The 121,896-nt window shown below is 43.1% G+C and overlaps 3 protein-coding genes across 7 annotated transcripts in view; 2 read left to right on the plus strand and 1 right to left on the minus strand.

Annotated features, from left to right (window-relative positions):
• The window catches only part of arhgef17.L (Rho guanine nucleotide exchange factor 17 L homeolog), a 134,620-nt gene extending 116,684 nt beyond the window's left edge, over window positions 1–17,936 (plus strand). For 2 of the 3 annotated variants that reach the window (XM_018245621.2, XM_018245624.2), the window contains exons 10-22: window positions 164–249; window positions 2,491–2,609; window positions 4,720–4,933; window positions 5,509–5,582; window positions 5,662–5,864; window positions 9,249–9,496; window positions 9,860–10,106; window positions 10,320–10,406; window positions 10,922–10,989; window positions 12,290–12,438; window positions 12,881–13,055; window positions 13,795–14,052; window positions 14,865–17,936. In XM_018245621.2, the coding sequence (XP_018101110.1) occupies window positions 164–249; window positions 2,491–2,609; window positions 4,720–4,933; window positions 5,509–5,582; window positions 5,662–5,864; window positions 9,249–9,496; window positions 9,860–10,106; window positions 10,320–10,406; window positions 10,922–10,989; window positions 12,290–12,438; window positions 12,881–13,055; window positions 13,795–14,052; window positions 14,865–15,058 (2,122 nt within the window). In that variant the 3' untranslated portion in view covers window positions 15,059–17,936. Of the gene's footprint in view, window positions 1–163; window positions 250–2,490; window positions 2,610–4,719; window positions 4,934–5,508; window positions 5,583–5,661; window positions 5,865–9,248; window positions 9,497–9,859; window positions 10,107–10,319; window positions 10,407–10,921; window positions 10,990–12,289; window positions 12,439–12,880; window positions 13,056–13,356; window positions 13,507–13,794; window positions 14,053–14,864 lie in introns of those variants that run through there. The other variant, XM_041582819.1, reaches the window with a different exon arrangement.
• Window positions 17,937–22,444: 4,508 nt separating this feature from the next.
• relt.L (RELT, TNF receptor L homeolog) lies at window positions 22,445–48,615 on the plus strand. The gene is made up of 11 exons (XM_018245638.2): window positions 22,445–22,563; window positions 36,418–36,496; window positions 39,984–40,115; window positions 41,892–42,070; window positions 42,320–42,399; window positions 44,106–44,357; window positions 44,867–44,950; window positions 45,288–45,369; window positions 45,936–46,175; window positions 46,370–46,550; window positions 47,364–48,615. The coding sequence occupies exons 2-11, from the start codon at window positions 36,452–36,454 to the stop codon at window positions 47,373–47,375; spliced, it is 1,287 nt and encodes a 428-aa protein (XP_018101127.1). The 5' UTR covers window positions 22,445–22,563; window positions 36,418–36,451; the 3' UTR covers window positions 47,376–48,615.
• Window positions 48,616–60,441: 11,826 nt separating this feature from the next.
• fam168a.L (family with sequence similarity 168 member A L homeolog) lies at window positions 60,442–121,113 on the minus strand. Of its 3 annotated transcripts, XM_041581046.1 has the most exons (9): window positions 120,909–121,113; window positions 110,727–110,731; window positions 87,499–87,587; window positions 75,546–75,626; window positions 67,914–68,039; window positions 64,361–64,503; window positions 64,000–64,202; window positions 63,004–63,134; window positions 61,546–62,150 (listed from the first exon to the last, which is right to left on the minus strand). In XM_041581046.1, exons 3-9 carry the CDS (start codon window positions 87,566–87,568, stop codon window positions 61,828–61,830), a joined length of 1,077 nt encoding a protein of 358 aa, XP_041436980.1. In that variant the 5' UTR covers window positions 87,569–87,587; window positions 110,727–110,731; window positions 120,909–121,113; the 3' UTR covers window positions 61,546–61,827.
• Between the last annotated feature and the right edge of the window lie 783 nt (window positions 121,114–121,896).

A 121,896-nucleotide genomic window follows, 5' to 3' on the forward strand; every position in this document is an offset into this window, starting at 1 on the left:
AAAGGTGATCAATCCCTTTAAATGGAAGACTGTGGCCGTTCTAAAGACTGCTAGTATAATTTATATAGTTATTTCTTCTCTTCCTCATTGTGTGAGTGCCAGTGTGTGAGACTGCCCTCGTGTGGTGAAGTGTAATAGTGCAGCCTTGTCACTTCTCTTGCAGATACACAGCAGCGAGCGTCATTGACATCTCCAGTAAATACAAACTGCTTTGGAAACTGCCCCTGGAGGATGTGGACATTGTTAAAGGTGCGGAATGTTTAGTTCTACACTCAGGTCTCTTTTCCGCAATTCCTCGTGTCTCCATGTTTGATGACTAAGGCAGAGGGATGTAACATTCCAGGGATTGAACTCTGAGCTTTCCCACTTCTCCTGCACCAATTTCTGTTAATAAAGAGGAAAAAAGTAATGTTTATAGTGAGGGGGGACACAACTAGGCTCTAATAAGGGGTCCATCATCCACGTCTAATTGAAGGTAGCACCCTTATTAAAGGGATTCTAGTCCTGTTTTTTATGATGTCGTTTTTATTTCTAAATGACACTGTTTACACTGCAAATAATTCACTGTACAATATAAAATGTCATCCCTGAACCAGCAAGTGTATTTAGTTGTAATATTGGTGTGTAGGTGCATCTCAGGTCATTTTGCCTGGTCATGTGATTTCAGAAAGAGCCAGCACTTTAGGATGGAACTGCTTTCTGGCAGGCTGTTGTTTCTCCTACTCAATGTAACTGAATGTGTCTCAGTGGGACCTGGATTTTACTATTGAGTGTTGTTCTTAGATCTACCAGGCAGCAGTTATCTTGTGTTAGGGAGCTGCTATCTGGTTACCTTCCTATTGTTCTGTTTTTAGGCTGCTGGGGGGGGGGGGGGGAAGGGGTGATATCACTCCAACTTGCAGTACAGCAGTAAAGAGTGACTGAAGTTTATCAGAGCACAAGTCACATGACTGGGGGCAGCTGGGAAACTGACAATATGTCTAGCCCCATGTCACAGTTCAAAATTGAATATAAAAAAATCTGTTTGCTCTTTTGAGAAATTGATTTCAGTGCAGAATTCTGCCGGAACAGCACTATTAACTGACATGTTTTTTTGTTTTTTTTTAAAAAATTCCCCATGACCGTATCTCTTTAAAGTCTGGCTGAGGTGGGTAGATAACAGATAAGTACTACTATAGTTTATATAAACAAGCTGCTGTGTAGCCATGGGGGCAGCCATTCAAGCACAGGATACACAGTAGATAACAGATAAGTACTACTATAGTTTATATAAACAAGCTGCTGTGTAGCCATGGTGGAAATTGAAAATGGCTATATAGCACAGGTTAAATAGTGGATATAGTACATGTAGCCTTTAATATCTAGGATCTAAAAAAAAATGGTGAATGTACATTGCAAGAGTGCTTAGAATAGCACTCTCATCAATTTTACATTCACTTATTTTAAAGGTTTACTTATCCTTTAAAGAAGAACAAAAGAATAGGTCTAGAAAAGGTTCAGAAGCTCAATAACAGTAATGATGCAGGCCGGTTGCCCCCAGCAGTTCCCCATCTTGGATCCTGTTAGGTCAGAGGCACTGCACATGCTCAGTGTGCTAACAAGCCTCATTATAAATCAGTTGTGATGCTAATTATGTGTATTAATTACTAATCAGCCTTATATTGTGACATTTCTATTCTATGTGTACTGTATATTGTGAGTGGGTCCCTAAGCTCAGTAAGTGACAGCAGCACAGAGCATGTGCAGTGAATCAGCAGAAAAGAAGATGGGGAGCTACTGGGGCATCTTTGGAGACACAGATCTTTACTGCTATAGGGCTGTGGTTGCCTTGGGCTGGTACAGATTCCATCACATCTGTAGCTTAATTCTTTGTTGAGCTGTCGTCCTTTAAGCTGAATTGGGGACAGTTTCAGGGGTAGATGTACAGCAATGCAGGTCCGGACTGAGAATTAAAATAGGCCCTGGCATTTCAGGTACACAGAGGCCCAATCAGCCCACACAGAGGCCCAAACAGTCCCCACAGCCCACTAAATACTGACTTTCTATGGGACCTTATAGCAGCTCCTCTGGCATTTGCCAGAACCCACAGATTGCCAGTCCCGGCCTGCAGCAATGACATGTGATGGTGCAAGTGCTACAAGTATGGGACCTGTTATCCGGAATCCTTGGGACCTGGGGTTTTTCAGATAATGGATCTTACTATATACCTATTAGAAAATCATGAAATCATTAAATAAACCCAATAGGCTGGTTTTGCTTCCAATAAGGATTAATTATATCTTAGTTGGGATCAAGTACAAGCGAGAAAAAGGAAATTATTTTTAAAACTTTGGATTATTTGTTTACAGTGGAGTCTATGGGAGATGGCCTTTCCGTAATGCGGAGCTTTCTGGATAACTGGTTTCCAGATAACGGATCCCATATCTATACTAGGAAAGGTGAGCTGATCCATAAATTCCCTTTCACACCATCCGTCTGTTTTTTACTCAGGGACATCCCAAGCCTCTAACCGGGACAGTGTTCAGAAGATCATTAGCCGACTGGACGAAGATCTGAGCACCATGGGGCAAATCAGCAAACTCTCTGAGACCCTCAGCTTCCCCCACCAGGTCAGGGACATTTCTATTTGTATCAGTAAGTGGGGGGCACATGGGCTCCAGTGGGACAAACGGTTTGTACTGGATCTCTATTGCTGACCAAGGGGAGTGGGTGGATGTGGGGTAGGGAGTTGGTGGATGTGGGGCGGGAGTGAGAGTAGGTGGGGCGGACTGGGTGGGGAGTGGGTGGGTGGGGTGGGAAGTAGGCGGGGAGTGGGAGTAGGTGGGGCAGAGTGGGTGGGGTGGGAAGTGGGCGGGGAGTAGGAGTAGGTGGGGCGGAGTGGGTGGGGTGGGAAGTGGGCGGAGGTGGGGTGGGGAGTGGGAGTAGGTGGGGCAGAGTGGGTGGGGTGGGAAGTGGGCAGAGGTGGGGAGTGGGAGTAGGTGGGGCGGAGTGGGTGGGGAGTGGGAGTAGGTGGGGCAGAGTGGGTGGGGTGGGGAGTGGGAGTAGGTGGGGCGGAGTGGGAGTAGGTGGAGTGGGTGGGGCGGAAGTGGGCAGGAGGGTTGGGAGGATGGGCAGTACTCCGGGCCCCTCTGATGATTTTTTTGCAGGGGCCAGACACACTCTAGTTATACCACTGCTGGGAAGGCTTTAGGCAGAGAGTTCTTTACTACACTGTAGTGTGCTAGAGGCTATTGATTGGACTGTTATTTCTGACTGACCGCTGTATCCTCCTATCTGTAACCCCCAGAGACAGTCCCACAAGCTACAGAGCAGAACGTTTATTGTACATGGGGAGGTGTCCGTTCTGCAGCTTAAAAACCTCTCAGCCGAGGGGCAGGTTCATGTCGTGCACTTAATGTAAATGTCCCAGTCTCCCTGTAATTCATGCCGATGTCCCCCCCTTGCAGCATTACTCACCCATTGCACAGGGCACGATATTTTATGCTTCATTATTAGTAGTAAATCTCACAGCCCTAACGAGTCACATGAATCTGAACCAATGACATTTCCTGTACTTGCCCCCGAGCCATAGAAATCTGTTCCCAGCGTGAACTTTGTAGCAAGTAATGAGCGTGTTATTATAGGGGTGACCCAGAGTGTGAGATATAGGGCTACTGACCTCGGGAACACAGTAGCCTCCCCCAACTCTTAGTCCCAGCCAGCGAGGTCACGGGGAATTTATTTCAGGAAATGTGTGTTGCTTTTAGTTTAATTATAAATATACATTTTATAATTGCTTGGGGACACCGGTGTTGTACTGAAAAGATTCATTTGATTTTTTAAGCATCTATTTTCTTTTCAGTTTTTTCTTAATTTTTCATAATGCTCTGCTAGATCCTACCTGATCCCCATTGTAAGCAGCAGTCCTGTCCTGCTTTATGGCAGCTGAGATTCTAGCTATCTGTATAACAGAACATTCTGTCCCAGTGGCTGCACAGATCCTATCTGATCCCCATTGTAAGCAGCAGTCCTGTCCTGCTTTATGGCAGCTGAGATTCTAGCTATTTGTATAACAGAACATTCTGTCCCAGTGGCTGCACAGATCCTATCTGATCCCCATTGTAAGCAGCAGTCCTTCCCTGCTTTATGGCAGCTGAGATTCTAGCTATCTGTATAACAGAGCATTCTGTCCCAGTGGCTGCACAGATCCTATCTGATCCCCATTGTAAGCAGCAGTCCTGTCCTGCTTTATGGCTGAGATTCTAGCTATCTGTATAACAGAACATTCTGTCCCAGTGGCTGCACAGATCCTATCTGATCCCCATTGTAAGCAGCAGTCCTGTCCTGCTTTATGGCAGCTGAGATTCTAGCTATCTGTATAACAGAACATTCTGTCCCAGTGGCTGCACAGATCCTATCTGATCCCCATTGTAAGCAGCAGTCCTGTCCTGCTTTATGGCAGCTGAGATTCTAGCTATCTGTATAACAGAACATTCTGTCCCAGTGGCTGCACAGATCCTATCTGATCCCCATTGTAAGCAGCAGTCCTGTCCTGCTTTATGGCAGCTGAGATTCTAGCTATCTGTATAACAGAACATTCTGTCCCAGTGGCTGCACAGATCAAAGCCAATGTTTATATTATTTGAGAAATAAGACACACAATAAAACAAACCAGTACCAGAACAGACAGAACTAATATATCTGTAATATTAATTTCTTGTTGTTATTTCCCCGTGACAGAGTCTGGACGATGTAATTAAGGACATGATGGCATCAGTACACCGTGAGTTGGCAGAGAAACAGTCGCTCTCATTCACAATGTCCTTCCCACCCAACAAAGTAGAACTGACCACCACCAAAGCCGACGGCACAGAGTCATTCATCTTTGAGTTCAGTAACCCAGAGGCCCGGCTCCACTTTGAACAGGGGTTTGAAGAAACAAAAAAGAAACTCGGTAACACACAGTAAAATTCCTGGGGTTATTCCTAGCGTGGGGTATGGGGGGGTGTGGGTATGGGATTTGGGAAATACTGTATGTTTCAGGTATGGGACGTGTTATCTAGAAAGATCTGGAACTGGGATTTTCTGGATAACAGATCTTTCCATAGTTTGGATACCTCATTGGTAAAATGAGGGAAAACTTAAAATCAGGGGATGTAAAATCGAGTTTCCACTATATTTATATCAAGTCTATGGGAGACATCCCATAATTTGGTGCTTTCTGGATAATGGGTTTCCGGATAACGGATCCTATACCTGTATTTCTTGTGGCAGCTGTGGGAACTGTATTTATTTGTCATGTTGAGAGCACAGATAGCACAGGGACCAGGGGAGGATCTCTGTATATTGAGCTAATTCTTCTTCTTTGCACTGGGAGAGAGAATGAGGCTAGAACATCCCAATACAGAGGGTGAAACTAAGCGAACAGAAAAGAGAGAACAGAATTACCTTTAGTTGATTGCCCTGGTATTAGGAAGAGCCACTTCACTGCTTTAGATCAGCCCATTAACATGATTTGTTTTATTTCAGTTTCCAGCAAGAACCGTCTGGACCCCGAGTTCCTGAAAGCCATTCCCATCATGAAGACCAGAAGCGGAATGCAGGTGAGGGAGAGTCCATATGTGCTGTTAGATGGGGGTCGTCTCTGTATAGTAACCTCCCTTTTATTCCTGCCTCCCCCAGTTCTCCTGCGCATCCCCCAGTCCCCCCAGTCACAGTTGTTTGGAGAACGTACATGAGGTGTGGGTGTGTAACAGCGACGGATACGTGGGTCAGGTCTGTCTGCTCAGTATCAAGAATGAACCCTCCGTAGAAGCCTGTATTGCTGTGTGCTCTGCCCGAATCCTGTGCGTTGCCTCCGTGCCCGGCCTCAAGAAGAACCACCGGTATGTTCCATGTACAAGGCTCTGGGGGTGGGGCCAGGTTTGAGCCAGCCCAACAGGATCCCTGTTATGTTATTTTGAAATTACTCTTTCCATTTTGACATCGCAGATGCCCAATATTCATAGGCGACTGTATAAATGTAACAAATGTTCAGTAAACCTGTGATGTCACATAAGGTCGTCTGTGTCAGTTCTAGAAGTCTGTGGCCCATAGGCGTCCAGTTAGACAGCCCAAGATTCAAGGTTCCAGTTAGATGGCCCAAGATTCAAGGTTCTAGTTAGATGGTCCAAGATTCAAGGTTCCAGTTAGACAGTCCAAGATTCAAGGTTCCAGTTAGATGGCCCAAGATTCAAGGTTCTAATTAGAAGGTCCAAGATTCAAGGTTCTAGACAGCCCAAGATTCAAGGTTCCAGTTATATGGCCCAAGATTCAAGGTTCCAGTTAGCCAGTCCAAGATTCAAGGTTCCAGGTAGCCAGTCCAAGATTCAAGGGTTCCAGTTAGATGGTCCAAGATTCAAAGTTCCAGTTAGAAGGTCCAAGATTCAAGGTTCTAGTTAGACAGCCCAAGATTCAAGGTTCCAGTTAGATGGCCCAAGATTCAAGGTTCCAGTAAGATGGCCCAAGATTCAAGGTTCCAGTAAGATGGCCCAAGATTCAAGGTTCCAGTTAGATGGCCCAAGATTCAAGGTTCCAGTTATATGGCCCACGATTCAAGGTTTCATTTAGATGGCCCAAGATTCAAGGTTCCAGTAAGATTGTGACCATCTAACTGGAACTTTTGAAAAATAGTCCCAAAGCATGCTTGTAGATTAAAAATACAAGTTTATTCCATATTATAAAAAGTCAAAAATTCCCCCCTATGGCGCCTAACGCGTTTCATGCTTACCTAGCACCTAGTCATAGGCAATCATAGTCATAGGTTGTACTTCTGCTTGGCCACTAGAGGTTCCCAGCATGCTACAATAATCTTCACTACACCTTTGATCCAAGGTATCTATATGTTTTGGATTGATTGTGACCATCTAACTGGAACCTTGAATCTTGGGCAATCAATCCAAAACATATAGATACCTTGGATCAAAGGTGTAGTGAAGATTATTGTAGCATGCTGGGAACCTCTAGTGGCCAAGCAGAAGTACAACCTATGACTATGATTGCCTATGACTAGGTGCTAGGTAAGCATGAAACGCGTTAGGCGCCATAGGGGGGAATTTTTGACTTTTTATAATATGGAATAAACTTGTATTTTTAATCTACAAGCATGCTTTGGGACTATTTTTCAAAAGTTCCAGTTAGATGGCCCAAGATTCATGGTTCTAATTAGACGGTCCAAGATTCAAGGTTCCAGTAAGACAGTCCAAGATTCATGGTTCTAATTAGACGGTCCAAGATTCAAGGTTCTAGTTAGACGACCCAAGATTCATGGTTCTAGTTAGACGGCCCACGATTCATGGTTCCAGTTAGACGGCCCACGATTCATGGTTCCAGTTAGACGGCCCAAGATTCATGGTTCTAGTTAGACGGTCCAAGATTCAAGGTTCTAGTTAGATGGCCCAAGATTCATGGTTCTAGTTAGACGGCCCAAGATTCATGGTTCCAGTTAGATGGCCCAAGATTCAAGGTTCCAGTTTGACAGCCCAAGTTTCTATCTGAAAGCCTATGGGCCACAGGCACCAGGGTCCTAGGACTGACACAGACGTCCTTATATGACATTACAGATTTACTGAACATTTGTAAAATGTATCGCCTCTTTAGATCAAATGTGTGACAATGAGGAGGTGTTTAACCTCCCTCCCTGTAAAAACCTTCTTGATAAACACCTTATCTGTAAGCCTGAGACATAGGCAGCAAATGGGGACAGCTCTCTGCTGGTTCTAGGTGGGGAGTAGGATGAAAAGGAAAAACAAAACCATCATATATTACCCCTTTATAACAATGGAGTACAAATGCAAGGCAGAACCTGCAAGCAGAGCCCCCCACTTTCCATACAAACTGTGTATTACCCGTGGGTTGGAAGTAAGTCTGTATTTTAATTTATATGAGAATTTAATTTATAGAATTCTCTCTCTCTTTCGCTGCCTCCCTGACTACGATTAAATGTCCGTTCCTTGGGCTGCGCAGAGTTCTCTCCCAGAATTCCTCTCTGCAGGTGTAAAAGATCAAAGCAAGATTTCGGCGGTGGGAAATAGATGTTCTCACGTGTACGGAATATTGTCAGTATTTGCCAGAGGGAATGTTTTATGGCTGCACTGATGTAAAGGGAAAGTGCATGAAAAAGTATCGGAGCCCAAAAACGGGGAGGTGCAGAGACAGATGTATCAAAGGGACTAAACATTGTCTGCTCTCAGTATTGTTTTCATTTTAGGGGGACTATCATTTTTGGGGGCTATTCTATGCCAGTGATTTTACTTCTTTATTTACAGGTGTTTCTCCCCTAGCAGATTCTGCTTTCCGTTTGTTCCCATTGTTTGTTTTTCTTGTCAAAATCCTCCTTAAAGGGATTCTGTTATAATTTTTATGGTGTCGGTTTTATTTCTAAATGACACTGCAAATAATTCACTGTACAATATAAAATGTCATTCCTGAACCAGCAAGTGTATTTAGTTGTAATATTGGTGTGTAGGTGCATCTCAGGTCATTTTGCCTGGTCATGTGATTTCAGAAAGAGCCAGCACTTTAGGGTGGAACTGCTTTCTGGCAGGCTGTTGTTTCTCCTACTCAATGTAACTGAATGTGTCTCAGTGGGACCTGGATTTTACTATTGAGTGCTGTTCTTAGATCTATCAGGCAGCTGTTATCCTGTGTTAGGGAGCTGCTATCTGGTTACCTTCCCATTGTTCTTTTGTTTGGCTGCTGGGGGGGGGTGATATCAGTCCAACTTGCAGTACAGCAGTAAAGAGAGACTGAAGTTAATCAGAGCACAAGTCACATGACTGGGGGCAGCTGGGAAACTGACAATATGTCTAGCCCCATGTCAGATTTCAAAATTAAATATAAAAAAATCTGTTGAATAGAATTCTGCTGGAGCAGCACTATTAACAGTACCTTTAAAACCTACCAAGGCCCTCCCATCTCTCTAAGCCTTGTGGGTATCCCAAATGCACATGGGGATGTAACTACAGAGGAAGCAGACCAAGTGGCTGCAGGGGGCCCAGGAGGTATAGGGGCCCCATGAGGTCCTAATTCATATTTAATTTCAATAAACATTGGTAAAACAAGTCAACCTGAAATTTGGGGCCCTGAAAAATAATTGGCTGTGGGCCCCAGTAATATCTAGTTACACCACTGGGGGCACTACACCCTCAATTTCCTGTACTGGACACACGGAATGAGTTCTAGATGATACTAATGATATTATTATTATTCACTTGCACTTTGTTTTGCAGGGATCGCCCTGTTGCTATGGGGAGCCAGTCCTCGGAGACGCAATCCCAGTCCCAGGAAGAGACGGTGTCCCAGCAGTGCCTTCACATTTCCATCTCGGGGTCGTCGCTGGAGCTGTCAGAGACCACAGATAGTGCCAGTCGGGACCTTGTACCCTTCGACAGTGACGACACCGATGATGAATCCTCGCCGAGCCCCTCGGGGACCCTTCAGAGCCAAGCAAGTCGCTCCACCATCTCCTCCAGTTTCGGTACTGAGTCCTGAAATAATATCAGTTGTATCTTATGTCTCAGAGTCACTATCTATAGTTTCCACCTTGGTGAGGATTGTGGGAGTTGCAGTTTAACAGCATCTGTCTAGCAGTGTTTCTCCATTTCAGTAATTTCAGTATAATATGTAAAACTCCTGGACCTCCTGTACTTCTTGCCTCAGCCAGAGCACTCTCCATAGGTTTCCAGGGAACAATGTACTCTTTATTCACCACTAGGGGTGCTGTTTCATTTTTGAGCTGAGAAATAGAGTAGCAGCTCATTATAATGATCAAGGCATAAATCCCTGATTGGTACATGTAATTACTTTCATGACTAACTAAACCCGATCCTTTGTTCCTTAGCCGAGGAGATGCCAAGTGCCAAAGACACCACCACCGAGACCACCAGCTCAGAGGAAGAGCAGGAGACCAGCTTCCTCCCCATCCCCGGCGCCTTCAACCAGAATAGGGACAACGAGAGCCCCACGGAGGGACAGCCATTGAGGAGATCAAGCAGAAGCTCATTCACAAGGGGGAGTCTGGAAGACCTGCTGAGCCTGGACCCCGAGGCCTATCACAGCTCCATGTGGCTGGGGACAGAGGATGGATGGTAAGAGATGGGAATGTCATGTAATCAGCTGGTTTCCCTGAGAAATAGAGGTCCCTTGATGGCTGTCTCTGGATAGCAGGGCTGGGGTAACACCCAATCTGGCAGTTGTGGGGGTTCATTATCCAAACTGATCTCTCCTTTGTGTGGCAGGATTGCCTCTGTCTCGTAGAGAGAGATCTCACTGTATTGATCAGCTGTCCCTTTGCTTTGCAGCATTCACATTTATCAGTCTTCCGACAACATCCGCAACCGCAAGAACAGCATGAAGATGCAGCACTCGGCAGCCGTCATGTGCATCTTGTAAGTGTCCCCCCGGGGAAATGCTACCCCTTCCCTGATGGTTTCTTCCCTGATTGTTTCTTCTCTTGTGGTTCCTTCTCTTGTGGTTCCATCTCTCGGGGTTCCTTCTCTCGTGGTTCCTTTTCTCATGGTTCCTTTTCTCATGGTTCCTTCTCTCATGGTTCCTTCTCTCATGGTTCCTTCTCTCATGGTTCCTTCTCTCATGGTTCCTTCTCTCATGGTTCCTTGTCTCATGGTTCCTTGTCTCATGGTTCCTTGTCTCATGGTTCCTTCTCTCATGGTTTCTTGTCTCATGGTTCCTTCTCTCATGGTTCCTTCTCTCATGGTTTCTTGTCTCATGGTTCCTTCTCTCATGGTTCCTTCTCTCATGGTTCCTTCTCTCATGGTTCCTACTCTCAGGGCAACTTCCAGGCTGTATGTTCCAGGGAAGTCTGAGTGGAGAATATGTTACCCTCCATAACTGCTCTCTGTCCCATTGTGGTGTCACTCATTCAGCACTCTCTTTTTCCTTGCAGATACCTGGATAACCAAGTGTTTGTGTCACTGGCCAATGGGGAGCTGATCGTGTATCAGAGGGAAGCAGGTGAGGCACTATTAAACTAGAAGAATGAGGAGTGGGTGAGTCTGGGTTCTAGGATAAAGGTCATCTGAAGTGGTTAGGGTTCCCAGTCTGTACCATATATCAGTTTTCTGGGAAGGTAAGTAGCCGTGACTGCAGAGCAGCAGCTGATGGGATAAAGATTCGATTCAGAATTAAAGATTTTTCTTTAAGAAATAAAATAAAAAGGAGATGGTCATTTTATGTGGAAACTTTAGATGACAACAAAAAGAAATGTAAACATAAACTTATGGGGAAGGTTGATTAAGAATTTAGTTGTTACTCCATTCACGTAATTGTTAAATTGTATTTACTCATTAACTCTATCTGGATTTTATAATCCATATGATTGAGCAATAATAAATAAATGACAAACAGGTCGAAATGGCTAACAATATTTGTTTATTTGGAATATGAAACTGCACATATATTAACACGCTGTAAAACAGTCAACTTTTTATTGTATTTTAAAAATAAATAAAATATTTATTTTATTTCAATAAAAAGAATTTGAATAGGAAAATTAACAGCATTAATGAAGATTAAAATGACAAATTTGAAGAAGTATGGAATATATGGTTATTTAGGGAAGGTATGTTACATACACTGTAAAGATATTTCTAGAAAAAGTCTCAACCACCGAAACCCCCACTTTCCCCATTTTCTTCTTACTCCCCCTTTAATCATAAGTTTGGCCAACAAGCCAGAGAAAAACGACACGACAAATAACAACAACCAAGACTGTAGAACAGAAATGCTCTTTATTCCCTGTGTTGTTTTGCAAAAGAAAAGTACAAACTGTCAATTATGTGTAAAACTTCAATAAATACAAAGTTAAAAAAATAAAGAATTTGAAAAGAAAAGATGGGATAAAGAGTGGGAAAGAGGTGGCAGTAGTTGGGCAAGATGGCAATTGGGTAAGTGAATCTTCCCGGGTAGGAAATTGGGTATTGAGTTCTAATTCTATGTACTTTCTACTATTGGGCTGTTCTCCTTCCCATGGTCAGATAAATAAACACTCAGCCCCAGTCACACAATTTGGTAATTCCTGTTTATGGGCTACTGTTTATTCCCAAGTCTTTATTCTTATTCCCTTAGTCAAAGTTTTTTTTTTGCTTTTCTACCCACAAAGACAAATCTTCTTGGCTCAGAGGTAGAAACTGATTGTGCAGACTGAGAGCTCAGGAACGGCCCCCAAACTGACTGGGTCTCAGGTCTGATAATCCCTTTATCTTGAGCTGGACGTTGCAAATCATTTTATCTCTCTCTTGTCTTCTGGTAACAGGAAGTTTCTGGGACCCTCAAAACTCCAAATCTCTGCCCCTTGGCTCCCCCGGGGGTCCAGTAACCAAAATGGTGTCTGTGTCGGGGAAGCTGTGGTGCGGCTGCCAGAATAGAGTGACCGTCTTCAACACAAGCTCATTACTCCAAGAGGTAATTACTAGAACTATATATTACACCCCACACAAGCTTATTACTCCAAGAGGTAATTACTAGAACTATATATTACACCCCACACAAGCTCATTACTCCAAGAGGTAATTACTAGAACTATATATTACACCCCACACAAGCTTATTACTCCAAGAGGTAATTACTAGAACTATATATTACACCCCACACAAGCTCATTACTCCAAGAGGTAATTACTAGAACTATATATTACACCCCACACAAGCTCATTACTCCAAGAGGTAATTACTAGAACTATATATTACACCCCAAGAGGTAATTACTAGAACTATATATTACACCCCACACAAGCTCATTACTCCAAGAGGTAATTACTAGAACTATATGGCACACCCTAGTGCTGGGGCAACATTGTGTTGAATATGTCTTTATAACAGCCCTGTGTGTGTTTCCCCATTCCCAGCACTGCTTCCTCATTGGGCAGGACCAGAACCGCAGCGTCACGTGCATGGTCAGCTCCAGCGCAGGCATGTGGATTTCCCTGCAGGGCAGCGCTCAGGTGCGACTCTATCACTCCACTTCATTTGAGCAGCTGGCGGAGGTGGATATCGCACCCCCGGTGCACAAGATGTTGGCAGGTACCTGGGACTATATTACTTCACTATTCGTTAGAAATCATTGGGCAGAGCCGGTGGGGCAACTAGATGTCCGCGACCTTGTCAGGGGTTACTGGGTTTTGCCGTAACAGACTGACTGCCCTTCCCTGGAGCAAATATAACATAGTAAGTTGGGTTGAAAAAAGACACCCGTCCATCAAGTGCAACTTTAAAGGAGAATTCAACCCGTAGTTTAAAAAAAAACCCTCCCCCTAACCCTGGGTATCCCCTCCTCCCCCCCCAGCCTACTTGCCCCTAATTTTTTACTCACCCCTCCGTGCAGGTTCTGGCCTCGGAGTTCATGGCAGCCATCTTCTTGCTCTCCGGTAATCTTTGTGCATTGATGCCATTTTTCGGTGCATGTGCAGTTGGAGTCAATTTCCGGTCCCGAACAACTGCGCTTGCACAAAAAGTCACAAGAGTGTCTGAAATTTTTTTGGAAATTTTTGTGACTTTCGGAAAAAACAGAAGAAAGAAGATGGCTGACGTGAACTCCGAGGCCAGAATCTGTACGCAGGGGTAAGTAAACAATTTGGGGCATTTGCCCGGGGGGGGGTCTACCCAGGGGGGGAAGGTTTTTTCTTAATCGCGGGTTGAATTCTCGTTAAATCTGAATATAACCTGCCTAACTGCCAGTTCATCCAGAGGAAGGCAAAAAACCCTCTGAGATGCAATTGGACTAGTCCGATTAACTCTGACTTCTCTCCCTGCCCTCCCCAAGGTTCCGATGCTATCATCCGGCAACACAAGTCGGCCTGCCTTCGGATCACAGCTCTCCTGGCTTGTAAGGACTTACTGTGGATCGGAACCAGCGCTGGGGTGCTCCTCACCCTTTCCTTTGCCTCCACCACCAGCAACTCCCTGAAGGGCCAACTCAGCCCAGTGGGTCTGTCCCAGGGCCACACAGGACACGTCCGATTCCTCACATCTGTGGAGCTGCCAGAGGGATTTGATGTTCTCTTCCCATTGTCAGATCAGGGTGGGTATCTGGATGTTCCCTCCGCTGCACCAGCTGAAGCTTTGACTCCTCTTAGGATACAATCTAGAGTCAGATAAACTCCTGTAACCTCCCAGCTATAGAGCTCTTACTCTGTGTGCTGCCTGCTCCTGGGCTGCTCTCTTTCCCATGGTCAAGAAGGGGTGTAGAGCTTGGCTCAGACTTAATTCGGGTATTATTGCAGTAGGAAAAGTCTAAAGTTCTGTGTAAAGCAGAGGTGCCCAAAAGGAAGATCTGGATCCACCAGTCGACCTTTAGCTGGTGATCAGTAGATCTCAAGACTCTGTCAACAAACAACTTGTCTATATCACCCTCCTGTTTCATTCTTTTCATTCAGATATTTATTACGTTAAGGTTACATAAGAAATAGTTGTTTGTTAAAAGATAGGAATATAAATTCTCTAATATGTTGCTAACATTGCTGTTATGGATGAAGCTCATAATGGGACAAGATCACTAAACGTAGACTCCCATTAGTAAAGTATTGTCCCTCCTGGTGTAAAGTGTAAAGTGCTGCTCAATCTGCAAACTCTGCTGCTGAAATAAAGTGAATATAGATATCGGGAAACATCCGCTGTCACTCACAGCAGCAATTGTGCTTAACCCTTTGTGTGTTTTATTGAGATCTCCACACAAGCAGCACTGGGTATTACTTTGATTCCAGAGAAGGTCCCTAGTTTTACACTTACCCTCTGTCTGAGCCAAATATGTTTTCTGCTGCCGGGACGTGTCCTGTCTGGGGGTCTCTCATTGGCTTTTCTAGTAACTCGAGGCGTTTCTCTTATTGGTTTCAGGCAACGACCAGACGTCCGAGTTGGAAAGGAGGGATCCGGCCAGATACCACCGCCCCTCCCCAATGACTCCGCCCAAATCCAAAATCCTGGTGATCAGCGGTGGCGACGGCTACGAAGATTTCCGACTCACCAGCAGCAGCGAGACCGTGGGCCGGGACGACAGCACCAACCACCTTCTGCTCTGGAGAGTGTGAGGGAGGAGTCCTGGCATCAGGGAGGTGCCAAATCTCTGTCATCGTTGCGCTTGGTCTTGTCTCCAGCTCATCCCTCAACTCCCTCAATGTGTCACCTGCTCACACTCAGCCTCCGGTTCTTTCCCGGGAATCAGGTGCCTTGTGCCGAGAGAACGCCCAGCCTTTTGCCCAAAGTGCCAGGGTGTCGATCTAAATGAACAGGAGGGATGTACTGGATCAGTTGTTAATAAGCAGAGAATGCCGGGGGCACAAGGACCTCATCAGGGGTTGCCCATCACTGGCCCTCGGGCTTCTATAAAGGCATTAACCACTGCTCTATGGAGGGCACATCATTACTGCTGTCTGACACTGCTCGGCTCCTGGGAGCTCCTGCGCTGGGGCCCTCAGGGGCCACTCTGAATTGAATGTCACTCTGCCCCTTTCTGTGGCTTCTTTTTGCACCCCCACCCGCCAGTTACTGGTTCCCCTGGACTTTTATTTTCTTATTTATTGTCAAGTGAAAAAGTTGTAATATTTGTAATGATTGGGGGGAAATGAACATTGTGATCCCGCCCTGAGCTCGTTGTTACTGTGACTTGGCAATAGGGTAATGGGGTCACCCTGAAATCCCTCGGCTCCATCGCTGAAAACAATCCCCCTCTGTGCGTTACAGATCCGCACCCCAATGTCTTTGCAGGGACACATATCTCGTCGTTAGTGATAATCTGTGTGTCGATGCAGCCATCTTGCCTTACTGTATGTGCCCCCCTCCCCCGCTGACTGACCACCTCCATGTTACTTGCCCGGGGCCACTGCTGTGACTTCACTTCTACATTGGCTCGTGCCCTCGGACCTTACACGACTGAAACTTCTGTACTTTGTGTTTCATTTGCAACTCATCAGCCGTTCACGATGAAAGAGGGGGGGCCACAATCAGCACCCCCTGCCCATTTATATCACTGTCTTACCTGTGGCTTCTGTTGCTTTTGGGACTTTATTGAGATGAAATGGTTAAATGCCGGATAGAGAAATGGAATGGGTTGAAGTTAGCAGATCCGTCACTAGGTGGCGAAATTGTTGCATCGATAGTCGCAGCCTCATCTATAATTCCCATATTCCCCCAATGCGCGTAAAGGGGAAATTGCACTTTTTTTTTAATCCATCTCCTTTTTTTATTTTAAACCTGCTCAATTATCTGGATTTACAAGGGGGGGGACATTTTGACTTTTAAAAATATGAATGTTTCATCTGCCCCTTTTATTTTATTATTTTTGTTTCTATCAGAGTTTTTTAGGTAGAAGTGATTGTTTGGGCTGCGAGTCGGGGGCTGGCGGCATGAGTGAGTAAGAAAGTTTCCAGCAGCTCATGAATAAAATCAGAAAAGATCTAGAAATCAATGGGGAGAGGTGCTGTGACTTGTAGGGGCATCATCCTTATCTATTTTGGGGGTGTTTAGTACGTCACCCCCGGGTACGAGGGGCAGGGGTATAGGGAGGAGATATTTATATAAGAGATAGCACTTCTATATCATCTGTGAGCTGTGTTATAACAAAGGCCAATAAGATACTCCATAGTATGAGGGCTCATGTTCATTGGCTGCTGTTGGTTGATATTGATCTGCTGGCCACGCCCCCTGCGTTCCTATCCCATGTTAGGGGCATGTGGGGACTCGTCAGCAAGAGGGGCCCTTGGGTGTCATAATGTCGGGTCACTGGACTGTGGATTCAATGGAATAAGTTTGGGTTGGAATTGATGTGCTGGTGCTGCCACCTCCTGGTCACTTTCATTAGTGCAAATTATTTACCCCCTCTATGAGCCAGTGCTTGGGGGCAGGGTCTGTATTGGTCCCACCCGTGAGGTTATTTCGGGATAAACCAAAACCAACAGTGGGGGACGTCTCTGCAGAGCAGGAGGGGGAGTGACGCCAACATGGGCAGAGTCGTGGTACAAGAGCAGCTGGAAAGGTTTTAATGTTAAAGGGTTTTATTTATTAAAACCCCACAAATGAATTTCACTGTACAGCAGCTCCCATTGGCTCACTCCTGTGAGTGAAGTGCATTATGGGTAATGGATCAGAGAATGGGGAGAGAGTCCCATAGAAATGACCAACAGGTGGCGCTGCAGTGAGTGAAACAGCCTGGAGGTGGCGCTGCTGAGTCAAATGATGGGGAGGTTTATTACTATAGGAAGGTGCAACTGTCATCCTTTTGGCTTATGTACAACTGCTACTCCCAGCACCCTGCTGAGGCCGCAGGTACAACTAGAAGGTTAAAGGCTGGGCCTCCCTGAGTCTTTATATGGCAAGTGAGACTGACAGAGAGAAGTGTAAGTGCCCCAGGGGGATTGGCTGCTTGCAACTCATCTTAGAAACCCACTTTTTATTAATTTCCATGGCGACACACTGTGCAAGAAATGGTACCCCCCCCCCTAAATAAAATGAGGGTCATGTGAGAGATGGAGGGGTCTGTAAGGACCAGAGCTCTTAACTCTTTCAGCGCTGCGGGAAACGATGAGACAATTCATTAACCCTTCTCAGTGCTGCTGCTTATTGCACTGCTGTTAGCCCCGTCCAGCACTTAAGGGGTTACAGAAACATTTTTAACCACAAACCCTTTTATTTGTTTTTATTGTGTTTTTTTGGGGGGGGAAAGAGGCGACTGTAAATAGCGACGCGGTATATTTCGCCTTTACCTGTACATAGTCTTGTCAGTGTCCGACTGTTAGAATGACGGCTTATTTTTATATCCCCAGATCATATAACCACTCCAGCGGGTGCAGATTGGGGTGCAATCTCATTTGTACTGCGCCACACCCTCGGCCGCCATATTATGTGTCTAATGTCTGTTTCTTTTTGTCACTGTGATTATTTGTAATTAAAGTTCACTAGTGTTGGATCCGACTGCCGACGCCTCATTCTTTATTATTATACAAACGTACGGCTTACATGCAAGAGCTGGGGGCCCTGAACATTAGAGCTTACAATCTAAAATATTCCCTGTATAGTGACTATGATCTGTCTCTCTCTCTGTTCATTTCTGTTCTCTGATTCTGACTCCTGAAACAATGTAGCAGCTCACAGACTGGGAGGAGAATGGACTTGTGCTACATTGCTTCAGGAGTCAGAACAGACACTGCTCACAATACTAACACAAAAAAATATTGTTTTGGTGGATAATTCCTATAATCCTGCAGGAAAGAGGTTGTAAGAGCGTTGATGTTCTTGTGCAGCATTTTGGAGTTTAATTTAAGAGAAAAGGGAAATAAGTTACAAAAAAAATTATTTTGCTTAAAATGAACTCAATGAGAAATGGTCTGTCCATAAGACACTGAGAGTTCCCTGTATAACTAATATCCTTATCATTTACAGTAGGGGGTACATTATCCCTTATAATACATGAGTGATACTCAGAGTTCCCTGTATAACTCAGCCTGCAGCCTTGTGCCTTTATATGGCCACAGAACAACCCCTTAGTGACTTCTAATATCCTTATCATTTACAGTAGGGGGTACATTATCCCTTATAATACATGAGTGATACTCAGAGTTCCCTGTATAACTCAGCCTGCAGCCTTGTGCCTTTATATGGTCACAGAACAACCCCTCAGTGACTTCTAATATCCTTATCATTTACAGTAGGGGGTACATTATCCCTTATAATACATGAGTGATACTCAGAGTTCCCTGTATAACTCAGCCTGCAGCCTTGTGCCTTTATATGGTCACAGAACAACCCCTCAGTGACTTCTAATATCCTTATCATTTACAGTAGGGGGTACATTATCACTTATAATACATGAGTGATACTCAGAGTTCCCTGTATAACTCAGCCTGCAGCCTTGTGCCTTTATTACTCACAGAACAACCCCTCAGTGACTTCTAATATCCTTATCATTTACAGTAGGGGGTACATTATCCCTTATAATACATGAGTGATACTCAGAGTTCCCTGTATAACTCAGCCTGCAGCCTTGTGCCTTTATATGGTCACAGAACAACCCCTTAGTGACTTCTAATATCCTTATCATTTACAGTAGGGGGTACATTATCCCTTATAATACATGAGTGATACTCAGAGTTCCCTGTATAACTCAGCCTGCAGCCTTGTGCCTTTATATGGTCACAGAACAACCCCTCAGTGACTTCTAATATCCTTATCATTTACAGTAGGGGGTAGATTGTTCATTCTAGATATAATACTGTGTTTTGCACATGCAACTCACTTGGACCCCACACAAACACAAAAAGCTGGGGTTATTTTAGGGCTGATACTATTCAGACGGTGCATAAATAAACCCCCAGTTGCTGACAATAAGAAGGATCTGTAGCTGAGAGCAAGCAGGGCCCAGGCAGGTAAATAGACTGTGGGCAGAGGTTTGTGGTTCAGCTGTTTGTCTGTTTGTCTGGAGGGAACGAGCAGCAGGAGCCCCACAGACTCAAGAAAGAGGAAAACAAAGTTATTAACTGCACAGAGACACAACAGAAGTTTCTTGCCTGTATCCTAATTACTTAATAGCTCGTTGCTAAACACGTCTCTCCCCTGCCTGCGAGATTGCGTCTCCCCCATTTATTGTGGCAACCTCAGCCGGACTGATTCATTTATTATTGCGGGGAGAGACTGGGATCAAAATAAAAAACAATGTCTCGTATTATTATTATTGCAGAAAAAAGATGATCATTAAAGAAATTAGAATTATTTGCTTATAATCCAGTCTGTGAGAACCCCACTGCGCATTTCACCAAATAGTTTGCTCCTCTGTAAGTTGGATAAAAACTCATAAACATCAGTATTTCACACTATCCACTACCAGGGGCGGAACTACAGAGAAAGCAGACCCTGTGGCTGCAGGGGGCCCAGGAGGTATAGGGGACCCATGAGATCCAAATTAATGAGCAATTTTAATATACATTGGTAAAGAGAGACAACCTCTTGATATTTTGGGGCCTTAAAATTAATTTGTTTTGGGGTGCAGTAATATCTAGTTACACCGCTGTCCACTACACTTCCAATTAAAAGAGAAATAACGTTTAAAACACTGTGTTGGGCAGTGACTCACCCACCTTGTGGCCTGGGCTTCTGTATGTTTTCCATTACATGGCACTAACCTGCCGTTAAAGAGGTTTTTTTTACAAGAAACATTGGGGTAACAGTCACCCTGCTATAGTTCCAGGGGTACCCAGGGTACAAATAAACATTCACCCCAAATCTCCCCCTAACTGACCTTCAGACTGGGCCCCCTTAGCTCATAACAAGGTTACAGATATATAGAAACATTGGGGTGTCACCCTGCTATAGTTCCAGGGGTACCCAGGGTACAAATAAGCACTCACCCCAAATCTCCCCCTAACTGACCTTCAGGCTGGGCCCCCTTAGCTCCTTTATTCTCACAGTCTCTAATTACTGATTATATAGTGAATAAAGAACCCCCTCTTGTAAAATATAAGGATAATATAAGTTACCGAGGAGTTTCATGACCATATAAAAGCATGAGGCCGAAGGCCGAGTGTTTTTATACAGGTCATGGAACTCCGAGGTAACTTCTAATATCCTCATATTTTACAACTGGGGGTACTTTATTAATTATAATACACAAATTTTAGTGTCATGTGACAGAAATGACATCACTACTCACCGTTTATAACTGATGACATCACTACTCACCGTTTATAAGGATATAATTTACAAGATATTCACGGCTTTTGTGTATTATAATGAAATTAATGACAATACAAAGTCTTTGTCCCACTCGGTTCAGTCTGAGCTTTTGTCTCCAGTCCGTGTGGAATTCCCTTGTATAAATGAAATGAAATGAATCCACGACCGGTCGCTGAGTTGTGACCCAGTAGATGTGACGTCACCAGGAAAGTCCAGATGTTCCAGTTGTTGCTAATTCCTATTCTATATCATTATGTCACATTATCCAGGAATATTGGGAGGGGGAAGCCACGCCCCTTGTCCATAGGTGGAAGGAAATGGAATATTCTGATTGACTGGGAAGTTCCATAGTTGGTTTGCAGAGAGCTGATCTGTGATTGGCTGGTGAATGGGCTGGTGCAATGTGCTCTTCCCCACAGGGAAATATATTGTCTGGGCTTAGTTGCCCTTTATGATTGTGCAAAGGATATAACTGGGTCTAGAATAAACCACATTTTCATTTACAGGGTATGGAATGTAGATCCCCCGTAGTGTTAGTTGGGTCCTCCTGTAGGATGGGTCTCCCTGTTAAAAGAACAATGGGATATATTAGGGGCTGGGCTCACTAGGGATGTAACCTCCTGTCTGAGCTTGCTGAAGTCACATGTGACCCCCAGGCAGTATATAATAAAGGAGATTGATATTGATCTTGGTTGTCCAACTGTAGGGCAAGAACTGTACCCTGATTTACAGGTATTTGTATTGTCTCCTGCCTTTGGGTAATTTACGTAGATGTGACTTCTGTTGTCCCGAGAGCAGTAGAATGTCAGCTCACTGGCCCACAGCATCACAATGCCGCCCCCACATCACCCACTGCTCTGCCCGTGTCCAGTTTATAACAAGACACAGAGTTCAGGCATTTGAGGAGAGAGTCCCTGTGGCAATGCAAGAAGCCCCTTTGGTGCTTTAACATAAACCAGGAACCGTCCAACCTGAAACCAATCTAGATGCTGTGTAACTACAACTCTCTGATCCCTGGGGGATACAGTTCAGCAGCAGGAGGGTTGCACCTTGAACACAGCATGTCCTGAAATATTAATGGGGTGGTTCACCTTTAAGTTAACTTTTAGTATGTTATAGAATGGCCAATTCTAACCAACTTTTTTTTTTTATAGTTTTTGAATAATTTCTTCTTCTGATTCTTTCCAACTTTGAAATGGGGAATAAGGGAAGGAATAATGAATAAGGGAAGGAATAAGGGAAGGAATAAAGGAAGGAATAAGGGGAGAAATAAGGAATAAGGGAAGGAATAAGGTATAAGGGAAGGAATAAGGAATAAGGGAAGGAATAAGGGAAGGAATAAGGGAAGGAATAAGGGAAGGAATAAGGGGAGAAATAAGGAATAAGGGAAGGAATAAGGAATAAGGGAAGGAATAAAGGAAGGAATAAGGGGAGAAATAAGGAATAAGGGAAGGAATAAGGAATAAGGGGGGATAAGAGAAGGAATAAGGAATAATGGAAGGAATAAGGGAAGGAATAAGGGAAGGAATAAGGAATAAGGGAAGGAATAAGGAATAAGGGGGGGATAAGAGAAGGAATAAGGAATAATGGAAGGAATAATGGAAGGAATAAGGGAAGGAATAAGGGAAGGAATAATGAATAAGGGGAGGAATAAAGGGAGGAATACTGAGGGGATGGGAGTTATCAGACAGTGTATCAGTTCTGTGCCACTAGTTGCAGTACCAGTGATGAACACTGGGGGGGGGCGTGGCTAGAGCCAGAGATAATAAGCGGAGCCGGCTCATTACTGAGGCAGAAGTATCAGAGAGCGGCGGAGTCACATCAGCTCGTGGGATCATTAGACGAGTCTCCCCGGGGTCACTGACATTTCCAGGTAACAATGGGATTCTATAGCGCGGGGATGTGTCTGGGGGGTCTGTGAGGGGTCGGGTGTGGAACAGCCGGTGATACAGTGGGGGTGTCGGTATCAGTGACATTAGATAGAGATCAGCTCTGGGACATTATGGGGGGACAGAAGTCTTTGGGGGGGGGGGAATCACGTGTTTCTGTGTTTTTACCCTGCGGCTTCTGAGTGTAACATATAATATTATATTTATATTTATTATATATAGTGTCATATCATTAGTTCCATATAATATTATTTATATAATTAGTGTCCCATTACTTGTTCCTCTCACACCTCTGGGTCAGTCCATCTGGGACAGGGGGGGTTAGACTGATCAGCTCATGTCTGTCCCATAGAGAAACTACCTCTTTAGTCTCATTCCTCTAATCCCTGTAATTCTTTTGTCCCTAAACCCCCCCCCATTGTGCTTCTGTCTCTCCTGTCTTTGTGTTCATGGGGGGCTCTAACCTGAGCTGAGGGGGGGGGATAATAAACAGATCTCTGTGCCCAATGTATCAGTAACCCCCCCCCCCCCCAATTGTCTGCAGTTGTTCCCTTGTGTTTTGTATGAGCATCTCCTGTCTGTAGCGAGTGGGGGGAGCAAATGTTTGATTAAAATAGACCACACCCCTTTTTTTGTTATTCTGCCCCTTCATACTCCCCCACAGCTGACATGGTGCCTCCCAGAGCCAAATTCCCAAATCAGTGGCCCCAAAATGTGTTATCACAATTTTACCTAAAAAGCATCAGATGCTCCATGTGCCCCAAAATTGGATCTCCCCCCCAAAAACAAATATCACATTACTGTAAAGGCTCTGGCGCCCCATTATGTCAACTCCCAGCCCTCCAGCTCTTCCCTAGAATATCCACTGCCCTTAGGTTGCAGGATGCAGGGAGTTGCTGCACTAGGCTGGGGGTTTCACATTTACATGTGGCTCAGGGGGTGATGGGAGTTGTAGTTCAGTTGAGTATCTGATACAAATACTGTTTCTTATATAGTCTCTGTAGTCGTGTATTTACATCAAGCAGTAAATGGGAAGCAGGAACATTTGGCTTATTTTAAAAGGGAACTGCACCAAAAATATAGTTGCCCAGTAAAAGAAAATCTAATTGTCAGCAACTTTCCAATATACATTCGTTAGAAATGGTTTTACGGTTATATGTAAATATGGTTCCATCTGTTTCTGTTCTCTGCATTGCTGGTTCTGACTTTTGGAACAGTGCAGCCAAAAGCCAACCTGGAGGAGAACTGCCCTTCCAGTCAGTGAGACTGCAGCACAGATGTAATTGTTCTTATGGGGGATTCTATCATAGGAGAGGGGGATAAAAACTCCCAGTGCTTGCAGAGCTAAGACTCCCAGCACCCCTGGCAGAGTATTGGGCAGAATGTGTGCAGCAGTTTTATTGATCCGAGGAGCTGCTCTTACTTGACCTTCATTTCTATTACAATCTGACACTGTTTCCCTATGTTTGTGTTTAGATTTGTGTTTAGATTGCAAGCTCTTGGGAGCAAGACCCTCTGTTCCTATTTTACATTATTGGTAGTGCTGATAGACTATTCCCACACAGGGGGAACTGGGGGCATTTTGATGTTGCTCTGGCAGTAGAGGTGCTGGAAGTTTTAGATTTGGTTGATTATTGAATTCTCCAGCGATTCAGCCAGATAAGGACTGAATATTCGAATAGGAGCAAAATCCCAAAGATGACATCATTAAAATAAACTGGTTTTACAAATCCAGAGCCTTGAGAAATGTGTAGGTTTTGGGCAGATCCTGAACCCAAGTCTCGGCTGGGAGGGTCCTTAATTTGTAGGATGTTTACTTTCCGGTCCCCATTGAGTTCATGAGGAATTATGCAAAACCCAACCCTCCAGAACCTGCCCAGGAGCATTACATATAATTGCCCCTATTCAGATATTACATATAATTGCCCCTATTCAGATATTATATATAATTGCCCCTATTCATATATTACATATAATTGCCCCTATTCATATATTACATATTGTCCCTATTCAGATATTACATATTGCCCCTATTCAGATATTACATATTGCCCCTATTCAGATATAACATATTGCCCCTATTCAGATATAACATATTGCCCCTATTCAGATATTACATATTGCCCCTATTCAGATATAACATATTGCCCCTATTCATATATTACATATTGCCCCTATTCAGATATTACTTATTGTCCCTATTCAGATATTACTTATTGTCCCTATTCAGATATTACATATTGTCCCTATTCAGATATTATATATAATTGCCCCTATTCAGATATTACATATTGTCCATATTCATTTATTACATATTGCCCCTATTCAGATATTACATATTGCCCCTATTCAGATATTACATATTGCCCCTATTCAGATATTACATATTGCCCCTATTCAGATATTACATATTGCCCCTATTCAGATATTACATATTGTCCCTATTCAGATATTACATATTGCCCCTATTCAGATATTACATATTGCCCCTATTCAGATATAACATATTGCCCCTATTCATATATTATATATTGCCCCTATTCATATATTACATATTGCCCCTATTCAGATATTACATATTGTCCCTATTCAGATATTATATATTGTCAATATTCAGATATTACATATAATAGTCCCTTCTATTAAGAACAATGGGAGAATCCTTTGACTCAGGGAACAGGATGTATAAGTTCCACTTCCTTCTCGTTATTCCAACCAGTAATTATGTCACAACTTCATTTATTAACCCTCTTACAACTCAAACTTCCTTCCTGTCTCGTGTGTGATTGGCCTGGAGCCTCGGGGGTAGCAATGGGTTGGGTGTTAGACTGTTGTACATGGAGGTTAGACTACATCTCCCACAATCCTCAGCTGGTCAGTATTAGGTGTAAAAAAATCACTCTTTTTGGCTTGTTTCCCTCTCCTACAGCTGATATTCCTCGTGGGGTTCCTGTGTATATTCCTGTGCACACAGATCCCACATTTTCCATGTTTATTCAGATTGGGGTGGGAATTGCTTCCATTCACCCTTCCCACTTGTTTAGATTCTATTGAAATCTCAGCAGAGCGTGACCAAGCAGAATAAAAATTCCTTCCTATAATACGAAGTATAAATCTTTCTATACGATGAATCAGAGCAGTGCAGTTGATAGACATATAGGGATCCCAGGAGAGTGCGGTGAATACAGAAGCCCCTTGGAAACGGGGGCAGGGAGGCAATTGTGACATTCCAATTGTGACAGTAATAGCTTTCCTGGGTGGCCTCTTTACCCCCGGGCTGATAATATATCTCTGTGGACCAATAGGAGATTCCAAACCATTTGTTGTGCTAATGAAGCAGATGGGCCCTTGTAATGTGACCACCCTCATCATCATCATCATCATTGTGCCACATCATGGGTTTATTAGAATTCCTGGCTTTTTCTAACCCGCCCCCCACCTTTAAGTTAACTTTTAGTATGTTATAGTATTGCCAACTTTTCAATTGCTCTTCATTATGTATTTTCTATAGTTTTTAATTATTTGCCTTCTTCTTCTGACTCTTTCCAGCTTTCAAATGGGGGTCACTGACCCCATCTAAAAAACAAATACTCTGTAAGGCTACAAATGTATTGTTATTGTTGCTTTTTATTACTCATCTTTCTATTCAGGCCTCTCCTATTCATATCCCAGTCTCTTATTCAAATCAATGCATGGTTACTAGGGGAATTTGGACCCTAGCAACCAGATGGCTGAAATGGCAAACTAGAGAGCTGCTGAATAAAAAGCTAAATAAGTCAAAATCCACAAATAATAAAAAATGAAAACCAATTACAAATTCTCTCAGAGTAACCCTCTCTACATCATACTAACAGTTAATATAACGGTTATATGGGGGGGAGGCCAAAACCTTCATATTCCCTGGTAGGCAGATTTCCACATCAGAGATATATAAATACAGTATACAGTTGCCCTTTATAATCAGCTTGGCTGGCAGAGGTGAGAGTGTTATCACCAGTGACACCCGTGTGCGTGACATGTAGGGAGACTCCTGGTAGCAGAGAATTCAGAGATAACCGGCCTGTATTCTCTGAACTCCCGGGATCCCCCCCAGGTCCCAGAATGGTGCAGCCTGGAGATAAGAGCGGGTCTGTATTGGGCCTGTGCATCTGAGCCTTGTGTAGGGGGGATTGTATAAGAGCAGGGAGTGCTGTGATATTATAATTAATTAAAAGGAGAGGCTTCAGTTAATTAAACCCTGGGTTACAGTTTCGTTGCTATAATTAGATTTATGATCCCATTACTGTATTAAACGTGAGCTTTGGGCTTCACCAGGCAAGTTTAGCTGAAGACCAGGGTGGGACACACCAGTTGTAAGTGGGTGCAGAGAGTTGCAGTTTAACAATAAATTGCCCTACTGTTTCCTTTCAGTGCAGTCCTATCGTGCCTTGCTAAAGGAAAGCTCCCCAATAACTGGTTTAGGGTAATGTAGACAGGGGTGGACTAAAATCTCTTGCAATTGGTCTTCATTTACTGCACTGTGTTCATGTATCCCCACGGGGGGCTCAGACAGACGGGTTCAGACAGACATGTATATAATTATATCACTGAATAATGCCGTGACTTTGGGTTCAGCAGTCGCACATTCCCTCCCAGTATCTCACAAGTGAGACATTCCCAACTCCGGATTGGCCGGCTGGGGTGCAGGGAGTTCTTCTTCCCAACAGCTGGAAATGTATCAGGGTGGAAGCGGATGGGGTATTAATACCAGTGTCCCTCTATATTCATCCTGATCTTGCACAGCTGCAGGGTGGGCCCCCCTAGTGTATGGAACCCCCCACAGATGTGTCTGACTTTAGCCTTTTCCTTTGTATATGTCAGATATTAATATAGTGATAGTGTGTTATATAACAGAACAGAAAGGGACATTGCCATGGGCTCCCCTGTGTTACCTGCCAATAGAGAGCTGTATTGTTGCATCTGTGCAGTTGGTCTCAGGGCTGGAGTGGGGCAAGACCATAGATAGTGGAAAAGGGATATGAAAGAAGGGAGTTCCATAAATTCAGTCAAATCTTTAGCAGCTTGTGTCATATAAAACTAGCTTATTCTTATTAAAGGCATTGACAAGCGAGGTCTGACACATAAATGGGATATAGCGACTTAGCTCCCCTTTTAGCCCAAAGTCCCTGGGAATGATTTGCTTTCTGTATATTCCTTCCCCTTTCATATGTTGTACTGCGCTGCAGAATATTCAGGCGCCATAGTCCAAAGCCTCCTGGGAACAATATGGCCACAGACTCCACCTGTGAACCATGAGCTGTAAATATTCAATATATATTCTATATAGTGCATTGCCTCGTGCTGGGGAATAATAGAAATGCCCTTGTGCTGTTAGGCAAAATTAGCCGGGATTCAGGGAAACTGGGATAATGATTATTAGTGAGTTGGGAATGAGAGTTCAAGGGAACGTCGGAGACTATTTAGAACAAACTAATCCCCAAACCTGTACTTTTTGTTCCTCTGACTCTGCCGTGAAAACAGCAATTGTTTCAAAGGGGGAAATTATGACCATTATGGACCTGCACCTCTTCATTTGTGGCTTGTCTTTCTGTCTTTTCTCTGACATTGAAACTGCTGTCAGGTTTCTAAGGTCACTCTCCCTAGCAACTAGAGAATGGTTTCACCTGGTTAGATCTTAACCCTATAAGAGGCTATTCTCTTTCATCTCATGTGTTACCCATATATATGTAGCACTGTTTATAACCATAGAGGAACTGGAACCATGGAATCTACAGCATCAGCATAGTATTGTTATCCCAACACTGTCAATTGTACGACTCTAGACTAACTGACCTTCAGACTGGGCCCCCTTAGCTCATAACAAGGTTACAGATATATAGAAACATTGGGGTAACAGTCACCCTGCTATAGTTCCAGGGGTACCCAGGGTACAAATAATCACTCACCCCAAATCTCCCCCTAACTGGCCTTCAGACTGGGCCCCCTTAGCTCATAACAAGGTTACAGATATATAGAAACATTGGGGTAACAGTCACCCTGCTATAGTTCCAGGGGTACCCAGGGTACAAATAATCACTCACCCCAAATCTCCTCCTAAATGACCTTCAGACTGGGCCCCCTTAGCTCATAACAAGGTTACAGATATATAGAAACATTGGGGTGTCACCCTGCTATAGTTTCAGGGGTACCCAGGGCACAAATAAACACTCATCCCAAATCTCCCCCTAACTGACCTTCAGACTGGGTCCCCTTAGCTCATAACAAGGTTACAGATATATAGAAACATTGGGGTGTCACCCTGCTATAGTTCCAGGGGTACCCAGGGTACAAATAATCACTCACCCCAAATCTCCCCCTAACTGACCTTCAGACTGGGCCCCCTTAGCTCATAACAAGGTTACAGATATATAGAAACATTGGGGTGTCACCCTGCTATAGTTCCAGGGGTATCCAGGGTACAAATAAACACTCACCCCAAATCTCCCCCTAACTGACCTTCAGACTGGGCCCCCTTAGCTCATAACAAGGTTACAGATATATAGAAACATTGGGGTAACAGTCACCCTGCTATAGTTCCAGGGGTACCCAGGGCACAAATAAACACTCACCCCAAATCTCCCCCTAACTGACCTTCAGACTGGGCCCCCTTAGCTCATAACAAGGTTACAGATATATAGAAACATTGGGGTGTCACCCTGCTATAGTTCCAGGGGTACCCAGGGTACAAATAAGCACTCACCCCAAATCTCCCCCTAACTGACCTTCAGACTGGCCCCCTTAGCTCATAACAAGGTTACAGATATATAGAAACATTGGGGTGTCACCCTGCTATAGTTCCAGGGGTACCCAGGGCACAAATAAACACTCACCCCAAATCTCCCCCTAACTGACCTTCAGACTGGGCCCCCTTAGCTCATAACAAGGTTACAGATATATAGAAACATTGGGGTGTCACCCTGCTATAGTTCCAGGGGTACCCAGGGTACAAATAAGCACTCACCCCAAATCTCCCCCTAACTGGCCTTCAGACTGGGCCCCCTTAGCTCATAACAAGGTTACAGATATATAGAAACATTGGGGTGTCACACTGCTATAGTTCCAGGGGTACCCAGGGCATAAATAATCACTTTCAGTAACTTAGAAGCCAAAATATCTATTTCTTTAAACATTTCCCTACATTGTGTTAATGCCAGTACAGTGCATATCTATATAACACAGAGATATTACTATACACAGATAATACTATTCACAGATATTACTATACACAGATATTACTATACACAGATAATACTATTCACAGATATTACTATACACAGATATTACTATACACAGATATTACTATACACAGATATTACTATACACAGATAATACTATACACAGATATTACTATACACAGATAATACTATTCACAGATATTACTATACACAGATAATACTATACACAGATAATACTATACACAGATATTACTATACACAGATATTACTATACACAGATAATACTATACACAGATATTACTATACACAGATAATACTATACACAGATATTACTATACACAGATAATACTATACACAGATATTACTATACACAGATATTACTATACACAGATAATACTATACACAGATATTACTATACACAGATAATACTATACACAGATATTACTATACACAGATATTACTATACACAGATAATACTATACACAGATATTACTATACACAGATAATACTATACACAGATATTACTATACACAGATAATACTATACACAGATATTACTATACACAGATAATACTATACACAGATATTACTATACACAGATATTACTATACACAGATAATACTATACAGAGCTGCAGCACAGTGAGTTGTTATTGCAGTAAAGATGACACATTCGGGGATGTTATGAATGAGGCTCATTTCTGACAGTTTCTCTGACTTTGAGATTCACTTGGCTGCAGCTGAATGTGCATTAAAACCTGCGATGAAGCCGGGGGGGGGGGAGCAGGAATGTAACGTCACATGAAGCAGATGCAGTCAAGCTGGGAGTGGGGCAAAAGCCTGGGAATTATCACTAGCCGAGCCCTTGGTTCTGTCCTTAGATGTTTCTGTAGTGACGGAGCAATTGCAGGCTCTGCAGCAGCATCACATAGCGGAACTGTTTGGGTGCAGGCGGGTGAGCTGTAGCGCAGAGGTCAGGCACAGCAGTGCAGAACACAGAGTACGGTACATTACTGTTGTCCTGTGCTGCCCTGAATTAATAGCAAAACCCTTGAAAATGAAGAGACTGCCGCAGAGCCTCGTGCCCCACAACTTAATGTGAGAAGCACGGGGCACATACCCACACCTACCTCATACTTATATAACGTCACCCTACGGATGTAGGAAAGTGCATTACATCAGCTGCAGCAGAACCTCTTGGGAATAATAATAATGGATTCCTGCCAGACACAAATACACAGAACACATTCAGAAATAGGAACCGACCACTTTGCTTCTCAAGTCATTGAGCTGCTGCTGAACTAATAGTCACTTCCCATACTGATATATTTATTCTCCCATTCAATTATCACTATGTTTCAATCCCCTTAAATAGATCACAAAGTACAGGGGTGCACCCTGATAGCAACCCAGAATATAGCCCTTACTGTGTGAGTGCTGGAAGTTTTAGTTCAGCAACATCATCATGTTGGAAAACACAGTTTTACTGCCTCCATGTTGTCAATCGCGCCCTACTGCCTCCATTGCGCCCCAAAAATCTCCATCTCGCCCTACAGCAGTGATCCCCAACCAGTGGCTAATGAGTAACATGTTCCTCACCAACCCCTTGGATGTTGCTCCCAGTGGCCTCAAAGCTGGTGCTTATTTTTGAATTCTTGGTTTAAAGGTAATGTTTAGTTTCATAACAGAGCCTCCTGTTGGCTACAAGGCCACATATCATACCTATCAATACCCAATCACAACCTTTATTTGGAAACCCCAGGAAGTTTTTGCATGCTTATGTTGCTCTCCAACATTATTTTACACTTGAATGTAGCTCATGGGTAAAAAAGGTTGGGGACTGTCTCAATCTTGCCCTACAGTCTCCATAATGATGTCTGTCTCTATCTTGCCCTACTGTCTCCATCTCACCCTACAGTCTCCATCTTGATGTCTGTCTCCATCTTGCCCTACTGTCTCCATCTTGCCCTACTGTCTCCATCTTGCCCTACTGTCTCCATCTTGCCCTACTGTCTCCATCTTGCCCTACTGTCTCCATCTTGCCCTACAGTCTCCATCTTGATGTCTGTCTCCATCTTGCCCTACTGTCTCCATCTTGCCCTACAGTCTCCATCTTGCCCCACTGTCATGCTCTCGCCCTGCTATCTCCCTTACCATACTGTCTCTATCTTGTCTCCCTCTCACCCTACTATCTCCCTCTTGCCCTACTGTCTCTCATGCAGAGAACATAGAAACTCCTTGCAGTGACCTTTCGTTCGGGATTGACCTCAGGACCCCGCAGTGTAACCCTCTGATCCATACTTATAAGACCTATAATTTATTTTTAGATTTCCCCTTTGACTTTTGTCAGTACTTCCTATAAAAACAATTCGTCAACAGGAAGCCTTGCTACATACACTGGAGAATGTATGGGAATCCCACTTATTCTGACTACCATATCCGTCTGCTTCCGTGGGAAGATCCACAGCAATCATTCATGTTGTTCTTGTAGCTATTGCACCAATTCATAATGACTGCCCTCAGAGGAACACTTCATCCTTGTACCCGTCTGTTCAGCCCAAACGCATATATAAGGTTCCTGGTTCCTCATTGTTTAGGTTGTGTGTAAGAAAGTGATTTCATCATTTCCTCTTCCTCATTCTGTTGCCAGAGCAAGTGCAGATCAGTGCCGGGACTGTATTGAGCACCCACAATCCTGCCGTATCTCTAACCCTTTCCTTATCAATAAAACCTCTTCTTCTCATCCATTCTCATCCATTCTCTGTGATATCAGGAACATACTGTGTGCAAAGCCAACCATATAGAGAGAATTGTCATCATAATAATTGTCTTTCTGCGTTGTACCAAGAATTCATAATCCCTAAATAACAAGTTAACCTTCAAATCAGTGTTTTGTGCAGCAGCCTCATGTAATTGCCAATTGATGTTCATTTGGGGTCTTTGTGGTTAATATTTATTTTGGATTTGGGTACTTTATAGCAGTATAAACACAAAAACATGTTTAATGTACAAACATTCTTATTTATATGTAGGTTTTACTTTTACTCTTTTGTAAAGGTTTAGAAAAACAAAAAAGTATAGTTTAACCCTGGCACCAGTATATTTATTACCATGAGTGGGTGTTGCCATACAGCTTATTCTTGCAAAAAGTCACGAAACAAGGAAGTAAAAGATGTTTTCCCCTTCCCATCCCTTATTTGCATATGAAGATTAGTATTTGGTTCGGTATTCAGCCAAATCTTTCGCGAAGGATTCGGGGGTTCGGCCGAATCCAAAATAGTGGATTTGGTGCATCCCTAATACCAATGAAACTGCACTCCTAGAGGCCAGATTATTGAATTGCTTTTACATAGCAAAATAGTTCTTCTAAGCAGAAAAAACAATACTTTTTGCCACTTTAAAAGGAACATTAAACACTCAGCAATATGTTCCTGTTAAAGGGAGGCAGTAATTTCCCCTGATACATGTGCCGCGAGAGAAACGCAGACGCAACCGGAAATTAGAGATCCCAGTTTCAGCTTCCCAGGTGAGTCAGGGCTTTGTCTAAACTCGCTCCCATTCAGGTGATGAGACAGCACAAATGCCAACATTGTCTCTAAATATAGAGCCGGAGTCAGAAGCAGCTGCTAATTTTAACTCTCACTCCGGCTGCCGTCACTGAAGGTGCCCCCGAGGGGTCAGGAACCAGTGTAATTGTGCCCAGGCTACAAGCAGGGTCTTGCCAAGTCTCCAGCTGATTTGGCATCAGCCTCTCCGGGCAGCTCAGTCTGTCTCTATAGCCCTGGCATTCACCATCCTCAACTCGATAGAGAAAAATGAAGTCCAATGAAATTCTAATTCTCAGCATTTGCACCCTTGGAATAAATATCAGAGGAGTTTCTACATGTAGAAGTATCTGAGATGTATCTGACCTATGGGCTTATTTATCAGAAATTGAATTTGTGAGGTTTTAATGGGGTTTTCTACCACAGATAAACTCACAATTTAAAAACAGAAACTCAAATGTTTGCGTATTTATTAAAAAATCTGAAATTAAAAAACTCGATTGTGAACAATCGTGGAAAAAAAACTTGAATACATCGAATTTAAAAAACATGTGAAATTCTCAAATGAAAAAAAATGGGTGGAATCTTGCATAGGTCAAATCCCATTGACTTCTACATGAACTCGCAAACTTTTAGATGCCGAACTTTTACGTTCAAGTTTTTGGTGCTTAATAAATACCATTAGATTTTTTGAAAATATAATTCAAATTTGTGAGTTTTTGCACAACAATATTTTCGAATTCAAACTTTGATAAATCATCCCCCAGAGTTGCCACCTGGATTGCTGCCATTGCCAGTATATCCCAGCATCACCAGTATATCCCCGGCATCACCAGTATATCCCCTGCATCACCAGTATATTGCCGAAATTACCAGTATATCCCCGGCATAACCAGTTTATCCCCGGTATCACAAGTATGTCCCCGGCATCTCCAGTATATCCCTGGGCACCACCAGTATATCCCTGGGCACCACCACCAGTATATCCCTGGGCACCACCACCAGTATATCCCTGGGCACCACCACCAGTATATCCCTGGGCACCACCACCAGTATATCCCTGGGCACCACCACCAGTATATCCCTGGGCACCACCAGTATATCCCCGGCATCACCAGTATATCCCTGGGCATCACCATTATATCCCCGGAATCACCAGTATTTAAGCTCCATTATATCCCCGGAATCACCAGTATTTAAGCTCCATAAATATATATATATATATATATATATATACAGATCCGGCCCTTTATTACACCACAATCCCCTTCACCCCTGGGCTGAAATAGTAAAGGTGGAGATACATGGGCCCATTGATACAGTCGTGTCCCAGTGGGCTCTGTATTGGCCCCTATGGTGATCTGACCCGTTGGTCCAGCGGCCGAACAGTTTGACCCACCTCACACTAGTGACCACATCAGAGGAGTTTGGCAAATATGTGGATATCTTGTGTGTTGTTGCCTTGCCTGTTCCCACGCTAGCGGCTAAATGGCACGATACATACAAACACCTAGTCACACACTGAATGACTAAAAACACAACAGCAACTGTAGAAAGTGCTTTTTATTCCTGTTTTACTGATAATGTGGCGCTGAACCTTTGCCAGTCAATGTAAAGACGTGTGATCAGAAGCATCATGTCCCTCCTCTATACCCTATATATGGCCTGAGGAGGATAAATATGCCTGGGACCTCTCTTCATCTAATCAAGTCACTCAGCATCACCAAGAATAACAATACAATGAACAAACATTACCTCAAGTTCTAGTGCTGTGCCATTGGAAGCCTTCAGCGGCCATCTTGGATTTACCTCAGGAGTTCCCAAGGGAGGCTGCCATTTTGTCTGTACTGAACACTCTCTTCCTTGTCACTTTGCTGATCCTGTGGCGTTACCATACAATACCTTTGGAGTAAAGAGTCTCTCTAACGAGAGGAACTGTGATTACTTTCAGCGGCCATCTTGGATTTAGCACGATTGGACCTTATTTATTATAAAAAAAAGGTAACCCAAAACGCATGATTTTTTGGGATTTTTTTCCTAAATCGTTCAATTTTTTCGGACTAATTCCAGCGCAGTCCACAGAAGCTTCCGTGTAGGACAGGGACCTCTCCACTGACTTATACACAACCTCGGCAGCTCTGAGATGTCGGATTTTCAGATTCTGACTTTTTTTCATCCTCAGGGTTTATTAAATCTCAAAAAATGAGTTTATGGAGCTTTTGGCAATCGGACTACATACGGGAAACCTGAGGTTCTTAGAAAATGCCGTTCTGGGCAGGATTGTGAGGGGAAAGTAATGAAGAACTTTCTCACAGTCGTCACCTGGTCCCTTCCTGCATGTCAGATACACATGTGTGCTGCAGACTGCACTGGTTTCTAAGCAGCAGTGAACACTGATCTGAGCTGTTCTGTGATGTCAGCAGTGATGTCATGGTGTCTGGAAGCTGAACCCTTTGTCGTCTGTGTTTTTATTCTCCGAGGCCAAAATAGAAGAGCGCAGGACAGGCCAACGCTGCACATTTGGGTTAAATACAGGCAGGGTTAGCAGTATGGCTGCCCCCACAGAAAATACATATTTTTCAGGCTGCAGCTCATATCAGGCCATGTGTAGGGGAAACGCTATGCAAATGGCACAGAGAATTAATGTTTGATGAATAAAATAAGACGCACTGTCCTGTGTACACCATATGGCAGCTCCCGTCCATAAATATAAATACAGATACAGAGAAGGAACACCCAGTGTGTTATTACTGGATTATATGAATGAAACACCCAGTTAGTACAAATCTCTATTATAATGTGCATCAAAGGGAACTGTGTGACTCCCCATCATGTTTATCATAATTATAATTAAATACATAATACTCAGGTGCATGAGTAACGCCCTCTCCTATTCTTCTAGTTCTGTTTATTTGTATAGGGATAATAAGAATACTAATAATAGTTTTATTACAAGGACTGGGCGCTACTCGGCGCCTCTTTATAAATACTCGGGGGGGGGCAATGCGTAATAAGGAGCAGAACAGGGAGATTTATGTAACTGGAGCTGATTCTAACGCTACTTTGTGGTTTCTCTTTCAGGCAGTTACCCAGAAGCACTGCACTCGTCTGTACTATGGAGACAAACAAGTGTCATCTGTCAGTGGCCTGTATATTAACTGTGAGTATCCCTTATTAACCTCATTGGCTGTCAATATCCCTCATTAACCATGAGTGCCCCTCATTGGCTGTGAGTATCCCCCATTAACCATGAGTGTCCCTCATTGGCTGTGAGTATCCCTTATTAACCATGAGTGTCCCTCATTGGCTGTCAATAGCCCTCATTAATCGTGATTGTCACTCATTGGCTGTGAGTATCCCTCATTAACCATGAGTGTCCCTTGTTTACTGTAAGTGTCCCTCGTTAAAGGGGTTGTTCATTGACATTGACATCATTGGTCTTAACTTTTAATCTTTTGTGTTTCTCCAGTTATTTATCTTTCGAGTTAGCAGCACTCCTGTTTTCAATTTCAGGAGATGGTGTGTTGCTAGAGTCTTATTTACCCTAGCAACCAGGCAGTGATTTGAACGAGAGACCGGCATATGAATCGGGAGGGACTAAATATGATGCTAAGTTATAAGAAGTAAAAATAACTATAAGAATGTAGCCTCACAGACCAATAGCTTTTTTGGCAGCCGGGGTCACTGTCACTCCCCCCCCCTTATTTGAAAAATGGAAAGAAGCAGAACAACAATAATTTTATAAAAAATAAAAATTATGAAGACCAATGGCAAAGTTGCTGGGAATTGGACATTCTAAAACTTACTTAAAGGTGAACCACCCCTTTCACTGTGAGTGTCCATCATTAACTGTCAGTGTCCCCCATTAACCATGAGTAACCCTTATTAACTGTTTGATATCCTTTATTAACCATGAGCATCTCCTATAAAAACTCATTTCCACTCCCATGTGTGTGACTCGGCAGTCCTCTGAATCGTTATTATCCCCGGGCACATTCTTGGGAGTTTTTACTTCCAAAAAAAAATAAGACTCCTTTGTATTTGCTGACACTGTCAGTTCTGAGTCATGACGCTGTATAAAGCAGTGATTCAGGGCTGGTTGTGTCATGTGATTAGTGCAAAGAGGAATCACTAGTGTAGTAACCGGGCAGTGTGGGTTGTGCTGGGCCACTTTATTGTTGCTTATAGGAGAAGAGTCATCACTGGGGTTTTCTGCTGACAACATTTGGCAAGAAAAGATAGTTACATCATGGGGTTTATTAGGGGAATTAAAGGGAAACTCAGTACCCACTTTAACCAACACGCCAGGCAGTATTTGTTTGTCTCTTCTCTACTCTCTAATTCTGTCTCCCTTTAAAAGGGTTGTTCACCTTTAAATTAACTGTTAGTATGACTTAGAGAGTGATATTCTGTTGTTTTTGTTATTTAGCTTTTTTATTCAGCAGTTCTCCAGTTTGCAATTTAAGCCATCTGGTTGCTAGAGTCCAAATTCCCCTAGCAACCATGCATTGATTTGAATAAGAGACTGGAATATGAATAGGAGAGGCCTGAATAGAAAGATGTGTAATAAAAAGTAGCAATAACAATACATTTGTAGCCTTGCAGAGCATTTGTTTTTAGATGGGGTCAGTGACCCCCGTTTGAAAGCTCGAAAGAGTCAGAAAAAGAAGGCAAATAATTAAAAAAAACTAAAAAAATGAATGAAAACCATTTGAAAAGTTGCTGAGAATTAGCCATTCTATAACATACTAAAAGTAAACATGAAGGTGAACCAGCAGCTGGCTTCTGCTACATTGGTTCAGTAGTCAGAAGCAGCAGTGCAGAGTGTATAAGGAGACAGACGCTGCTTTTAATAGAAATGGCATGTGCAAATTAAATTTAAAAACCAGTGAAATTGTGTAATGATTCCATAATGGGAAGTTGCTTACAATTGTATTTCCATTCATTAGAAGGTTTTTGGTTTAAATTATGACAGTTTAACTGGAGCACCACTTCCAGGGCTGGAAATCTGACAATCTCTTCTCCCTGTTTTAGCCAATAAAATCCCCAATTCAAATATTTCAGTGTTTGGGAGTTGTGGTCCAGTCTTTCTGGTGCAATCAGCTGGTTCTGCTAAGGGAAATTACATTTAGTCTAATGGCTTGTTCTCTATTACTCTTTGTACTGACTGTCATCTTATGAATGGAGTCAACCTACAACAGGCCAAAAAATGTTCTGTTCTGATCACCCTGTGTCTTATGGACATTGTTTGGGAGCTTCTCGGCCATCCCCACTGCTTGGGGACCTCTGCTGTATGGCATCCCTCAAACTACTGTTCCCAGCATCCTCAGCGACAGCCAGAGGGCTTTCAGCTTTGAATGTAACAACAATAATCATTTCATGTAAATATTTTCCTTGTGTAGAACCTGCAGTTTCATTCTGTCCCTATTCAGTGGAGGGTGTAGCCTGATGCGTAATGACCTTTAAATCACAGTTCTGATGTTTTGGGTTCATTTGGGCCCCAGGCCTGGGGAGTTTCCCATAAAGACTCAGGTGTAAATAACCAAAATGTCCCCATTGCCCTCCTAAAGTCCTGCCTATTAGCAGCATAAGCACAGCCATGGGGGCTGATTAGGGGAGGGCAGAAAATAAGCTCATTTTTGGGGGTTATAAAAATTTGGGGTTATCATAAAAATTTATTTTATTTGGAGGTTAGAACTGCTGTGATTTATTAGTTCCTTTTGATTAAGCTGCAGTTCAGCAACAGCTGGAGGGCTGCATTTTCTCCCAGGCATTCTTTCTGAGGTTGGGGTTCCTCCGCATGCAGTAAAGGGGTGTTGTGTAAACTAGAATTCCCAACATTCTCAGCTAAGCAGCAACTGTGGTTATGAGAGCCTGTAGAGCTGCACTATGCTGTATACAAGCTTTACAGAAGAAACAGGGAGTAGTTGCCCTTTGCAGTGCTCGAGTGACTAGAAGACATGACTGTGAATGGGAGAGGCAGTTATGTGGCAGTTGGACAGACCAATGGCATGGCTGCGCATCACAGAGGGTTATTGTAAAGCCGTTGCCCATTGTGTCCTCTGCAATAGTGACGTCACTGCAGCTGTCTCACTGTCATACAGAGGGCACTGAGAGTGTGGGGAGTCCTTGGGACACTGCAGGGGTGCGCCACCTACTGGCAGATCTGTTACACTGCAGCCAAGTACTTGATACTCTCAGCACAACTGCACCTTATTTACCCTTAAACACCCATAACTGTGTATCTCCCTTAGCTGTAGGGACAGTGCAGTACCTGTGTGTTCAGACAAGATCTCTCTCTCTATTATGTGGGAATATGAGCTGATGCCTCACTAATCACACACTTTCCTGACTCTGTGCCAACCTCTGTGTCATTTATTCCTATAACGTTGGCACCGGCTGCTTTTTATTGTCCCCATACACTCGCTGATCAGGTGATTTTGGAAATAAAGGGCAAATATATCACATTACATATATATACAGCAGTGCTATGTAGATATAACCTGAGCCACATAAAGGACAACTATCCTGCTGGGTGTCTGAGGGTGATGGATATGGGGAGCTTTGATACCCTGGGGCAAATGTATTGTGGCAACTCTCCCTGGCACAGTCTAACATTTGCCAACACTGTCTCTTTGTGTTTCCAGCTGCTCGTATGGGGCGCGAAGTGTCAGACGGAAGAGCCAGAGAAGCAAGAGTGCGGCAAGGCAGAGTATACCTCCGAGGATGGCGAGTGTATACCCTGTGTATTGTGCCCCCCGGGCAAGGAGCCTGATAGGGTAAGTGTCCCCATACCATAGTTTTATTTCATCTCTCTGTACAGACGATGAGAAAACTTAGAGGGTTGTTCCTGCTTAGTACAAGGGAATACCTATGCTGTCATAGTTTTAGGGACTGTTCCTGCTGAATTGTGCTTAGTACAGAGGAATACCTATGCTGCCATAGTTTTAGGGACTGTTCCTGCTGAATTGTGCTTAGTACAGGGAATACCTATGCTGCCATAGTTTTATGGGATCTCTCTGTACAGACTATGAGCAGACTTAAGGGGCTGTTCCTGCTGAATTGTGCTTAGTACAGGGAATACCTATGCTGCCATAGTTTTATGGGATCTCTCTGTACAGACTATGAGCAAACTTAGGGACTGTTCCTGCTGAATTGTGCTTAGTACAGGGAATACCTATGCTGTCATAGTTTTATTGGATCGCTCTGTACAGACGATGAGAAAACTTAGGGGACTGTTCCTGCTGAATTGTGCTTAGTACAAGGGAATACCTATGGGCCATAGTTTTATGGGATCTCTCTGTACAGACTATGAGCAAACTTAGGGGCTGTTCCTGCTGAATTGTGCTTAGTACAGGAAATACCTATGCTGCCATAGTTTTATGGGATCTCTCTGTACAGACTATGAGCAAACTTAGGGGCTGTTCCTGCTGAATTGTGCTTAGTACAGGGGAATACCTATGCTGCCATAGTTTTATGGGATCTCTCTGTACAGACTATGAGCAAACTTAGGGACTGTTCCTGCTGAATTGTGCTTAGTACAGGGAATACCTATGCTGTCATAGTTTTATGGGATCTCTCTGTACAGACTATGAGCAAACTTAGGGGCTGTTCCTGCTGAATTGTGCTTAGTACAGGGGAATACCTATGCTGCCATAGTTTTATGGGATCTCTCTGTACAGACTATGAGCAAACTTAGGGACTGTTCCTGCTGAATTGTGCTTAGTACAGGGAATACCTATGCTGTCATAGTTTTATGGGATCTCTCTGTACAGACTATGAGCAAACTTAGGGGACTGTTCCTGCTGAATTGTGCTTAGTACAAGGGAATACCTATGGGCCATAGTTTTATGGGATCTCTCTGTACAGACTATGAGCAAACTTAGGGGCTGTTCCTGCTGAATTGTGCTTAGTACAGGGAATACCTATGCTGCCATAGTTTTATGGGATCTCACTGTACAGACTATGAGCAAACTTAGGGGCTGTTCCTGCTGAATTGTGCTTAGTACAGGGGAATACCTATGCTGTCATAGTTTTATGGGATCTCTCTGTACAGACTATGAGCAAACTTAGGGGACTGTTCCTGCTGAATTGTGCTTAGTACAGGGAATACCTATGCTGCCATAGTTTTATGGGATCTCTCTGTACAGACGATGAGAAAACTTAGGGGACTGTTCCTGCTGAATTGTGCTTAGTACAAGGGAATACCTATGCTGCCATAGTTTTATGGGATCTCTCTGTACAGACTATGAGCAAACTTAGGGACTGTTCCTGCTGAATTGTGCTTAGTACAGGGAATACCTATGCTGCCATAGTTATATGGGATCTCTCTGTACAGACTATGAGCAAACTTAGGGGACTGTTCCTGCTGAATTGTGCTTAGTACAGGGGAATACCTATGCTGCCATAGTTTTATGGGATCTCTCTGTATTATGAGCAAATTTAGGGGACTGTTCCTGCTGAATTGTGCTTAGTACAGGGAATACCTATGCTGCCATAGTTATATGGGATCTCTCTGTAGAGACCATGAATAAACTTTAAGCTTTATTTTACAGGCCTGTGGATTTGGGAACGGGGCCGGAGTCAGCTGCCAGAATTGTGCGCAAGGAATGTTCTCAAACCGCATGGGAATGTCTTTCTGTACCCCGATCACACAATGTGATAAGCGCAGGAGAGTATTGATAAGTGCTGGGACCCCCAAGGCAGATGCAGTTTGTGGAGAGTGTCTCTCTGGGTAGGTACTTCTGAGATTAAAACAAATATTTACCACCCAGATCCTGAATTTTGTGGGAGGTGGGGGTGAAGACTTTCAAGCAGGGCAGCATCTGTAGCTGTGAAATAGTCTATTTGTGCAGATGTTCAGCTGTTGGGGGGATGCTGGGAGTTGCTGCACACACCCCAGTGTATCACAGCCCATTTTATACAGGGATGAGCAGTATGGCAGCTCCAGACTCGTCTAACAGCTCCTCCCTCTCACCCACAGATACTTCTCATTGGTCACTAACAGCGCCAGTACCTGCTTCCCCTGCTGGCTGGCACCTATAAACACCACCGGCTGTGAAGGTAAGAGATAATACGGTTATATTTCTGTATATTAGACACAATTATTATTAATATAATCTACAGTCTGGTCATTTCTCTATGGGACCAGACTGTAAATTATATCCTTATAATACACAAAAGCCATGAATATCCTGTAAATTATATCCTTATAAACGGTGAGTACTGATGTCATCAGTTATAAACGGTGAGTAGTGATGTCATTTCTGTCACATGACTCATTGAAATTTGTGTATTATAATAAATAAAGTACACCCAGTTGTAAAATATGAGGATATTAGAAGTTACCTCGGAGTTCCATGACCTGTATAAAAATGGTCATGAAACTCCTCGGTAACTTATAATATCCCTATATTTTACAAAAGGGGGTACTTTATTCATTATATAATACACAAAAGCCATGAATATCTTGTAAATTATATCCTTATAAACGGTGAGTAGTGATGTCATCAGTTATAAACGGTGAGTAGTGATGTAATTTCTGTCACATGACTCACTAAAATTAGTGTATTATAATAAATAAAGTACCCCCAATTGTAAAATATGAGGATATTATGAGTTACCTCGGAGTTCCATGACCTGTATAAAAACACTCGGCCTTCGGCCTCGTGTTTTTATATGGTCATGAAACTCCTCGGTAACTTATAATATCCTTATATTTTACAAGAGGGGGTACTTTATTCACTATATATAAACGGCGTCTTCTGACGTCAGAATGCGCCGTTTATAACAGGGGTCCCCGGCCGCCAAATTTGACACATGTTCAAATTGGGTGGCCGATTTGGACACCGCCGACCAGAATTGGACACTGACCCCCCCGCCAACATTTCACACAAAATGTAGATTATAATGGATAATGGATAATGTACCCCCCTAAAATTTCTAAAGATATTAGAGGTCACTGCTTTTATATGGTGACATAACTCCTCGGTGACACAATATCTTTATAAATTACAGTAGGGGGTACATTATCCACTATATTAACCTTTCTAGGGAGCCGTGCAGCTGCGGGGGTGCATCATTTAACTCTCTCACTGCCCTTAGTCTACAAAATAGTAATGATGGACAGTAAGGCCTTCCTTCCTAAAGAAATTCCTGGCAATGACAGGGTTAACGGCAGGTTAATTTCTCTTCCTTCGACATTTCCTTCCTGATTGGCTACTTACTGCACCCCCTATCCTGTTAGTCCAGGGAGTGGCCATGAGTTAATTCTGATTGGCCGGATTCATTTTGCTTTAAATAATGTACCAGGTTTCCTTGTGTCTCTATGTGCACATTCAGCTTTGCTGTGAGCCATTGTTCCAGGGTGTGAGAGTTAAATCTAATTACAGCTTGTGCCACTAATCTAACTGTAACCTCAGCCCTGGGCTTCCAAGTGTAGGAAAGCATTGCCCCTAAATCCCACCATAACTGCCCCCCCCCAGGTGCCAAAGGCAGGACAAGGGGTCAGAGGTGTAAGTGGTGAGGACTGTAGGTGCTGCCATACTGCCCCACTAATATCAATAGCACCAGCTACTTCTGTATTTAGGGACCCGAAACAACTTTTCCCATGGGCCCAAAGCCGAGCCAACAGCTCCCCCCCCCAGGCTAATGTGCAACACAATGACCTTCCCCAATGTTCCCCCCGGCTCCTCCTCTGTCTCTGTCATTATTTATTTATTTATTAATGATCCTCTATATTGAGCTCTCGTCCCTCCCGGCCTCTCCAGGTCTCAGGACTGTGCGCTCTCGTTCTCTCAGGACCCTCGAGACGGCCAATAAAGCCAACCCCAAGATGAACAGCACGAGCACAGGAGTGCGAGGGGACTCTAACACCCAGTATGCAGTGCTGGCCATTGTGCCAATATTCTGTCTGATGGGGCTGATGGGAATCTTCTTGTGTAACATACTGAAAAAGAAAGGCTATCACTGCACCTCTCAGAAGGAGCTGGAGGAACAGGCGCCCCCGCTGGAGAAGAATGGTATGTCATTGGGGGAGAACTATCAACCTAGTGCTTTCCAGCATTGCTGCAAATACAATCTTGATACTTTGAATGTTGTACCTTTTATGTTGCCTTTGGTGCTGGATACTTGCAGGTCCATCCCCACACTGGAACCTTTCTATCCCCACTAAAAACTGTTCCTAATAGTTCAGTCAGGGCATTGGACCCCCCTGTGACCCCTCCAGTCTCAGCCTCCTGCCCCTCTGTCACCCCTCCTTACTTATTAGCTGAGAATAACAGGACTGTACCAATGAGGACTTACAAGAGGGGTCCTGGGCCAGTATTTCTGAGCTCTTGTTTCTGAATGAATCACCCAAGTAAATGAACCCAGGGCAGGACCAAATCCATCCCTCCATATTGATCCAAGTTCTGAATCATTTGCCCTGCAGGGTCACTTTGGGTTTTCCCATTTGCCTCCATATTGTTCTGCACAACTCCATGTCTCAACCCAACTAACGACTCTAATCACTGTGTGTCTGTTCCCCCAGGTATGAACCACCCCTGCTTGTCGGAGGAGAATGGCAATGAGGACACCATCGGGGTGCTTGTGCGACTCATCTCTGAAAAGAAAGGTAATTCCTCGCTGCAGCAATGCACTCTGGGAAAATAGCGGAGACGCAGCCTTGGGATTTTTGCTCGGGGACATTGTCATGTGACCTTTAGTATCTGGGCCCAGTCTCTTGCACTTTACTTATGGTGCCGGGAAGAGACAGCCCATTTGTCAGTAGGGTGGGAGAGGCGCGTGTGTGGGAGGAATAGATTTATGTAAATCACTCAATGTTCTGCTGATTTATGTGAGGAAGCAATTAGCAGATGCACCAAACCTCAGGCCTACACTTGCCCTTTGTATCCTCTAGCGCATTGGTATCTGCCCCCTAATTCTCACCTGTCACCTCTTTCCCCAACCAGAAAATGCAGCCGCTTTGGAGGAGTTGCTGAAGGAATATCAGAGCAAACAACCGCCTGCATTTTTAGACAAGGGTCCTGACAGGTAAGGAGGAAACCCCTGGGAATCAAACCAGAGCAGGCTTCTAACCCACAGCATGGATATAACCCATTGCGGGGATTTTACCCACAGTGTGGATCTAACCTCTAGCCCACAGCATGGATCTAACCCATTGCAGGGCCCACATCTAGCCCACAGCATGGATCCAGCCCACAGCATGGATCTAACCCATTGCAGGGCTTTTACCCACAGTGTGGATCTAACCTCTAGCCCACAGCATGGATCTAACCCATCACAGGGATTTTACCCATAGCATGGATGCAACCCATAGTAGGGATCTAACCCAATAGAAGGGATCTAGCCCATAGCAGGGATCCAGCCCACAGCATGGCTCTAACCCATATCCGGAAACTAATCTCTTAGCATGGATCTAACCCATAGCAGGGATCTTGCCCACATCATGGATGTAACCCTTAGCAGGCATCTAACCCACAGCATGGATTTAACCCTTAGCAGGCATCTAACCCACAGCATGGATTTAACCCTTAGCAGGCATCTAACCCACAGCATGGATCCATCTCTGACATGTTTTCCATTTTTGCAATGTACAGCCGGATGCTTCTCCTGCCCCAGATGCCCCAGATGTGCAAACACCAGCACCACCTCCACACCGTGCAAGGACTGGCAAATCGCTCCGGATCCTGCTGCTCCCGTTGCAGCCAAAAGAAATGGACCAATGTCCCGACACATGCAGAATCTGCACCCAACACCATAGCCCCCACCACAAAAGCCTCCAAAGCAGGGGGCAAGGTGGGTCGCCAAGGAGAGATCACCATTCTGGCTGTGGGCAGGTAATTATGATTAGATTGCGGGGTGACTTGGCTGGTATATAGATGTATATAGACACTGAGGGGGGGTGCCATTTGGGGACAGCGTGTGTCTCTAGGCCAGTCTATTCTCTACGCCCAGTGATGTCCCACTTTACCACTAGATGGGGGGGGGTGTCAGGTCTCTGCTCTATTTAGTTATCACTGACCCATTGCAGGTTCCGGGTGGCTCGTATTCCGGAGCAGAAGCCGAGCTCTCTAGACCTGACAACCCCTTGTGAGCCCAAAAGCACAGGACCCCCACGGGACGCTTGTGATGACTGCACCGAGCAACGGGGGCTGCTCTCAAAAACGATCAGAGGCAAAAACCGCAGTTTGGAAGATACCAGCAAGCTAGAGGTAAGCGCTTTCCCACACTCCTTTGCACCACCAGTGTTTCCAATGGGGTTGGTGCCAGTGTCTGTGCCAGGGAGACTCTTCACTCAATGGTTTATTCCCATTTAGGCTCTTGGTATTCCTCCTAATGACATTGAGTCTATTTAATGGTTCCTCCCTGGGGAACTCTTATTCCTTGCACTGCATTGAGTCTATTTAATGGTTCCTCCCTGGGGAACTCTTATTCCTTGCACTGCATTGAGTCTATTTAATGGTTCCTCCCTGGGGAACTCTTATTCCTTGCACTGCATTGAGTCTATTTAATGGTTCCTCCCTGGGGAACTCTTATTCCTTGCACTGCATTGAGTCTATTTAATGGTTCCTCCCTGGGGAACTCTTATTCCTTGCACTGCATTGAGTCTATTTAATGGTTCCTCCCTGGGGAACTCTTATTCCTTGCACTGCATTGAGTCTATTTAACGGCTTGGTTATCTGTTTATAAGCCCAAAAGAACTGAGGTTCAGCCCAATGGCAATCTGGTACCAGGGTCAGACTGGGCAGGTGGGATATCGAGTAAAAACCTGGTGAGCCCCACTGACCCAGACCCTCCTATATCCTATATTGTCCCCTGATTGCGTCTCACTATGGGCCCCTAGGGGCCTGTGGCAGAAGTCCTGGGGGGCCTCCAGTCTTGATGTCTTATTAGAAGTGTAGAGAGGCCCATGGTCTCTTGGAGGGCACAGAAATGAAATATGAGCCTACGTCATGGCCACCTTGAGTGTCAGCTCCTGGTTCATCAACCCCCTAACTCTAATAATGTTCTCTCTCTCTCTGCAGGATGTGATTTGACTCCTCCCCTTCGCCCAGACACCCATACACTTGCAAAAACTCACTCAGCCAATAGGAGGGTCCCCCTGCGTTCCCCATAGGAGGCGGAGTCAGACGCCGCTTTGCATCTCAGAGCCATTTTGCACACGGCGCATTGTTATGAGCGACAGGACGACGTTGCTGCTGCCGGTCAATCTGCTTTTGGGGAGGGGGGTGTTTAGTGGAACTGGAGTAACATTTCTCAGGGTCGGTGAATACGACTGCCTGGCTGTGGCTGGTACTGGGCAATGGCCGTCGCCGTGGGTAGAAGCGAGCGGGAAAGAGAACAGGCACTGGCGACTCTGTGACCTCATAAAGAAGCTTTCGCTCCCCATCGCCTCGTGCTGATTGGATAAAGCTGCTCATATTTGTGCATTTATTCACTTGTCCTGGTGCCGCCACATCCCCAGCGGCTTCATTATGTTCATTATTAACAAATAAGTCTTATTAGGGGGCTTCATTAGGGTCCCAAGTCCAGTGTTGCTTAGATATGGTTCTCTGGACTGAGTCTATAACATACTAACAGTGAATGTGAAGGTAAACTTCCCCTTTAAACAGCCAGTAAGCTTTGGGGGATAATGTACTCTCTGCACTCTCTCATTGATACTCGGCCATTGCCTTTAGCTTCCTGCAGACCTGCACGTGCGCTGTTTGGCCACTACATGGCGCTGTTTATAGAATATTCCTCACACTAGGAATTAGGAAAGCAACATGGCAGCTCCCACCCATGCAACATTGCAGAGAAGTTTAGGGTTATTTAGCGAGTGCAGTTTTGGTAGCAAGTCGCTATGTTTTTCTGTCCATTTTGCATGAGCACAACTGCGGCTGTACAAGAGCCCCACAGTCTGAGCACAGAATATGTTGGTTTGGTCTCAGTTTTATTTCTTTTTTTGTTTTCCTTAATTTATTATAGCGCTGCTTCAGATTTCATGTTCTTACTTTAAAAAGTTTACTGGTTTGTTTTTTTCTGCCCCAGCCCAAGCTGTTATCCTCCCCCCGCTCTGATCCTGAGTGTATGTCTCAAATCCCTGCCGTAAAGCAAGACTGTGCTGCTGTTGATTTGCTAAAGAGGAAAGGGATGATGAGTAGCAGGAAATACACTCCCCCCCCCCCATGCAAATGCAAAAAAACAACTTGCTGAAACATAAATATGTTTATTATTTACATAATATGAGCCATTGTTATGGGGTAAATACGTTTTATTCTGATGTGACAGTTTGCTGACAAGGTCAGATCAATGTGACAGTCAGCAGCTTCTCTTGTGTCCTGTAAACAAGAGCCAGTGTTTTGGGAGCTGCTAATTCTCACCCTGAGTGTCCCTGGCACTACTTCATAGAATTTGGGCAGGGATAGAATGTTCTGCATGGAGTGTGACACTGGCTTCATCCATATGCAGTTAAAGGGGAACTTATGCCTTTATACAAAATCTATTAACATGCAGCATAACATTAAAGGGGTTGTTCACCTTCTGTTAGTATGATGTAGAGAGGGTTATTCTGAGACAATTTGTAATTGGTTTTCATTTATTTATTATTTGTGTTTTTTGATTTATTTTTATTCAGCAGCTCTCCAGTTTGCAATTTCAGCCGTCTGGTTGCTAGGGTCCAAATTGCCCTAGCAACCATGCACTGATTTGAATAAGAGACTGGAATATGAATAGGAGAGGCCTGAATAGAGAGATGAGTAATAAAAAGTAACAATAACAATACATTTGTAGCCTTACAGAGCATTTGTTTTTTAGATGGGGTCAGAAGAAGAAAGAAAATAGTTCAATAACTATAAAAAAAGAAAAAATGAAGACCAATTGAAAAGTTATTAAGAATTGTCAGTTTTATAACATACTAAACATTAAATTAAGGTGAACCAATCCTTTTCCCCATGATTTGATCCTGTGGGCAGAGATTTCCATCTATTTTCTCAGCTGTTTCTGAACTGCAGCAGCCATTGGTTGTGGGAGAATGCTGGGAGTTGCAGTTCAGCGGCAGCGTTAACACTACACATCGCAGATCTATGTCTTGATTTGTTATTTATACACAGCTGTCAAATAGGGGCCCCAGGGAGGCTCAAGGTCTATCCGAGGGGGTAAGAAAATGACATAAATGGGAGCTTTTCATGTTGAACTACAACTGCCGGCGCTGGTGGGCAAAGGATGCTGGGAGTTGTAGTAAAACCGCTGGAGGCCTCATACAGATATAAAGCTACAGTAAATCAAGGAGCATTTCGGGCCCCGTGTGTGTTCATCTGTCATTTTTACGTATTATTTATTGTTTTATTTTTTTGTTATTGCCAGAATATTTGTAAGTAAAGATATAAAATGAATAAACATTGCGTCAGTCTTATTTCTGTGCTGTAGGTCTGGGCCCTCTAGTGGGGCCCTAAGCAGTGTAAGGGGGAGGGGACTGAGGTATCTGTATGTGATTGGACGAGTCAGTAAAGCTGCCCATACACTGTAAGGGTAAGGCCACACGAGGAGATTCGGGGAGATTTTGTTGCCTGGCGAGTAAACGCCTCGTCTTTTGCGCGACTATCTCCCCGAATTGCCTCAGCGTTTTTCCCCATAGGCTACAGCGTTTTCAATAGTCGCCCAAAGGAGGCAATTTTGGGCGACTATTGAAAACGAATCACAGCGTGTGCATTAGCACAGGCGACTTTGCAATGTAGCCTATGGGGAAAAACGCCGAGGCAATCAATTCGGGGAAATAGTCGCGCAAAAGACGAGGCGTTTACTCGCCAGGCGACAAAATCTCCCCGAATCTCCTTGTGTGGCCTTACCCTAAGAGTCTGATTGGTGAGAATGAGCGGATCTTTGGCCAATATGCCCACTGTATCTGGCTAATTACAAACAGGGTCAGCATTGGGGGCCAGTGAGACTACAACACCACCAGGTCCCCCTCTCCCAACGTTCAGGACCTCCATAAGCCGGTCACATTAATGTTTTTTCCTATCCCACCGACTCGGGGAGTGGCCTGTGGGGACCATAAGGGTTCACCGGGTTTTTTTCTGGAATCCTACTAGTCCAGTCCGACCTTGGGTTTACAAACTGTTGAATTGAGGAGTAAATCAATTGGCTGATAAGGTCCGTGATCCAATGAGAAAATCAAACCTGCCTGATCAATATCTGGCCAATTTCTGGGCCCCATACATGGGCAGATAAGATGACGGGCCCAAATCAGAAGATTAAATCTGCCCAGTGGGTGGCCACCTTAAAGGGTTTGTTCCCCTTTAAATTAACTGTTAGTATGATGTAGAGAGAGATATTCTGAGACAACTTGCAATTGGTTTTCATTTTTTATTATTTGTGGTTTTTGAGTTATTTCTATTCAGCAGCTCTCCAGTTTGTAATTTCAGCCATCTGGTTGCTAGGGTCCAAATTCCCCTAGCAACCATGCACTGATCTGAATAAAAGACTGGAATATTTATAGGAAAGGGGCTGAATATAAAGATAAGTAATATAAAGTAGCAGTAACAATATATTTGTAGCCTTTTAGAGCATTTGTTTTTTAGATGGGGTCAGTGACCCCCATTTGAAAGCTGGAAAGAGTCAGAAGAAGAAGAAGGCAAATAATTCATAAACTATAAATAATAAATAATGAAGAGCAATGGAAAAGTAGCTCAGAATTGGTCATTCTATAACATACTAAAGGATAACTTGAAAGATGCAGCAATTATCAGCTGTCACTCATTCCTATGGCTCCTCCCCCTGAACATATGAAAATGATGGAGTTTCCAACTAGAAGGTCGCAAGTAACCCAACCCAGGCACTGAATCATTGTGATGGACAATCTGCTGCCGTCCAGATGCTAAACTACAACTCCCAGCCACCCAGGACAAACTGTTCTGAACAAGGAGACTAACATCAGCTCCTGGGCCTTCAGCTGCATTCACCCTGCTTTACCCCACGATGGAATTCACTTTAAAAAAGGGGTGGTTTACCTTTGAGTTAACCTTTAGTATGTTGTAGAATGGCTAATTCTAAGCAACTTTTCAATTGGCCTTCATTATTTTTTTTTTTATATAGTTTTTGATTTATTTGCCTTCTCCTTCTGACTCTTTCAAGCTTTCAAATGGGGGTCACTGACCCCCACCTTAAAAACAAATGCTCTGTTATTTCTACTATTTATTACTCATCAGGCCTCTCCTATTCATATTCCAGTCTCTTATTCAAATCAATGCATGGTTGCTAGGGGGATTTGGAATCAAGCAACAAGACTGCTGAAATCACAAACTGGAGAGCTGCTGAATAAAAAGTTAAATAACTCAAAAACCACAAATAATAAAAACGAGTTACAAATTGTCTCATATCCCTCTCTACGTCATACGAACAGTTCATTTAAAGGTGAACTACCGCTTTAAATATAAATCAATGAATTTATAAATAATTAAATGAATCTTTACTGACCCCTGCTGGAGTGCGGCTGAATGACAAGTGTTGTGTATAAAGATCTGGTGTGGTCCAGTTTGGGATGGAACCATGAACTGAAACAACCCAACAGCAAACAAGTAATCCAAGAAATGAAACACAAATTAGGAATATGGTATGAACATATACTGGACATGGGCTGAGACGAGGGAAGCACATTAATTAGGGACTTATTAACCTCCAGCTGCTGAACTATAACTCTCAGAATCCCCTTTAGCTGTCACTTATTAACAGAATAAGATTTTACAGTGTTTTCACAAGGAAGTTGGTGATCTATTATTGAAATCTTCCTTATCTGTAACCTCGAGACACCAACAAATCGAAGAAAAATGTATACAGAGCCATTTCCCCAGGTTCCAGAAAGCAGGTTAGAGGAGGCAGTAAAGTGGAAACACAAAACAACAACCTATGTGTTTAATTATACCAAATCTGTTGCGCTACTCAATTGGCACCGCCATGGCCCAGTTTGGTGGTTCTGCTTTAGTACATGAGGTGCATGTGTGGGTCAGTACTATCACACTCCTATCTGGTTCTCTAGATCATGGGTAGTGTGAGGGTTCTCAGCGAGTGGCTCTCAACGACTCCCCCATATAGAATTAAATAGAATAGTCACCACTTTGCCTTTGTGCTGCTACAGATGTTTCCCTTTCAGAATCTCGATGAACACGGAGGAGGCCTGGTCCTACCTCATCCAAAACCTCCTGATGATGCAGAAGCCAATGGAACCAGTTTGGGGTGTAGGGGGAATGGGTAAGAGAACAGCGTTAGTAGATCATAGGTGGAGAACTAAGGTCCGGAATAATTCCAGAGTGGGCCTGGTGTATCTGCAAGGGAATCCCTTTATATCAGGACACTTTGATCTCAAGTTTGATTGGACATTTTCTTTGATAGTGGAGAAAAGCGGAAGTGAATCTACACACAGTCCTGTCTAGTCTTGTCCCTCAACCCTGAAGACTATCAACATTATGTTCCATTGGAATATACTTTATGTTGAAGAGGATCCAGTTTCAGGGTTCAGTCATTCCTCCTAGACCAGGGCTCCCCAACCTTTTTTACCCATGAGCCACATTCAAATGCAAAAAGAGTTGGGGAGCAACACAAGCATGAAAAAGTTCCTGTAGATGACAAACAGGGCTGTGATTGGGTATTTGGTAGCCCCTATATGGACTGGCAGCCTACAGGCGACTGTTTTGCTGTACACCTGGTCTTATACAACCAAAAATTGCCTAAAAACCATGAATTCAAAATTAAACTCCTGCGTTGAAGCCACTGGGAGCAACATCCAAAGGGTTGGTTAGAAACATGTTGCTCGCGAGCTGCTGGTTGGGGGATCACTGAACTAGACCATCATCATCGGATTATCAAAGAATCTTCTACCAAGGCAGCTCAGGTCATTGTCCTGGAACTCATCATCTCAAACTGTGGAGGCCTTCTGCTCCCCAAATGACCCTCAGCTATTGTGCTGTAGAACAACCCCTTAATGGTATGAAGCCTAAACTTGTGCTTGCCATGCACTGCCCCTTCATGCACCCAACTCTACTCCTCGGATGAGGTCAAGATGGGCAGGGCCATGTGCTTTTTAATGTTAGCAACATAATTGATCAGTGTGGGTTATTGGTGGCAGGATCAGGAAGAAAAGTATGGGGACCCCCCTTCCTGTCCAACATCCCATGCCCAAACCAAGGGGATTAATATGAAGTTGCCCCTCCTATTACTGCCCCTACTCATTGTTACTGGCAGTTGCAAGAAGAGCAGTAGTGAGGTTGGCCATTGATATTGGGGATCAGGCCTGGCTCACAGTTGTGGTCCAATTCATCCCACGGGGGTTCAGTAGCACAACTATAGAGGAAGCAGATCCTGTGGTTGCAGGGGGTCTGCTTCCTCTCTAACTGGAAATTATTCCCACCTCCCCAGCTGATTTTCAAGCTGGGAGGACGTAGGTGGACTGGAGATGCTGGTGGGAAGTCGGCAGCTGGTTTTTTTGCGGGGGGGGGGGGGGTTCATTTAAGTTGGAGTCAGGGCTCTGTGCAGTGAGGTTATTCTCATCTCGGTAAACTCATATCTGGGCATTAGTGATGTACATACCCGTGGGACCCTCACATTGGGCGAATTCAGGCCAACCATGCTGCTCCTCTTCAGGTTGAGCTCTTCTGCTCGCTCTTCCCACCCACCAACCTTAAGGCCCCCATACATGGGCTGATAAAAACTGCCGTCAGACTAAGTCTGCAGCTTATCGGCCCATGTGTACAGCCCAGCGACTGGCTTTCCCAATATATATCTGGCAGAATGTCGGTCAGATGCCGATCGGTCAGGTTAGAAAATTCTGTCGGATCGCGGCCACATCTTTTCGTTGATGCAGTCCCGCGATCTGACCGCCCATTTGGCCTCTGTTCTGATTGTTGGGCCCTAAGGCCCATGATCGGATCAGTCCGATATCACCCACCTCAGTGTGGGCATATTGGGGAGAGTTCCGCTCGTTTGGCGACATCTATGGCCACCTCTAGACTGCTGGCTTCTGACTTCCTGTTTTATAAACTCGCTCCTGCCCCTTTTATGACATAATCAGTGGGCGGGTCTATAAATGGAGGGGGGCAGGTCCGGGTTGAGGCATCCCAATGTCTCAGTAGCTTCGGCCATGATTTACTGCAGCAAATCCTAGTGTCATGTGACCCGCGCAGTTCCTCCTGAAGACCTGCCTTTGCTCTCCCCATAGGAAATGATTAGTAACACGTTCCTTAGAAACTTATAAACAAGGAAACTTAAGAGGCACTTTTTTTTTTTTGGAAACATTTTAATAGTTATTGAATGTTCTACATGGTACAGTAAATCTCATACAATTACAAACTGTTGGCTGCAATGTTTCAGGGAGATCGGCGATGGTTGAAATAAAACGAGAGATTTAACGCTTCATACGGACAAGCCGACGCCGCGGGGCTTTCCTGCTAATTGAAGAGGCTCGGATCACTCGGAAGACTTCTTACGGTTTCTGGGTTGGTCAGTTTCGCCAATGAAAGTCGAAAGAAACAAGAGATCCGAGCGGAACTTTAACACTGTTTAGAAACAAAACCGGCACACGAAGGGTGCGCAGGAACAACATCGCATTCGTATTATTGGGGGAGCAGATTATCCCCCCTGTGGGTGGGCTGAATTGGGGGACACTGAATGTACCAGATGCACAAATCCTGGTTTTCGTTCCATTATACATTTTATATAAAACATGAGGTTTGTTCAGGATTTACACCAGGGCTAGAGTGTAAGCTCTGATGAGCAGGACCCGTCTTGTATCAGTCTACAACATGTATTTCTGATGTCTACACCCGTCTGTTCTACAACTCCCAGCACCTACCAGAGGCTGTCTGACAGGAATTTAAGGGAAACTAACCTCAATATAAAGGTGTTTTCGTAGCAGAAATAAGAGAATAAAAAATAGTTTGTGACGTCTCGTAGGTCATCTCCATCTCATTCCCGGCCCATAACATAAACATCAGTCCCGTGTCACACACACACACCAGTCCCGTGTCTCTCACACACACACACGCATCCGTCCCGTGTCACACACATGCACACATCAGTCCCGTGTCACACACATCCGCCCCGTGTCACACACCAGTCCCGTGTCACACACACCAGTCCCATGTCACACTCATGCATCAGTCCTGTGTCACGTACACATCAGTAACATACACATCAGTCCCATGTCACAGAGCGACACAACTCATTACAATGTGTACTATAAAGAGAGGATACCCCCTGCTTTATACAGTAAGGATATGGATCATGGGTGTTCCACGAGCTGTATAAATGACTGTGGAACCCCTCAGTAACTCCTAATATCCTTATCATTTACAGTAGGGGGTACATTATTATACATGTATATTATATATCTGATTGGTTCTCTTGATTGACTGGCCTTAAAGGGGCAGTTCACCTTTAAGTTAATATAGAGGGGGTTATTTAATAAACCGCAAATTTATCTCGAGGGCTTTTTAGGGCAAAAACTCACATTTTTCGAGATTTATTAAAGCCCGAAGCTGCAAAATGCCAGAATCCTAAAATCGGCCATCTCAGACCTGTCGAGGTCCTGAATAAATCAATGTACCTATATCAATTTGACATGATTGTGGTCTGTGCTGGGTTTTGCCTGAAAACCCAAGTTTTTTGGGCAAAAAAAAAAAAAAAAAAAAAAAAAAAGTGATTCTGGGGAAAAAAAAGACCAAAAATGTGCACAATTTGTGTTTTCACTTGATTTTATCGAGTTTTTTACAATCCAATTCTATACTAATTCTATACTTATTACTAAATAAGCTAAGCTCGGGCATGGGAGTTTGGTTGAGCTTTTTTTTTTTTTCTATTAATATTATGAGATAAATTTGGAGTTTAGTAAATAACCCCCATATTATGTTATAGGGTCAATTCATAATATCGTTTCTGGAATATTTGCCTTCAAATGCTTTCCATGGGTGATATACCCTTTACCATTCATATCCTAGTCTCTCGTTCAAACGACTGCCTGGTTGCTAGGTTAATATGGACCCTAGCAACCAGATAGCAACTGAATGTGCTAACTGCAGAGAGCTGCTGAACAAAAAAAAGCAAAATAAATCAAAAATGAAGACAAACTGCAAATGACTCTCTACATCATACTAAAAGTTAACTCAAAGATGACCAAACCCCTTTAAGAACAAATCAGATTTGAGTAACCAGCTGGAGGGGTAGGAGAAGACTCTGTACCCCCCAACTCCCCATTAGGGTCCCACATAAAACATTGATTCAGCGATGCTCTGATAAGTGACTGAAGCTTGTTGTTATATAATCAGACGAGGGATAAGTAGACAATATAAAAGGGAACAATCACATATCGCTGGACATTGCTACACCAGCCTGTGGGCACACAATTCACTAGCCACTATGCCAGTCCCTAAATCCACAAATAAATCTGCTTTACTGGGCAAATCATCTATTCCTATGGAAACAACAAAAACATAACGACATCAAGCCAATAAGTGTATAAACATCAGCTCCTTCCCAGGCCTCGTATCATTCAATCCTGCACTTAATTCTTTACCCACAAGCCTGAACCCCAAGTTCTTCATGGGCCCCAGTAGAAACGTGGGTTGCAGTTCATATAGAGAGAGAATTCATTGGTGTAAGGATTGGGGCTCCCTATTACCCAGCACTCAGATCAAGCGTGCCAACTCTCCATATAATGGGGTGCAATACTGGGTAAGACTCAGCTGAACCCCAAAACCAACAGAAAGTCTCCATCAATACGCGGCACTTTGAACAAGACGCTTCCTTCTTGCAATTCTGGCAGCCATGATGTTTAATAGCCCTGGGTGGAAAATTCTTATGTTTCCAAGGAACGGGTTGAATCACTTGCACCAAAGAAAGGGGGGACAATTTTTGGGAAGCCCCCAAACTACTAAAAACTGCACCCCAGTGCTCCAAAGCACAAATAGTTAAGCATCTGGTTTCCTTGTGTCTTATAGTACCATTGTTATTAGCGCCTTACACCCCAGCACTGATACAGGCATGGGATCTGTTATCCAGAAACCCATTAAAATTATTTCCCTTTCGTCTCTGTAATAATAAAACGGTAACTTGTATTTGATCCCAACTAAGATATAATTAATCCTTATTGGAGGTACAACATTCATATTGGGTTTAATTCATTTTTTAGTTATATTTACCCCCATATGTAATAAAAGGCACTAAGTTTGCCCAGCAGCAGTAACCCATAGCAACCGACAGGTGTTTGCTTTAAACAGGTGACCAGTAAATGCTAACTGCTGATTGGTTGCTATGGGTCACTGCCCCAGGGTAAACTTAGTGCATTTTATTACATGACTACCTAAAGGGATGAGGATCCCGGAAAAGATCCCTTAGCTGGAACCCCCCATGACTTGAGCATTCTGGATAACAGGTCCCATACCTATAACACTAGCCGTGTGCGACTTCCAATGTTCATTTGAGGCTTTTGCAACAAAATGCCATAAAGTGATCGCAGCTCAGCCGCATGTAAATAGGTAAATTAGTGTTTATTTTGGATTCTGCTTCCCCTGCACAGGTAGAAAGCCCCCCCTAGACTTGTGTTTTGAAACGCTCCCTGAATGAACCATACGTTTTCCTACTTTTGGTAATAATAAACATTAATTATCCAAATAAAAAACTTAAATAACACATATGGTTAAAAAAAAAAGCTTTAAATTACAGATCAGAACTGCCAAAAAAAAGAAAAGGAAAATACTAAGTAATTATTATTAATAAAATACAGAATCAAATACTCGTACACAAAGATCAGCCCGGATTCACCGGACCCCCGAGGCGCCGCCATTTTGGGGCCCAACATATCTAGTAATATGCATTCTTCAAGTCTTGCACTACAGTACAATGTAAAGCAAAGATATACTGTGTATATATATATATATTTATACGGGGTTGCCTAATAATGGTCTCTAGTGCTGAACCTATATAGCCATTATATATTCATGTGTGTGTTTTTGGGTTGTATGTGGTGTAGGAAAATTGAATAGCAAGGCTGGTATAAACAAAAAAATGACCCCCCCCCCCCCAAAAATGACGAATGATAAATACGGACATTAAGATAATTAACAGTTTACCTTAATGAATACAATTAGCAGCAGATGCCTCAGGGCTACACTGAGTTGCTACAAGTGCTTTACACACATGCGAAATACCCTCATACCCCCCTATAGGAGGAAGAACCCATTTCAGTCCAAGTTCAACCCAGTTTCAGTCCCAGGGGTACCAGTGAATAGATAACAGTTCTTGATTGATTGGTGCCTAGGAGCACAGCTAAAAATCCCCAGTTTATAGACCTAAAGGCTACAACTCAAAATCCAATTGGCTGTTCCATGTAAGTACCATAACACTGCTTTATATATTTGCTCTTATACTCAGTCACAAGACTAAACACTGGTTATAATCATCACCTGAATTCCATCTACAGTGGCCAAGAAGGACCAAACTTCAGACTGGCACTTGCTGATGAAGTGTAGCCTCGAGAGAGAACTAGATGTACACGCAAGGAGGGTGACCCAGAACATGACTTTAGCTGGCCATACACACGGAGATCCACTCGTCTGTTGATGTCAGCAAACGAGCGGATCTCTCCCCGATATGCCCACATTGAAGTGGGTGATATCGGGCTGATCCGATAGTGAGCCCTAGGGCCTGCTTAAGTCATGTATGGCCGGCTTAAATCATGTTCTGGGTCACCCTCCTCTTAAATGCGGCCGCAATCCGACCTGCCAAATCGACATCTGCACGACTTTCGGCCAGATATTGACCGGGGACGCCCCCACACACAGGCCAATAAGCTGCTGACTTGGTCTGTTGGTAGCTTTTATTGGCCCGTGTATGGGGACCTTTAAAGGAGAAGGAAAGCTACAGAGGACATTTATTGCCAATAGATTAGCCACAATATTGCAAGCTAGAAGACTATATTTATTCTGCTGAATGCTTTACCATACCTGAGTAAACAGCTCTAGAAGCTCTCTGTTTGTTTAGGATAGCAGCTGCCATATTAGCTTGGTGTGACATCACTTCCTGCCCGAGTCTCTCCCTGCTTTCTTATAGCTCTGGGCTCAGATTACAGCAGGGAGGGGAGGAGGGAGAGAGGTGCAAACTGAGCATGCTCAAGCCCAAGCCCTGGAGGTTTAAGCTGAAAACAGGAAGTCTGATACAGAAGCCCATGAGTACACAATAAAAGGAAAGAAATGTGCTGTTTCTTTTGACAGAGGACTCAGAGCAGCATTACTTTGAGGGGTTACTGGTGTATTTATATAGACCTTTCTGATAAAGCTTACTTAATTTTAGCCTTTCCTTCTCCTTTAAAGGCATAACTTCCGGTGTGTTTGTCCAATACCCAGCCCAGTAGAGCTGCCAATCGGCCCGATTCCTTGTGTTTTTAAACCAGCCAATTGCACAGAAGTATGTTAATGAATTTATGGGCAGAACTCGCTTCTCCTTCTGCACTTTCCCTACTTACTAATACTCACATTTATTACTTACATTGCTTTATATGCTCAAAACACTTGGAACCTGACCCACAAGGGCATCGGCACAGTCCAGTCAGTCACCATTCAAGTCCATAAAGGGGGGGGGGTCATTCCTAGCATTTTGCCACCTGCCTGTCAAACTGGAAATCACATGGGTAATGGTTTGCCCCGTGTGCCATTGCACACGGGGCAAACCATTTAGTGCATTTAGTGCACACAGAGAAGGAATATTCCATGTGCACGTTAGCCTGAATCTCAACTAAATAACAACTCTCAGCAACCCACAGGCAATGAAGGGTGCTGGGAATCATCATTCTCCCCCCTATAGAGGTGTCAAGTCAGATATACGGGCACCGCATTGATTGCACCACTCTCAGGAATGCAAATGACATAGGGGGAGACCATATAGTTTAAACCATAAATGCGGCAGTTCAGTAGATGGAATCAAGGGTTAACCTTCATCTTCTGCCTTTTGAGTTCTATTCCCCCCCCCCCCATTCTGTGTGATTTATTGCTCCATGCGTGGGACTTAATATGCAGCCTGCCATATGTAGTGCACTCTCTCAAATTATATGGACTACTCCATGAATTTCTTATTTGCCCAGGCCACCATAGTTTTTGCTGTTGATTAAAAAAAAAAAGTTTATGATTATACCAACAGCAAAAAAAACCTTTAAAATAAGACTAAGAAGCCAGCTATCTTTGTTTTAAGTATCAGAAATTATTTCTTTTTTTTATAGAGGAAAATGCAGTAAAATCAAATTTCTTCATATATAAAAAGAAAGGATTAAACAGAGAACCCTTTATTAAAGGGACACTAGCACCAGAACAATGCACGTGATTGGGCCATTGAGAGTAACAATTGGGGGGGGGAAGCTGTTTTTTCGGTCTACTTTCTTCCAGTCATCTGATTCCAGTTCACTGTCACTCCAGAAAAAGTCAGTGGTCTGGAATCCCTTTGTTCTCTTATTACACAGGTATCCCTGCAGTCAAATGATTTATTCTTTAAATAAAGACTGGACCCTGGAGCAGCAGAATAAAATACATGACTGCATTCAATGATAGTGTTCCCCTTTAACACCACCCTGGGACGTAAAGCAATTATATTTGTTATATTTTTAATAATAGGACCACTAATCCTGCCCCATATTCTGCGAGGCAGCCATTAGGGTCCTACTACTAAAAGGAAGATAGTGTCCCTTTAATAAAAGATATGCCTCTGTAATCAGCCGTGTAATACAAAGGTTACTCCGTGTGTAACATACGCTTATACAACACACAAGAATCATGAATATCCTGTATATTATATCATTATAAATGGGGCTTGGGATTGTGACGTAACCTGAGCCCCGTTTCTCACCAGTACTTGTATTATACAAAAATAATGTACCCCCTGTCAATTATGCACCTTGGAGTTCCATGGCCTGCATAGAAAAACTTGTCCTACAAGCTAAGCGGAACTCCTTAATGATTCTGACAGGGGGTTCCATTATTCCCTATATATTTACATGGTCGCAAAGTAGTGTATATAGTGTAGATATGACTGTGGACTTCACAGCCCAATAACGATCCCTGAGGATCTCCTGCAATTCTAATGGAGAGACTGGAGTGTTAGCGGTGGAAGGACCTACCTATAAAGAGCTGGAAGGTAATCGGATCAGGACACCTCACTCACAGGTGAATTGTGCTTTTACAGAAACCAGCGACAGAATTTGTGGATGCTTCAGAACCTCTCTGAGCAGTGTAGCAGCCTTTAATTGATTGCAAGTTGTACCAAAAGACAAAGCATGCACTACATCCTCCTAATACTATTTCTGACACGTTCCATTTGCCGGCAATTTGGAAGACACCATTTGTGACCTGCTACCCCGCTAAATCCGTAACATTATGCAAATGGTAAAAGAAAAGGTTCTGCGTTGCAAATGGGTGTCATCTCGGAGCTGGCTTCCCGCAACTCACAGAAAAAAAATAACAACATGAATAAAAAGTAAATTTAGGACAACTGAGAAGCAGAGATCAGAGAATCACTGCTATAGGGCTGGAAGGGACAACACAGAACTGGCAAACTCCATGCGTAGAGATTGCAAACAACATCAGCATGGAACAGGAGAAATAAAAAATATGCTTTAAAAACAAAAAAAAGTGTAAGGTTGTAAAAAGCAGCTTTTACAAAAACACTAAAGAATAATAAAGTGACCCTTGCACTTGTGTGTTTCCTTGTTTTGATCTTGCAAACAAATTTGGTGCTGATGTACAGTCGCCCCCCCAGCACCGATGTAAGACTTGAGCAATTGCATACAATGTTTGACTCCAGACCTGCAACAGAGAAGGAAATAATTATACATGTGCATCTTAAAACGAAGATCCAGCTAGACTAGAATACCAGTAGGGCTATACTAGTGCAACTGTAGTAGTGCATAGGAGCCAGCAGGTGGCGATGTTTCTCTACAGACACTCCCATTGAGATCTTTATTTGTATGCCTAACTAGCAGGGGGAAGGGACAAATCGCCTCCCCAATCTGCCTTCCCCTACCTTCCCGCCGGCTATAATGAAAACTTCGGGCGACTTTGGAAAATGAAGTGCCGCGAGTGTCATCCCGCTGGCGATTTTTCATTATAGCCGGCAGGAAGGTAGGGAAAGGCAGTTCGGGGAGATTGTCGCCCCGAAGAAGAGACAATTTGTCGCCGGGGCGACTAATCCCCCGAATCTACCTGTGTGCCCTTATTCTCCCCACCAGGTCCAGACTAAGAATTAAAATAGGCCCTGGCATTTCAGGTTCACAGAGGCCCAATCAACCCACACAGAGGCCCAAACAGTCCCCACAGCCCACTAAATACTGACTTTCTATGGCACCTTATAGCAGCCCCTCTGGCATTTGCCAGAACCCACAGATTGCCAGTCCAGGCCTGCTCCCAACAATTCACATTTCACAGCAGATAACACAGTGTTTGCTCTGTTGCCCTGAGAAACTGTTGTTAAATGGACAGAAATATGTGCTGAGCCAGCAATAAAGACACAGGCTCTGATTTGTCCCTCTCCTCACAAGTCCCTCTGTTAATATTCTCACAAAAGTATTGTTTCTGTAACCCACAGTTTCCTTTTTATCATCTAATTTGATTTTTTTGTAAACTGTTGCAGTTTGCTAGTGAGCGGTGGGAGGGTACTTACATGGATAAGCCGGGGAGTTTACCAGTGGGGAGGTACGTAGCTGTACGTGGGGGCTCCTTGAGCTCTGTAAGTTGGCACAGAGACTGCATGTGCTCCTAAAGCGGTGTGCTGAGGTGTAGTCAGCAATGTACCTGAGGAAAATAAACAGACACTGAGTTATGCAGCAGCCCCAATGCATACATCTCCCTGTATCCAAATATACCATTATAAAAGCCCCTTGCCCCCAGCAGTGCCCGTTAACCAATAAAGTTGTGGCCTCACTAAGAGGTTATGTAGGGATCTATTATTATGAATATAGAGGATACTGCACCTATTGGGCATGCTCCCCGACTTTTCATCACAAAAGAAGAATTTGTTCCACTTTTTCCTTTCCCGCCCCTAATTTGCATATGCAAATTAGGAATCAGTTTCAGTTCGGTATTGGCTGAATCTTTCACCAAGGAATCGGCCAAACCTCAAATAGTGGATTTGGTGCATCCCTACTTTCAAACAACATGGAAACTACATTAGTATATTAAGGATCAGTAACACCAAAGAAATGAAAGCATATTAAAGTAATTAAAATATAATATGCTGTTGGCATTAATGAGTCGGAGGAACCATATACGGAGGAGTCAAACGATTCATGTACTGATACCACAGCCCTGAATGCATATTCCAATTGGAACTGGATTAGCCCAAAAGGGCCTGTGTAGCCTGAAACATTGCCTAAGGCACTTTAAGTAAAGTTCTTCACTTTTTCAACAATACCGGCACTGCACATGTGTGGCCTAACTGGGTCCAGATTTATACATTTGGCGACCTCGACATACAGGTGTATCTGCAAATGTATAGACCCCACTACAGAGCTCCTGCTACAATCTGATACATGATCTATGAAACATGCCAGCAACTGATGCATCAAATTAGAAGCATTTAGTGAGTCGGAGAGCAGGCTTTTGGAGCTGCAACTAGTAAATGAGAGTAGTGAAAGCAATTTTAAAATAGAAATCTTACAAAAGTTGGGCCGACGGGTGAAACCCACCTGCTGACATAGCCATTGTGGTTCCAGCCACCATCCCCATGGCAACGCCGTTAGTCCTTGGTGCAGCTACAGGTGCTGGGTAGATAGCCGAGGGAATGCTGTTCGGTTGGACCACTGTAGTGTGGTGGATGACGTGAGGCTGCGCCGCATAGACGGGCTGTGTATAGTAGGCGCCCTGTTGGAAGGAAACAACAAATAAAGGAATTAAAGGGGTTGTTCACCTTTAAATTAACAGTTAGTATGATTTAGAGACTGATATTCTGAAACAATTTTCATTTGGGTTTCATTTTTATTATTTGTGTTTTTTTTACTGGAAGCAGCTAGTTTACTTACCTGGGCGTACAGGTTCTGCTGTGGGTAGGCACTTCTGATTGGATACATGGCAGTCTGGTATGGGTTTGGGGAAGGGGAGTAGGGTGGAGGTGCGCTATTACTCTGGGCAGGGGGGACCTTGTATGGAGTCCCTGCTGTGTACCCTACAAAAAAAGAAAATAAGGCAGTGAATGAGTGCCAATAATATATCAATCATATTAGGAAAGGAAGCAGCAACTGTCAATAGCTTGGGCAACTATAGTTAGCAATTTTATCTTGTTTTAGACTAGGGATGCACTGAATCCACTATTTTGGATTCGGCCGAACCCCCGAATCCTTTGCGAAAGATTCGGCCGAAATACCGAACCCTAATTTGCATATGCAAATTACGGATGGGAAGGGGAAAACATTTTTTACTTCCTTGTTTTGTGACAAAGCCACGCAATTTCCCTCCCCTCACCTAATTTGCATATGCAAATTAGGATTCGGTTTCGGCCAGGCAGAAGGATTCTGCCGAATCCAAATCCTGCTGAAAAAGGCAGAATCCTGAACCGAATCCTGGATTCGGTGCATCCCTATTTTAGACACTTGTATCCCCATAACCAGATCCAAATATACAGGTATAGGATCGGTTATCCAGAATGCTCGGGACCTAGGGGTTTCTGGATAAAGGATCTTTCCATAATTTAGATCTTCATACCTTAACTCTACTAGTAAATCATGTAAACATGAAATAAACCCAATAGGCTGGTTTTGCTTCCAATAAGGATTAATTATAGCTTAGTTGGGATCAAGTACAAGCTACTGTTTTATTATTATTTTTAAAAATGTGGATTGATTATAATGGAGTCTATGGGAGATTGTCTTTCCGTAATTGGGAGATTTCCGGATAACACATCCCATGCCTGTATTCCGTGCACTTTCAGAAATTCTGAAGCCAACACGATTTCCTGCATCTATGATGGGTTTAAAGTGGTTTTTCGCCTTTAAATTAACTGTTAGTATAATATAGAGAGCTATATTCTGAGTCAATTTGTAATTGGTTTTCATTTTTTTATTATTTGTGGTTTATGACTTATTTAGCTTTTTATTCAGCAGCTCTCGGGTTTGCCATTTCAGCCATCCGGTTGCTAGGGTCCAAATTCCCCTAGTAACCATGCATTGATTTGAATAAGAGACTAGAATATGAATAGGAAAGGGTCGAAATAAAAGGATGAGTAATAAAAAGTAGCAATGACAATACATTTGTAGCCTTAGAGAGCATTTGTTTTTTAGATGAGGTCAGTGACCCCTGTTTGAAAGCCGGAAAGCATCAGAAGAAGAAGGCGAAGTCATGAACTATTAAAGAGGTTGTTCCCCATTGAGTTAACTTTTAGTTTGATGTAGAGAATGATTTTCTGAGAAAATTTGCATTTGCCTTTCATTTAGTTTTTTTATTCAGCAGCTCTCCAGTTTGCAATTCCAGCCATCTGGTTGCTAGGGTCCAAATTACCCTAGCAACCATGTATTGATTTGAAGAAGAGACTGGAATATGAATAAGGGAGGCCTTGGATAGAAACATGAATTTTTGAAATTACCAATAACAATACATTTGTAGCCTTACAGAGCATTTGTTTTTTAGATGGGGTCAGTGAACCCTATTTGAAAGCTGGAAAGAGCCAGAGGAAGGATGCAAATAATTAAAAAAAAAAATAGCCATTCTATAACATACTAAAAGTTAACTAAGGTGAACCACTCCTTTAAGGTCTGCTGCATGCTGTGCATTATTCTATGCAAGCTCTGAATGGCATGCAGTCAAACTGCACCTCCCATTCTGCAGGTTGGAAATGCTCGCAGGCGTATTCACCCCCCTTTACTTTCTCATTTACAATTGTATGTTAAAATGGCTATTTGCTGAAGGCAGAATGTCAGTGCTACAGAGCAAGTGGGGACTGTAGGGCAGTTATCCCCTGAAGGGGCACAGGAATGCCGCAGGGCACAGTATCAGTCGAGGACATGCGATGCTCTGCAGTTTTGCTGCTGTGCTGTAATGCGGATAGTCCCGAGGGAGGGACGCAGCACTGAGTGTACTAATACGGCTGTAGGCCCGGCAGGCACATCTAATTGGATGTGAAGATAAGGAAAGGCAGGAACACTCTGTTCCACAACTGTTAGTACATAATGGAAGCTACCACCTTACAGGGATCTGGGGGCCGGCCTGCTGCTAAATCTATGCTGTGAGGCCCAGAAGAGGGAAAATGACTATAGTATGGAGAACCAGAGGGACCCCATTTTATTCATATCCTACCACATAATGTCACTGATTAAGCTCCTGCAAGATTCTGTTTATTGCTCCCCCTGAAAAACAAATAACTGATAAAATATAAGGGGGAAGCTAACCTTAATATTTTCACACACAATGTAAACAATTTCTACTTTGTGTTTGTGTTTAATTAGTTATTCTGTCCATTTAAACAGACGTTTGGTTTCCATGGTGATGGACAACAGCAACAAGAATGGACGTTAAATAAATGGCCTGAGCTGCAAAATTGCTTATTTAAATACGTACTAATGTGAGTAATATCATAAAAAATGTGCTAAAAGCAATACATCGCTTAAAGCAAAGAAAGTATCGAGAAATCTCATCATTCTGTCCCAGTGGCTGCACAGATCCTATCTGATTCCCATTGTAAGCAGCAGTCCTGCCCTGCTTTATGGCAGCTGAGATTCTAGCTATCTGTATAACAGAACATTCTGTCCCAGTGGCTGCACAGATCCTATCTGATTCCCATTGTAAGCAGCAGTCCTGTCCTGCTTTATGGCAGCTGAGATTCTAGCTATCTGTATAACAGAACATTCTGTCCCAGTGGCTGCACAGATCCTATCTGATTCCCATTGTAAGCAGCAGTCCTGTCCTGCTTTATGGTAGCTGAGACTCTAGCTATCTGTATAACAAGAGGTTGTCAGAAGGATGTTGGATATTTCTATCATACCCAGTGTGCAGACTTTTGATAAAACTGCACAACTTGAAAGGCGACCAGATTATCCATTTCTGTCAGTTTGCTGAGACGGAATTTGAAGGAGCATGTGCAGTTTAATTGAGGTCCTGAATCAGTTACGAGTGCAAATGCTCCTGCTAGATCTGATGGCGAACTGACAGAAGATGATCCAAAGACAGGGGAACTTGTGAGTAATAATATAGAATACACAAAAACTATGAATCTCTTGTAAATTATATCCTTATAAATGAATGAGTTCTGATGTAATTTCACATGACTCACTGAAACGTGTGTATTATAATAAATAAAGTACCCCCAGTTGCAAAATATGAGGATATTAGAAGTTACCTCGGAGTTCCATGACCTGTATAAAAACACTCGGCCTTCGACCTCGTACTTTTATATGGTCATGAAACTCCTCGGTAACTTAGAATATCCTTATATTTTACAAGAGGGGGTACTTTATTCACTATATTAGCAGCAGCATATAACTAATGGAATACTCGTGGGTGACTAGTGAGAGGGAGCACACACTTAGGTACTTATGACTGTATGTGCTGTGCAAGTAGATTGCAGAAAGAAAAAGAAGTATTTACTGAAAGCAGCGGATGACGCTTGGTAAGTTCTGTTATCTGCCCCAGTGTCCACAGGGAGATGAAAGGTGCCCTCGTTGGTACAGGAGGAGGAAGTCTGTGGCCATGCTTGTTTCATCAGAAGGGTCGCTTTAAAATAAACAGAGGAAAAAGCACAGTTACAGATTAGCAAATGCAGGAAGCCCACATGGTGGGGCAGATAATCAACTATAAAGAAAACGTTAACATTCTCTGATGCGTTCCAGCAAGTCTGACCTGTACCAGGGCCCTTTCTGTAAACAGAGGTATTGGCAAACATACTATAACTTTGCTCCTGCTTGTACCTGAAAACACCCTCTAATTACATGGGCAAAACTGCCACCAGGAATCATACACCTGTCTGGCCCCTCCTCAATCTGCCCTAACTCCACCCATGTAGCCAGAATCTTGGCCCCTCACAGCACTTCAGCCTGCGGCTTTATCCAATGGAAGCCCTGTCTAAAGGTGGCCATGCACGGGCCGATAAAAGCTGCCGACAGACCAAGTTGGCAGCTTATTGGCCCGTGTATGGGGGCCCCCGACAGGCTTCCTCGGTCGAGATTTGGCCGAAAGTCGGCCAGATCTTGATCGGATGGGACTAAAAATACTGTCGGATTGCGGTCACATCTGTTCATTGATGCGGTCCATCGATCCGCCCGCCCGCCCCCTTCCCTAGGATCCAATCATTGGGCCCTAAGGCCCACGATCGGATCAGCCCAATATTGCCCACCTCAAGGTGGACATATTGGAGAGACATCCGCTCGTTTGGCGACATCGCCAAACGAGCGTATCTCTCCGTGTATGGTCACCTTAAGGGTCACTTGCCATTGATTTGAACTGGAGGAGTAGTAAAGGAAACGATAGGACAGCTCCTACCAATATGTATGAATACAGATCGTCCAATCCAATCTTCTGACCAGCAACTAACCATTCAGGTTAATATAAAGTAGTAAAGAGAAGAAATCACACAATGCTCTGGACATTTATTGACAGACGGCAATAGTATGAAAGTTATGTCCAACAAATAGTAGTGACAGTCTCCCATTGATATTGTCAGACATAGAGATATTAGCCAATATAAATCTTTTAAGCTGTCCTATCGACTATACGACCAATCGCCATGGTACAAAAAATGTTGGGCAGTCCACACGATACAAATATAAGACAGTATTATATAAGACAGTATATTTGTGTCTTAGGCCAGCTCAAGAGAAACAATATGGCAGCTCCCATCCATATGTATAAATTATAATCAGATGGATGGATGGAGAAATTTGAGGCAGGAGTAAGGAAAATAAAGTAAGGATGAAAGAGAAAAGAAAGAAATTAAATAGAGAAGTAAGAAATTGGGGAGACAGGAGAGCACAAGCAAAAGGGGGAGAAAACATTTGGATAAAAGAGTCTATGAGAGACGGCCTTTCCATAACTCTGAGCTTTCTGGATGACAGGTTTCCAGATAACAGATTCCTAAACTGCATCTGTCTGTGATATCAGGGGAGTCAGTGGGATCATTAGGGCAAATATATTGTCCATCCTCTGCACTCGGAGGTATTGGAACATCTTCTGCCCCTAGAACTGACACCCCAACGGTAACTGAACACACTGGTCTAATGATAAGGAGCCCACTAATATGTGATTATTCCCCCCACACCAATCACAGTCACCCAGCAAAGCATTCCCAAAACATTCTGACTGGGGTGCAATGCCAATGACAGTCTGCAGGAACCAATGACAGTTAGAGTGGCAGTGAGTGAAGCTGCCAGACTGCTGCACATCAGGATGGAAGGGGTGAATGACAGAAAACAGTGTGTGAGTAATGTGTATGTAATTCACCTCTCTGCTCATAACATCACTCGGGGACATCAATAGACACTCGAATAACCTGCCGGGAATGAGCACTGGAGCCAAAATGGCCAAATTACTGGCCTGGAAACCACTCAGCTAAAAGGATTTTGAAAGCCCAAATAGCAATCATAAAAGAAATGCAGAGATCACGGGTTCAGTTCTGAGGAATGATAAAGAAGTGTATCTTTAAATAAAAGGGAAAGTCAAGACTAAGGAAAAGTGTAAAAATGTCTGCAATTTAAAGAACATAAAACTGCCCTGCACTGGTAAAACTGGTGAGGCATACTCCACCCCCGCTGTGCGGCATACTCCACCCCCCCCCTGTGCGGCATACTCCACCACCCCCCTGTGCGGCATACTCCACCCCCCCCTGTGCGGCATACTCCACCCCCCCCTGTGCGGCATACTCCACCCCCCCCCCTGTGCGGCATACTCCACCCCCCCCCGGCAACCCCCCCCCTGTGCGGCATACTCCACCCCCCCCTGTGCGGCATACTCCACCCCCCCCCCTGTGCGGCATACTCCACCCCCCCCCTGTGCGGCTACTCCACCCCCCCCCTGTGCGGCATACTCCACCCCCCCCTGTGCGGCATACTCCACCCCCCCCCTGTGCGGCATACTCCACACCCCCCTGTGCGGCATACTCCACACCCCCCCTGTGCGGCATACTCCCACACCCCCTGTGCGGCATACTCCACACCCCCCCTGTGCGGCATACTCCACCCCCCCTGTGCGGCATACTCCACCCCCCCTGTGCGGCATACTCCACCCCCCCTGTGCGGCATACTCCACCCCCCCCTGTGCGGCATACTCCACCCCCCCCTGTGCGGCATACTCCACCCCCCCCTGTGCGGCATACTCCACCCCCCCCCCTGTGCGGCATACTCCACCCCCCCCTGTGCGGCATACTCCACACCCCCTGTGCGGCATACTTCCACCCCCACCCCCGCTGTGTGGCATACTCCACCCCCCCTGTGCGGCATACTCCACCCACCCTGTGCGGCATACTCCACCCCCCCTGTGCGGCATACTCCACCCCCCCCTGTGCGGCATACTCCACCCCCCCCTGTGCGGCATACTCCATACCCCCTGTGCGGCATACTCCACCACCCCACCCCCCCCCCCCCGCTGTGCGGCATACTCCACCCCCGCTGTGGCGGCATACTCCACCCCCGCTGTGCGGCATACTCCACCCCCCCTGTGCGGCATACTCCACCCCCCCTGTGCGGCATACTCCACCCCCCCTGTGCGGCATACTCCACCCCCACTGCGCGGCATACTCCATACCCCCTGTGCGGCATACTCCACCCCACCCCCACTGTGTGGCATACTCCACCCCCCCCCCCCCGCTGTGCGGCATACTCCACCCCCCCTGTGCGGCATACTCCACCCCCCGCTGTGCGGCATACTCCACCCCCCGCTGTGCGGCATACTCCATACCCCCTGTGCGGCCATGATGCAAACAGGGTGTGTTTATAAAACTCATTTCTCTGCCTCTCCCTCCCAGGCGTGTGGCTGCTACAGCACATAAGAACATTTTAAGGACATTTCTCCCGCTGGGATGACATTTCCAGGCAGTGTTTTACATTGAGAATTTTATTAGTCACAATTTATCACAAGCCTTCCATCCTTATACGACTCACTGGGGATTCAGCAAGCGCAGAACCACAAAACTGTGACAAACTGCAAACTATGCGAATGTTCCTCCAGCCGCTACACCTCCTGCTATGCACATCCCATTAGCCACACGCAGGAGTCACAAGCCTCTGGAGATGGTAGAGAAGGGCTGTGCGGCATGTAAAGGACTTCTAGTTATGTAAATCACTAATTCTTGCAACAACGTAGCAGGAACCATCTAACATCTCTGTGGACTAACAAGCAAAGCCTTCTGCTATTATCCCACTGTTACTATATCCTCCATCACACTCCCCTTCCAGAGACTATTTTCCCACTGTTACTATAGGCACCATCTCTCCCTACTATACCTGCTATCCCACAGTCACACTCCCTTCCCAGAGACTGTTATCCCACTGTTACTATAGACACCATCTCTCCCTACTATACCTGCTATCCCACAGTCACACTCCCTTCCCAGAGACTATTATCCACTGTTACTATAGGCACCATCTCTCCCTACTATACCTGCTATCCCACAGTCACACTCCCTTCCCAGAGACTATTATCCACTGTTACTATAGGCACCATCTCTCCCTACTATACCTGCTATCCCACAGTCACACTCCCTTCCCAGAGACTATTATCCACTGTTACTATAGGCACCATCTCTCCCTACTATACCTGCTATCCCACAGTCACACTCCCTTCCCAGAGACTATTATCCACTGTTACTATAGACACCATCTCTCCCTACTATACCTGCTATCCCACAGTCACACTCCCTTCCCAGAGACTATTATCCACTGTTACTATAGACACCATCTCTCCCTACTATACCTGCTATCCCACAGTCACACTCCCTTCCCAGAGACTATTATCCACTTTTACTATAGGCACCATCTCTCCCTACTATACCTGCTATCCCACAGTCACACTCCCTTCCCAGAGACTATTATCCACTTTTACTATAGGCACCATCTCTCCCTACTATACCTGCTATCCCACAGTCACACTCCCTTCCCAGAGACTATTATCCACTGTTACTATAGACACCATCTCTCCCTACTATACCTGCTATCCCACAGTCACACTCCCTTCCCACAGACTATTATCCACTGTTACTATAGGCACCATCTCTCCCTACTATACCTGCTATCCCACAGTCACACTCCCTTCCCAGAGACTATTATCCACTGTTACTATAGACAACATCTCTCCCTACTATACCTGCTATCCCACAGTCACACTCCCTTCCCAGAGTCTATTATCCACTGTTACTATAGACACCATCTCTCCCTACTATACCTGCTATCCCACAGTCACACTCCCTTCCCAGAGACTATTATCCACTGTTACTATAGGCACCATCTCTCCCTACTATACCTGATATCCTGTAGCCAGTGTTATTTCCCAGTGGCTATTAATGCCAAGTACTCGGACTTTAATATTATCTGCACAGAGTTTATTATGGAGCTTTATGCTGCTACACACATCAGTTGCTCTGTTGTGCCTTCTGCTTGGAATAATCTAATGACAAGAAGTTTCTTGTTTTATGCAGAACAGACTCTGTTACAGACTCATTACAGAATTGTGTTTGGATCATGCCCCTTTAATGGGGACTGGGACCTGTAAAATTCTAGAAACGGGAGCTGGTTCACAGACTGCTTTGGTTATACCTGGGCATAATAACTGCCACATAGACTATGCATACCCAAAAAATGCCACCACCTTTGAAAAAAAAAAAAAAAAGCCAAGATAAATTGGACTAACTATGGCATTGACATAAGCCACACATGAAGGAATTTGCTGCCACAGAGATCAGTAGGGCTGAACACATGAAGAGACAGCAAAGAGACAGCGGAATTTGGCTGATGCAGAAACCATATTGGGCACATTCCGTATCTAAAGTTAAATACTGGGGGACTGTCCCACAAACACCCACAGGGAAAATTCCAGTATATAAGATTCCAGACACTGCAGGGTTACCAAAGCTAAGGCTTTAGCTGTGTCCTTGTCTCCAAATGAAAGCCGAGAGCAATCTGCCATTGTATAATTAGGTCTCTCGGAAGACACGGCCAGTGTATTTTTATCCGAGCTTATTCCTGAATCCAGACAAAAGCCAAACGGAGGCCATTAAATTGCAGCTGCAGCCAGTCGTGCGTGCCGGCTTCCCGGAGCAAGAGGCACTTTTATACGATGATCCGTTAAAAACAAATAAATGCAAATAACACACAATCCTCAGTCTTCCATAGCCCTGTTGTACATTCACAATCAGCCCCTGGGTTGGTTCTTTATTAATAATCTGCCATTTCCCCCATTTATAAATCAGGAGTACCGTATAAACTTGAGTATAAGCCGTCCCGAGTATAAGCCGAGGTACCTAATTTTACCTCCAAAAACTGGGAAAGCTTATTGACTCGAGTATAAGCCTAGGGTGCTAAATGCAGCAAAAAAGTTTCAATCAAAAAATTGAGTATTTCTGCTCCCATTGGAGGTGCCGGCGTCTCGTTTTTAGATGCTGGCGACCATTCTTGGAGGTAGAGTTTTTCAGCATATTTTGGGGGCTGAAAAACTCGGCTTATACTCGAGTATATACGGTATATTACAAATGCATGTGCCTTCAGCAAGATGCTGGGAGTTGTAGTTTTACAAGAGATGGAGGGGCTGCAAGTTGCATTGGGCTGTTGCTCTACAATGTGCAGGCTGGAAACACCAGACATTTGCAAAAATACACTAATAAGTCACGTTCATTTTAATTAGGGATGCACCGAATCCACTATTTGGAATTCTTTGTGAAAGATTGGTCTGAAAAGCGAACTAAATCCTGATTTGCATATGAGACAGAATGAAGAGCAACAGATGCTGAGAGAGGAATAGTGAATATAAACTTGATTATTTCAGAAACAATACAGACTGTATATTAATATTAAAGGGGTTGTTCACCTTCAAATTAACTTTTAGTATGATGTGATATTCTGAGACAATTTGCAATTTTTATTTTTTTATTATTAGGGGGTTTTGAGTTATTTGAGCTTTTTATCCAGCAGCTCTCCAGTTTGCAGTTTCAGCAATCTGGTTGCTAGGGTCCAAATTAGCCTAGCAACCATGGACTGATTTAAATAAGAGACTGGAATATGAATAGGAGAGGCCCAGAATAGCAAGATGAGTAATAAAAAGTAACAATAACAATAAATGTATAGCTTTACAGAGCATTTGTTTTTAGATGGGGGTCAGTGACGCCCATTTAAAAACTGAGAAGAATCCAAAGAAAAAGGCAAAAAACTAAAAAAAAAAACGAAATAATTAAAACCGATTGAAAAGTTCCTTAGAATTTGGCATTCTAGAACATACTAAAAGTTACTTTAAAGTTGAACCACCCCTTTAAGGATGCATCAAATCCACTATTTGGGATTCGGCCAAATTCTGAATCCATGATGAAAGATTTGAATACCTAACTGAATCTGAATATACAAATTAGGGGCAGGGAGCGAAAAAGTGGAAAAAAAATCTTCTTGTGTGACGAAAAGTCATGTGATTTCCCTACCCGCCCCTAATTTACATATGCAAATTAGGATTCGGATTGGGTACGGCCAGGCACAGGTATTCGGCCAAATTCGAATCCTGCTGAAAAAGGAAGAATCCCGAATTTGGTGCATCCCTAATTAATATTGATTGTATTTAGAAAGTTTCTTATTTCAGTATGCTGAAGCTTTTATTAAATTTTCCTTTTCGCAATAGTTCCCCTTTAATAATGACCTTTCAAGTGAAGATGGCTCTTAGTGAGCAGTCTGGTAACCCCCAGGAAAAGTGCTGCTGGATATAGATACAGTGTGTATGAATTGTAATGTAATCATTGGGTAATAAAGGTAAGACCGTCGCTCTTCAGTAACATATGCCCTTCTGGCTCTCTCCGGGGGGCCCCACACTAAGCCGTCTCCGTGCCACACTGCTGTCTGAAGACTAATTGAAAGAAATTAATATTCAGACGAGTGCTTCCAAATAAAGCAGCAGATTTAAGGGCATGTCTCAGTTCCACACTGTGCCAATTCTAAAATGAACAGAAGAAGGAGGCAGCCTGAGGGCAGGACAGCTTGATGGTGATTGTAGGCAGCGGCAGCAGAGTTTTCTCCAGGGCAAGTTTAAGGCTTCTCTTACCTGGGGCATAGCCTTGACTGCTGGTGGCATACATGTTTGGGTTGTAGGCAGGAGCAGCTGTAGGGTATCCAGCAGGGTAACCTAGGGAAGAAAAAGACAGAGGAATAACATGAGCATCCAGCACTGTGAGTATAAATATACGACCCTTCATATATATATATATATAATGTATATAATCTTTCTATAGATACAAAACAAAGGCACAATCTCATGCAGAACTCTATGTGCAAACCAAATGTATTGTGTTGTACACAGTAGTATAAAGGAAAGAGGGAAACGACCCCCAACTGCCTGTTTCACCCCTCACTTTCAGAGCATTGCCTTGCTGGGGGGCAGCTGGGAGAATATTGCACCCAGACAGGGAGTCCAAAACAAAATGGTTTCTTCCAGCTGCCATGGAAAAATGCAAATCGCTTAAATGCTGGGGCCGTGCCTGGGAGCAGCAGCTTTTCATTTCTCACATTTGAGCTGGAGTTTCCTTTATAAAAGGGCAGTGGGGCAGGTATTTAAGCAGCGGCAAGACAAACGGATAACCATCTGCATTCCCGAATTTCCCTGTAATTAAAGGGGTGGTTCACGTTAAAGTTAACTTTTTGTATGTTATAAAATGGCCTATTATTTATTTGTTATTTTTTTTGAATGATTTGCCTTCTTCTGACTATTTCCAGAAAGATGACTTTCCAGAAAGATGAGTAATAAAAAGCAGCAATAACAATACATTTGTAGCCTTACAGAGCATTTGTTTTTTAGTAGGGGTCAGCGACGGCCATTTGAAAGCTGCAGAGTCAGAAGAAAAAGACAAATTACTATAAAAAAAAATATAGAAAATAAATAATTAAAACCAATTGAAAAGTTGCTTTTAATTTACCATTCTAAAGCATACTAAAAGCTGCCTTAAAGGTGAACCATCCCTTTAAAGGGGCGGTTCACCTTCAAGTTAATACTTAGTTTGTTATAGCATGACCAATTCTAAGCAACCTTTCAACTGGTCTTCATTATTTATCTTTTTTTATAGTTTTTGAATGAATTGCCTACTTCTGACTTTCTCCAGCTTTCAAATGGGGGTCACTGACCCCGTCTAAAATCAAATGCTCTAAAAGGTTACAAATGTATTGTTACTTTTTATTACTCGTCTTTCCATTCAGGCCCCTCCTAGTCACTTTCCAGTCTCTTATTCATATCAATGCATGGTTGCTAGGGGAATTTGGACCCTAGTGACCCGATTACTTAAAATGCAGATTGAAGCGTTGCTGAATAAAAAGCTAAATAAGTCAAAAACCACAAATAATAAAAAATGAAAACCAACTGCAAAGTGTCTCAGAATATCCCTCTCTACATGATACTATAAGGTAACTCAAAGGTGAACAACCCCTTTAAGTGAAAGTGTTGATTGTAGATCATTAGGTTAATTGGCTGCTGATATAACGGAGAGGAGTGTGTGTGTGTGTGAAAGTAATAGGGACTCTAGGTGGGGCTGATTGGAATGAAGAACAATATCTGTGCTATGGAATTTGTCGGCACTAGAATAAAAATAACAAAGTAAAACAAACAAGGAATCTAACATTGGCATGATGTTGCTTTTATATCAGCTCTGTAGATTTTAGGTTAGCAGGCACACACGGGGTTAACGCTAGTTAGGTATTGTAGAAGGGGTTGTAGAAGCTGCAGCCCTCCAGCTGTTGTTGGGCAGGATTGTGTAGAGCAGGCGGGCCAGTGAATGGCAGAATTGGCCACCTAGAGGCAGTGCGAGGCTCCCATAAGTCTTTTATTCCCAAGCACAATAACACAAGGCAATAAAAGCAGCGGATTTGGAGGGCAGCATCGTAAGGATTTAGAGGGCACTGAATTAAGTGGGTAGTGAGAGCAGGAGAGAGATCTAGAATTAATAACATGACACATATCCGGAGGAGCCAGGGCAGATAATATGAGCAGTTCAGGTGACCAGAGCCCCCACACAGGAATCCATCAGCATCTCATATCTGCACCGAGCCCTGGATCTTATTATTAGAGAGAAATAAATGCCTCACGTTCACAGAACACTAACTCCTATAAAATAAAGGCTGATTATTAACGGGTTTTTGTGCGGCCGCTGCTTGTCTAGAGGAGCAGATATATGTGTCTAATTGCTGCCCCCACCATTCATTCTAAGGGCTCTTACACACGGCCGTTCCGACCTGCGCTCCCCTGCGTTCCGTTTTTTGGCGTTCAGCCGCAGGGGAGCGCAGGAATAGACGCAAGTAATGATTTGAAATGGGGCTGTACTCACTCAGGCGCGTGTAGGCGCCGAACGCAGGAAAAATGCAGCATGTTGCGTCTGAACCTGCGTTCGGTGCAGGTCGGAACGGCCGTGTGTAAGAGTCCTAAGACTCTGCACCCCATCCCTCCACTACACCCAGCCGCAAATTAGCTTCATTATATACATGTGCTGCTCTGGCAATTACTGCTATGGACAACACCATGTGTTTTATGGATAACGGATCTTTCTGTAACTTGGATCTTGCATACCGTAAGTCTACTACAAAATCACATAAACATGAAATAAACCCAGTCAGCTGTAATCTGGGAATACTGATTTTATATATCTGTAACCTTGTTATGAGCTAAGGGGCCCAGTCTGAAGGTCAGTTAGGGGGAGATTTGGGGCGAGTGCTTATTTGTACCCTGGGTACCCCTGGAACTATAGCAGGGTGACACCCCAATGTTTCTATATATCTGTAACCTTGTTATGAGCTAAGGGGGCCCAGTCTGAAGGTCAGTTAGGGGGAGATTTGGGGTGAGTGCTTATTTGTGCCCTGCGTACCCCTGGAACTATAGCAGGGTGACTGTTACCCCAATGTTTCTATATATCTGTAACCTTGTTATGAGCTAAGGGGGCCCAGTCTGAAGGTCAGTTAGGGGGAGATTTGGGGTGAGTGCTTATTTGTGCCCTGGGTACCCCTGGAACTATAGCAGGGTGACACCCCAATGTTTCTATATATCTGTAACCTTGTTATGAGCTAAGGGGGCCCAGTCTGAAGGTCAGTTAGGGGGAGATTTGGGGTGAGTGTTTATTTGTGCCCTGCGTACCCCTGGAACTATAGCAGGGTGACTGTTACCCCAATGTTTCTATATATCTGTAACCTTGTTATGAGCTAAGGGGGCCCAGTCTGAAGGTCAGTTAGGGGGAGATTTGGGGTGAGTGCTTATTTGTACCCTGGGTACCCCTGGAACTATAGCAGGGTGACACCCCAATGTTTCTATATATCTATATTATATGTATATAATACACAAAAGCCATGAATATCTTGTAAATGATATCCTTATAAGCGGTGAGTTCTGATGTCATCAGTTATAAACAGTGATTTCTGTCACATGACAAATTTGTGTATTATAAATAAAGTACCCCCAGTTGCAAAGTATGAGGATATTAGAAGGTACCTAGGAGTTCCATGCCTTCGGCCCTGTGTTTTTATATGGTCATGGAAATGCTCGGTAACTTATAATATCCTTATATTTTACAAGAGGGGGTACTTTATTCACTATATATGTTACGGGACAGAATATCTGGTTAAACATTTAATGTTAATTGATTAACGGGAGCAGGCAGGGCCCCTCCATAAATCATTAACAATACAGAAGGGCTGCATACTACATAATGGCAGCCATTAGGTCTAAGGACACTCTGTTTGGATTGAAAAAAACACTGCAACAGAATCACAACCCCTTCATTAATTTAACTGCTCTTGTTTTTAAGGGTACAGGAACAGCAAGTATCCAACTACTGCACCTTTTAAGGGAAACTTCACCATGAAAAGTGAATACATTGCCAACCAGGGCCGGTCCAACTGAGGGAACAGTAGCAGATAATATGACGCAAGGGCTCCCCTGTTATATAATAATACATATCTCCCCTCCCCAGGGGCCTCTGAGATTTGGGGGGGGGGGGCCAAGGCACATGAGCTTCCTATAAATAGCTCTCCCCCTATAAGAGGCTCACACAGAGCAGACGGCAGCAATAATAAGAAATCCTGCATGGGGAGCGAGACGCTGGAATGCTGATGGGAGGAATTTGTTATCGGAATTCCGCAGGAAGTCATTTCTGTTAACCTTCGCTTTACTCGACAAATCACTCAGGAGCCGTTTCCACAGCAACGTAGCTAAGTGGATCGCTGGCCGCTCTGCAGCGAGACAGCTCTAATGCAACTTTACTCGGCCATGTGAGCTGCTCCCCATAACAATTAGCCATTGTCCGGCCCCAGGGGGCCACTTTATATTTACTGGGAATGGGCCATAAAGCCAACACTGACAGGGTACTCAGCAAAAGCACTAAAATATCATTATGCTGGAGCTGCACATGGAGCAGTTATTATATAGCAGCGCGGCTCTGATGGAGGGGAGACAATAAGAAAAGGCAATTTAGTGATGTTGTATAGGACAGGATTTCCAGCAGCTCTATGACAGGTGCAGACACTCAACACAGGGAAATTAATATCAGTATTTGTCATTACTACGGATGAACCGAATCCTCTGTTTTGAGATTTAGCTGAATCCTTTGTGATTTGATATCCGAACCCTAATTTGCATATGCAAATGAAGGCCCCATACATGGGCACATATAAACTGGTGACAGAATAAAGATGGCCATACACGGAGAGGTGGGCAATATCAGGCTGATCCAATCGTGGGGCCGAGGGCCCCACGATTGGATCCTAGCAAATTGTAACGGGCGGTCGGGTCGTGGGACCGCATCAATGAACAGATGCGGCCGCGATCAGACGGGATTTTAGTCCCATCCGATCGAGATCTGCCCGACTTTCGGCCAGATCTCGATTGGTGAATCCTGTCGGGGGGGCCCCATAAACAGGCCAATAAGCTGCTGACTCGGGTCTGTCGGCAGCTTTTATTGGCCCGTGTATGGCCACCTTAAGTCGGCAGTTTATTTGCAAGTGTATGGCGGCCCTCTGACGGGCTTTCTTGATTGATTTCTGGCCATAAATCGGCTAGGGTTAAAAATCCCGTTGAATCGAGGGCCGCGGCTGTTTGTTGATGCTGTCCATCCCTATGCTCAACGTTGTGATCCGATCACTGGGCCCTAGGAACAACCGTAACGGCCCTCAAGGTGGGCATATCGGGGAGAGGTCCGCATATTTGGGGAGGTCGCCAAATTAGCAATCTCTACGTGTATGGCCTGCTTTGGGAAAAGAAAGGGTTAACAAGAACTGCATGGTTAAAAGTGAACTAAAGCGTAACTAAAGAAGTAGGTAGAAATGTTGTACATGGTGTTTTGTGCTTCTGTACCAGCCCAAGGCAACCACAGCCCTTTAGCAGTAAAGATCTGTGTCTCCAAAGATGCCCCAGTAGCTCCCCATCTTCTTTTCTGCTGATTCACAGCACATGCTCTGTGCTGCTGTCACTTACTGAGCTTAGGGACCCACTCACAATATACAGTACACATAGAATAGAAATGACACAATACAAGGCTGATTAGTAATTAATACACATAATTACAACATGGCAGCACAGAAACCAAATTAAGTTTTAGAAACTTTGTATCTTTTTCTGGCTGTTCAGTGCAAGAGAGCAAAGAGAAAGTCGGGACATTTCAGTAACAAGCCAAGGACTGCAGGTTGAACTGTCAAAATCGGGACTGTCCCACAAAAAACAGGACAGTTGGGAGGTATGCTGCATCTAACTATAGATTTATAAGCACATATGCCTGGCCTTGCTTCAGGATCGGATCGGGTGCCGTTTGGCCACATGCCCATTTTCATTGGTCCACGGGGCAATTAGCTGAAATCGCAAAAAAATCCTCCCAGTATCCACAAGAAACCTGCAAGTTGCTGGGAGTTGCTTAAGGGAAAGCTTGAGTGAGAGAGACTTTACTCCTTGGGATTTTGTGAATGTTGCATGATTTAGTCCTGGGCATGTGGGTAACCTCACCCAAGGAATGACAGCTGCGTGTGGCAGCAAATCAGAACAGTGAAAGGCTGCTTATTTTCAGGGATATTGATAAAAAAAGGGGGCAAAGGAAAGCTACCAGTTGCTAGGATACGGAGTGATTGTCAGAAAGCTACAAGTTGCTAAGATACAGAGAGACTAATCTTGCTTGCAGAGGGAAACATTCAAGCCATACTAAAGTGCATTGGGAACCTTCAGCTCTTTGGACGGTGTTGCTTAACTACAACTTTAACACCAACAGCTTAAAAACTGGGTGCAATTACTCAACACTCTTCATGACAGTGTAATAAAGCCTCCACCTTAGCATCTCAGTGCACTTGGTGCAATACAGCCTCACACTCTTGTTGCACAGTAAAGTGGAAATCACCAGTCAATACATGACGGTTTTGGATCGGCATTAAGAACACATGATAGTGTGTAGCACTACACCCATCAGCCAACCCAACACTCTGATGTGTCAGTCCTGAACCCACTCATGCTGCTAAGTACATAATATAGCGCACTCACACACACTGCAATTCTATCCCAACATTCCTGCCTGGGAACAACACTAATAATCAGTACAGGGGATAGTGAGTGGCACATACACATACACATACACATACACATACACATATACATATATATATATATTTGTATTCATGAATATATTGCACATGTTTTCCATTTCTCCGTGGATCTCCCGAGTCAGTCAGTGATGATGAAGAGGAAGGAATGAGGATGAATACGAGAGATTCTATCTATTAATCAGTGACACTTAGGGACAGGAGGAAAACTCCATTGTAATTACAGTGGCAGCAACACAAGCCCCAAACCCAAACCGATCCCTTGTACTGAGCGGCTCCTGCACAATCACTCCCAAATTACATTAAGAGGCCATGAAACCTCATTAGATTCTGCAGTTTCAGACAAATTGGATAATGAAGTTATATCACTCACAATTACCAGGGACTGATACTGCGGGTTCTCCCTCCATCCCTTTTGTACCAGGGTGAGACTGTTGTCATTCAGGCAACCAATTAGCCAATAACACATTCCTAAAGGGACACTACACAGAACTTATAAACTGGATTTACCTTCACTCAGCTGACCAAAAATGTCCAGTGACTTCCACTTGTATTCTGTTATGCCCAACAAGGAATCGCTACTCTTACATAGAACCAGTATTCTCTTCTACTGCACTCATACACAAACCAACCCCTTCCTATGCTGATGGTGAAATCTCCTTGACTTCCCACCAATGAATCACTCATTCCCCCTCTCTTGGTAGGGAATCCCATAACCTGACTGCCCTTACAGTAAATAACCCCTTCCTATGCTGATGGTGAGATCTCCTTTCCTCCCCACCAATGAATCACTCATTCCCCCTCTCTTGGTAGGGAATCCCATAGCCTGACTGCCCTTACAGTAAAGAACCCCTTCCTATGCTGATGGTGAGATCTCCTTTCCTCTCCACCAATGAATCACTCATCCCCCCTCTCTTGGTAGGGAATCCCATAACCTGACTGCCCTTACAGTAAAGAAACCCTTCCTATGCTGATGGTGAGATCTACTTTCCTTTCCCACCAATGAATCGCTCATTCCCATCTCTTGGTAGGGAATCCAATAACCTGACTGTCCTTACAGTAAAGAACCCCTTCCTATGCTGATGGTGAGATCTCCTTTCCTTCCCACCAATGAATCACTCATTCCCCCTCTCTTGGTAGGGAATCCAATAACCTGACTGTCCTTACAGTAAAGAACCCCTTCCTATGCTGATGGTGAGATCTCCTTTCCGCCCCACCAATGAATCACTCATTCCCCCTCTCTTGGTAGGGAAATCCATAAACTGACTGTCCTTACAGTAACAGACTTCTTCCTATCCTGATGGTGATATCTCCTTTCCTCCTCACCAATTAATCACTTATTTCTCCACTCTTCGTAAGGAACCCCATAAACTGACTATCCTTACAATAAAGAAACCTTTCCTATGCTGATGGTGAAATCTCATTTGCTCTACACCAGGGCTGTCCAATTGGAGAACCACAAGGTAGACGTGCCCCTCCATAGAATTATTATGGCCCCTGGTCTTCTCAAATGTTTCGTTCACTTCAATTTATGACTTTATTCTAAGAGAAATAACAGACTGACTACATGTAATAAGTTGGAAACCACTGCTCTGCACCTATATATCATTCCTTACTCTGCTCAGTGTAGGGAATCCAGAACCTGTCAGCACACAAGAAATCCGTTATCCAGAAAGTTCCAAAGTAGGGAAAGGCCATTTCACATAGATTCCATTTTATCAAAATAATCTAAATGTTTAAAAATGATTTCCTTTTTCTGTGTAATAATAAAACAGTAACTTGTACTTGATCCCAAATAAGACATAATTAATCTTATTGGAGGGAAAAACAATAAGATTGAACCAACCTATTGGGTTTTTTAAATGTTTACATGATTTTCTAGTAGACTTAAGGTGGAAAACAGCAAGCCCCGAGCTTCTGCATAACAGGTCCCATACCTGTACTTGCACAGGGCAAACCCCCTGAAAATATCTATGAAACAAACAATCTCTCTTGTAATCACTGGCCAGTTTAGATTTACCAATGAGGATGAAGGTTGTCCTTTATATAAGCTATAGACAGGTCAGTGTATAATAAGCCCACGTATTTATATTGGCCTTTATTCAGTTCATGTTTTTATAGGTGCCGTGTGGCCAACATGGGAAAGGGAAATTTAATTTGCAGCTGATGTCGCCTAGTGATTTAATGTGATGGAATAGTTAATGGATGAAAGATAATTAAAGATTCACTTGCCTCCCGGCATTCCAACTAAATGCAATGGGAAAGCTCTCTTGTTAATGGAGGAGCATTGAGGACTAACCTTTCTCTGCAGATACTGGAGAAACACTAGGATTTATCCCTTTATTCCACCCACTATCAAAGCTGAACTATCAGTATGTACAGAGCGAGGACTGGGGAGCGGGTACAGCCTCTATAGGTGGAGATGTGTTTAAAAATATGGGGGGAGCTGTCAGCGATTCACCAACAGAATGGACTCTGTGAGCAAGGGGAGCTCATTATTACTCATGTAATAAATCATTCCCAGCCGCAGATATTAGCATTTTGGGCCAGTTCTATAGTAGAAGAAATAAGGAAGAGGGTAAACAAGGAGCATAGAAGCAGCCAGATAAAAGCTCTCCCATTCTGTCTATTGATTGGTAAATGAGAATGGAAGCCATAAAGAATAACATGCAGAACATGGCCAAACTGTATAGTATCAGGCTGCATACCAACAAACCCCCGCAGCTGGAGGGCTGCTCATGGTACCAACAGATTGGATAATTGCATTGCCTGGAACAAAAGGCACAATACTGAGTACAAAACTCTTGCTGCTTTTATTGCCCTGCCATTCACACACTAAACTCCTGCACTGCTGTGTCATTCACTGGCAACAATATCCCGGCACTACTGAATAGACTGAGCGGCACTTAATATTGCTAAATGGACACGGCTACGGCAGAAATATTATACGGTAGTACTTTGCTGTACACATGAGAAATCAAGGGGCACAATATCCAACAGCAGCATTCAGACACTCTATGTATTCCCCTGTACTAAGCACAATTCAGCAGGAACAGCCCCCTAAGTTTGCTCATAGTCTGTACAGAGAGATCCCATAAAACTATGGCAGCATAGGTATTCCCTGTACTAAGCACAATTCAGCAGGAACAGTCCCCTAAGTTTGCTCATAGTCTGTACAGAGAGATCCCATAAAACTATAGCCCATAGGTATTCCCCTGTACTAAGCACAATTCAGCAGGAACAGCCCCTAAGTTTGCTCATAGTCTGTACAGAGAGATCCCATAAAACTATGGCAGCATAGGAATTCCCCTGTACTAAGCACAATTCAGCAGGAACAGTCCCTAAAGGTGGCCATACACGGAGAGATCAGCTCATTTGGCAAGGTCACTAAACGAGTGGTTCCCCCCCGATATGCCCACCCTGAGGTGAGCAATATCGATGGGTAACAGGTGGTCGGATCTCGGGACCGCATCAACGAACAGATGCGTAGCAGCATAGGTATTCGTGGCAGATTCGTGGCGTGGCAGCAAAGGTATTCCCCTGTACTAAGCACAATTCAGACTCCACATTACTTTTTAAATGTATCCTTAGATTTCATTGTTAGAGCATATGTATGACTGTAGACTTCCCCTGTACCAGAAATCACAGAGGTATAACAGTACTGAATCCCCAATCGACTCAGAAAAGCAAGGAATAGGTGGGATTCATCAGATCTTATGATCATTCCTGACATGACAGACTAACGGCAATCAGAAGGAAACACAGATATACTCTTCAAGTGGTGCAGATATGTTGTGAATTGCAGCCTCTGTGATAGTCAACCTGGCCATACACACATCAATCAAAATAGTCGTTTTGTACATTTCTCAAGTCCATGAGTTTGAATATCTTGCTATTGGGTAAACACAAAGATGGTGACTTCCCCATTGGGATCAGTATTACAAATATTTATATTTTTCTATAAACAAGGATATACAGGTAAGGGACCTGTTGTCCAGAATGCTCAGGTCCTGGGGCTTTCCGGATAACGGATCTTTCAGTAACATGGATCTTCATACTTTAAGTCTACTAGAAAATTATGTAAACATTAAATAAACCCAAAAGTCTGGTTTTGCTTCCAATAAGGATTAATTATATCTTAGTTGGGATCAAGTACAAGCTACTGTTTTATTATTACACAAAAAAAGGAAATCATTTTAAAATATTTTTATAAAATGGGAGATAATAAATCCCATACCTGTACCTAACTGCAGGTTTGCTTAAAGTGGCCCAGATGTTAACCAAAGCCTTAAGGTGGCCATACACCTTGAGGTGGGCAATATCGGGCTGATCTGATCGTGGGCCCTAGGGCCCAATGATCGGATGCCAACGCATGGGAACGGGGGGTCGGATCACGGGACCGCATCAACGAACAGATGCGGCCGCGATCTGACGGGATTTTTTGTCCCATCCGATCGAGATCTGGCCGACAATATCTGATTAATCAGACATGTGTCATGTGCATTTATAAGTGTTTTAATAAGTGTTTTAAAGGCCAAGGTAAGCCAAAAAAAAAAAAGAAAGAAAGAAAAAAAAAACAGGTTCCATTGAGGGGGCCGATATTTAGTATCACAGTACAGGTATGGACTTCATTATACGGAAAACCATAATTCAAAAAGCTCAGAATTACGGAAAGGCCGTCTCCCATAGATTATATAATCAAATAATCAAAATTTTAAAAAATTATTTCCTTTTTCTCTCTAATAACAAAACCGTAGCTTGTACTTGATCCCAACTAAGATATAATTAATGGGGATGCACCAAAACCCCTATTTGGGATTCGGCCTAATCCTTCGTGAAAGATTCAGCCATATACTGAACCGAATCCGCATATGCAAACTAGAGGCGGGAAAAGAAAAAGTGGAAAAAGAATGTTTTAACTCCTTGTTTTGAGACGAAAAGTCACGTGATTTCCCTTTCCCACACCTAATTTACATATGTTATTAGGATTCAGATTCGGTTCAGCCACACACAATTTTCGAATCCGAATCCTGGTAGAAAAGGCCGAAAACTGGATTTGGTGCATCCCTAATTAATTTCTCTGCATGTATTGCCGATCGTACGATTTTCAGAGGGAGACTGTCACTAGCTTTGTCGGACATAGTTACCATATGATTGCCGTCAGGGGCAGGACATCGGCTCATCTGTTCTTTTCTACTTTATTTGATAGGAATGGTTAGTGGCAGGTCGAGGGATGGGGAAGTCCGATCATTCAAGGATTCGTACGATCGGATCTTTGCGTCTATGGCCAGCTTTAAGGTATGAAGATCCAAATTACGGAAAGATCCATTATGCGAAAAACCCCAGGTCCCAAGCATTATGGATAACAGGTCCCATGCCTGTATTTGTTTATAAATAAGAACATTTGACAGTTTATTATATAGGTTGAAATAAAATCATAGGATCCATACCTGCGTAGGCCATATTTTTCGGGTTGCCATAAGGAGCCCCTGGTTGCACAGGGCTGTACACAGGATTCATTGTGGAAGACGAGTGATCTCTGCAGGAAAAAAAAAAAAGACATTTGTGAAATATTTAATAGAAATGCCAAGTAAGTGAACAGAAATATTTATTAAATATACAGTATAGTAACCCCATGATTTGCAAAATATGCCAATTTCTTCTCATTGACCCCCCCCAAAAAAAATGCTATTGCCCCTAGTGTGTGACTGTGGTAGTGAATATGATTGCAAGCTCCTGTGGTGCATGGACTGAATGATTTTACTCAATCTGCAGAACATGTTGGCACGGATCCAACTACGGACCGTAGGTCCTTCCAAAGTAGCGCCATCTGCGCATGGCGGCATTCACACAGGCGCGCTGAGCGGTGGCGTCAGGCAGAAGCGCCATCACACAGGCGCGTCACAGCAGGGGGGGGGGGCTGGGGGGGCCCTGACAGTAGTCCGGTGTGCCCCGGGCCCCACCAGTCCGACCCTGCCTGTGGCCCAAACCGCATATTTACCCACTTTGATCCGCTACCCAGAACCACAACTGCCTTATCCACCACCCGACCCGCAACCCGCTGACCACCATCAAACACAAACAGATGGTGCTGCAAACCCAGAAGTGGGTGGGGACAGAAACAAGTTTTGTAAAACTTTAAAAGGTGTAAAATATAGAAATTCAGATGAGACCCGCAACCCGACCTGCATCTATACCCGCACCTGAAAATCCTCCCCTCATTCCATAGGGTGCCTGCTTTTTCGGAGGATAACCCGCAGGTACTCGACCCACTGCAAGACTCTAGTTGGCACTATATAAACAACGGCAGATCAAGGCTGCCAGCTTAGTTCAGCATACACACAGTTAAACATTAATTAATTGCCGGTCTGGAAGCTGCCGAGATACTTTATTGTTTTGTTGCAAGAGACTTGACAAAGGCAGCGCTGAATAGGGAGAAAATCAATTTGTAATCACATTTCCTATTGCAGATCGGTTTGCCAGCCAAGAAGAGAAAAGGAGCAGAGGGCTGGGGGGCATCAGATGTGACCACTGCAGAAATCCCAGTTCTCATTTCTACAAGAGAAATAGTTTTGATTTAATCTCTGAACAAATCACAGTTTCTTTCTCCCAAAGTCAGAATCATTGCCAGTGAAACTGGGAGCCACAAAGCTCTGTACCACGGGCAGGGGTCATGTATGATTTAGCTTCCCCTTTAGTTCATGTGCAGCAATGCAGGGGAAGCCTCAGGGATTGGATTATTATAGAAGATCTAAATTAAAACTGAAAAAGGGAACCCTCATTTACATATGCAAATTAGAGAACACACAGGGGAATAAAATTGTCCACTTTTTGGTCACAATTCCTTATGTATTAAAATGTCAGCTAAAAACTGCCACAGAAGGGGTTGGCATTAGGCTGACAGACAGGTTTCACTGATTGAAATCACGTGGCCGCACTTAAATCACATTTTTTGCTGGCAAGGGGAAGACTAAAGAGAAATTAGATGGAGCACTGGAGTCCATGTTTTATAGGGCATTTATAGCACAATAAAGTCACTCTTCCATACAAATCTTTTTATGCCTCTTGTAATAAAAAGGATGGAAGTTGAGCCATGTTATACTGAGACATCAGCAGAGCCGTGGAGTCGGAAGCAATTTTGGGTATGTGGAGTCAGAGTGGCAAAGATGTACCCACTCCTAATAACTTTAAATACAAGCACTAAAAATAATGAAATGACATTTAACTTATGCTACAGAATGTCTAATTCTGAGCAACTTTTCAACTGGTCATTATTGTTTATAGTTTTTGAATTATTTGCCTTCTTCTTTTGACTCTTTTCAGCTTTTAAAAAGGGGTCACTGACCCCATCTAAAAACAAATGCTCTGTAAGGCTACAAATTTATAGTTTTTGCTACTTTGTATTACTCATCATTCTATGTAAGCCTCTCCTTTTCATATTCCAGTCTTTTATTCATATCAATGCATGGTTGCTAGGGTAATTTGGACCCTAGCAACTGAATTGTTGAATTTACAAACTGGAGAGCTGCTGAATAGAAAGCTAAATAACAAACACCACAAATAATAAAAAATGAAAACAAATTGCAAATTGTTTCACAATACACAATTGTTTCTCTACACCAAGGGTCCCCAACCTTTTTCCACCAGTGAGTAACATTCAGATGTAAAAAGAGTTGGGGAGCAAGACAAACATGAAAAATGTTCCTGGTTAGTGCCAAGTAAGGGCTGTGATTGACTATTGGTAGCCCCTATGTGGACTGGCAGCCTACAGGAGCCTCTGTTTGGTAGGACACCTGTTTTTTTATACAACCAAAACTTGCTTTCAAGCCTGGAATTCAAAAATAAGCCCCTGCTTTGAGGCCACTGAGAGCAACATCCAAGGGGTTGGGGAGCAACATGTTGCTCATGAGCTACTGGTTGGGGGATCACTGCTCTACACCATGTCAATAATTAATATAAATGAGAACTACCCCTTTAAGAGCCTCTATGAAGGAGGATATGGTGGAAGCAATTTTGTTTCTAAGAACAATACTTCAGTTAGCAGCTATTCTACAGCTACGGTTATATGAAAAAGTTAGGGAACCCTCTTAATTTTTTGGAGATTTGTTCATCATTTGCTGAGCTTTCAAAGTAGCAACTTCCTTATAATATATAACATGCCTTATGGAAACAGTAGTATTTCAGCAGTGACATAAAGTTTATTGGATTAACAGAAAATATGCATCATAAATTTAGACAGGTGCATAAATTTGGGCACCCCAACAGAGATATTACATCAATACTTAGTTACAAATGTAACAGCCTCTAGACGCCTCCTATAGCCTTTGATGAGTGTCTGGATTCTGGATGTGGCTATTTGTGACCATTGGTCCATACAGATTCTCTCCAGTTCAGTTAAATTTGATGGCTGCCGAGCATGGACAGTCTGCTTCAAATCATCCCATAGATTTTCCATGATATTCAAGTCGGGGGACTCCAGAATATTGTACTTGTCCTTCTGCATAAATGTCTTTGTAGATTTCCAAGTGAGTTTAGGGTCATTGTCTTGTTGGAATATCCAACCCCTGCAGCGGAAGTTCAACTTTGTGACTGATGCTTGAACATTATCCTGAAGAATTTGTTCATATTGGGTTGAATTCATCCGACCCTCGACTTTAACAAGGGCCCCAGTAGTCCCTGAACTAGCCCCACAGCCCCACAGCATGATGGGACCTCCACCAAATGTGACAGTCGGTAGCAGGTGTTTTTCTTGGAATGTGATGTTCTTCTTCCGCCATGCAAAGTGCTTATTGTTATGACCAAATAACTTTTTGTGTCATCAGTCCAAAGCACTTTGTTCCAAAATGACTGTGACTTGTCTAAATGATCTTTTCCATACAACAAGCGACTGTGTTTGTGTGAGTGCAGAAAGGGCTTCTCATCCCCCTGCCATACACATGTTCTTTGTGCAAATTGTGCTGAATTGTAGAACGATGTACAGATACACCTGTATCTGCAGCAAGATGTTCTTGCAGGTCTTTGGAGATGATCTTTGGCTTGTCTGTAACATTCTCACAATCCTCCGCATATGCCGCTCCTGTATTTTTCTTGGCCTGTCAGACCTGGGTTTTACAGCAACTGTGCCTGTGGCCTTCCATTTCCTCATTACATTCCTTACAGTTGAAACTGACAGTTTAAACCTCTGAGATGCTTTTTGTAGCCTTCCCCTAAACCATGATACTGAACAATCTTTGTTTTCAGATCTTTTGAGAGTTGCTTTGAGGATCCCATGCTGTCACTCTTCAGAGGAGAGTCAAACAGAAGCACAACTTGCAATTGGTCATCTTAAATACATTTTCTCATAATTGGACACACCTGGATACACCTTCAAGGCTTAACGAGCTAATCCAACCAATTTGGTGTTGCCAGTAATCAACATGCATTCAAATTAGCAAAATAACATTATTAATTTTTGCACAGCCAGTTTTTCACATTTGATTTAATTACATACAACTGAATACTGCTTCACTAAAAACCTTTGTTCAGAAAACACCCCAGTACTCAGATGTTCCTAAAAGTGGAGTAAATTATTATGAGAGGGTTTCCCAAACTTGTTCATATGACTATATATCCAAAGATCTTTTAGGTTTTCCAATAGTTTTCGTTTTATGAAGTGTAAATGATTTTGGTTTAGAATTACCAAAGGATGTTACCCAGAATGTTCGGGACCTAGGGTTTTCCGGATAATGGAACTTTCTGTAATTTGGATCTCCATACCTTAAAGGAGAAGGAAAGCTATGGAGGCATTTTATTGCCAATAGATTAGCTGCAATAGTGCAAGCTAGAATGCTATATTTATTCTGTAGAATGTTTTACCATACCTGAGTAAAAAGCTCTAGAAACTCTCTGTTTGTTTAGAATAGGAGCTGCAGTATTAACATGGTGTGACATCACTTCCTGCCTGAGTCTCTCCCTGCTCTGGGCTCAGATTACAGTAGAGAAGGGAGGGGTGGGGGGAGAGGAGCAAACTGAGCATGCTCTTGCCCAGGGCAATGAGATTTAAGCTGAAGGCAGGAAGTCTGATACAGAAGCCCATGAGTACACAATAGAAGGAAAGAAATGCAGTGTTTCTTTTGACAGGGGACTCAGAGCAGCACTACTTTGGGGGTTTACTGGTATATTTAGATGGACCTTTCTGATAAGGCTTACTTATTTTTAACCTTTCCTTCTCCTTTAAGTCTACTAGAAAATCATATAAAAATAAATAAAGCCAATAGGCTGGTTTTGCCTCCAATAAGGATTAATTATATCTTAGTTGGGATCAAGTACAAGCTACTGTTTTATTATTACACAGAAAAATTAAATCATTTTTAAAAACTTTGATTATTTAGATAAAATGGAGTATGTGGGAGATGGCCTTTCTGGATAATGGGTTTCTGCAGATTGGATCCCATACCTGTACTATAAAATAAAGAGTCAGAGTTGAAGGGCAGACTAAAACATATTGTGGAAACAATCCTTCCAGGGATTTCTGGGCTGCATTATACAGGGGAATATGTATTCAGCTCAGGCGCAGCATCTCTCAAAGTCACAACTGAAGCAGATGGATTATAGCCAAGGAGACAGGTCACTAAGCATCACCTCTATTGTAGTTCTATTTATACCAGACTAGTACTTGTATAATAGGCTAGTAATAAATCATGTCAATGATCATCTCTGGAAGAGGCCACTTTTCTCCAAATAATAACCTATAGCTCCCTACAAGAACAAGGAGCACGTGGCCACGAAAAATTTGACTTTTCAGGGTTATTTTTGAGTCAAAAATAGAGTTGAGGGGTTTTTTTTCCCAAAAAACTAATTTTTGAGATTTATTATACCCCAACTCTGGAAATAACTCCAAATCGAAAAGACACCATCTAAACCTGTCGAGGTCATGTAGGAGTCAATGGCAGAGATCCCTTGAATCATTTGAAGTTGTTAATAGCCTTCATGATATTCCAGTTTTTTTCAGAGGGGTTGGCCTGAAAACTCTTTCAATTCCAGCAAATCAATTTGAGTTTTCTGGTTGTTAAGGGGATACGATCGTGGGAAAACATGTTTTTTTTTCAAAAACGCACCAGTTATTAGCGCTGCTCCAGCAGAATTCTGCACTGAAATCCTTTTTTTAAAGGGGCAAACAGATTTTTTATTTATTTATTAGATTTTGAAATCAGACATATTGTTAGTTTACCACGAGCTCTCAGGTCATGTGACTTCAAACTTCAGTTACTCTTCACTGCAGCCCAGCAAATTGGAGGGGATATCAACCCCCTCCCTTCCTTCCCAAGCAACCTTTCAACAGAATAATGGGATGGTAACCATATTAACAGCTATCAGCCACATTTGCTAAAGGAGTTCCCTGCTTTGTTGCTATTCTCATGTCTACCATAAGGTAGAGCTAGGGATCACGACCCATGTCGTAAACCATAGAAATCTTGCGGATTCGAACTCGATGATTCAAGTTTTTTCTTAAATTAGAAACCATTCCAGTTGAGTGTTCATTCGAGGTATAAAAAAAACTGGACCCTTTGATAAATAGCCCCCTTATAGTGTAACACTATGGGGTATCAGCAGGGCCCAGGTGGCTGTTTATCTCCCATGGGCTGCTATTTCCAACCAACAACAAGAGACAGGGGCAAGATAGCACCTAACATTTTTGGGAAAGTAAAGGCCATACTAGGGCATATTATTCAGAATCTGAGCATAGGGGTTGCAATGCAGCTTTTTCCAATTAGCAGCCCTTTGTCTTTTGGTTAGAGGGTTCCTTACAGTCCCAACTATTCATGAGTCCATGTTGCAAAACCTTTATCCTGCTTAAAGGGATACTGTCATGGGAAAAAAATGTTTTTTCAAAATGAATCAGTTAATAGTGCTGCTCCAGCAGAATTCTGCACTGAAATCCATTTCTCAAAAGAGCAAACAGATTTTTTTTATATTCAATTTTGAAATCTGACATGGGGCTAGACATTTTGTCAATTTCCCAGCTGCCCCAAGTCATGTGACTTGTGCTCTGATAAACCTCAATCACTCTTTACTGCTGTACTGCAAGTTGGAGTGATATCACCCCCTCCCTTTTTCCTCCCAGCAGCCAAACAAAAGAACAATGGGAAGGTAACCAGATAACCGCTCCCTAACACAAGATAACAGCTGCCTGGTAGATCTAAGAACAACACTCAATAGTAAAATCCCATGTCCCACTGAGACACATTCAGTTACATTGAGAAGGAAAAACAGCAGCCTGTCAGAAAGCATTTCTCTCCTAAAGTGCAGGCACAAGTCACATGACTGGGGGCAGCTGGGAAATTGACAAAATGTCTAGCCCCATGTCAGATTTTAAAATTGAATATAAAAAATGAGAAATGGATTTCAATGCACAATTCTGCTGGAGCAGCACTATTAACTGATTCATTTTGAAAAAAAATTTTTTCCCATGACAGTATCCCTTTAAGGACCCAGGCATAGGGCTATCGGCCACTACTTGTGCAGGTACTTGGGCAAAAGCCCCCTTCTTTACAGAATGGCTGTGCCCTTTCCCCATGCTATATTGAGCCTTGCCAGAATCTAATTATAAATAAATAACCTGGACTTCAAACCTATAATTAAAAAAAAACACAAGCATTACATGGCTGCCATATTTGATCTAAGATGCATTCCCACCTATTATGATTCTATTAGGATTTCATTTAGGCTGCCCAATTTTCAAATCCGTTATAATGTTCTGCATCAATAGTCCAACTCCCTTGTCCTTTAGCGGGAAACACTACAAGTCACTGGGAGCAAGAGAGAGTAGATATGGGACCAGGACTTCATTATCCTATTGATGTCAAGAGAAGGACCGTATGTAGACCATTTGGATTGAAATTTACTGCTATATAAGCTCCTCTTACATTGTCCTACCATGCTTCACTTCAATTCCCTGGTACAAACCCAATTACGCACATAATATAAATAGGTTGAAAAATCACTGGAGACCCAAAAGAAAGTCAAAGCACAGATCCCTCCTACTATGCCAGGGGCCATATAGTTACTGCAGCTCCTACATCACTTAGCATCTCTCGGCAACGTTTGCCCATTTTGCTAGTAAGAACATGTTTTCTGTAGATACATGAATACCGGTAGATACGTTTCCCCACCAGCGCTTTCCAACCAGGGGACGCTTTGTGATTTATCTCTGACAACAAACATCCCATGTGCCATTACCTTCGTACGGTAGAACTCAAATTCTACATCCCCTGATTTTACGTTTTCCTGGAACGCCATTTTGACAAGCCCCCTGGGAAACATTAAATCAAGGTTCTACAGTATAAGAAATATTGTCTGGCTGCTGTTTTATAATATAATCACATGAACGCAACATCAGTTTAACTTTAATGTCACTAGAGTAGCTCTGGGACCATAAAAACTGAAGCAGGCACAATAACAATGAAGGCACCCAACAGGCAAGGCACCCAACAGGCATGGGGTCATTGCAGAAGGTTCAGGGTAACCATCATTACAGGATCCCAGCATTTTAACAAGAATTGACTCAAAACTCGAAAAAGACGGAAGGAGAAATGGGCAATGTTTAGTAGGGATCACTGCAACTTGCTCCTGGATAAACAACCACTACTATAGAGACTTTTGTCAAAATTCTTGGAGCAAACTGTAGAAGGGTGCCCATTTCTTTAACTTTAATTTTTCTTTGGTCGAGGTTGTTGTGGAAAAATATTTTTGCATTATTAGACATTTATCATACCCCAAAGCTGCTAAAAATCTGAATCCAAAAACACTCAAGCCTGTCGGGTCATGTAGAAAAGTCAACAGCAGATGTCAATGAAGTTTTTTTTTTTTTTTTGACATTGTGATCTGAGCTGGACAATCCAATAAAGTTGGGGGTTTTGTCCATTAACCCGAAAAATTTGAGTTTTCACCGCGAAAATTCCATAAAGTCGAGTGTCAGTCATACAATATGAATTGATGCTCGCTTGGTCACTTCAACTTTTTCGAGAAATATTATCGATAAATGTATTCAATTTCTGGAAGGGAGTTTGGTCGACTTTGTTTTCATAAAAAACAGAGATTTGTGTTTTAGTAAATAACCCCCAAGTGTTCAACACCCAAAGAACCCATGAAGGCCGTCAAACCAAATTTTGGTAACATATGTAAAGTGCAATGAATCATTGGGAAGATGGGACAATGTTGATGGCCAGATGAATAACATTTTGATTTTTTTTTGCCAATATATTTGTTAAGATACTTCAGATCTACTTTAGTTTTGATTTGCTTTGGGAACCAAGAAGGTAGGAGAATAGACCCAGCTGCTCCCATAAACAAATTGGTACCTTTGAGATCAGATCACTTTCACTGGCCTTAGTGGAGCTTCCCATGGACCCTTTGGTATATGAAGGAGATTTCATATTTATAGGTGAAAGTATGTGAAGGCTATGGTAAATATAGGTGTTCAGGGAACACTACTCACACTTTACACGCACAGCTAATTGTAGGTGGTGCTGCTACTAGACACAGTCATCTCATAATTAGGCATTAAAATATGAAAGAAGTCTAAATTGTTGTATTTGGCTTATGATCTGGCCAAAATTCTGGATTCCATGCATCCCTCGAAACTACTAGGAAATAGTAGAATAATAGTAATAAAGAAATAGTTTTTTGGGAAGTGCCACAATATGGAATGGGATGATAGAATTTTGGTTCCTTCTGGAGTACTCAAATGCACTAAACAAAAAGGCCATTTTTAAACAGTTTATCATTTTAAATGATAGCAAACGTCCTATGAATAAATTATATCAATGTCAGATAATTGGAGGGGTGGGTTGGAAACACTGACTTTCGGCGCAAGCGCAGTAGATCCGCACCGGCAAATCCCTCCTACTGCGCATGCGCCACCAAACACCGCTGAATCCAGGAAGAAGTGCGCTCGGGAGAAGATGGCTGCTGTGAACTCCGCTGGAGAGGCCGGCACGGAGGGGTACATAGGGAGGGGGGCCTACACAGGGGAAGGGGGGAATTTTTGCACGTAGGGGTTGACTTCTCCTTTAAAGAGACAGTTGTCCTGATCCAGGCTTTTGGGGAATGTAGATTCTATTTCCTAGGAAATTGGCCGTACTCGGCACTTGTGAGCACCAGCACAGCTGGAGGCATAGAACAAAATGGATGTTGGAATGGATGTTCAGGCATCAGTTACAAGGGAAACTAAAGCAGACAGGTTATTCACGATGAATGACAAGAACAAGGTAGTGCCATTAATCACAGCACAGGTGCTTTCACACTAAAACACCACTTCTATGAGAGTACAGCTCATTGTTTGCCCAGAACATTCTCTCTCTGTATATTTGTATTTATACTTACGGGAGGAGTTGCCATATTGTTTCCTTCAGACAGTACAGTATGAAGGTATAGCTTACAGTATAAGGGTGTAGCTTAGTGTGTGCCCAGAGCATTCCTTTTAACTGTATCTTTGCATTTAAACATATGGGAGGAGGTGTCATATTGAGTTAAAGTCCCTTTCAACTCAACTATTCATCATTTAGATCTGTGCAGCCGCTGGGACAGAATGCTCTGTTATACAGATAGCTAGAATCTCAGCTGCCATAAAGCAGGACAGGACTGCTGCTTACAATGGGGATCAGATAGGATCTGTGCAGCCGCTGGGACAGAATGCTCTGTTATACAGATAGCTAGAATCTCAGCTGCCATAAAGCAGGACAGGACTGCTGCTTACAATGGGGATCAGATAGGATCTGTGCAGCCACTGGGACAGAATGTTCTGTTATACAGATAGCTAGAATCTCAGCTGCCATAAAGCAGGACAGGGCTGCTGCTTACAATGGGGATCAGATAGGATCTGTGCAGCCACTGGGACAGAATGTTCTGTTATACAGCTAGCTAGAATCTCAGCTGCCATAAAGCAGGACAGGACTGCTGCTTACAATGGGGATCAGATAGGATCTGTGCAGCCACTGGGACAGAATGCTCTGTTACACAAATAGCTAGAATCTCAGCTGCCATAAAGCAGGACAGGACTGCTGCTTACAATGGGGATCAGATAGGATCTGTGTAGCCACTGGGACAGAATGTTCTGTTATACAGATAGCTAGAATCTCAGCTGCCATAAAGCAGGACAGGACTGCTGCTTACAATGGGGATCAGATAGGATCTGTGCAGCCACTGGGACAGAATGCTCTGTTATACAGATAGCTAGAATCTCAGCTGCCATAAAGCAGGACAGGACTGCTGCTTACAATGGGGATCAGATAGGATCTGTGCAGCCACTGGGACAGAATGTTCTGTTATACAGATAGCTAGAATTTCATCTGCCATAAAGCAGGACAGGGCTGCTGCTTACAATGGGGATCAGATAGGATCTGTGCAGCCACTGGGACAGAATGTTCTGTTATACAGCTAGCTAGAATCTCAGCTGCCATAAAGCAGGACAGGACTGCTGCTTACAATGGGGATCAGATAGGATCTGTGCAGCCACTGGGACAGAATGCTCTGTTATACAGATAGTGAAACTGAACACTCCATTTATGACACTCCCATCATAAATTAATTTAAATCCTGCTTCTGCCAAGTTTCACATCAAGGAAGTAACGGCAGATTTGTGCCAGATACCATCTGTGGATTCACCCTCACAAGCTCTCATTCACATCTCTGGTTAAATCCAGAGTTTAGAAACGCTCTGTTCAAGCTGAACCACTTCAAAGTGACAACAATGTTGGTCAGTGCCGGCAGCCAAATAAGACCCCCCCCCCCAGACATAAGAGTGCGGCATTCCCAGCTTGTTGCCTGAAGGTCTCTCTTTGTTATAAGACATAAAAAATAGGCCTGGTTTCAAGCACTGAATACCAACTGCAATTATATTCCTTCCACAAGATTCTCTGTACATGCCATCTCCTTAATGGATTGTCCGAACCAAAGTAATATAAGTAATACTGGCTAAATAAATACAACAGCCTAGATATTGATTGTCTTATATTTATTTGAAAACACAAAAAACGTATTAATTTCACTCCTTAAAAGTACCGGTATGGGATCTGTTACCCACAATGCTCAAGGATAAGGGATCTTTCCGTAATTTGGATCTTCATAGCTAAAGTCTACTAGAAAATCATGTAAACAATAGGCTGGTTTTGCCTCCAATAAGGATTAATTATTTCTACCGTTTTATCAATATAGAGATTTCTAATCCGAGACACTTTGCAACTGGTTTCAATTTTTTATTATTTGTGGTTTTTGAGTTATTTAGCTTTTTATTCAGCAGCTCTCCAGATTGCAATTCCAGCCATCTGGTTGCTAGGGTCCAAATGCCCCTAGCAACCATGCACTGATTTGAATAAGAGACTGGAATATGAATAGGAGAGGCCTGATTAGAAAGATGAGTAATAAAAAGTAACAATAACAATACATTTGAAGCCTTACAGAGCAATTGTTTTTGGATGGGGGTCAGTGATTTGAAAGCTGGAAAGAGTCAGAAGAAAGAAAATAATTTAAATAACTATAAGAAATAAATAATGAAGACCAATGGAAAAGTTGCTTAGAATGGGCCATTTAATAATAAGAAAGTCAGAAGAAGTAGGCAAATAACTCAAAAACTATGGGAAAAAAAAAAATACAAAATGAAGGGCAATTGAAACATTTCTTACAAGTGGTCATTCTACAACATGCTTAAAGTTAACAAAGGTAAAGCACCCCTTTAATTCTGAGCTTTCTTGATAACGGGTTTCCAGATATTGGATTCGATACCTGTACAGTCTTGCCGAGTGGGGGGATGTATTTTTCTGACACACATGTAACTGCTTCCTTTCTGACACAACACTCTTGCTTTATGGCAGACTTATTGACATGTTTGAACACAATCAGAGTCTCTCTCTCACTAAGAGAATCAATTGCTCTTTATCTTCAAGGCTCATTTTCTTTTCTATACCACAGTCTGGTTCATCTGCATAAGTATCCTATACAAAGGCCAATAAACAGAGCCAAGTTGTCCTCAAGTTTCTGTCTGACATCTGGTCCAGAATCAGCCAAATATCGGACATTTAATACAGCATTGTGACACATCACAGCAATATTAAATCTGTCTTTAAAGGAATAGTTCGGTATGAAATTAAAAACTGGGTAAATAGACAGGCTGTGCAAAATAAAAAATGTATCTAATATAGTTAGTTAGGCAAAAATGTAATGTATAAAGGCTGGAGTGACTGGATGTGTAACATAATAGCCAGAACACTACTTCCTGCTTTTCAGCTCTCTTGCTTTCCTGATTGGTTACCAGGCAGTAACCAATAAGAGACTTGAGGGGGGGCCACATGGGTCATAACTGTTACTTTTGAATCTGAGCTGAATGTTGAGGATCAATTACAAACTCACTGAACAGTAATGTCCCATGTGGGCCCCCTTACAGTCACTGACTAACTCAGAGTTAGAGAGCTGAAAAGCAGGAAGTAGTGTTCTGGCTATTATGTTGCACATCCAGTCACTCCAGCCTTTATACATTTTTGGCTAACTAAATACATTAAATACTAATGATGTGCAGGTCAAGAATTTCTCGACCCGCACCCAACCCTCCCAATCTGCACCCGGCCCAGCCCGCTGTTGCCCATCTATTTATATACCGGCGCCCGACCTGTCCTGCAGTGACGTCGCAAAGGGGGAGGAACGGGGGTGGATGCAAGTCTATACGTTTCGGAGGAAAGTGCTCACTACCCGAAGATTTTGTGCAGCAGTCGGCTTAAACCTGACCCGATGGTAAACCTGCAGTTTTCGGCCGGCCCACACATCACCATCAGATACATTTTTTATTTTGCACAGCCTATTTACCCAGTTTTTATTTTTAATTTTTACACTGAACTGTTCCTTTAAAAAGGGGAGCTAATTGCTCCATTTCTGGTATTCCTGGTCTCAACAAACATACCTGGTGTAAAAGGATTAAAAAGAGATTTCCTCCAGTCGTTTTAAAGGACCAGCAACATAAAAAAAAAAGTTGTTTGTACGTAATGGAAAAAAAAAAAACACGAAAGGGATACTGTCAAGGAAAAACATGTTTTTTCCAAAACGCACAAGGTAATAGTGCTGCTCCAGCAGAATTCTGCACTGAAATCCATTTCTCAAAAGAGGAAACAGATTTTTTTATATTCAATTTTGAAATCTGACACGGGGCTAGACATTTTGTCAGTTTCCCAGCTGCTCCAGTCATGGGACTTGTGCCTGCACTTTATGATGGAACTGCTTTCTGGCAGGCTGTTGTTTCTCCTACTCAATGTAACTAAATGTGTCTTAATGGGACCTGGATTTTACTATTGAGTACTGTACTTATATCTACCAGGCAGCTGTTATCTTGTGTCAGGGAGCTGTTATCTGTTTACCTTCCCACTGTTGTTAGGCTGCTGGGGGGGGGTGATATCACTCCAACTTGCAGTACAGCAGTAAAGAACGATTGAAGTTTATCAAGTCACATGACTGGAGGCACCTGGGAAATTGACAATATGTCTAGTCCCATGTCAGATTTCAAAACTGAATATAACAATCGTTTTGCTCTTTTGAAAAATGGATTTCAGTGCAGAATTCTGCTGGACGAGAACTATTAACTGATGTGTTTTGAAAAAAACCATGTTTTCCCATGAAAGTATCCCTTTAAATTCGCAGTCTTTATGAAGAAATAACTTACAGATTCTCCGCTTACGCTCCTCTTCAGAAAAGGTGACAGGACGATGATCCATCGTGCATCGCTCGATTTCTTCCCCCTGCCTTCTATAGGAGATAGGAACAGGACACACCGGCACAACATGGGTAATTTCAGCAGGTAAAGTCTTGCTCGTTTATTGCGGATGCAACGTTTCGGGGCGTGACCCCTTTCTCAAGCAAAGGGGTCACGCCCCGAAACGTTGCATCCGCAATAAACGAGCAAGGTTTTACCTGCTGAAATTACCCATGTTGTGCCGGTGTGTCCTGTTCCTACGTTGTTTCTGAGGTTGCCCATTCCCTCTAGCATCGAGCACCTGGGAGTCGCTGAAGTCTGGACGGCCAGGGTGTGTGAGTGTAAGTCTTTCTTTTTTCTATAGGAGATAGCCAGGGAGGAGAAATCGAGCACCGCACGATGGATCGTCACCCTGTTGCCTTTTCTGAAGAGGAGAGCAATCGGAGTATCAGTAAGTTATTTCTTAATAAAAACTCTGCGAACTTAAATTTAAATGTGTCTTGGTGTTTTTTTCGTTATGTACAAAACAAATTTTTTTTAAAAAAAATTATGTTACTGATCCTTTAAGGTATGCGGCTGCTGGCAATGAGCAAAGACAGCAAGCTGTTCCAACTGCACAGGGCATTCAAGGATACTGCAGCAAAAAGCATCTTACAGGCTGTATCGTGCTCACTTTATACCTGCACCTCATCTAACTCTCAGTTATTCACTACAGGGGCTATGGGGATCCACTTGGTGAAAAAAAATTTCAGACACTTCGTTGTAGATTATATAAACAAGCTGCTGTGTAGCCATGGGGGCAGCCATTCAAGCACAGGATACACAGTAGATAACAGATAAGTACTACTATAGTTTATATAAACAAGCTGCTGTGTAGCCATTCAAGCACAGGATACACAGTAGATAACAGATAAGTACTACTATAGTTTATATAAACAAGCTGCTGTGTAGCCATGGGGGCAGCCATTCAAGCACAGGATACACAGTAGATAACAGATAAGTACTACTATAGTTTATATAAACAAGCTGCTGTGTAGCCATGGGGGCAGCCATTCAAGCACAGAATACACAGTAGATAACAGATAAGTACTACTATAGTTTATATCAACAAGCTGCTGTGTAGCCATGGGGGCAGCCATTCAAGCACAGAATACACAGTAGATAACAGATAAGTACTACTATAGTTTATATCAACAAGCTGCTGTGTAGCCATGGGGGCAGCCATTCAAGCACAGGATACACAGTAGATAACAGATAAGTACTACTATAGTTTATATAAACAAGCTGCTGTGTAGCCATGGGGGCAGCCTTACAAGCACAGGATACACAGTAGATAACATATAAGTACTACTATAGTTTATATAAACAAGCTGCGGTGTAGCCATGGGGGCAGCCATTCAAACACAGGATATACAGTAGATAACAGATAAGTACTACTATAGTTTATAAAGACAAGCTGCTGTGTAGCCATGGGGGCAGCCATTCAAGCACAGGATACACAGTAGATAATAGATAAGTACTACTATAGTTTACATAAAGAGACTGCTGTGTAGCCATGGGGGCAGCCATTCAAGCACAGGATACACAGTAGATAACAGATAAGTACTACTATATTTTATATAAACAAGCTGCTGTGTAGCCATGGGGGCAGCCATTCAAGCACAGGATACACAGTAGATAACAGATAAGTACTACTATAGTTTATATAAAGAGACTGCTGTGTAGCCATGGGGGCAGCCATTCAAGCACAGGATACACAGTAGATAACAGATAAGTACTACTATAGTTTATATAAAGAGACTGCTGTGTAGCCATGGTGGCAGCCATTCAAGCACAGGATACACAGTAGATAAAAGATAAGTTCTACTATAGTTTATATAAACAAGCTGCTGTGTAGCCATGGGGGCAGCCATTCAAGCACAGGATACACAGTAGATAATAGATAAGTACTACTATAGTTTACATAAAGAGACTGCTGTGTAGCCATGGGGGCAGCCATTCAAGCACAGGATACACAGTAGATAACAGATAAGTACTACTATAGTTTATATAAAGAGACTGCTGTGTAGCCATGGGGGCAGCCATTCAAGCACAGGATACACAGTAGATAAAAGATAAGTTCTACTATAGTTTACATAAAGAGACTGCTGTGTAGCCATGGGGGCAGCCATTCAAAGCTGAAAAAGTTTTACCAGTGCAGAATTGTTTGGGGTTACTATTGCTTTAAGACAGCTACAAAAGGCTTTGTATGGTACAGTATCTGGCTAAAGCTGGCTAAAGCTGGGCATACACAATAAGATTCACTAGTTTGGCGAGGTCACCAAACGAGCGGATCTTTCTCCGGTATGCGCACCCAAACTGGTGTGAAATGGGGCTAATCCTATCCCGTAGCCCTAGGGTCAAACAATTAGATTACAATGATGGGAATACAAGACTTAGATGAGGTCCTCAATAGGACAGGAACATAAAACCTGCCAGATATCAATCATGGAGGGCCTGGAGCAGCTGACTAATTGGTTTGATGGGCTTGAATCTGCTAATTCTGCCAGAGTATGGCCACATTTAGTGGTCTGCGGCCAAAAAGAAATTACATTTACAAGGGGTCATAGATAATCTTGTGTTTGTCACAATGTAACTGTAGACGTATGTAGATGGCTTCTCATTACAGTCACTTCCAGTTATGTCGCTTGTTGTGTCTAAACATCCCTTGTATAAAGACAACTGTTTAGGACGGTTTCCCTTCCGACTGCCGTTTTTCCTAAATAACATTTTGGCAACAAAACAGTAGCCCATCGCCTCGTGCGACATTACCCAGACATGATTATTGTGTATGAACGTGCCACAGGGTATAGCCATAAGGCCTTTATTGCTTTACAATCAAACAAATCCTTTATCTGGAATCTACTAAACACAGTGACAGCCTATAAAGTAACATATGCTCACGTATCCCCCAAAATGAGCAACTTGCCAAACTGCTTCAGAACAGATGTGCCATATACGCAGAGGAATCCCGTGCCAATGGCCCGAAATGAATCCCAGCAAAAAGCACTATCCATTGTAGCTTCACCAGTGGCTTTATAAAGGCAAAAAGAACTCCGGACATTCCTTTGTACTAAAGGGGAAGAAAAATGTTTTAATTCTGTTAAAGGAGAAGGAAAGGTTAAAACTAAGTAAGCCTTATCAGAAAGGTCCATCTAAATATACCAGTAAACCCCCAAACTAGTGCTGCTCTGAGTCCCCTGTCAAAAGAAACACTGCATTTCTTTCCTTCTATTGTGTACTCATGGGCTTCTGTATCAGACTTCCTGTTTTCATCTTAAACCTCATTGCCCTGGGCAAGAGCATGCTCAGTTTTCTCCTCTTCCCCACCCCCCTCCCTTTTCTACTGTAATCTGAGCCCAGAGCAGGGAGAGACTCAGGCCGGAAGTGATGTCACACCACATTAATACTGCAGCTCCTATCCTAAACAAACAGAGAGCTTCTAGAGATTATAACTCAGGTATGGTAAAACATTCTACAGAATAAATATAGCATTCTAGCTTGCACTATTGCAGCTAATCTATTGGCAATAAAATGCCTCCATAGCTTTCCTTCTCCTTTAAAGGAAATTGGGTGCCATTTATGCAAGGGTGATCCTATTTAAAAACAACGAGCTCCTGAGTCTGTTCTGAGGGGTAACTATACACAGGCTAAAATTGTTACTGCTCAGTTATATCTTCTGACCAAGTCAACTGGGTCCATCAACTGTTCTGGCTGAAGCTCCTATGGTTCTTCTTGGTATATCTTTAGTGATCAAATACATAGTAACATAGTAAGTTAGGTTGAGAAAAATGTCCATCAAGTTCAACCTTTTAAGTGTATATATATTATATATATATATATATATATATATATATATATATATATATATATATATATATATATATATATATATATATATATATAACCTGCATAAAGGTAGAGAGCCGATCATTTGTCGAGGTCGCCAAACGAATGGATCTTGCCCCGACATTCCCACCTTGAGGTTGGCGATATCGGGCTGACCTGATTGCGGGCCCTAGGAGAGGTCAGATTGAGGGCCGGATCAACAAACCGATCAAAGGGGATTTTTAGCCCTGCCCAATCGACATCTGCCCGGCTTTTGGCCAGATATCGATTGGGCAAGCCTGTCGGAGGGCCCCATAAAAAACCCAATAAGCAGACAACTTAATCTGTCGGCAGTTTATATCTGCTCGTTTTTGGGGATCTAACTGTGAGTTGATCCAGAGGAAGGCAAAAAAAAACATTTTGAGGGGGGAAAATTCCATCCTGACTCCAATATGCAATGGGACCGGTCCCTGGATCAACTTGTACTATAAGCTATATTCGATAGCCCTGTATTCTCTCACTTTCCAAAAAAGCTTTCAAACCTGTTCTTAAATCTATCTAATGTATCAGCCAGTACAGTAATGACAGGTGTAAAACTGCCCAAGGTGTAATAATCTGCAGCAGGCCAATAAATGCAACCGTGTGATTTGCTGCTATCAGTTACTAGAACTGGAGAATGCCTGTTGCTATATAGCTCAGGTTCCTACTGGTCTATGACTGGGTAAGCCCCCTGGGCTGTATCTCAGTCAATCAAACTCTACAAAATACCCTCTAGAAAGAACTTTTGGTTTACTTCTAGGTTCAAATAAATAAACTAACTCCATGGGTTCCATTAAACACCGCTGAAGCTTTCATTTAGAAATGATGGACTTGACATTTGCCAAGTGAGCAGGTGTATTCCTGGCACTTAAGCACAAACTGTCAGCATTGCCCTGACTGCTCACTGATTCTGGCCCACACCAACAGGTCCTTAAAGGAGAACTAAACCCTAAAAATGAGTGTGGCTAAAAATGGCATATTATGGGGTCATCACTAATTATCCATCAGAAAATGAGGTTGGTCTGTAATAAAAGCTGATGCTACAGGTTTGCTGATTATTCAATTCTGATGCTAATTGCACTGGTTTCTGTGCTGCCATGTAGTAATTATGTGTATTCATTACTAATCAGCCTTATATTGTGACATTTCTATTCTATGTGTACTGTATATTGTGAGTGGCTCCCTAAGCTCAGTAAGTGACAGCAGCACAGAGCATGTGCAGGGAATCAGCAGAAAAGAAGATGGGGAGCTACTGGGGCATCTTTGGAGACACAGATCTTTACTGCTAAAGGGCTGTGGTTGCCTTGGGCTGGTACAGAAGCACAAAACATCATGTACAACATTTCTAGCTACTTCTTTAGTTAAGCTTTACTTCTCCTTTAAACATCTTTCATATGTTGCTTTACAAGCTTGTTTGCTTTACAAGCATTTGGATGTTGTGATTTTACAGGCTTCTGGGAAATTTGGAAAAGGATAAAGTGGCCTGTAAAGTCATGATACCCCCATCCTGAGACTGGCTCAACTAAAGGTGGCCATACATGGAAAGATCCACTCGTTTGACAACCTATCCAAAGATCCATGAGCCGATCTTGAGTGGTGATTTCAGGCTGATCCGATTGTGGGCCCAACAATGGAATCAATACGCCCTGAATCTATGCAAAGATCACTTTAACAAACCAATGTGGTCCTCGATCTGACAGGATTTTTTAAACCTGCACGATTTCCAGCCAGGTATTAGTGACGGAATTGTAGCAAAGGACCCAATACACTGGCCAATAAGTTGCAGTCTTGGTCTGTTAGAAGCTTTTATCGGCCCGTGTATGGCCACCTTAACTTTGTCTGTGTGTTCTTTAGAAAAAGATTTCTTTGCAGCCACTTACCCACTCTACTAACCAGGTTGGTTGTTTATATAAACCAGTGCCATAACCAAACCAGCGGGAAAACGTATTTGCATTAGGGTACTGCATTTATTGTACTGCATTTTATGTAGGAGGTGAGACACAAGCATGTACTGGAAACATTTTTTTTTTTTTTTAGGGGGGGTGCAGAAAAAACATTGGAGGAAAACTGGCAACTCAACCCTAAAAATAGAAGAAGAAAAAATTTGATATTATATACGCTCCACATTACAGTAAGTGGCTAATAGATGCTAAAGCTGTACTCCTGTTCTGCTGAGACTGTACTACTGGTACTAATGGGGGCACTTTTATTCTCTTACTGGGTGCAGCATAAATTGTTGCCCCCTGTTAAGAGCATATTAATAAAGCGGATTTCTCCAGGCACTCATATATAGCGCAACATCTTTTGTATCTACATTTTTTTTCTGCTCAGTGAGCAAGGAAAAAAAATCAAATGAAAAGGCAAACGTCAGGATAAAAGCAGCTTTTCATCTTTTTAAAAAAAAAAAAAAGAGAGAGAGAGAGCAAAAACAGCAGTCATCCTGTAAAACAATGCCAGTTTGGAGAGAATAGGAAGCCACCACCAGGGAATATTATAGATCAAACTGGTCTCGAAATGGGAGATAGAGAGAGGAGAGCACTGAGCAGCTAAAAGGGGCAGAATATAAAGAGGAGACAATGTATAGGAAGAAACAGGCTGCACACAATGAGGAGGTCGGCTAACAGCTGAGAGACACAATAGCCCAAAACTGGGAAGAGAAGGGGCTGTGATCTCGTTGTCCTATTGAAAAGGAATGAGGCCCATCTGAGCTATGGAATCGGCCAAAGGTTCTATAAAATCTATTATGTTTCTTTATTAAAATCCATATACAGCATTGTCTTCATAAACATTACACTTTCATGTCTCATGATCAAATTAATTTAAACTTTCTGATCCTCCCTCTGTAAGCTTCCAGAGTATTCTAGTCCCACCCACTGCTAGACTCCCTGTCCCTTCCCATAAACTTCCATCAGATTATTTTAGTCTCACCCACTGCATCAGTTAGACTCCCTGCCCCTCCCCATAAGCTTCTATCAGAGTATTTTAGTCTCACCCACTGCATCAGCTAGACTCCCTGCCCCTCCCCATAAGCTTCCATCAGAGTATTTTAGTCCCACCCACTGCTTCAGCTAGACTCCCTGCTCCTCCCCATAAGTTTCTAGCTGAGTATTCTAGTCCCGTCCACTGCTTCAGTTAGACTCCCTGTCCCTTCCCATAAGCTTCTATTAAGAGTATTCTAGTCCCACCCACTGCATCAGTTAGACTCCCTGCCCTTCCCCATAAGCTTCCAACAGAGTATTCTAGTCTCACCCACTGCATCAGCTAGACTCTCTGCCCTTCCCCATAAGCTTCCATCAGAGTATTCTAGTCTCACCCACTGCTTCAGCTAGACCTTCTGCCCTTCCCCATAAGCTTCCATCAGAGCAGTGATCCCCAACCAGTAGCTCGTGAGTAACATGTTGCTCTCCTATCCCTTGGATGTTGCTCACAGTGGCCTCAAAGCAGGTGCTTATTTTTGAATTCTTGGCTTGGAGGTAAGTTTTTGGCATACAAAAACAGAAGTACTGCCAAACAGAGCATCAATGTAGGTTGACAATCCACATAGGGGCTACTAAATATCCAATCACAGCCCTTATTTGGCACCCCAAGAACACTTTTCATGCTTGTGTTGCTCCCCAACTCCTTTTACTTCTGAATGTTGCTCACGGGTTCAAAAGGTTGAGGATCCCTGCATCAGAGTATTCTAGTCTCACCCACTGCATCAGCTAGACTCCCTGCCCTTCCCCATAAGCTTCCATCAGAGTATTCTAGTCTCACCCACTGCATCAGCTAGACCTTCTGCCCTTCTCCATAAGCTTCTATCAGAGCAGTGCTGTCCAACTTCTGTGGTCCCGAGGGCCGAAATTTTTCCAGCCTACATAGTGGAGGGCCGATAATGGAAGCCAGTGTTGACCACTCCCTGTTTTAAACCACACCCACTTTAAACCACACCCACTTTAAACCACAAGATCGTGTCCACATTAATTGTGGTAGCACACAAAAAACCAAATGGTTGGTGCTCACTGCAGGGATATCACTTATCACTCATATGTGAAAAGTTGTCATATTAACACATACCCTTAAATTCATATGCCTCCTCTTTTCCTTGGATAACACAGCACTCCAGCACATGATCAAACACCTTAGGGGCCCCCCTAACAATATTTTTTTTTCAAAAGCTAACAAACTCCCAGAACAAATACCAACCAAGAAATGTTCCACAGGCAGAGCAGGGCACACACAGGCAGAGTTTGTCACATAGAAGCAGAGCATGTCACACGCAGGCAGAGATGGGCACACACAGGCAGAGATGGGCACACACAGGCAGAGATGGGCACACACAGGCAGAGATGGGCACACACACTCCATTAGCATTTTGTATAAAGTGTGTACAATGTGGGTAGCTTCAGTCTGGGTGTCAGGAGTGAATAGTACAGAGCTTTCACAATAGAGGTGTCACAAGTGTCAACAATGCAGGGGATTAGTCTGAATTTAAAGTCAATTAATCTCTGTAGTGATACCTTTAAAGTTTACATATGGTAAGCAGACACAGCAGGTAGGGCGGGGCCACAGAAGGGGGGGGGGTCGAGGGCCGCATGTGGCCTGCTGGCCGCCAGTTGGACATCTCTGCATCAGAGTATTCTAGTCCCACCCACTGCATCAGCTAGACTCCCTGCCCCTCCCCATAAGCTTCCATCAGAGTAGTCTAGTCCCACCCACTGCATCAGCTAGACTCCCTGCCCCTCCCCATAAGCTTCCATCAGAGTATTCTAGCTCCACCTACTGCTTTACTCCTGCCCCTTCAACCTGCAAGCTGCTATTAGCATTCTAGCCAAACCTACTGCTTCAGTTGCAGACTACCAGAACCCCCCTGTAAGATTCCATCAGTTATAGACTCCACGACCCTCCCACTGTAAGTCCCCACCAGTATTCTATTCCAATCCACTGAGTGAGTCAATTGTGAGACAATACCCACTGGTGGATAATATAAGAGGATGGGAACACTGCAGGAGGGTTATAGGAGATAGAAAGGAAGACTTCAAGATGTAGTGATGTACGGGTCGAGAAATTCTCAACCCCCACCGGACCTTAACCAGACTCATCAAGACCCGCAACCAAGTGTTGGCCCAATCCTGCCTGACCCATGGGCTAGCCCGCACATCACTAGCGTGGACAAGCATGGAAATTCCAAGCCAATAATAAACTAAATTGTTACTGCATAATATGTATTTGATGAAAAATGACAAGAAAAAGCAACATGCAGTGATCCTTTAAACCAATACCAGTGAAAGATACGGCTGTAAATGGCCACTTATAAACTGCCTGCTATAATCTGCCTCAATAGAATAGTTCTTTTAGCAAGTGGTGCAGAACCAGCTCAGTGCTTGCTCCAATCATTTCTACAACGAGCCTGTGCAAAAACCCTCCGTTCCATCAATAGGGAAATGTATAAAAAGCAAACTAGTATTTGTGTCCCATATATCAGATAGTAATGGAAAACGCATGAATTATCATGTGGATGTGGGCAGAACAGATCAGTAGAACATGTAAGAGATTACAGGGCACAAAGCAAGTCTAGTACAGAGCAGCGCAGGTCTCCTGGAGAGGAAAGGGTTAAAGCAAGCTTTCGGGAGGCCTTTAAATCTATATACAAAGCCGTGTGCTCTGCTTTATAGCAATGGGGCACTTGCAAGTCAAGGCTATATCTGCAGCACCAAAGTGAGCCGGTATTTACTTTACCCGCCGCTCCCACTCCATGTTCCCTGCTCCCCCCATGTAATGTGCTGCATTAGAACTGGCCACATCCTGCAGTCTCACATCTGTTTCCCATTCCCCCAAAATAGTCTCATTGCCAGTTCACTCCAGTATATACCTCAGTTCAACAAGCACTCGGTTGACTCAAATAATCGTATTCCATGTAACGTATGTAACTCCCACGTACTGCCTCATTGGTTACACAGCCTCATCTTCCCACAATCCTCTGCTAGCCACTCAATTCTCAGACTCCTCTGTTATACAAGGCCATATCTACTCACCATTAATGCATTATCAGCAGCAACCCCAATAGCACAATTAGGAAACATGAGTGGACCACTGATATAAATGGAAAGAATATTTTCCTCCATAATTAACACAAACAGCCACAGTTGTGGCTTTCTGCTACTTTCATAATTAATTCATTGTAATTAGGTTAAAGGGCCACTATGCTTCTTTACTCAGCATAAGAGAAATGAATAGGACTTGTGCTTAAAGGAACAGTAACAGTTAAATTCAAGTGTTTCAGGGGGTACCCAGAGATCATGTAATATCAAGGTCCAAACATGGAGGAGCTTCAATTTCTGTTTAGTTTAAAGGAATTCTGCAATGATTTTTATGATGTAGTTTTTATTTCTAAATTACACCGCAAATAATTCACTCTACAATATAAAATGTCATTCCCGAACCAGCAAGTGTATTTAGTTGTAATATTGGTGTGTAGGTGCATCTCAGGTCATTTTGCCTGGTCATGTGATTTCAGAAAGAGCCAGCACTTTAGGATGGAACTGCTTTCTGGCAGGCTGTGGTTTCTCCTACTCAATGTAACTGAATGTGTCTCAGTGGGACCTGGATTTTACTATTGAGTGTTGTTCTTAGATCTACCAGGCAGCTGTTATCTTGTGTTAGGGAGCTGCTATCTGGTTACCTTCCCATTGTTCTGTTGTTAGGCTGCTGGGGGGAGGGAGGGGGTGATATCACTCCAACTTGCAGTACAGCAGTAAAGAGTGACTGAAGTTTATCAGAGCACAAGTCACATGACTGGGGGCAGCGGGGAAATTGACAATATGTCTAGCCCTATGTCAGATTTCAAAATTAAACATAAAAAATTTAGTTTGCTCTTTTGAGAAATGGATTTCATTGCATAATTCTGCTGGATCAGAACTATTAACTGATGCATTTTGGGGGGGGGGGGGGAATTCCCATGACAGCATCCCTTTAAGAAATAATAACAGTCCAAATAATAGGCAGAAAGTATGTATAAGTTTCCTGTAATAAAGATGCCGACTTCAGTGCAGAAGTTGGCAACAGATCATTAACGGAGCCCAAGAGAACGTGCGTCACAGCTGATGGATGAGAGAGACTGTGCGGGAGTGAACAGGAGCATAGCATGAAAAACAAATCCACGGTTTTCAGGCCTGTGAGAGTTATAGTTGATTCATTAACATTCAATTTTTCCATTGCTCCTCACATAATAACCACATTTGCTGAGCAGCAAATAGTTGCTATGCAAAATGGGGATGGGTTATATTTTTACCAATATTAAAGCGACACTATCATCCTGTGAAAAAAAATGACAGCTGAAAATTCCTGGAGACCGATGCTAGACAGAGAATGAATTTTTTTGTGGAAAATTTTGGAAATCTTTTAGAGCTTATTTTCATTAAAGGGGTGGTTCACCTTTAAGTTAACTTTGTACGTTATAGAATGGCTAATTCTAAGCAGCTTTTCAATGGGCCTTAAATTTTTTTTATAGTTTTTTTATTTAATTATTTGCCTTCTTCTTCTGACTCTTTCCATATTTCAAATGGGGGTCACTGACCCCATCTAAAAAAACAAATGCTCTGTAAGGCTACAAATGTATTGTTATTGCTACTTTTTATTACTCATATTTCTATTCAGGCCTGTCCTATTTATATTCACTTTCAAAGTGAATGTTTCACGTACAATGCAGTATAATTAATACTAATATAAAGTATAATTAGCAGAGCGTCTATTGTGCTGACCCAAAAAACGTGAATGATAGCACCAAAAGTGGCCAATATAATACGGCTAATATAAGCCAGACTGTCAATTTAGCAACACGTCATACCTTTTATACAGCGAGCACGTCATTCCATGTTCTTCATTGAAGCTTCATGGAGATCGATGGGTCTGGCCTGTCCTAAGCCTTGCGTTAATAAACTATGTCCTTCTTTTATATGGTCAGACAAAGCTTGATCCACTGGGATACTCGAATACAGGTAAGTGGATCCGTTATTCAGAAACCCGTTACCCTGAAAGCTCCGAATTAGGGAAGGGATGTCTCCCATAGATTACATTTTATCCAAATAATCCGAATTTATAAAGCGGATTTAATTTTTCTATGTAATAATAAAACAGTAGCTTGTACTTGATCCCAACTAAGATATAATGAATCCTTATTGGAAGCAAAATCAGCCTATTGGGTTAATTTAATGTTTACATGATTTTCTAGTAGATTTAAGGTATGAAGATACAAATTACAGAAAGATCTGTTATTTGGAAAACCCCAGGTCGAGAGCATTCTGAATAACAGGTCCCATCCCATACCTGTATTCATAAATATATCTATTCCACTACCTCCTTTCCAGAACCTCCTATACAGAACCATCGCTGTAATCCAAAACCCGGACACAGTTTCTGGCATTTGGGAATATGTTGGGTGCAGTGAAAGGGAAAGCGAAAGGTGCTATAACTGACGCGGTAGAGTAGTCAGAACCAAACATTTTCCTTCCATTTTTATTCCATGATGCTATTTTGACCGTAGATTGCCAGCTCTCCAGCACACAGTGACACACTGATTTATACACTGGAGCCCTTATGCTGCCCTGGTAAAGTCCTGTGTGATGGTGAAGCACAATAAATACATCATGGATAGAGAGAATAGGCTTGATACATCATTTAATATAAAGTACTGCGACTCTCTCTTCTTGCACAAACTGTACATGTTCTTTCAATATCACTCATATCAATATACTCCCTAGTAACAGGGAAAGAACACGTCAAATCCATCAAAGGTTCCAAAACGTTGTCAGCGTTGTCTTTAACCGCTAATCTTGCCAAATTAGACGATTTGCATATTCATTTCATTGATCTGCTGCAAAACCTGTTAGCCCTCATGTCGGCATGTAACCCCCCCCCCCCACCACCATATATTTAATGGATCCAATTTAGACACAAAAATGGGAGAAATGCAAGCACAGTGGCCAAGTTTAACCAGGTCTAGTAACCCTTAACAACCAACCAGCTAGTGAGGTCCGAGTAATCAAAATAAACATATGATTGGTATATAAACAGCAAAACTTTGCTTATTAAAGGAGTTGTTCACCTTCCAAACATTTTTTTTTTCAGTTCCATTGTTTTCAGATTGTTCACCATAAACAAAAACTTTTTTCAATTTCATCTTATTTTTTTACAGTTTTCCCAAAATTGAAGTTTAATGTTCCTGCCTCTGGGTTTCAGTCTGGCAGCTCAGTGATACGAACAGTTACAATTTTACAACATTTAGTTGATACATTTCTCAGCAGCATCTCTGGAGTATCAGCAACTATTGTATCAATTCTAACAGCTGCCTGTAATGAAACTCAGGGATTCTGCTCAGCAGGGACAAAGATTAAAAAAAATGTATCAACTAAACGTATCAGTTTATAACAGTCAAAGGGTCTGCGACCCCATCTCCCACAGCTGCTTTACAAAGTGAAAAATTTAATTTTACACTTAAATATTAGAAAAACAAATAGAAAAGAGAAAGTAATTGGAAAAAGTCTATTTCTGGTGATCTATCTGAACCAACTGAACAGTTTGAAGTGTTTAAAGGTGAACAGAAGATCCATTGTTTGTATCTGCACTTGCAAATGTAGGGGCAGGGGTTGCAATATGGCCTACCTTGGTAGGGGCTACAGATTAGAGAGATTACTTTATTGCTGCTTTTAAACAGCCATAGACAGAAAGATGGCAGCACGCAGTAAAGCAAGACTGTAAACAAATAATGCCCTGCACATATAGTAAGACAGCAATGGTACAATTCCAATCCTTCTCATGCTGAACTCCTATTCCCAACAGCAAACAATGTACAGACCCTGCTTACTGAAAGTGACGGTACCCTTTAAATATAGAACCCACCCCCAGAGAGTACACTGTTGCTTTAATAAATATGATTTTCAACCCACAATTCTCAGCGAGTATCATCTGGTGCACATAAGAGCTACACCTTTCTTCCATTACTTACTATCTAAATACAGTAATTATCAAGACATTACCAATTGAGGCACTTGTTCCTCTCCACTTTGCCTTCAGCTTTCACTTCCTTATAGACTGTAAGCTCTTCGGGCAGGAACCTCATCCCATTTCTATACTGAAACTCGCTTTTATTTTAGACGGCGTGAATAAATATATATGCCTGTAAACCTGTTTGGGTTTAATGAATGAATAAATCCAATATAAAGTATAATCACTTATATATTCCAGAGGAGCATGCCCCAATGGATTGTTCTAAGCCAACAATGCATGTAGGTAGTCATTTCTGGACTCATTAACTAAACATCTGTCACAGAAGCACATGCTATCAGCTCCATTTACTGTGGGATTCCCTCCTGTATATGTTTTAGCAGGGATGTTAGGCAGCAGGTCTCTTAAGACCCTCATACTGACAGATTAAGTCTGCAGCTTATTGGCCAGTGTATGGGGCCCTCCTACGGCTTCCCCAATCGATACCTGATGTCAATCAGCCAGGTTTAAAAATCCAGTCCGATTGAGGAACGCATTCATTTGTTAATGTTGTCCCCGATCTGATCACCTGTTTTCGCCTCATTGTGATGCAATTGTTAGGCCCTATGGCCCACAATCTGATTGGCCCGTTATCTCCCAGCTAAAGGTGGGCATGCCGAGGAGAGATCCGCTCTTAGGCAACCTCACCAAACGAGCAGATCCCCATGTGTATGGCCATCTTAAGAATCTCTGATGCCTTTACCAACCCTTACTAGCAATCCTTAATGTTATTAGCTCCTGTATTGCATTTATTTCTGGCCTGACTGCTGCATTGGTGCGGCTATAATTCAGATACAGAACCTATACCGGGAATGAACAGCTAGCCCTATGCTGGTATATAGAGCTGATGCAGAAGACAAAAAAATAAAATATGCATTTCCCTAAATATAGTGCCAGTGCCCCGGGATTTGGATGTGGTCACCTGCAAGCAAACAGGACAGCACATAGGGGCAGGAGCCAATAGCAAAGGAGTATGTATGATGCCTGGTATAATTAATAATTGTACAGAAATAAATAGACATATGGGACCTGTTAGCCAGAATGTTTGGGAGCTGTGGTTTTCTGGATAAGGGATCTTACTGTAATTTACATCTCCATACCTAAAGTCTAATAAGAAATAATTTCAACATCACATGAACCCAATAGGCTGGTGTTTCCATTAAGGATTAATTATATCTTATTTGGGATCAAGTTCCTTATCCGGAAACCCGTTCTCCAGAAAGCTCTGAATTACAGAATGGCCATCTACCATTTTATCCAAATAATCCAAATGTTTAAAAACGATTTCCTTTTTCTGTGTAATAATAAAACAGTCGCTTGTACTTGATCCCAACTAAGATACAATTAATCCTTATTGGAAGCAAAACCAGACTAATGTTTACATGATCTTCTAGTAGACTTAAGGTATGAAAAGATTACAGAAAGATCTGTTATCTAAAAAATGCCAGGTTCTTCGCATTCTGCATAACAGGTTGCATACCTGTAAACGGTTATGCTTTATTATTCGAGAAAAGGTAAAACAATGTTAACATTTTTAATTATTTGATTAAAGTGGAGTCTATGGGAGATGTCCGTCCTGTAATTTGGAGCTTTCTGCATAATGGGTTTCAGGAAAACGCATCCTTTACCTGGATCTTGTTTTAAGGTATACTAACAGAACCTGCATAATCAGGGGGAACACTTTAGACCCCTGTCTAGCAGGGTATCATTCTCCAATTGAAAGCTCCTAGGGCCTAATTATATCAGCATATAGTACAGGTATGGGATCAGTTATCTGGAAACCCGTTATCCAGAAAGTTCCAAATTACGGAAAAGTCATCTCCCATAGACTCCATTATAAATGTCAAAATGATTTCCTTTTTCTGTGTAGTAATAAAACAGTAGTCTGTACTTGATCCCAACTAAGATATAATTAATCCTTAATGGAAGCAAAACCAGCCTATTGGGTTTATTTCATGTCTATATGATTTTCTAGTAGACGTAAGGTATGAACATCGAAATGATGGAAAGATCCCTTATCTGGAAAACCAGAGGTCCTGTTCTGGATAACAGGTCCCATAACTGTACCTTGTACTTGATCCCAACTAAGATATAATTAATCCTTATTTGAAACAAAACCAGGTATGAAGATCCAAAATTACAGAAAGATCCGTTATCCAGAAAACCCCAGGTCCCGAGCATTCTGGATAACAAGTTCCATACCTATACTCTAAAACCTTGAACCCCCAACACCCATGAATATAGCAAATACAAGGAAAGGGCAACATACCGATTAATAGTGCTCATTATGGGATATTAAACATTTTTTTAAAAACCCATCAGTGTGGAGGTGCCATTTTTTTTTCTCGGGTGGGTACATGCACACTACAGGTATAGGATCTGTTATCCAGAATGCTCAGGACCTGGGGTCTTCCGGATTATGGATCTTTCCATAATTTGAATCTGCATACCTTAAATCTACTAGAAAATCATGGAAACATGAAATAAACCCAATAGGCTGGTTTTGCTTCCAATAAGGATTAATTATATATCAGTTGGGATCAAGTACAAGCGACTGTTTTATTATTACACAGAAAAAGGAAATCATTTGGATTACCGGTATTTGGATAGGGAGACGGCCATTTCGTAATACTGAGCTTTCGGGATAACGGATTCCATACCTGTACCAATTTTCACAGCATATTTCTACTAAGGATGCACGAGTCCACTATTTTGGATTCAGCCAAACCCTTAGCGAGAGATTCGACTGAATACCGAACTGAATCCTTATCCTAATTTGTATATGCAAATTAGGGGTGGGAAGGGAAAAATTTTTTTACTTCTTTGTTTTGTGACAAAAAGTCATGTCAATTCCCTCCCCGCTCCTAATTTGCATATACAAATGAGGATTCCGATTTGGTTCGGCCTTGAAGAAGGATTCCAATCCTGCCGAATCCTGGATTTGGTGCATCCCAAATTTCTACTATAAAGCCAAGGGGAAGAAGAATATTGGGCAGATAGGGGCAATGAATGGGCCCTTCCTATAAAGCAATGTACAGAGGAGCAGCAGCTTGTTCCTAGTGAAGCAGAAGGAAAGCACAAGAGCTGGAGTGGGCAACACAACAATGTGAGCAGAGAACAATGAGTGTGCAACTGCAGGCAACCGACACTGCGGGACATGCACTAGCCCAGGCAACGGCCAGAGAACTGCATTAAACAAGCCAAAGGCTCGCATGAAATCTCTGCACCCGCACATCAGTAATGCTGACACTCCAGAGACATTCCATTAGATAGAGGGACCCGTGTACAGGGGCCACACTCGCTGTAATTGGCCAATCACATCTCCATAAAGGTTACTTCAATGAAAGGAAGAATAAAAGCAATGCCGCCTAATTCCACTGTTCCTTTCCTATAGAATTCCTTCCACTCTCCACACACAAATGTCTTCAGCCTGGGATGCCTGTCCCATTATTTTGTAATATTCAGGGGTTCGATTCTTATATACAGTATAGTGGTATATATGTATATACAGTATAGTGGTATATATGTATATACAGTATAGTGGTATATATGTATATACAGTATAGTGGTATATATGTATATACAGTATAGTGGTATATATGTATATACAGTATAGTGGTATATATGTATATACAGTATAGTGGTATATATGTATATACAGTATAGTGGTATATATGTATATACAGTATAGTGGTATATATGTATATACAGTATAGTGGTATATATATATATATATAGTATAGTGGTATATATATATATATATATATATATATATATATATATATATATATATATATATATATATATATAGTCCACAAGGTAGCCAGCACTCTCGATAAATTGTTTAAATTGCCTGGGTGCAGTGTCAATAATTTCAATTTAAATCCACTAAAACAGATCCGCACTCACAGGTCTTAAAAAATTATAAGAAGTCTTATTGTTTCAATGCGAGACTAACGTTTCGGCCTCCTCCGAGGCCTTTCTCAAAGTGGCACAAATCATGTAGAGGTTTAAGTTGCCTGGGTGCAAATAAAGCTCAAAAAGATAAGTATATACTAGAAGGAGGCTCACACTCATAGGTCTTACAAAGAAATAACGGTATTCTTATTTTTGACTAATAAACACCGTTATTTCGTTGTAAGACATGTGAGTGCGAGCCTCCTTCTAGTATATATATATTCTATCTACAAAATATTAATACATTTTTAGTAAACAGCAACCCCATTAATACTAAAGAGACATGAAAGTAGCTTCCAAAATGATTATTCTATGAAGTACAGCTGTGTCCCTACCTTATAACCCTACATATCTGTACCCCATGAATATTATGTGTCAGCTCAGCACCCCCATAACTGCACCCCTTCATCCCATTCCAGAACCAACATAAAAACTATAACAGCCAATCCAATAAATACCTCACATGGTAACAATTCTTTGTACAGAGAGATCGGACCATCATGTTATGTTCCAGTACAGTATTGTATCCCAGACAGATATATTTATTTCTATTGCTGCACAGTATTGTATTCCAGACCTATATATTTATATATATATATTTTTTTTTTTTTACATTTCTGCACAGTATCTTATCCCAGCCCTACATATATAGTTATGTTTATTTACATTCCTTCTATATATATATATATAATCCTGCTCCAGTACAGTATTATACCAACAGTCTCTGACACAGAAAGTCCCATTTCAGGCAGATTTGCAGGTACCTGTGCAGCACATAATATAAATATGAGACATGCCTGCACCCCCCTTACTAACCCCCACTTGGTACAACCCCCCCCCCCCCATACACAGCTAGAGAATTACACACGATACCAATCCCCCAGTATTTCCCACAATCCCCTGCACCTAAACACTATTTAGTACAAGCGGCCGGGTCAGACAGACACAATATCCCTCCCTCCAATCCCGACATCCTCTCTGCCTCGGACACCTCCATTATCCCTCAGCTTCCCCGCCGTCTGTTCACTTCACTAGTACACCGCACGCACTCATTACACACACATATATATATATATATACACACACACACACACACACATCACTATCACACAGTAACTGCCTCCACATCCCCTGCACCTGCCCCCACTTCTCTCTCCCCGCCCCCAGCTCTCCCGGGCCCTGCTCCCCCTCTCGGCCTAATAAGCCTCCCCCAAACCGTCTCCCTCTTCTCACAGTCCGTGTCCTAGTTCCATGTGTGACACTCACCGGGCCGCTCAGCTCAGTCAGTCAGTCAGTCAGTGCCGTTACTTAGCGCGAGATGTCGGTGAGTCAGGCTGCGGGCTCCGTCTACTCTCTCCAGGCTCTCAGAGATGCGATGGGGCGGAGTCACGGCTCTGAGGAGGCGGGAAACAAACCGTCACTGTGACGTCACCTCCGCCATAACCTGGGTGGGCAGCGGCTTCTCTACCCTGAGCCTCACTGCATGGGAGATGGGCGGGGCTACGGCTGCCACTGACCCTATATAGTCTCCTGACTGGGCTCCATTCTCTATAGTCTCCTCACCCTCACTAATACTGTTACACACTGGGACTGCTCCTATAGTCTCCTGACTGGGCTCCATTCTCTCCCTCACTAATAGTGTCACACACTGGGACTGCTCCCATAGTATCATTCTCTGGTAACTCACTGACTGACTGAGAAACACAGAAGGGATTTATATGGAATACTGACAGGCTACATTCTATTCCTTCAGTAACCTCATCCCACTGGTTCTGTTATACTGTTATACCTGGACAACAGCTGAACTGGCACTTATATAACAGTGTAACAAACTGTAACTCACAGCACCTTAATACCCCTCTGAATTGTGTCTGTATGTTACCCTCCCATTTAGACTGTAAGCTCTACGGGGTAGGGTCCTCTAGCCTTTTGTTTCCTTGACACTGAGCACTTAATCTGTATTGTAATTATATTTTATATTTACATGAATTGTATTTTTAATAATGCACTTAGTTACTTTTTATTCCAAAGACCCCTTGTTTGTTACTACTAATTTATTGTTTTGTTGTACAGTGCTTTGACCTCAAGGAGCGCTTTACAAATATAGTGAATAAAGTACCCCCTTTTGTAAAATATAGGGATATTATAAGTTACCGAGGAGTTTCATGACCATATAAAAGTACGAGGCCGAAGGCCGAGTGTTTTTATACAGGTCATGGAACTCCGAGGTAACTTCTAATATCCTCATATTTTA

Source organism: Xenopus laevis, chromosome 2L (genome assembly GCF_017654675.1).
Source record: "Xenopus laevis strain J_2021 chromosome 2L, Xenopus_laevis_v10.1, whole genome shotgun sequence".
Classification (NCBI taxonomy): domain Eukaryota; kingdom Metazoa; phylum Chordata; class Amphibia; order Anura; family Pipidae; genus Xenopus; species Xenopus laevis.

Bases quoted from the DNA above. Each gene is read 5' to 3' on its own strand.
- relt.L (XM_018245638.2), top strand. From the start codon at position 36,452: ATGGAGACAAACAAGTGTCATCTGTCAGTGGCCTGTATATTAACT. The intron at 40,116-41,891 runs GTAAGTGTCCCC...TTTATTTTACAG, and splicing joins CGGGCAAGGAGCCTGATAGG to GCCTGTGGATTTGGGAACGG. The intron at 46,176-46,369 runs GTAATTATGATT...GACCCATTGCAG, and splicing joins ACCATTCTGGCTGTGGGCAG to GTTCCGGGTGGCTCGTATTC.
- fam168a.L (XM_018245218.2), bottom strand. From the start codon at position 87,568: ATGAATCCTGTGTACAGCCCTGTGCAACCAGGGGCTCCTTATGGCAAC. The intron at 75,627-87,498 runs GTATGGATCCTA...TTTCTTCCCTAG, and splicing joins GAAAAATATGGCCTACGCAG to GTTACCCTGCTGGATACCCT. The intron at 63,135-63,999 runs GTAAGATTTCTA...TATTTTCCTCAG, and splicing joins CACCCGTCGGCCCAACTTTT to GTACATTGCTGACTACACCT.